Genomic DNA, 144,179 nt, shown 5'->3' with positions numbered 1-144,179 from the left:
GAAAGATAAATAGTTTCATTGACATCAAAAAGTAAACAACCAGAAGATTGAACCATTTCAATAGGTCTTAAGGAAGAAAGTCCGTAGTACTGGGTGAGGGGAATGACAAAAAGCAAAGTTGCATCCCTCCAAGAAAAGTTACGTTTGATTAAATTTCTCTCTTGATTCATCCTGAGAAATTATTTCCCTCCCGAGGCCTGGAATGGACCTTTTGAAGGACAGGCGCCCGCTCTTGGTATTGAATTCAGCCCCAGCGCAGTATTTTTAAAGCGGTCACAGTTGTAGCTGCACCGCAGTGTGCGTCCAGCCTTCAGATAAGCAATTGACCGTGAAATAATAGTACATGGCTTTTAATATATACCCTCTGGTTATGGGTGTGCATACTAAACATACAGTATTTAAAAATATATGCCTATACATATAAACACACAAACCCTGCAAGCTACAGCTCTCTTTATCTAAATGGACTGGCAGCTGCTTGAAATCTCCCCTCTACTCTCCCTAAGGTCTCAGGTGTAGGATTCATGAGCCAATGTCTCAGCTAGAACAGGTGTCTATCGCTGGGTAAATAGCAATTAGGCCCAAATTTCAGACTTTTTTTTTTTTTTCAAATCCCTTTCGGAGGAAAAGCCCAGGAATAAATAGTTGCTGTAACGGCCAGGGGTATTGTGTAGCATTATAGCCTCCAGCTGGTCTATTACATACTATAGACAGGCAAAGAATACGAGCACCTGACAGATGTGTTCTGTTAGCTTCATTAGGAAAGAAACAAAGAAACTCCTCAATTAATAGCAGCGGAGCCAAATGGGGGTGGGAGGGGGGAGCTCGAGGGGAGAAGAATCATAGCCTGTTATTTAAACAGAGTCAGGGAGCCTTTCACTAGTGGCTTAATATGATTCATTAATAAAAACAGCTTTTTGAATGCCCAGTTTAAGTCAAAAGAAATCACCAGCATTTTTTTTCCCCAGCAAAGGAAGGGCAAAATGACAAATTGCTGCTGTTAAATTCATTTCATGTGGGGATGGCCTTTCTCAAAGATCTCTTAAACTGCAAGGCTGGATGTTTGTCACATTAAGTGGCAGAGCGGTTCTCAAAAATCGACTGTGGCACATCAGGGTCTCAGATGAATGGCCAGCAGTGGCCATCCAATAATTTTATATATCCAGACCAGGAAGCATTTAGTGTTGTTTAAATGAACGAGCATTTTTAAAGTAATGAAATGCAGCTCTTACCCTGAAGAAAGGAAAATCTGTCCACGGAGTCACTTTTAATTTTTTTTTTCTTCTTAGAATGGTTTGAAACGCCAGGGAAGCCCTGCTAACTGAGGGTTCCATTTCTTACAAGGAGTACAAGTCCACTGGTTTCTCCTTTTACATTTCTTTCTCTGAAGATATACAGTGAACCTACGTGCGACATAATACACAATTGTGAACGGGTGAGCTATTTATTGTGTTAAGATCTGAATTCTGAATGAAAATGGTTCTTTTTCCACACAAGCCAGAATCTGCAGCAATAACACCCCTTTTATAATAATGATTCTCTAGTTAGGATTTTCCTGTGAGATTTTAAAGAACACTGTTGGCTACCAGGAGGCTAAAGTAGACATTCTGACCCACTTACTGGATGTAAGGAGGGAAAAATAAATTCCAGACTCTTTCCCTTCCACCCCCCCCACCCCTTCACCTCCACTTGATTTACATAACACAAGTGAAAAGCACTTGGAAGTAAAGAACTTAGAAACTTTAGGGAAAATTCTAGTCTCTTATCCAGGTAATTAGGCCATAGTGCAGGTTAAATTATCATGGGTGTATCAACCTGCATGGCTTCTTCTATGCTAAGAACTCATGGGAGCAGGCACCATGGAACAGTGAAAGACCCCAGAGCCCTGGAGTAACATAGGCCAGCAAGGATATGCTCCAAAATCAGAACGAAACGCTCATCTGTCTAATTGGGGTGTTGTCCCGCCAAAGAAATAGAAATCAAAACATAAATGGTCATGGCCAAATATGATGGGCCAGGCTCTTTGTGATGGAAATGTAATTGTAAATCTTGATGGCCAACTCAGGCTGTGATGTCTTGATGCTCTTCGATTTTTAAAATATACTCTTGGCTTCTATCTGTATTCCCACCTCCCCATCCCCTCCCCGCTGCCCGCCCCAGAATAATAGCCGAAGAACTAAAAAGGCTAATATCTACTCCCACGTGAAGAGGAATGAAAAGGAAAAAGCAGCAAGCCTTCCTGGAAGCAAAGGCATTTTTCACTCAAAAGTCTCTTCTTCAACTGCTAATATTTCACATTTGACATCCAAGAACTGAACACATGAAGGATGAAAAGTCAGAATGTGAACCTATTATGTTCAGACTCTACGACATTATGGATGCTTGTATTTAGAAACTACCAAAGGAAACCTTCATTGCCATGTGTTGGCAGATCTTCACAGAAGGAATCTTTCTGACCTAAAATTAGCTTTCGTGATGGTGTAGGTAATGTACAAAACTCCCACCCAAAGACGCGGTCAAACACCAAAAAAATCACTTGGTCCAAACGAATAAATTATAATCCCAGCCTGCATGTTTGAATCACAACATCCAGTGTATTTTGGCTCATTTAGAAAAATGCACTTTGGGTTTCTATTATTTTTCTTTTCTCACCTCCATCTCAGGTGCACACTTCCTTCTTGGTGCTTTGAACAACTCAGGATCACTGATGCACATTTGGTTTCAAACGATGCCAGGCACCTTGAACATTATCTTTGACTCCTCTTTCTCCCTTGCTCCCATATTCATTGTACTCTGATACCTCTGCCTTCTACAGGAGATCCTCTCTGCTCTCCATCCACCCCCGTTCTCATTTAGTCCCACATCATTTCACACAGGAACCACTGAGTTGGCCTCTTTGCTCATTGAATCAAACTCTTGAAACCAGTCTTCACTCATCTGCCAGAAAGAGTGTCCTCAAATAAGAATCAGACCAATTACTCCTCAGTCCAAAGGTATTCCACGGCTCCCGTCACTTAGAAATTAATGCCAAAGTCTTTAGCATGGTATACAGTGACCAAATGGACCTTCTCCTGCCATCCCTAGGATTATTGGTTCCAACAGCTTTTCTGGAGATTTTGTAGGATAACCTACACACACTGTCATAAGTATGGTGTTAGCTGTAGGTTTTACATAGCTCCTCCTTGTAAAGTTGCAGGATTTCCCTTCTATTTCACCTTACTGAGAGAATTTTTATCACGAAGGGGTACCTCACAGAAGGTCCCCTAGGAACTGATGCTCATCACAAATGACCCATATTACACTTACTATTATATTACATATATTAGGTGAATCAACGTACATCTCCTCTGATTTTTATGTCATGTGTGGTGTTCTTGGTCCGTTCCTATATTGACTTAATATCTTTAATATTTTTATCTTACTTTATCTCTTCCATGTCCCTTACACCACGCACTCGGCACAGGCTCCTGCATTGTACATTCCTTGCAGCCAGGTGTGGTGTCTCTATAATTCTTTGCTCAGCACATTTATATGCAGAACCCCTGGCTTCATAACTTTCTTATATGCAGAGAGAAATACAGAATTTCTGGTTTGATTTCTCTTTCTCTAGAATTAATGTCTGGAAAGAAAATTTTAAAATAAAGATTGTTCTCAGATGAAAAAATGCCTTGCTCAGTGAAATCTGTGAATGTGGCCAATATGTTTGTTGGGGGTGAGGGGGGTGCAGGGCAGGTTACAGAATTTGCTTTAAAGAGTATTGAGATAGACTAATTGGGACCAGAAGCTGAGAAAGACTTTTCAGACTGTTTCCCTATTAGTGTAAGGAAGAATCACATTCTTAGAGGTTTCCTTCTGTTGGGAAATCATTCGTCTCTCTTTGGCTGTTCACAGATTCACTTAGATCTGTCACAGGCAGGCTCAGGCCAACGCAAATAGGAAAAGCATTTGAGAGCAGCTAAGTCTGGGTAGATGTGCCACTCACTATACTGTCCCTTGTTGTCTCAAATAGCTCCTCATATAACTAACTCATAGTTTCTCCCATCTGTCAAGAAGCCTGCTGGTTTTAACGTTCCATTTTATTGTCAGCAACTCTTTCCGATTCTCTTCAAGCCTTGAAACCACACAATGAAGTTTTATGGGCATTTGGATTTTTTTAAGGAAAAACAAACTTATGAATCATTTTCATTATGTTTGAGATTGGTATTCATGATCTTTTCTTCCATTCTACCCTTTTGTTCTCTTAACTGGAATCACACACACACACAAACACACACACGAAATAATCAGCTTTTCTTGGTACAGTATAGAACCCCTTTGGGTAGCAACATTTTCAAAAGAAAAAGGAGTAATAATCCCAGGACTTTCTCCAAAGGGATAACTTTGAGAGAAAAGAGATCTGTAAGAAGGGAATAAATACAACTGTAAAATTTTAAAGCAGATGTATAAAAAATTTTTAAATAAAGTAGTAAAATATTCACTGTGGTATGACCAAGTGTTTATCTTCTCTATAGAGAAAGTACATTTAAATGGATTGGAAACTATGAGGGTCCCTACAGCCAAATGGGCACAGAGTGTGAACAAACAATTCACAAAAGGAGAAAGCATTCAAACACAGTAATAAAGAGATGCAAATTAATATAGCAAAAATACCACTTTTCATTTTTGCAAAACTTTTTCAGTAATACTGTTCAACATTCATGAAGTAGAGGTGAAACCAGGAAGTGAGGCTCTCATGTTGCTGGAGGGATATAAATTGACCCAATTCTATAGGAAAGCAGTTTGGCAATGTTTCCAAAGTCCTAAAAATGTTCGTATTCATTTACCCTGAAGTCTATTTACAAAAAGCACTTGGAAATTAAGTACATTTTTGAAAACATGTGAACATATTTATCTCAATGTCAATTTCAATAACAAAACATAGAAAATATCCTGTTTATGACATATAAGTGGAAATACAATCAATAAAAATTAGATGTGTCAAAAATTTTGACTAATATAAGGAAATGCTAATGGCATTTTATTCAGAGAAAGAAAAAAATACCATGTTGCAATTGTTTTGCTCTCATTCGAATTTGAAAAGCTGTCTAATTTTAGAAAAGATACTTTCTTGCTTTAATTATATACATACATAATATCTAATGTTAAAATATTTTTTAAAGAATACAATAAATGCAGAAAATTCATAACCTACAACCATGAAGAGTGGTGAGATTATGGATAATACTGCAATTTGCCTTATCCATGGGGGATACATTCCAAGACCTCTAGTGGATGCCTGAAACTGCAGACAGTACCATGCACTAGATATGCTACCTTGTTTCTAATACATACATACCTATAATAAAGTTTAATTTATAAATTAGACATAGTAAGAGATTAACTGCAATAACTAGTAATAAAATAGAAATTGCAATTATAAATTAAAACAATTGCAATCAAAACCATATACTGTAAAAAGAATTACATGATTGTTCTCAAAATATCTTATTGTACTATATCACCCTTTTTCCTCTTGTGAAGATGCAAGATGATAACAGTGCCTCCGAGATGAGATGAAATGAGGTGGATGAATCGGGCATTGGGATGTATCCTGACCTTCTGACAATAAGTCAGAAGGAGGACCATCTGCCTACAGACCATGGTTGACCTGGGGTAACTAACACTGTAGAAAGCAGAAAGCACAGATAAGGGAGACCACTATCATTTTTTTTCTTTCAATGTCTTTTAATTTTTTGTTAGAGTATGTGTTACTTTCACAGTTGAGAAAGAAAATTATAGGCTTAAAAAACTTGAAAATCTGGGACTTTTTACTTTTCCTCTTAAAAAAAAAGATTTTATTTATTCATGAGAGACAGAGAGACAGAGGCAGAGACATAGAGGGAGAAGCAGGCTTCCCAGGGAGCCTGATGCCGGACTCAAACCCAGGACCCCAGGATCATGACCTGAGCCAAAGGCAGACACTCAACCACTGAGCCACCCAGGTGCCCCTACGTTTCCTCTTGTAGGTCTTCTATGAGAAATGAAATCTAATATAAATATTAATTCTGAGAAGGGAAATTATTTGTGGCCAGCACATGTTGGTCACTACGCTAAGCAATTGAACGTATCTCATTTAATACTTACGGTAACCCTGAAAAATAGATGTTCATCTCATTTTTATACAAGAAAAATCTGAGGCTCAAAATGTAAGCATCTTGCTCAAGATCACATGGCTAATAAGCACTAGAGCTTGAATTTAAACACTGTTATTTCCACATTGTTATCAATGCTAGACACACCTTAAGTGACCTCCCTTCCAGGCTAAATCATTTATTAAGAAGAGGGGAAAAAATGATGAGTTTAATTATTTAAGGAACGAGATTAAAATGCAATTTTAATTTGAGCTTATGCATCGCCTTCGTTTGTTTTGTTTAGAGATTTAAAGAGCGGGGAAAGGACTTCAAAGAGTGTCGTTTCTAAAATCAGCCAGCATTGTTTTAGCTGTTCAAATGACAGCCAGAGAATTAGCGGTGTATAGGAACAGTTTCAGTTATCAACCGTGTCTGCCTTCTACAAACCTCGACTGACCATACTGCCTCTTCATGCACAGTGTGTTCTTCACTAATACACAAAATAAGCTCTCCGGATCTTTCCTCCAGCTTTCTGCTGCGGTACTTGATGATTGATCTAAAAGCAATAGGAAATGGCCCCCTTCAACGTGTGTTAAATGGCTGAGTTCCTATTTCTTCTTAAACTCTTATACCCATTCATCAGGAATAACTCATGGACATAGGCTCACCTGGAAAGTCTGAGATAGCTTTTGTCTCATTTTCTGGTGTTTTTGTTCCTTTCTCACTTGTTTTATGCCTAGCTGACTGGAAGCCATTTCAGGCAACTTCCTTACTCTTAGGGCAAAGCTCAAAGGTGAGGAAAATTGGAGTCACCACTCACGTAGCACGTATCAGGTTTGTTTCAGGATTATGTCATACCCACGATCCAGAAGCCAGAATCTCATTAGCACCCAGAAGAAGACTTCCACCCTTTCTTCTCTTTCTTTTCTTTATTTTATATTTTATATTTTATTTTTAAGTAATCTCAACACGCAATATGGGACCCGAACCTACTACCCCAAGCCCAAGAGTCACATACTCCACGCACCGAGACACCCAGGAACCTCTGTTCTATTTACTTTCTTTAAAATGAGAAGAAAATTGCTTATTCCTCCCCACTCACATGTCTTCCCTAGACAATGGAGACAAAAAAATTATAGCTTAACTCTGTCCCCTTATTGTATTTATCGGTGAGTTCTTGCAATAAAGGAATTAATACAACCAGAAAAGTCTGTTCTAATCTCTATGCATGTTTTAAAATTTTTAAAAAAATATATATTTTCCTCTTTCATCTTTGCTTCACACACTTCTACAAATTATGCTGGTTCTATTCCTCTAGTGCATTAAGCTAGCGTGTTGCTATGTCTCAGCTCTCCATGTGGGTTCCGGCATCAAAGCCATGGGCCAATTTTATTTCATTTGTATTTGCTGTCAGAACAATGTCTTTATTCTAAAATGCCCTTCTCAAATCACCTCTCAGGTGGCTTGGTAGAAGCAGCATGCAGTAGAAAAAATAATATCTTTTTTTAAATCCGTGTTATTTCTTTTATGTTTTACCCTGTGAATACTGAATGCACAGCACACTCAAACAGCATCCTGAGTTCCATTTTTAAGATGAAAAGTACCTTTTATTTTAAATCTCCCAGAGACAACTGATCTGCTTCCTTTCTTTATAACAGGTTTGGGGGAAGGGTGGATATTCAAATCCCCACTCGATGATAAACATTTCTACAATTTCATTTGTTTTAGGCTGCCGGATGACACCCAGATTGATTCAATTTTGTGCAAAAGTCTCCCAAAATAAAGATTAAAGTGCACTTTGGCAGTTGACAAGGCTGCACAATTCCACTGCTTCAAATTAGCATGAAGGGGCGATGAGGGCAAGAGTGGACTCCAGAACTCAGAACCCTATCATCTTGCTTCTCCACACTGTGTAATAGAGGATCATTCATAGGAAAATGCCTTTTCTTTCCTGCACAGCGTAGGAGGAGAGAGAGAGAGAGAGAGAGAGAGAGAGAGAGAGAGAGAGAGAAGAGATTTAAGGAGAAATTGCTGCAAGCTGGCAGGTAGCGGGCAGGGGATCAATCCAGTTTGTCACATTAAGGATTGTAAAGAATCCATCTCAGAATGACACTGATGATTCAGAGTATTAAGTTCAGTTCACAGCAAGGCACATGGCAGTGGAAGCCCAGAAGGGAATTCGAACCCAAAGAATGTTGGGAGAAAGGAAGACAAGACCCAGCATAGGGGCCAGTTCTGAAAGGCTGCGTCTGCCAAGGAGTTAAGAATAGCTCTCCCTTACCCTGCTTCCCCTCACCATTTCCTTCTGACTGCAGTGTCAGCCATTCTCAGTTGTTGAACCTGTGGATGGCTGGCCTTTCCAGACATCAGTCAACTGTCAACTGGATGGTGAGAAAGTAAACCTTTGTGCATGCAGCCTCATGTGCCATTCCCAAAGAAGTCATTGGTGTGAGCCTAGCTAATGCAAATGACCTCCTGCCTGCCATTACTTCCAGCTTCTTCAGAGACAACCGTTCATTTATCCCCATCCTCCCCGCCCAGGGGTATATCTTCAAGACCTTCACCAATTCCTTTGAACCTCTCTGTCTGATAACTACTAGGTGACAATTCCTCTTTGTCCTTTATTGTACTTATCCTAATTAGCAGGTATATATTGATTTGTGTGTTTATTTGGCTTCTGTCTTTCCCCTATAGAGTAAGCCCCATGAGGCACATCACATTCACCCTGTATCACCTCTGCCAAACACCATGACTGGCACAATAGGCTGTCAATAACTTTATATGATATATGTGGGATGAACAAATGGTTGGGTGGATGGATGAATGAATGAATTTAAAAGATAAGTTTTTACGAAGTAGAATATAGAGTATTTATCTTATAGAATCTGGTCAAGTCAGAAAAGAAAGATATTTTGTCACGTTGCTTTGACTGAGATTTTTCTTGTATTTTTACATCTCTCTAATTGAATGGATCTTTATGGACCCTTAAAATTATAACCAGCAGAGTCGATTTCTTTTTTCTTTCTTAATAGTGCACAATATAATGGTGCATTTTACAACCACTGGTGTCCTAGAAGAACCATAATCATGAACCATAGCCAATAGAAAGGCAAATAAGAACACCTGGATGGATGCTGTCACTCATAAACTTCAGAGGGCTCCTTCAGACTGGGGCTTATCAAGCTTTACATCAGAATCACCTTGGTAAAAATACAAATTTCTGGGATCAACCCCAGAGTTCTTGTTCAGTAAGCCTGAAGCAAGATTCAGGAATTTACTTTTAAAGCCTTTCAAGTCTTGGGATGCAGGTGATCCTCTGCCCCCACTTTGATAAAAGGTTTTCATATGTTTCTCCACCCCTAGCAAGGTAAATGCAAAGGTTTCAATGATTCTTTACAAATCATTGAAGGTCTAGTCTTCAAAATAGAACTAACCAGTGAGACATGGGTCCCTTGCCCAGGGTCATTTATTACTGTTCCTCTGGTAAGACACATCAATGAACTGTGATACAAGTAGAAAATATAACCATATTCCAGACTATACAGTGTCCTATGGCCCAGTTCACGTTAGAAAGCATAATAGTTGAACCACAGGAACATGTTCAAGAGGCAACATTTGGGTGGATTCACAGAAGATGACTTAGCAATTCTCCAGGTGCACAAGGGCTGAGAAGGAAGGCATTCTAAACAGGAGGAATAGAGTATATGCAAAGCAGATGTGGACGCCACTTCAAATCTTATAGGAGCAGAGTCAATTAATAGTGATAAATGAAAATATTAACACCTCTTCTTTTTGTAAAAGCCTGTCATTCATTAAAGGAAGCATACATCTAATATCTAATGCTTTCCTTGTAACTATGATAGAACTGAGAATAATCTTTGCAGTAGGAACCTCTGAGATGGACACAATGGTCCTCATCTCCCAATATTGGCACCCTTGTGTCATGTGTGCTCTTTGAGTGGGGACCTAGTAGCTCACTTCTAATAAATAGAGAACAGCAAAGGTGATGGGATGTGCCTTCCAAAAGTAAGTTACAAAGACTTGCTTCCATCTTGCTCATATTCTCTCACTTTCTTGCTCACTTGGTCTGAGGAAGCTAGCTGCCGTGTTGTGAGCAGTCCTATAGAGACATCCACACACAAGGAATAGAATCCTGATAATAATCATGTAACTGACCTTAGAAAAAGACCTCTCCTGGCACTCCCCCAAGTCAAACCTTCAGATGACACCAGGGATTTGTTTATTAAGGAGCTCATCAAAGACCACAATCCAGAGACATCCAGTTACATTGGGCCTGGATTCCTGATCCACACAATCTATGAGACAATAAATGCTTGTTCTTTAAGCTGCTAAGATTATTACATGACAATAAATAAATAATGCAGTACCTTTTTTTGGGAACTTTATGTTTTGTTATCTCACTAGATACCCATTAAAGCCTTAAGAGGTAAACAGGGCAGGTGCTATTACCTCCACTTGATTGATGAGGAAGCTGAGTTCGAGGACACTGTTAACTTGAAAGGGTCATCTGGCTCAGACATGAGTCTACCGAGACCCCAACCTAGCCTCTGAGTTCATGCTGGCTGACCACATTTGCAAGAGCATTAAATAAAAATCTGAGAACCAAGTCCTGCCCCTAACTCTACCAGTATTATCTGTGCAACTAAGTAGCTCAATTAATCCACCTGGATACTAGAGATTTCATGGTTATGATGAGATGATTGAGTTGAGATCACTAAACTCCCCCTTAGCTCAAAACTTCTCCATTTTATATGAGGAAAACAAAACTAGCTAAGTGAAATTATTTCGATGGTTAGGGGTTATGACAAAAAAAAAAAAAAAAAAAGGAAGAAAAACTATGTCTCAGCTCCAGAGACTATCCCGTGCTAAGCACAATGTACTAACCTTGTTTCTTTCACTTCCAACTGCAGGAGGAGTGTAAATCTACATTATCCTGACATTGAGCTTTCTCTTGTGGGACAGTTACTCTGCCATGACCTCCCCGGAACCAGAGCTGTCCAGCTCTGCGGGCCATAAGTGCCAGGTGACATTTAGAAGGCCAATTTTTATTAGCAGGTTCTATTCACTAAAGAATTGAGTTATCTATGCTCAGAAAGCCATAATCTTATTTTGCAACTTACCTTTTAGTAAATATCTAATGATTTAGGGAGCCAGAGGCATCACCAAGAGAAAATCAATATAAAATATATTGCTTGAGTACTAACTGAAAGAACTTACCATTACATGATGAGTTAACAGTAAGTTATCGGAAATGTGACTACCCTTATTGTAACTGTTTTTTTTTTTTATCTACACAGGAGAGAGTGGGAGAGTAAATGTAATGTGCCATTATGAACCTGTCAGTCATGTATGTATGAGACATCAGCTCCATCTAGAACAAAATTTCCTGCCACTCAGAAATCATGTTTAACATTAATCTGTTATTCTGATCTGTACTCACTAGATTTTTGATGGACAGATGAACTTATGAAATTTTTAATACAGTCATTTTCTAAAAAGCTAAAAGTTGGAGCTAAATTTACTTTTTGGTAAGAATTAACCATCATGATCTAATGTCCATTTCCATTGTTCATTCTACTCTTACCCATCTTATCATGATTAAATGCCTAGAGAGACTACAGAGACACCCAGGGTATAGACATTCTGCCAAGACTGTGGCCCAGTAATTGCTGGCGGCAAAATTAGGAGTAAGAAAGTAGACTATGGCACCATTGCAAATAAGTACTAAATTTATCTACTCACAGATGAAGATAACAATGCATTTTAAATACTTGTTTTCCCTCAGGCAGGATAAAGATGGATAAATAAATAAAAATCAGCAATGCTGTGGCCAGGGCACTAAATAAAAAATCTATTTTTTATGGGCTGACATCTTAAACAGCAAAGATTTAAAACACAAATGGGAGACCACGAGCTGATGAACAAACAGAAAAAAGAGAAGTGGAAGAAAAGACATTTAAAAAAAATCACAGGAAATATAATTCACCTGAACTAGGAATGATGTCATCTCCTTGCATATTAATAGCTCTAGAGGTATCTTCACCATCTACCCAAATGGACACTCTTTTGTGCACACCTTGAACTACAAGGACCATCACAACCTGATGATTTCACGGAATTGATGCTACCTTTGATACTTAGAATCCAAAAGTAACTTCCTTGACAAGGGTTACCTACTATTTGTTCTCCTAAATTGCTAGGGGTCACCCACAAGTCAAGAATATCTTCTTAAACAATGCAACCACTTGACATTTCAAAGTATTTGCATATTTCGGGATATTTTAACATCTTATCCCAGCATGGGACACACTTTTAAAAATCTTTGTTGTTTATTGGAAATTCAAATTTAACTGAGAAGCCTATATTTTAATTTGCTAAGCCTGACAACCCTATCCCTGAGCCCTAAGAGGCAGTAGGGCAGTTAGCCAGCTAGATGGTGCACAGCTGAGATTAGAACTCAAATCTCAAGACACTTAACCACGAGCACTTTCCAAAGAGTAGTAAACCCAGGAGGAAAGTAACGGCTAAACTAATCTGAGGTGCAAATCATTAATCACAAAAATAAATGGGTCAGGAGAAGTAGAAGAGGGAATTTATCTTCCTAACTGCCTATGAAAACAAAACAAAACAAAAAAACCTTTAATGGCAACTGCAATTATTTGAAAATTATTTCAGAACAAACGTCTCTCTTATTTTCTCAAAGTATCCCTGTAAAAGCAGTCTCCCAAATTCATGTTAGATTCTCTTCTCCAAAACCTTATCCTTTACCCAGATCTGAATGTCTGGGAGAGGTAGATAGAAGTCACCAGAATCTGAAATTAAGATATATAAGCATGTGCTAACAGGCAATTGATATTCAGCACCGCAGACAGCGGTTGCCACTTATCTGCCACTGTGGTAGAAGACACACAGCCCTTCTTTCTCACTCTTTGTGAGTACCCTGGATTCTCCCTCTATGCAGCCAGCTGTGTGTTCTCTCAGGTTTCCAAGCAGTGCAATGAGTTAGCTCACCAAAGTTTCCACTCAGCGCCACGGGTCTGCTCACCGCTGTGACAGACAAGGTTTTCAAACAGCGTGGACAGCAACATCAAAGCACCTTCTATCACAACTATACACCCTTCTTTTGGTCTTTCTTTTTCCCTTCCCTATATCCTGTCTTTTCTTTTCCAGTTCTCTTGCACTTACTTATTTTTGCCTAATCCTTTTAAAAATAGTTTATAGGTTATCACGCATCTTGTGTAATACTAACAAGGACCCTCACAACTAGAATGATATTGAACTTCAGCATTCAAGATGTCATAGAAGAAGAAAAGGTAAAGCCATAGAAACAGACAATGGATGAGTGGTTGCCAGGGGCTGAGGATGAAGGGTAGGGTTGGCTACAAAGGGCACAGGTGGTGACAGAGCTATTTCATATGTTGATTGGACTAGTGGTTGCCTAACTATATGCACTCATCAAAACTCATAGGACAGTATATTATCAGGGGTGAATTATACTGCATGTAAGTTAGACCTCAATAAACCTGATGAAAAAATAAAAGAATGTCACAGAAGAGAGAAATATATCCTTAACAACTAGCTCTTTGATATGGATGGATCATGGTCCTGCCCATGTCCAGGACGGCTTTCAGATAACAGCTGAATTAATTGTGTTTGCTCTGGAAACTTCATTTAAAGAGAGACATTCACAAATCATAAGTAATCCAGATGTTGGTGACTAGACCTGTTAGTGTGGGTCCACTCATTGAACCAATGAGTGAAATTGAGAAGAAAGTGGAATTGACTTATTCAAGAAGAGAGTGGGTTGCTCTTTTATTGCTGGGGGAAGATATTCAGATAACAGTGAGATAATCTTTCATCAGAGACTATCCTGAAGAGATTTGGGGTTACATGGGAGATTAGGCTAGATGGTAGCTAACATCCCTAACAACTCTAAAATTCTCTGAAATTTACCTGAAGTCACATTTATTTGTCACACTTCATTCTCTGTGTGCTTTTATCCTGCATTGCTTTTCAGAAAGCAATTCAAGTATACTCTGAGAAGCAATCATGACTGCTTCCTCCTTGGAAGACAAAAATATATTTATTAATCCAGATCAGTTTCTCATTACATCAATAATTACTACCTTTATATAAGAAGGACAATATTTGCATTCACCTTATTCCTTAAAAGTACAGAATAAGTGGGGTGTCTGTGTGGCTTAGTCGGTAGGGCATCCAACTCGTGATTTCAGCTTGGGCCATGATCTCAGGGTCCTGAGTTCCAGACCTGAGTCAGGCTCCCCAGTTAGTGGGGTGTCTGCTTGTCTCCCTCCCCCTCTGTTCACTCTCCCTCTCAAATAGATAAGTAAATCTTTGAGAAAAAAAGTACAAAATAAGTCGTCCTATGCATAATGATGATCTATTAAGGATTTGTTTATCTATTCCACAGTTTCTACAGAAATACTACTCAGCTAATATCTTAGATTGTTCAAAAAAGTAGCCATCCTCACCTCAAATCAAGAAAATCTCATTACACATAGAATTTAGACTGATTTGAAATCTTAAAGTTGACATTCCGACAACCATTACATTTTTCTTTTCCTTTTACATTTTTCCTTTTGCAGAAAATGGAGTCATTAACCTCCTATTCTCTAGAGCCCAAAAGTAGAAAATTTTAAATGTTTAACATGTCCCAGTGGATCTGAGGTCTTTTGACGCAATCTTTCGACTGGCATAAAATTGTCAGTGGTAGGAATGTTAAATATCTGTCCTTCTAAAATTATTACCAAAAATAGGAGAGACTCTCCCCTAAGTTAGCTACATATTTTAAGTAAATAAATAGTAATTGCTTTAATATTAAAAGTACTCAAATGACAAACAACACATAAAGTATCATGAAAGGCATGAGTTTAGATTTGCACATTACTACATTCTAGGAAAATCACCGCAAGAACTTGAAAAAAACTGAAGAAATCAAGCTTCTCTGAAGAAATCATATATTTTATTTACCCTTGGTTCTTATTATTTTCATGTAAACTAAGTATATGAATACTGGCTAAGGTTGTTTGTTAGTATAATATAAAAAAACAGTCTGTGTTTCTTCCCTAATTATTACATATTATATATATATATATCATATTCATGATGATATCCATCCCAAATTTTTTTTAAATTTTATCTTTATTTTTATTTATTTATGATAGGCACACACAGAGAGAGAGAGAGAGAGGCAGAGACACAGGCAGAGGGAGAAGCAGGCTCCATGCACCGGGAGCCTGATGTGGGATTCGATCCAGGGTCTCCAGGATCGCGCCCCGGGCCAAAGGCAGGCGCTAAACCGCTGCGCCACCCAGGGATCCCTCCATCCCAAATTTTAATAAAAAAAATTTCTGCTCTGTCTTTAAATGTTTTAAAGTCCTGTTAAGGATTCCAAGGAGACTACAGAACTTCTGGAAGGATTTGGGGCAAATGCACTTTTTGTTAAAAATTCCAGTCACTGTACAGACAAAATTCAAATTCTTTCTTATATTTGTGTTCAGTGAAAATATAAAAATATATGTATAAACAAGTAAAGTAAGAAAACTAATTAAGTTCCTCCAAAGTAAAAGATGCATGCCAGCAGATTTCAGGTTAGTTCTCTTTGTCTGAAGGGGCATTTCCTATACAGAACACAGAAATCATTGAATATTGATGGAGAGACAGAGAGTCTATCATCCTTGTTATATAAATACCTTACTATATAAAAATCTATTAAGCAACTAGATGAGCCATATAAGAAGCAAAAAGAGAAGTACAATATTTACTCGAAAGCTGTGGTTCTCAGACAAGAAGGTGGATCAGGATCACCGGGGGATTTGTCAAGACATAAATTATTAGATTCCCCCTCCCCCTCCTAAGTGTCTGATTCAGCAGGGCTGGGTGGGACTCAAGAATCTACATTTCTAACAAGTTCCTAGATGATGGTCTAGCTGCTGGTCTGGGGCCACACTCAAGCACTGTCACAGACAGAAGATAATGGTTATCCCCGGAGCAGAAAAGGCAGGTGTGACAATTAAGAAACGCCAATGCCAAAGGCAGGTTTAAGGGTGGAAGCTCCAGAGAAAGATGCCTGGGTTTGAATTCTGGCTTCTAAGCATCAGTCTTTCCATCTGTATAATGAGGATCATAATAACTCCAATGTCATTAAAGTATATCATTCATTTAAATTATTGGCATAGGGGCGCCTGGGTGGCTCAGTTGGTTGAGCAGCCCACTCGATCTCAGCTCAGGTCATGGAATCCAGCCCTGCACCGGGCTCTACACTTAGCAGAAAGTCACTTTGGGATTCCCTCTTCCTCTCCCTCTGCCCTTTCCCACACTCCATATCTCTCTAAATAATTAATTAATCTTTAAAAAAATACATTACTTGGCCTAGTCCTGGCATATTCTTAGGAATCGTTAGCTCAAATTATCATTAGCTGTGACTATTAAAAAGGCACATAGCACATGTAAGTTACCGTTTCCATAGTAAGAAAGGTTGTATTAAGTGAAGTTTTAGAATGTATCACTATTAAAACTCTCTGATTCTAAACCTACTTTCACTTCTCCTTATTTAAGACAATTTAATATTAGTACATTTAATATGTTATATTACTACATTTTAGTATGCTATTCTCTGCTAAGTGATCAGGGGCATAAAGAGAAGGGTAACACAGGGTAACACAAGTTCCCTGCTCTTGCCCTTGAGAGACTCCCCATCTGGAAGAAAGACCATGCACACATGAAACAGTTAAACAACAATTGTGATAGTATATAATGAAGTACCATAGTTAGTGGTCAGATAGTTCAGAAAACAATGTCAACTCTCCTAACTTCAAAGAGAATTTGGGCCTTAACGCTTCACACTGAAGGATATGCACGATAATAATAACACTTGTATGGTCTTACGTGCAGCTATAACAATCATATGTAAGAATAATAATAATAAAGTGTGTGCCACTTCCAGGGCAATCTATATATGTTATCTCAAATGTTATCTCATTTCATAAATGAGAAAAAACAAGCCTCAGAGATGTTTAGTCATTTGACCAAAGTCACACAGCTAACATGAGTATGAGTCTCATGATCAGCTCTTTGGACACTCTGTGCTCTTTCCATTATGCCATAGAGTAGATTTAATCAAGGCCATGGAGGAAAAATATGAGTGTATAATGTTGAAGAAATGGGTCAATATATATCAGCCAGGAGATTTAATTTAGTAAGCATTAGCCCATAAGATTAATTAGAGATAGAGCTGAGATAGGGCAGTTGATGATTATGGGAATTCTTGGAATCCACTTAGCAGGTTTACATTTATCTTGAGGTCAGTGGGTGGTTACTGAAAATTCATTATTTATGTAAGTACGGGATAGATTTAAGAAGAAGCAAGGTGATCTTGCTCATTCATCCATTCATTTATTCCAGAGTAATTTACTGGGCACTTTCTTTGCAAGGTCATAGGATTTCAAAGACAAATAAGACATGGTTCTGCCTTCAAGGAGATCTTTGTCTAGTGGGTGAGAGAGAAATGTACATTGAAAATTATAATTCCATGCAGCAAATATAATACTAAAAGTAGAAAGTGGTCGAGTATAAACCTATATTTGACTGACAAAGATTTATTTGTAGTGTTTTCTCCATTTAAGTGCATTTAACATTAAATCAGTCACCAGTGAGTGTTTCTCTTTCATGTCAGAGAATTCCAAAACACCGTTTGGTACAAAACCTAGCATAGCAGATACAATTTCTACATGAAGAAGAGTAAAATCCCACCCACAGAGTAAGGGAAGGAGAGCAGGAAATACTGTGTATAATGTAGGATACTTCAGCTAGACCCTAAAGAAAGTAGAAGTACATCTGGCAGACGAAGGGGCAATGCATCCTAGACATTGCAAAGGCCCAGGGTCCTGAAATAGCTCAGCCTATTAAGAGATTTGCAAGAAAGTTGGTTTTGCTGGAGCTTAAAAGCAAGACTGTTAATAGCTGAGGGCCTGGACTATAGCGATTACAGTGAAAAACAGATAATAAAAGATAAATGTGCTTCTTAGAGAATTAAAATGAAATTATCTACGTCAAATGCCTAATACCCTCTCTGGCACATCTTAGACTCTCAATATATGTTCGTTCCTTTCCTCTATCTTCCTCTTCACAACTACTTCTTTTATAAACATATAAGTGGGTTTGAATAAACACTCTTACCTTTTAATTCTCTGATGTCACAACTCAAAAGTGGCAGAGGTGACTGGGACCAAATATTGTAGCAGCTTCTTAAAAATATCCATTGAGATCTAAACCCTCACATGTACCTTAAGAAGCTCTGGAATTTATTCTTAGGGCACCTCATTGGCTCTGTCAGTTGAGCATCTGACTCTTGGTCTCAGCTCAGGTCCTGATCTCAGGGTCGTGAGATTGAGCACTGCGAAGAACTTCTTGCTCAGTGTGGAGTTTGCTTGAGATTGAGATTCCCTCTCTCTCCCTCTCTCTCTGCCCCTCCCCACCCTCTACCATGAATAGAAGAAGAAGAAGAAGAAGAAGAAGAAGAAGAAGAAGAAGAAGAAGAAGAAGAAGAAGAAGAAGACGCCGCCCTGGAATTTATTCTGAAATGTAGATTCCAAAACCACCCCAGAGTCAGAATTTCTGGAGGTAAGTCAGCCCCAGGCACCCATAGAATACAAGCTCCTCAGTAAGGAACTAAGCTGAGGCCAGGTTTGAAAATCACAGCTGTAGAACCAGGGTTTATAAAAGAGCCCCCACTGTGGGACCCTGCACCTCACTGGCTACACATTTTTAAAAAATATTTGTTTATAGTTATTTTTCATTTTGAGTTAAAATTTATATTCTGTGAAATGCAAAATGAAGTTTTAAGTTCACTGAATTTTGACCAATATAAATCCCATATTACTTGTACTCCATCAAGACTAAGGACAGCTCCATTGTCCTAGAAAGTTCCTGATACTTCCTCTTAGTCAACCCCTGCTCTCTGGTCCCCCAAGTCAATTTCTCTTCTGATTTTTTTTATCACTAATGATTGACTTTGCCTGTTTTAGAAAATCGCATAAGGGAAATCACACAATATATACTATTATGTGTTTGGTTTCTTTCACACAATGTGATTTCTCTAAGAGTTATTCATGAGATTTAATATACCTATAATTTACGCCTTTTTATTCGTGAGTGGTACTTCATTATACAAATAGTCCATAATTTGTTTATCCATTTTTCCCACTGATGCACATTCGGACATCTCTAGTCTTGGGCTCTTATGAATAAAGCTATAATGGACATTCTTGTAAAAGTATTTTTGTGGACGTATGTTTTTGTAGCTCTTGAGTAAATACTTTTGAGTGGGTTTGGCAAGCCATAGTAAGTATAGGTTTAACTTCATAAGAAACTGCTGAATGTCTTGCTATTGACTTTTGACCCATTCTGTAAACTTGACACCTATTCCCCTGGCCAAAGATTGCTTCACTATAGCTTCATCCCAGGAATGTAGCTGAACAAAAGTTGCAACCCAACCACCTGCAACCATGAGACTGCCATTCACTCTGATCATGACGTTTACATCTGAGCTTTATCAAGCGTCTTCCCATCAGCTGTGGTATTCTGTGATTCATGAGTGAAATGTATATGGCCACAAGAAGAAAGAGTGGAAAGTCCTAAAATTTCAGTATTCTAAAATGGTCCTTTACATTGTCAAGACAAAACCACTTAGCGTAACAGAGGTCAATGTCTTTATAAGGTAAAAGTTTTAGAGCACCAAGAATTGAATTGGAACAAGTGATATGTAGCTGCCCTGGGAAGTAGCTTTAAAAAGAGATAATAAAAGGTCTGGGTCTAATTTCATTATTTTATTGGCTTCATTTGCCACCCTAACCACATGGTTTTCTTCTATTTGCTCCAGAAATAGATTTTATTACATGATCTACGTTAGGGTGGGAGAGAGAGGAGTGAGAACATCTGCAGTAATGACTATTCCTTCCTCCCTTCCAGGACATGTAGTTCAGTAACAGTGACAAACTCTCGTGCTTTATCATAATTCCCCCTTTCCGGAGAGTGGACATATTACCTGAGTTTCATTTCCCCAAAGTGCACTCCTCAGCACTTCAATAATGTGCTAGAAGCATACTTCCTTTATACCACAGCATCCTCAAATGAGCCAAAACAGAAAAGGAAGGGGGAAAAAAAAAGTTCAGTCCATCTGCCAGATTTGTAAGGGAAAGGGGCTTAGAGGGAAAATGTTTGCATGCATATGAAAGAGAAAATAAAAGGAGAATGTTCTGGAAATGTTAAAAGGTCTTGTAAGTGGGAAGTGTTACTAAGGGTAGTATGTGAAGCACAGCCTACATCCCCTATAGGGCAAGGGGCAGGGGTGGAGGCGAGGAGCTCATTCTCTGAGGCAGAACAGAAATAAAAAATGTATGTTTAAGGAAAAATCTGTTTTAGCATCGTATTTTAATGGCCTCACTTTATGGTCATTAGTCTATGTTTTAAGGTAGCTTTTTTGTAGTTGAGTTTCCTGCTCTCACCCCAAGGTGATGAGTTCTATCTTCTCCCAATTAAAAAAATAAGTAAGTTTTTAAATATATACACATCAGCAAAAGGGAAAATTATTTACAGCTCCCATCCAGGGAGCAAATACAAAAAAGCCCACTCTTGCAAGTGGCTTTGCTCAAGGTGTGACCAGAAAGGGGCAGATTTTCGAGATGAGAGAGCCATAGGCAGCCTCCCTCCTGAAAACAGCGAGGACCGATAACCTCTTTCAGCCTCCCTCAGAACCACAAGGGCCCCCTGGGGTGCCACAGCCTCTGTCCCTGTGCCTGGGTGACTCCCCCACTTCTTTCTTTTTCCTTTGCTTTTCTTTTGTCCTTTATGGTCTGGTCCAGCCTCATCCTCCCTCTGCCTGCTCAGCCTGGGGAAGCAGTGCAGGGGCAGCAGCCTGAGGGGCAGGATGATGAATTCAGAAACACAGAATCAGCAGAGAGATTAGGCTGTCAGCCTCCGAAGCACTTTCCTGCCGAAGAGGAGATAAGCAGGAGAAGGTGAATGAGAACACTAGTCAGGCAGATGGTGCGTGAGATTCGGAGGCGAGAGGGGAGAAGGGAAGCTGTGGGGTGTGGGAGAGAGGAGAGGTTTGGGGGACAGGAAGAGGAGAGAAAAGGCATTAGGCAGGCAGTGTCTGGGCTGAGCCCTTCCTCTTCACTGAGTGGCCCTGTTGACCTTAGGAGTTCGGAATGGAGTCGAAAATGCCCAGGGCCCATATGGGAGAACTGTGCCTGGTCAGGTCCAGGTCAGACACATGAGGCTAAAATCACATTCTAGCCTGGAGCCCCATTCACGTGGTTATTTCCCAGGTGGTGGATTCCATCCCAGACCAGCCGTTCTGTTTTATCTGTAAGCAATTCCATAAGATCAAGACAGTGTCTGGCACATAGTGGACATTCCACAATTATTCATGGAAGTGAACTGAACAATGCTTCCCCTCAACTCACTCCTGAGAAATCGATTCAAAGCACATAGCAGCGGGTCTTGTTTTCAAACAGCCTGGAGCACAGAAAGGTAATTGAGGCCAACCTTATCCCTGTAACCAGTGTTTTGGAAATTTTTTCCAGCAAGAAAACATTAAATGTCATCTTAGGTGGAAGTTCCGATAGGTAAGCTGGGGAAAAATAGAGCTTCTTTGCCTGAAGCAGGAGTCGGTTCTAGCACATCTCCTCTTCACCATCACCCCTCAAACTTCTCCCTTCTGTCTCCCCTATCAACTCTTGAGGACACAGGGGGTCACGATTGGAAAGTCACTGCTGCCAAACAGACTGAGATCCAACAGCGATCTTCAGTCCCTTGAACACGATCGGCTAAAGAGAGAACCAGAATTGTGAGTGCCACATCTTAAATAGGAGGGAAAGACTTAACAACAAAAACACAAAGAAACTGATTTTAAAAATGGGCCAAAAGTTTGGAGAGACTTACTCTAAAGAAGACATACAAGCACACTAAAAGATACTCAACATCAACAATCATCCAAAAAAATGCAAATCAAAACCATAAGATACCACCTCATACCTATTACGACAGTTATTATATAGAAGGAAGGAAGGAAGGAAGGAAGGAAGGAAGGAAGGAAGGAAGGAAGGAAGGAAGGAGAGAAAAAATAGGGAAGGGGTAAACAAGGGAACAGAGTTGGTGGTGATGTGGAGAAATTGGAACACTTGTGCACTATGGTGCAGCTACTATGGAAAATAATATGGCAGTTGTTTGGGATGTCTGAGTGGCCCAGTGGTTGAGCATCTGCCTTCAGCCCAGGTCATGATTCGGGGGTCCTGGGATCAAGTCCCGCATCAGGCTCCCGCAGGGAGTCTGCTTGTCCCTCTGCCTGTGTCTGACTCTATGTGTCTCCCATGAGTGAATAAATAAAGCCTTAAAAAAATAAAATGGTAGTTGCTCAAAAATTAAAACTAAAATTACCATATGATCCAGTAGTTCCACTTCTGGGTATATACCCCAAAGAGATGAAAACAGAGACTCAAAGAAATATTTGTAGAACCATGTTCATAGCAACATTATTTACGGTAGCCAGAAAGTGGAATCAACCTAAGTGTCAGCTGACAGATGACTAGGTCAATGAAATGTGGTATAAACAAACAATTAGTATCTTAGCCTTAAGAAGGATGGAAACTCCGATACCTGCTGCAACAGAGATGACCCTTGAGGACATTCTGCTGCATGTCATGAAAGGACAAATACCGCCTAAGTATACCTACATGAGGCGCTGAGAGCAGTTAAATGCAAAGAGATAGAAAGTAGAAAGATGGCTTCCAGGGGCCATGAGAGAGAAGGGAATGGAGAGTCAGTGTTTGAGAGTCTCAGGTTTTTAAAATATTTTTATTTATTTATTTATTCATGAGAGACACATAGAGAGAAGCAGAGACACAGGCAGAGGGAGAAGCAGGCTCCTTGCAGGGAGCCCCATGCGGGATTCTATCCCAGGACCCGGGATCACAACCTGAGCCAAAGGCGGATGCTCAACCACTGGGCCACCCAGTGCCTAGTCTCAGTTTTGCAAGATGGAGTTCTGGAGATGGATGGCGGTGATGGGTGCACAATAATGAGCATGTAGCTCATACTGCTGACTGGTTAAAATGGTAAATTTTGTTGTGTGTATTCTATCGCCATTAAACATTTTGAGGGGAGCAGGGGAAGAAAATATTTGTGTATTTTGAGGGGGCCCAGTGCTGGGAGACTATTTTTTGTGGTTACAGCCCTAGCCTTAGAAACCATCGAAGTAGTTGAGTTCACAACCAAGCTCTGAACACCTCACCCTCATCCTGCCCTCTTCACACTCCATATCTCACAGGAATCTGAATTTGAATCTGCTATTCGGGTCAGGTTCCACGCTGCCACTCATTGCCCTACGTGGACAGAATTTGAAATCTTCTCATTTTAGTTTTATTTTAGCCTTTCTTCCTGCCACAGCAACCCCCATTAGGGAAGTGGCAGACAGGTACAATTTTAACCTCAAGGTGGTCCTGTGCCTGTCTTATTTCAAGGAGTCCAGATATGCTCCCTTCTGAAAAATATCGATCTACCCTTTCTGCTCACTCGGGCTGAGCAGAACACTAAGTATGAGGATTCCAGCTACGCTTGCATTATAAGTTCTATTAACATTATGTTAATTAACTGAAAAGCCACACATTGATTTTCCTTGAGAGGTTCCAAGGATCAAATATCAATGAATGGATCCAGCTAAGCCTAATTTACTAATGGATTTTTAACTTATGTGGAGAGAAAAGCTTTAAGGGAAAAGTGATTTTCTATTTGACAGAAGAAATGAAGAACGTACTTTTTCCAACTGATTGAGGGAATTTCTGTATTCCAAAAGAGGCAAAAAAATATATACTTAAGTCTTATGTTCTTTTCTTTAATTGTTGTAGAAAACGTCTAATAGAAAGAATCAATCTCAAAGCACAACTCCAAGTTCAATTAATGATGAAATATCCAGGAATCGTGAATCAAAGTGAACATAATTTGTGGACATTGGGCATTAATATCTCTTCTTCCAAGGCTCTGAACAATGCTATATATCAAAACATGTATGGTGCTTATAAAATGGTTATATATTTAGGAGAATAAAGGAAAATCCTTTCGACAATCCGTTAGAGCCTCCTGCTAGGTGCTGAGACCCAAAAGTAGATGAGACATGTTCACTCCTGGAGCTCCTGGTCTGACAAAAACAGTCATTGGGAACTCCTTGGGTGAATGGCAGTAGGTAGAATTTAGTGATATGACTTTCCAAACTTATCCCCAAAAGCTTCTATTAACTCACAGCATTATCATCATCCAGTTTCCAGGCAGTTTTCCTGGATGCAAAGGGAGTGAAAATATCAATAGCAAAACCATAGTTTCTGTGAGCTCCCATGACATATCTCTCCTGCCATAGCCCTAAAAAACATCTTCCCTGATTCAAGAGGATATGGGGGGTCACCTGGGAGCTCTTCATGGCCTTTCAGTGCTTCTTGTGACTCTAGCACTGTCATCTTGCCATACTTGTGTCACTCCGATGTCAATTAAGGGAAAGTCTTGTCCCCTCTTGGATCAAAGACAATTGTCATTCACCAAAACCTGTTCCATCTTTCCCTTAGATACACGGCTAGACCACATTTCCCAGCATTTTTTGCAATTGTATGGAGCTGAGTGAGTTCCAGCTGAAGACTGTGGGAAGAAGTGATGTACACCACTTTCTGGCCTGGCCCATAACACCTCCTATGTGCTCCCTTGCTCTGTCTCTATCTCTTTCCCCATCTGGCAGCCACTTGTCAGTACCCAAGGCAATCTTGGAAGGTACATGTTGAAGATACCAGAGCCTCTGTCATCCTGGGTCCCTGAATGACTGCATGGAGTAAGGGATTCCCTACGCTGCCCCTCCACATACACCACTTTACTCAAGTCTACTACCACCACCCACCAATTCGTCTTAATGTCAACCATATTCAAACTATTGTGTAAAGCCACTGAAATTCAGGAGATTTTTTTTAAAGATTTTATTTATTTATTTATTTGAGAGACAGAAAAAGAGTGAGGAGGAGCAGGGGGAGAAGGAGAAGCAGACTCCCCGCTGAGCAGGGAGCCTGACCCAGGGCTCCATCCCACGGCCCTGGGATCATGACCCAAGCCAAAGGCCCACAGTTAACCGACTAAACCACCCAGACGCCCCAAAATTCAGGAGTTTTTCTGTTTCAGCCAGAGGCATACTTCCTCAAAAGATAATGAGGCTTCAGTTTTGAGTTTCCCTCACTTCCACAGTCAGCATCTAAGAACCCAGAGAAGTCTCTGGCAGTGAGTTCACGTGGTCATTTCTTTTCTAGAATTTGCAGGAGTGAAATGTTAGCTACAAGTGGCCAAGATCACATGCCCTTTCCTCTTTGATTTGCCCTCCATTATACTTCACTTTGTCTCCAGTGGCACTGGAGTGGCCAGGGGCATTTTTGGAATCTGGTAAAATGAAGTTTATTTTGGAATTAATGGGAATCTACTTAATCTGGCTTAAAGTCTATTCCAGGTATATTTAAGTTGCAGTGTAAGTATAGAAATGACTTTCCAGTGACTTTTCTACTACCCTTGTGCCAACTCACCTGGTATGCAAACATGAAGGAGCAAGACCAAAGTCTCTAACTCAACATGTACAGGTCTTATGAGACCTGGCATCACAGGGACGCATAGAAGAGAATGAAGTTTGAAATGCACCTGACAGAAGCTTCTCTGTGGGAATTCCTTGTAGCTGTAGACATGTAAACATGTAAGCAGACAATTTGTTCTCATCAACACCTAGTCAAAATAGAGACTGTCTTTTGTTGGTATGTACAATTATGAACGTGCCATGTATTTTTTCTTTTTATTATAGGAATCACTCAAAATGAGATCTTTCAGGATTCCTGTGTTTGTTGAGCTCAAGCTGTAGGAATCCCACGCAGAGTACATCATTTGCATTGTCTTCATTCTTTTATTCATCCTAACAATCAATAATTGAGAATTAATTTCGATTAACCATCCTGGAAGACCAAATTATGTTTTCATTCTCCCTAATAGAAAGTGATAGTCAAAATCATTCTCATATGAAGAGATGATCAAAAGGTGTGTCACCAAAGAAAGCAAGAAAAAAAAAGGTATTAAAGAGATGTGTCAGACAACTAGAACAAAAATATATTGTTATTTTCCTGGGCTTTGTACTATTTGTCAGCTTTTTAAAAATGCACATTATTATGGTTTATTTTATCATTCTAAAGAAATAGTTCCTGCTAAATTTTACATTTCTATATTCTTCTCTTAATGAGAATGCCTGACATTTCACAACCTCAGGACCCACTAAACTTAAGTCCAGCCCTGGTGCTGCAGCTAGCATCACTCTACTGAATCAGCTTTAGTGTTACCCAGAGTTACCGGGTCTCACAGGGGAACTGCTCTCAATCTCAGTACTTGAAGGCGTCTCTAGGGATAGGCCTCTATCCCTTGGCCCACTCCTCATACCAGTTCCCTCTTTCAAGGAACATAGTGTGAGTTCTCTGAGGCAAGAGGACAATATGGAGGCATGCTCTCACCTGTGCACACCATCCCCTCTCCCTTCCAACCAGCATTCCTGGACGCAGCATGAACACCTGCGTTCTAGCTCCCGCTCAGACACCGTGCCAGGTGTTACTCTTGGGGGCCAATTGTCGGATTCAATAAAATCAGTCATTGTGCCTCCCCTGAGCTGGTCAGACAAGCCTGAACCTGGTCAACGTGCCAATTAAACCTCCAGACATGCCCGAACATGTCTGAAGTGATAGCAGCTACCCAGCTCAGACACTTGGCTTCCAGTCTGTCTAGCCAAAAAGTGCTTCCAGGTAATGAAATCTCACTCAATCCTGTAAGCAAGGGAACAGGATTCTTCCCCATGTTATAGATAAGGGGACTAGCTTGGAGAGCTTCTGCGACTTTCCAGGGTCATGTAACCAACAAGTCATAGGCTAAGTGTGGAAACCCAAACCTTCTGTCTCCTGAGCCTGTGCTCTTGCCATAAAGCTCCTCTGTGGCCCCAAGATGTGTTGAGATACAAAGCACTGACTTCCAAAGGGTTGGGCAAGGTGAAGACGCTGAAACATTAGCACAGCTGCAGAGAATTTTCAAGAGATTCAGGGCTGGTTTGCTGTTGTTGTTTTAAAGACAGAGAAAAAAGGACTGGCACTTTCCAGTAATAATAGATAGGAAATGGGCTACTTCTTGCTTGACCCATTTAATTCTTGACTGAGATACAATCAAATAAATGACTCTATAATGTTTTTCTACTTGAAACAATCATCAGTACCATAGAATCAGGTTGAGAAAGTGTGTCTCCTTTTTCCTTACCATTGATATTCACACTACACAAAAATACCAAAATGTACTCCAAGCTGTTGTAACATCAGTTCACCTACATCACAGATGAAAGAGTGGTGCCTAAGGCCATCGTACAGAGTGTAGTTAAAGGAGTAGATGGGAGAATGAGATGAGAATGTGATTTTAAACAGAGAAACAGAGCTGCTTTAACACACAGGAGGCATGATTCACAGTGGAAGAAATGACCCTTGGGAATATTTCTCTATGGGTCTTAGGTTGAGGAAGGTGAGCCCCACTCCCCCTACTCCTCCTCCCAGTGGCCACCTCAAAGGAAAGCAGAAACTGGGATGAGATACAATTCTGCATAAGAAAATAATGGGATTTTAGGAGTCATTTGCTGACAGCTTGAGATACTGGGGTGGGGTATGTGAGAGCACCAGGAAGAAAGAAAATAGAAGGAAAGTTTGAGGGAAAGAAAGGAGTCCAACTGGTGGCCAGAAAGCAGGAGCCAAAGTGGGAGGTGGTAGCTTGGCAAGAGATGCTCTGAAATAAGAAAAGGTCATAGAAATTTAAAATAGGATAATCCATGATTCAGCTTGAAGATTTTTCCCTGGAGTGAAATGTAATGCTACCACCCTTGCATTGCTACCCTTTTCCCCAAAACCTCCAGTAAAATTCTGTCTTAAGTCCTCATTGGATGCTTCTGAGAGAAGGGGCTGATCTGGGATGAGAAGAGTCTCAGAAGCCGAGGAGCAAGGACCAGGGGCAGCCCTAGGGGCCCTGGAGAATGAAGCCCCTCAGAAAATTCAAGGAGTAGCAGAGATTACTTCTACAACATGTAAGATGGAGACTCAGACCATCTTATCTTGCTACTAAAGGATGACCACAGAATTCTGCAGAAATTGGAGATGTCTGGAATGCATAAGCATAATATAAAGTACCTCACTAACGAAGCTGATATTCTCTGAATCTTAGCATGAAGCAAGAGCAGAAGCTGAGAGATCCAAGACTAAAAGTGAGGGCCATAGCTAGTGGCAAGGTGAGGATTAACTCAGATGATCTGCCTCCTGGTTCACAGCTTTTCCCCTGTTGTGGGCTGAATGATGTCCCCCCAAAATTCATAGTTTGCAGTCCTAACACCAGCACCTCAGAATGCACCTGTATTCAGAGATAGGGCTCTTAAAGAGATAATTAAGTCAAAATGAGGTCATGTTAGTGGCCCTAATCTGACTAGTGTCCTTATAGGAAGAGGAGATTGAGACAGACACACAGAGGGATGACCACGTGGGGACACAGGGGAGAAGGCAGCTGTCAGCAAGTGAAGGAGAGGCCTTAGAGAAAACCAACCCTTCTTACCCTTTGATCTTGGACTTCTAGCCTCCAGAACAGTGGGACACTTATTCCTGTAATTTAAACCACCCAATCTAGGTACTTTGTCACAGTAGCCCTAGGAAATTTATACACCATACTCTATTCCATGGTCACAGGTCATTGAGGTCAGACAAGTCTTGTCCCCCACGTGCCAAAGTGGCCAAAAAAAAAAAAAAAAAAAAAGAATCTCCTCATATGTCCCCATATTTTGACTATCTTTCACTTTTTCATTCAGGAACTTTTCTGAAAGACCAGTCATTCTATACTTTTTTGATCTGTAGCAAATTCTTCTTCAAGCCCAAAGCCACCTTATGGGCCCGGCTCTCATTTTTTTTTTTTTTTTTTTTTTTTTTTACTTATGATAGTCACAGAGAGAGAGGCAGAGACACAGGCAGAGGGAGAAGCAGGCTCCATGCACCGAGAGCCCGACGTGGGATTCGATCCCGGGTCTCCAGGATCGCGCCCTGGGCCAAAGGCAGGCGCCAAACCGCTGCGCCACCCAGGGATCCCCCCGGCTCTCATCTTAATATTACAACCACCACAAGATCCCCCTAACGATCTCATCTTGCCACCTCTCCCCTCCCAAACCCTTCCCACTCCAGGTTCCTTGTCCTAAAGCCTGTTCTGGGCATTTTACATATAAAAGGAGACAACTTGCTTGCACATGGTATAAATGAGTTCATGCTGATAAGCGTGAATTTGCCTATAGAGAGAATCAATATCTTTTCTAGTCTTGTCCAAAACAGGAGACAATAACTACTTAATTTCCTCCTGATACCTCCATTAAGGACTCAAGCCCAGGCTGTCCTCCACCCAGGTTACTTCAAGCAGATTTCCAAAAAATTATGTCTCTATTTACAAACCCACTTATTGACTGCTCCAAAAGGAGCTCAAAGTTCCCATCAACTCAGATTTGCTCCTGACTTAAAGCCTCCTGTTGTTTCCTGCTCATCTTCGCCTCAAATAGCATGGGAGCTTTGCTCTGTTCTGAGCTACTCTGTTCTTAAAACAGTGTTTTGAGTTCAGCATCTCCCGGATAGCTAGGCACAGACGGGCACCCATGTGCCTGTGCTTCGCTACCATCTCTCCCAGCCGCTCTTGAAAATAGACTATAGTTATCGGTTCTGCCAAATACCACAGACATGCTGTCTCCTTCAGAGGGTCACCTCTAGGTCATTCTCATGAAAGGAGGGGTTATGTTGAAGTGAATGTGACAGCCAGAGAGCTGGTCTCAAATTGAGATGTGAGTCCCTGGGGTCAACCCACCAGGGTGCCTGCAAGTGTCTAGAGAAGCAAAAAAAAAAAAAGTCTCTTCAAGGACAGGGTTAGAGTCAGCGCAAGGGTCTTTCCAAATGAGTACCCCCTACTCTGCAGCCTGTGAACTCTGACCCACCGGAGACAGTGTCTGAAGGGGTCTTGACCCATTCTTTTACCATGGAAGACACAGACTCGTCCATTTACCGGAAGAATGTGGGGCTGGCGGTGAGTCTGCCCCAAGTCCATTGCCCTGTCTTCTCTCATCCTAGCCCCTCACAACTTGGGGGTTGGTGGGGAGCATATCTCACTAATAGATTTGAATCATATAACCTTCTGAAAATGCTAATGAGAATGAAAAGGGCCCCAGGAAGCATCAAAGTGCTGACATGACCAGGGATGTGTTTGAACCTGTGCAGGGCAGTGTGGCATATTTATCAGGCAATTTTCCGAGCATGCTGTGTCTCCTTGAAGATGCAACAAACATATGAGCTTCTGGATAACATGAATCTTGTTCAATGGCAGGATTATTTTAAGTTTCTTGGCTCCATCATCTATTACTATAAGTTTTCCAAATCTTTTTTTTAGAGGTTGTTTCTGTCGGAAGGAACGGCAATGGGGCAAGAAAGTCTATAACTAACTTTTCTTTCTTTTTGTTTTTTTAGCTTCTGTTTGCTTTACATACACGGCTTATTCTCTGCCTCCTTCTTTGCCCTAACCATTCTACACTATCTCACAAACTCATAGAGTCATAGAACTGATCACTGAAGAAGGACTTTGGAAACCATATGACCCATATGCCTCATTTTACAAATAAGGAAGCTAAAACTCAGTGAAGAGAAATGAGTTGCCTAAGGTCACACTTCCCCTCAACCACAATGCTCTTGCCACCAGCTAGTTTACCTACAGACCATTACACTTTCCCTGACCACTCCTTTGCTCTTTCTTCCAGCACTTCAAAGACTATGCAACCCGGATGTCCTATATAACACATATGACATGATATAGAGTCCTTCTCTGGCTTTTTTACAAATATGAACAAAAACAAACTTGCATCTTAGTCTCCAGAAATCCTCCCACCCTGCACCCTTGGGTCTGAGCTTATTTTGGGCTCCCAACATTATAAGCGGTCCTCAGGGAGGGCAGTGCCACTGTATACTGGTTTTACTTTTGCAGTTAGACTGTAAGAAATTGAAGGGGTAAGGTGAAATCAAGTCTTTTCATGCATTTTGCATAGAACCCAGTTACAAGTTATGCCTATTTTTACAGAATCCAGAATATTTTCCTCCTTCATTCTCCCTTTCAAGCAAATAGAATATATATCTGCATATATTTTTAGACAATAATAGAGCAGAGTGGTTGAAATCTTGGGGTTCTGTTGTAGGACAGACTAGAGTTCAACCTCTATGCCACTCACTAGCTGGGTGATCTTGGATAAATTATTTTATCTATTATGCCTCCATTAATTGTTTGCAATGAGTTGATAACAGCAGTCTCTACTTCATTAGGTTGCCACGAGAATTTATGAGGTCTCATAAGTGTGTGTTACAAGATGTCTGTATACACACACAAGCACACACACTCACACATACCCACAGAGTATATAAAACAGTACAGTACCTTATGTCAATGCTCAGCAAAGGTTAATCATTATCATCTATATAAATATTTTTAAATTAAACCTTATTATTCCTATGGTTTATATTGAATAGACTAATTCTAATAATAAGTTAATTAGTTAATAAGACCAAAATCCATGAGGGATAAACAGGAGACAGCTTTCATTTTCTTCCCCAACCACAGCCTTGAAACATACTCTTTCATTTTAAAAATTTATTTTATTTAAATTCAATTAATCAACATATAAAAAAACAAAAAAAAAATCAACATATGTTATTGGTTGAAATATACCCCTTTAAATGCCCCTATCTTCCCTTGACATCATCTCAGACTGTAGGTCCATTAGCTTTCCTTTTTACTTAAAGCAAGTCCCATTTAATAGGATTCATTCTGGTGTCAAATTCTAATGCTCACCCGAGCCCAAGCCTCTCTTCTCCCTCCAGCCCAGCCTGACCCCTGGCTCGGACACCTGCACTTCTTCCTCTTGCCTTGCTCTTCTGGCAGGCAACCTCCTTGAGGATTTCCCCATGAACCCCTCCCTCCAGACCCCAACACTCCCCACTAGGCTGCTACCTCATTATTCCTAATTCCCTTCTTCAGTGAATTCTAGGATTTTGCTTAAATAGGCTACATGGGGTGGTAGGTGAGGTTTTAAAGGATGAGCTGGGAGACCCTTACCTGCCCCCAGAATAGGATTCGTGGCAGCCCCTTGGCTGCTGCCCGATGATGTGGGGGTGCTCAGAGCCTATAAGCCTAAGCTTCAGGGTGTTAGGCAAAAACCTAAAGCAACAGAGAACATCTCATTTCTTATTCTGTTACCTGTGTTTCTTCTGGCTCAGCTGAAATGGAATGCTTTTCTCTGAGGGTGAAAGCAATACCTTTTTGGTAGCCCTCTGGAAATAGAACCACCAACCTCTTATTTGCTGGGAAAGCTGGCAAGGAGAAATGCTGAGAGTTTCACCCTTTAGTAAAGACCCATCATTGTCTGAAAGGTTTCTTCCACCCTAATACCAACCCATTACACAGGCAGAAATCCCTGAGCATCTTGCTAACCTTGCTAATCTGCTACTGTATCCTCATAGGTTTGTGTAATAAGAAATGGCTTCCTGGTTAAGGATCCAAGCCTTTGACACAGTTCACGTGGGCATGAAGTACTGGTACCATTCTGAGTGCCATCTGAGCATCTCCCAAATGAAGAATGCATGAATGCATCTGTCATTCATGCATGCCTTCCTTCAACACATATGTATTACTCTGTGCTAGATTTGGTGGCTAAAACAATGACTAAGATAGACAAAGTCCATGATAGAGCTCGTAGAACACCTAGACAGGAAACTGATACATAAATCATTACAAATAACGACCAAGAGATAATCAAGAAGTTGTCACTATAAAGGATAATGTTAAAGCCTGTATTACATATGGTTCCAGGAAATGACATTTAAGCTGGCAGATACAGAAGAAATGGAGCCAACCTGAGGAAGAGCAAGGGTAAAGGAATTTCCAGATTCAGGTTAGAACATGGGCCATAAAAAGCCTGAAGATGGACAATGCTTGGTGTGCTCGAAAAATTGAAGGGAGGCTTCTGTAGCTGGAATGCAGTGAATGATACTGAACAATCATGAAGACCAGACTGGGCAAGGTCTTATTAACCAAGGTCTTATTCCTTATTAACCAAAGAATCTATAATTCTAAGCATAATAGTAAGCCAGGGCTGGGTTTTGAACAGGAGAATGCTTTATCTTGCTTTTAAACTTTGAGGCAGGTTTAATGGTGGTCCTCAAAAAGATATGTCCAAGTCCTAGCCCCCAAAACTTGTGAGTCAGACCTTATTGGGAAAAGGGGGTGTTACAGATGTCATCAAGCTAAAGACCTCAAGTCTGGATTTCCCTGAATTAACCAGGTGGCCGCAAATGCAATGACAGGTTCCTTATAGAAGACACAAGAGAGGACACCAGAACAAAAGAGAAGACAGAGACTGAGATGGGAGTAATGCAGCCACAAAGCAAGGAATGCCTAGAGCCACCAGAAGCTTGAAAATGAAATGAAGGATCCTCCTTTAAAACCTCTGAAGGGCATGTGGCCTTGCCAACACCGGTGGCTTCCGGGGAGCCACCTCAGAGTGCTGGTGGTTTGTAGATTTGTGCAGTCAATTCCAAAGCCAAACATAGGAAGTTAGAACTGAGAATTTTTAAAAGAATTTTTAAAAGATGAGCTGTATCTCATCTCCAAACAGAGTCAAGAACTTTCAATCCATCAACTGCCTTGCACCATACCACTGCACAGTGGGAAGATGAGAACTCATTTTTTTTTTCTTGAAATGCTGACAATAATCAGTAACACTGTGTGTATGTGTGTGAGTGTGTGTGAGCATGCCTGGGTACACATGCCTGTGCTGCTGGGAGGGACTACACCAGCATTCATTCACTTTGGCCACTAGAGCAGGTTCTTAAGGGGGATGACTCTTCAGGAGCAGCAGGAAGTAAACGGACCAGAACACAAGACTTAAGACTGAGCCATACCCAGCAAGAGAGGTGCTTTACTGACCATTCATCCCTCAGTATAGTCACTCTTTAAAGGAATCCCCAAGCCCACTACGTCATGCTTTTCCTCTTGTTCTACTTTTCTTTTCAGAAGCACTCTTCCTTCCCTGCTCTTCACGCAATATTCAGTTTGATGGCTGAATTGAAGCCTGCAATGGAAAGAATCCAAGCAAATGAGCTCAGAGCCCTGCACAAAGGAGGGGATGGAGGGGGGAGAGGATGGTGAAGATGAGGGGGGATGTGTAGGGGCGATGCTATAGAAACAGAAGGTTTGGGCTTCAACCTTGTTGCCATAGGCAGAGGATCCCCATACAGTTCTGCTGTCCTCACGGAGATGGGGTTTGCCTCAGCCAATAGTCATTTTCATTAGACCTCCATCTCCGGCCTGGGGCTGAATCCCACAGAGCACATAAAAGGCATGCCAACAGTCGAGGATTCCCTATCCTGGAAACAAATCCAAAGCTGTTGCATCCTGTGGCAAAAGCACAGACTGAAAAAATGCTGCCCGGTCACCCCCTCTCATTCTGTTCAGGCCACTGGACACAGCATTTGCCAGCTCCAAATTCACTTTTTTGTCCAAAGACTCAATACACCTATTGATAGGGTGTCCAGGAATGGCCTCTCCTTCATCCCTTCCTGGTGCCCCCAGGCAGAAAGCCCAGCAGGCTCAGTTTGTGAGCAGAGCCCCAGCCAACAGAGGACAGGGCCACATGGGGAACCCCGCTCATCTGCATTCAGCTTTCTTGCTTTGTGTCCTGGTCCTCTGCCACGAGAGCGCCCATTTACTGAGATCACCTGTGCACAGCACTGTGCTGAGTACTGAGAGAAGCAGGATAAAAAGAGGAATTCTGAGTCACAGTAGAATGTCCAAATAGGAACACCCAGAAGTTTTGTGTAGATGAAGGATTCCCAGCACCACGTACCACCAGCACGCATCTTTCTGAAGGGGGTCTTCTGTGTACCGCCTGAAGGTAAACTGGTTTTTGCTTCCTAGTCTCTCCAGTACATACAGTTGAGGATTGCCTCGTGTCTACTTGTTATTTGCTTATGTTTGGGGCGAATTCCCCTTTTCAGTGATCTATGTTTTTCTCACCTGTCATATTTTGTCTCTCTCCCAATTTTCTCTCTCTCTCCCGATTTTCAATGTTGGAGACATCTCTGTTCACCATCATATGAACACATACAAATACTTACAAGCTTACATACAAAGGGATTTTCCTTTGGGTACTTTTTTTTTCCCAAAAATGGGCTCATACTATATACATTGTTTTGCCATTTGTTTTCGTATTTACCAATGCGCTGTGAACATCCTCCTAGTGAACAGTGAGCAGATATACTTCTAACTCATTCTTTTTCATAGATATATTATATTCTATGATTATATGTACAGTGGCTCCCCCCTTATCTATGGGTGATATGTTCCAGGACCCTCAGTGGATGCCTGAAACCATGGATAATACCAAACTCTATATATACATTGTTTTTTTTTCCTATGCATATATACTTATGCTAAAGTTGAATTCATGAGTTAGGTATAGTAGGAAATTAACAATAATTACTACTTATAAAGTAGAAAATTATAACAATAGGACTGCCTGGGTGGCTCAGTGGTTGAGCATCTGCCTTTGGCTCAGGGCATGATTCTGGGGTACAGAGATCGAGTCCCACATTGGGCTCCCCTCAGGGAACCTGCTTCTCCCTCTGCCTGTGTCTCTGCCTCTCACTGTGTCTCTCATGAATAAATAAATAGAATCTTTAAAAAAGAAAGAAAGAAAGAGAGAGAGAGAGAGAGAAAAGAAAGAAAGAAAGAAAGAAAGAAAGAAAGAAAGAAAGAAAGAAAGAAAGAAAGAAAGAAAAAGAAGGAAAGAAAGAAAGAAAACTATAACAATATAGTGTAGCAAAAATTATGTGAATGTGGTCTCTTTCAAAATGTCTTACTGTTCTGTACTCACCCTTCTTGTCCTTATGATGACATGAGATGAGAAATGCCTATATGAGGAGATGAAGTGAGGTGAATGACGTAGGCATGTTTCCTAGCATTCAGCCTCTACTGACCTTCTGAGCATATGTCAAAAGAAGGATCATCTTCTTTCAGATTGCAGTTAGTTGACTGTAGGGAATTGAAATGTTAGAAGCAAAACCACAGGGGCACCTGGGTGGCTCAGTCAGTTAAGTGTGTCTGCCTTCAGCTCAGGTCATGAACCCAGGGTCCTGGGATCCAGTCCCGCATCAGGCTCCCTGCTCAGTGGGAAGCCTACGTCTCTCTCACTCTGCTGCTCCCCCTGCTTGTTCTCCTCTCTTTCTCTTTCTCTTTCTCTTTCTCTTTCTCTCTCTCTCTCTCTCTCTCTCTCTCTCAAATAAATAAATAAAATCTTAAAAGAAGAAGAAGAAGAAGAAGAAGAAGAAGAAGAAGAAGAAGAAGAAGAAGAAGCAGCAGCAGCCAAACCACAGATAAGGAGGACTGCATACCTCAACTTATTCAATCATTGATCTACTAATGGTCATTGGGTTACTTCCAATACAAATACTGCCACTATGAAGAATCTGGATGAAAAGTCCTCCTTCCCATGCCCTTCAATACTGAGTCTGTGTTTCTGGAAGGGGTCTTCCTGGTCCAATGAAACAGATGTTGTTGTTAGACTGTTTTTGAAAAACACTACAGTGTCTCCCGTTCCCACTAGCAATAAATGAGAATGCCCTTTTCTCTCCACTTCTAGCCAGCACTGAGTTTTAGTGCTACTTCTCAATTTTTGGCAAACAATTTAGTGGAAAAAAACTTTAATTATACTGCCACATGAATTTGCATTTTCTTGATTAGTAGGAAAATTACTTGCCTTTCACAGATTTATTGGCCATTTGGATTTTCTCTTCTGTAAATTGCCTTCTCATGCCCTTTGTTTATTTGTCTTTTATTGAGATGTTACATTTTTTTTACAAGTAAATAGGAGCACTTATGTGCTATGGATGTTGACCTGCAGTCATATTTTTCACAACATGCAATTTATCATGTGCCTTTTTTTGTCTTGTAAGCTAATGTAATCTTACACATGCTTTTCTTTTATACTTTTAAAGACTGTTTTCTTGCTTAAAAGGTCTCTTTCTCGGGGTGCCTGGGCGGTGTAGTCAGTTAAGCATCCAACTCTCGGTTTCAGATCAAATCATGATCCCAGCATCCTGGGATCAAACTCCATGTGGAGCTCTGTGCTCAGGACAGAGTCTGCTTGAGATTCTCTTTCCCTCTCCCTCTATTCTTGTGCTCCTCACTCTCTCTTTCTTTAAAAATAAATAAATAAAGTCTCTTTCTCACCTAAAGTTACCTAATTTTACTTTATATTTTCTTTTAAAAATCTTTATCCTTGTTTCCTGAAATATTTACTCATTTTTTTTAATGTGGAATTTTTTTTTCTATACGATGTGAGGGAGGGGTACAACTTTCTTTTCTTCTTGATGGATAACAATTTTGCCAGCACCAATTTTTTGTAGCTAAACTGAAAAGCCACTGCTGTCACATACTTAAGTAGCCTTTGTCTCTATTCTGTGCCACTGATCTGTTTGTCTTTTCTCATGCCCATATCACAGTGTTTTGATAACTGTGAGAGATTTGAATTTTTTTTGAATATATATTAAGCCTCGTATCCTAAACATCTTTTCCATAGTTGTCTTTGGTATACACAGTTATGTAGTTAGCATTCCTAACAGGCACTTCTTGCTACTTTCTGCTTCTGTTAAGCTGAAGGTGTAGCATCTCCACATCAATGCCTTAGTTAGAAAGATATATCATGATTATAGAGTAAGGCATAAAATCTAAGATCCTAGAAACAGAGTTCATCATGAAAATCTCTGGGCTAAAAAATCATTCATTTTCCAAAATTATGTATCTTAGTGCAAATATAGTCTTCAGTCTTTCTATTTTTTGAAAAGATCAGAGAACATACAAACACATGGGGATATGGTTCAAACCACACAGCAAATAGAGTGCTATTCCACCAGATGGAGTCCGAGCAGGGTTAGATGTCAGGCCAATCTGTGGTGGAGGTAAGTTCTGGGGAGTCTTGCAAGGTGACAATTGATGAGGAAATCACTGCTGTTTGAGTTCCACCAGCAGGGACCTCAGAAAGCACGTTTAAGGAGCCATTCAATTGGGGATGTTTCTTTGCTTACAAAACAAGCTGGTGTCACCTAGTTGCTTTCAGCGGGATGCATAGAGCATTGTGACTGAAACCACAGGCTCTGAAATCACCTGGAACTGGCAGCAAGTTCAAGTTTAGCCACTCCTTAAACTACTTTGGAAGTCTTATTTACTCTGTTTTCTTGTATGTACGTTTAAGATGTAAATAGTAACTATATCACAAAGACTTGTGAAGTGGATGAACGAAGACAAAGAAAACAATTTGGCAATAGGAAGGAGTGGGAACCGGTGCCTGGCAAGTAGGAAGCACACAATAAATGCTGGTTATTACCACTACTATTATTATGTGTCTTGAGACACTGCCCCTGCAGGGACTGTCCCTCTGGCACGGAAGAGGTTGTGAGCAGATGGGATGCCTGGCCCACTTCGGCTTCACCTAAAAGAAGTGAACCTTAAAAGGGCCATTTACCTGTTTAATTGGGATTCTTTGAAGCAAGGCCACAAAAAGAGCCTGAAAGCCAACAGACTGGATGATCATGAACTTCATTTCTAGTTCTGACCTGTCAATTATTTGTCTCCACCATTCCCAGTGGCCCATCCAAGATGGAGCCTAAAATGTTGACCTGAGCTATTTTATAGAATAGGATCAACATAATTCACACAATGACAGCCATTCTGAGTGGACTTGGGATGCTGATTCACCTCACCAGATTCAATTTATGCTCTGTAACTTCATGAGAGGCAGAAATGTCACATATTTCAATAAAAATAGCAACAGTAACAACTAACACTTGTATACTTCCAGGTACTGTTCTAAATACACAAAAACCCAGGAGACAACAAGTCAATAAAGGTGATAAAATTTTCAGTGCAGGGAGGTGATGTGACTTGTCTTGGCCACACATCTGTTAGGTAGTAGAACTGGGGCTTGAACTCAAGCAATGGGTCTCCAGAATCTTTACCTCTTCATCGCCCTACCTCTCCCACAGTTTTGACTTGGAATCCATCATTTTCTTTCTTTCCATCAGACCTAGAATCTCCATCCCCAGGCCCAGGCTCTTCCGGCTGTCCCCTTGGACTGCAGCCAGCATGACTGGTTGTACAGCAATTCCTGTACCTATGTGACATGTGTCATGAGTTACTTGTGCTATTTACTGAAGACCTACCAGGTTCCTTGGTTCCAGGCACTCTTTAAAGGTATCACATGTGTTATTTTACTTATGTTTACACATTACATGCATTATTATACTTATTATTTACTTGTTATTTTACTTATTCTCACAACAGCCTGCCTATGAAGTAAGCACTATTATTCTGTCCACCTTTCAGAGAAGAAACCCAAGGTACAAATTCAGTGTCCAAGGACACACAGATCTATGTCAGCCAGATTCCAAAGACCCTGCTCTCAGCCACTACTCTGCACTCCCTCAGCACATAAACCTACAGAATGCTCTGGTTGCTAACTAGCCAGCTTCCCCACCAAGGGAACAACATAGTACACTCATCTACCATCCATGCAAGAAACCTTGGACTACCCGTTGCCTCCATGTCTCCAAGTCACACAGCTAATATGCCATGAAATCCTACAGCTTCTTCTTCCTTCATCTCTTCCCACGAGCTAAAACTTTCCCAGAGCAGGGCATAGGTCTACCCTGTACAGTCAAAAGCTATCTTTTCATGTAGTCACAGGAGAAATGGTTTTGGATAATGATTGTGCTGTATGACCAAGTAATATTATTTCTCTGCTGGCTGCTTAGGCAAATGTATGCTATTATCTTTTCATAGGCATGACTTCCAGAAAACATTTTATTTCTCAGGTAGTGAATCCAGAGGGTAAATTCTTAGCTGGATGAGACATTAACCATAATCTGGATTTCCTTAATATTTACCTGGTTAAGATCATTTTTTAAAAAAAATTTTTTGCTAAAAATTACCCTCCTACTGAGTCATTTAAGAATGTCATCCTTCTCAAATAATAAGTATTGATCAGTTAATTCTGTCAATGTATTCAATCATGATAGTGTGAACATGAATGAAATGGCTTTCACATATTTTATCGCTAAATGTTTGTTTTTTTTTCATTCTACTTATATGAAGTCTTAAACAAAAAAGCAAAAACAAATATCTGCAAGTTCCTGTTGGAAATGCAATAAATGGTTTTGCAATGAGAACTTTAACAAACTGGAGTTTATATACAAGAAAATCCATATTTTCACATCCAAAAGTTTGACTGTCCTGAACTAATCCATTCTTCCCCCACCCATTCTTGAGCTTTTTAGGCAACTAAAATGTAAAGTTAAATTTTAACTTTAATTTATTTTACTTAGTGAATAAAGTTCACTAGTCTGATCCCGCTATGTGAGTACATTTTCTTCTTTAAATTAAAAAATCTTAAATTTTCATGTTTGAAAAATAAAAGCATATATTTGTATTTCTATTTCCTTATAACTGCATCAAGAAACTCTAGAAATATACCTTAAAAACTAATTTGAAAAGCTAACTATAGTGGGTAGGATAAAGAACTCAATAGATGTGGGGAGAAGAATGGGTAAAAGTTTTCACTGAATTCTTGATAGTATTTGATCATCAAACTACACATTTATTCCATGTTCCAAAAATAAATTTAAAATGTCAAATCAAGTTGTTTCTCTACATTTCCCTTTGTGGGTCTGAAACACACACACACACACACACACACACACACACACACACACACAAATAATTCTCTGCTCCTGGTATAAATCTTGATTTTATATAACATGTCATTTACGAAATTAGAGTTGCAACAGAAGAAGAATCTATTTTTCTCTGATATCAAAATTTGCCACTCTCGTGTTATTTTTCTCAGAATATTTGTCTAGGTAAAACATATTATAGCTAGATAAATATTTCCTGAATGACAGCAATTCCTTCAGAGTTGCCTAGAAAGTAATCAGTCTTTGCCTATATAAGATATAGTTAAATCATGTGTGATGATACGTGTCAACTTTGGTGGGCAATGGTGCCCAGATAGTTTATCAAATATTACCCTGCATGTTTCTGTATTTGGATGAGATTTACATTTAAATGAGAGGACTTTGAGTAAAGCAGATTGCCCTCCATAATAAGGTGGGCCTCATCCAATCAGTTGAAGTCCTGACTAGAACAAAAGACGAAACCCCCTCAAGCAAAAACTAATCCTGCCAATTGACTGCCTTTGGACACTAACTGTAACTTTTTTCTGAGTCTCTAGCCTGCTGGCCTCCCCCATCAGATTTTAGACTTGCCAATCCTTAACAATCACATCAGCCAGTCCTTAAAATAAACTTCTCTCTCTCTGTGTCTCTCTCTCTCTCTCCCTGTCTCCCTCCCTCCCTCCCTCTCCCTCTCTCTCTATCCATGTTTCTCTGGAAAACCCTGACTGATACATCATATAATGGAATGCATTCATTCAACAAACTATGATTTATGACTCAGTGCCAGTCATGTGCCAGGTAATGTATTAGTGTTGGTGGCACAAAGATGATGGTGGGTCAGGGCCCCCACCATCAAGGAGCCCCTGAGTAAGGGAACAAATAAAATAGTTGGTAGAGTGAAGTGTAGCAGATGCTATCCTAGTAGCGATAGAGACCTCAAGAAGGAGTGATCAGGTTGGAGGGTATGTATAGAGTTGTGCAGACAAAAGACAAGCTGAACTGATCTTTTGTTCCTTTTTGGTGGAAGGAGAGGGCAGTGATGGCCTACAATGCCCAAACCCCTGCCTGGATTCACCTGCCCTGCTTTGTGCCTATGGCCTGATAGTCACACAAGAGAACTGAATACAATGACAGTGGGACCCATCTGCTGGGCTTGGAATTTATCAGATAAGAGCACACTTGCAAATATCAAGTAGAAGTAAAATTAATAAATAACACACCTCTTCTGTTTTTCTGGTCTCTTTCAAAGTTAATTTAAAGAAAATGATAAGAGCCATGTCCTGATATTTATAGAAATCCAGCTCATAATATATTGATGCAATACTTATAAAGTTCATTTATCACACATATACATTTAGAAATTGTCACTAAAACAATTCATTAATTTTTGAAATCAATGACATACTTATTCATTATTCATTTATTTACTTTATTAAAGTTTATTAAAGTTTTAAAATGAAAAAAAATACTACCACTTTCCTTTTGCCATAATGCTGTTATAAATCTACATGCCATGCATACAGAATGTAAAATGTGCATGTAGTATGTACTTTCAGGGATTATTAGGTGAGACATCTTATATTTTTAGAAGAAATGCATAAGGATGTACACCCATCTGTACACTTCATGAAAGAGAAAACTGCCTAAAAATCTTTCTCCAGTATCCAAAGCTAAAATATTTCTCCAAATCAAGGTCAGATTTTTTAGTAGAGCTAGGATTTGCCTCGGAGTAAGAAAGTGGAAAAATCTAAAATGAAGGAAGGTTAATATTATTAACATGGAGGTGTTCCAGACAACAACAAAAAATAAGATTTGGAAAACAGAAAGCATAAGCTGTTTGATAGCAGGTTTGATGCTAAATTTACAGGATGTAAATGCTGCCCAGCACATAAAGTAAGTGAGAATAAAATATTCCCCGAGCTGCCCTCTGAGAGTCATAGGTGGAACAGGATGGGGAGACAGCATAGCAGCCCCAACCAAGCCTTCCAAGAGGTGTGAAATAAATCATAGAGGAAATGAAATACCTGTTTTCCAGCTGTCTGGTTCCTGGATCCAACAAGAGAGACAACTCTATACAGCACAAAAGGCCCGGCAGGCAGCAGGACAAGCAGCGCCCGGGCCCTTTCAAGCCCCGGGCATCCTTCATTAGGCCTGTTAGAACATCATCCAGTTAGAACATGAAATGCACTGGACATTTGTTTTGCTGATACGCACAGATGGTTGAGGATTTAAACTGAAAGAGAACCAGGCAGACGCTGGATAAGCTATCCCTTGCTGCAGGCAGATACATCTTGTCATTATCACAATGATTTTTATTTTTCCTGTTAGTAAAAAGTACGGGGGTGGGTGGAGGCTGCCCTGCACACGTGTGTGTGTGTGTGTGTGTGTGTGTGTGTGTTTAATGGTTTAGCTCTAATCAAAACTAAACATTTTCCGCAAGCTTCCAGAAGGAAGTCGTGCTCATGAAAACACTAAAAACAAGAGATAAGAACATGTTCTAACCTTTCAATCAGCCCAAGAAAGGATAATACTGAATACTATGCTATCATCAGATTTACAGCTTTTTTGACATTGTGAGTACTTTGGGAATCCTCGTTCATTTCCATTGTATACAGTTTATTACCAGTTAAAATCTAAAATGGTAATGTCTATTTTTAGAAGCACACGGGCAACATCCACCTCAGACAAGGAATTTGCTAGATGTTACCCTCTCTAGACTGCTCCACGAAGCCAGGGCGAGCCCAGTTTACAAGCCCAAGCCCTCACACAGTGCTTGGAGAATACGGTCACCCCAACAGCACCTGTGTCACCTCATTTCATACTCAGAAGCCCTTGAGGTAGGTATATGTATCTCCAATTTATGGAAGAAAACACAAGTTCAAAACAGTTACATAGAGTGAGTCAGTCCCACAGCCAGCTAACTAGTGACAAGTGTGACATGTGACAATCTTTAGTCATCATGCTAAATCCCAAGTGAAATCAGAATCCTCACATTACTAGTTTTCAATATAAGGGATTACTTGCCTTGATGAAAATGAATAAGTGGTAGATCTTCACCTGGGGTAACTGTCACCGTGACAGGTGCGTTCTGTGAATATCTGAGACGCAGAGAAGCTGGTGGCCCTCCTGCCTTCTCGCTGCCCTCCCACAAAGCCAGCATGCTTTCAGGCTATTTACCTTCATCATCCTCTGAGACCTTGTTAGTATCAAGTCCAAGCCCAGAAATGAGCAGCATCCCTGCTGGGGATTTCTCTGACTTCCTCCAAACTTCTAAAACTATTTGGGAAGAAATTCAGGAGGCAGTTCAGGAAAAGGAACTTTGAAAAAACAGCAGTGAGATGTACAAATGGGAAAGAGCCAGCACAAGCATGGCAGCCAACTGTCTGCAGACTGTCATCTGCCAGAAGATTTACGATTTAATCAGAGCTTTCCTCCTGTTGATGAGAGTAGTGAACACTGGCCCTTGGAGGAAGGATTTAGTGGATTATTGGATCCAGGGAAGAAAGGCGGGGAAGCACATAATCATAGTCTTCAGGTACCCAAGGAGATGAGTCTCCATTTCCTTGGACTGCAAAACAGAAAGAAAAAAAAGAAGGAGGGGGGAATAAACCCATGCCAAAGCAGGAGGCATTAAAACAGCCAATAAGAAAACCTAATTTTGTCAGTACCCCGGTGATTCTCAACCTGTTTGGGCTTGTCCTTCCTTGTTTTTGTTTGTTTTTATGACCGAGTTTTGAAAATCACCCAAGGGGAAAAAAGACTGGGTGACATATGTACACACGTATTAAAATTAATGGGAATTGAAATTAATTTCGCTGCTAGTGACCCAGCCAGGGTTTTAATGCCACGCTCTGGCTGATGGGGCAGGCAGGTTTTGCAGGGAGGGACAATTCGAGATAAGGCTGTCCCAACCCATTCTCGTGCCTAAGCTAACACTTCACACTGGCACTTTGGAAACTATCTCTGCCTTGCCCCTCAGCCATGTTACCCCAGCAGCCACACAGTCAAGGACCTAGTGCCTGCCCTCCTGGCAGAGGGAAAGCCCCAGGTGAGGTAGATTTCCTGTGGAAGCAGATTTTCCACTCCTTGAGCATGACTGAGATAGCAGGGTGTTCAGGAAACAGCCCAAGCTGAGGTCAGGCAGACGTGGATTCAGATCCCTCCTCTTCCTTTGGGTTTATAACCCCAAACAAGTTATGTAGCCTTTCTGAGCCTCAGTCTCCTCAACTGTAAAATGGGAAGATAATGTCACATTTGTTGGGATGCAGGACTCATTTTTTTTAAATTTTTATTTACTTATGATAGTCACAGAGAGAGAGAGAGAGAGAGAGAGAGAGAGAGAGAGAGAGAGAGACAGAGACACAGGCAGAGGGAGACACATGCACCGGGAGCCTGATGTGGGATTCGATCCCGGGTCTCCAGGATCGCGCCCTGGGCCAAAGGCAGGCGCCAAACTGCTGCGCCACCCAGGGATCCCGGGATGCAGGACTCATGCGAGACTAAGCACAGAAAAAGTCAGGCTGTATAGGATGCTCAAATATGAGCTACCTTTCCTCCCTCTCCCCCTCACCTCAGTTAAGTTACCTCTAGGGTCACCATGGTATGGGGACTGCCTGAGCAGAAGCCAGTGTCCTCATGATCCTGGGATATTCATTTTCCTATTGAAAATGAGAAGACACAGGTTCTGTTTTGCCAAGCAAAGAGAGTGGGGAAAAAAAATCAGCCCTGCTTACAAAAGGTAATGATTTATGCAAAGTATACATGATTAGAGAGCTAGCTAGCCATCAAAAATACCTTTCTGACACAAAAGGAGCACTCAGGACTTTATTTTATATTATTTTTTAAGTAGGCTCCACATGTGGCTTGAACTCACGACCCTGAGATCAAGAGTCAGATGTTGTACTAACTGAGTCAGATATGTCTTCTGTGTCAAGGGACACAAAGCAAAAATAAACCATTGGGACATCAAAATAAAAAACTTCTGTACCGTAAAGGAAACAATCAACAAAACTAAAAGACAACCCCGGCAATGAGAGATGATATTTGTAAATGAGATATCTGGTAAAGGGTTAGTATCCAAAATGTATAAAGAACTTATAAAACTCAATACCCCCCAAAAAATAACAAATAATGCAGCTAAAAAAAAAAGAGCAGAAGACATGAATAGACATTTTTCCAAAGAAGACATGCAGATGGCCAACAGACACATGAAAAGACACTCAAGATCACTCATCATCAGGGAAATGCAAATCAAAACTACAATGAGATGTCACCTCCCACCTGTCAGAATGGCTCAGATCAACAACACAGGAAACAACAGATAATTGGCAAGGATATGGAAAAAGAAGAACCCTCGTGCACTGTTGGTGGGAATGCAAACTGGTGCGGCCACTGTGGAAAACAGTGTGGAGGTTCCTCAAAAAGTTAAAAACAGAACCACCCTATAATCTAGCAATTGCACTACTAGGTATTTACCCAAAGGATACAAAAATAGTGGTTCAGAGGGATACATGCACCCCTATGTTTATTGCACCATATCTGCAACAGCCAGATTATGGAAAGAACCCGAATGTCCATCGACTGATGAATGGATAAAGAAGGTGTGATATAGATATACAATAGAATATTACTCAGCCATAGAAAAGAATGAAATCTTGCCATTTGCAATGATATGGATGGAGCTAGAGAGTAGCATGCCAAGTGGAATGAGTCAGTCAGAGAAAGACAATTACCATATCATTTCACTCATATGTGGAATTTAAGAAAAAAAAACCATCAAACAAACAAATCAGGGGTGGATCGAGGCAAATCAAGAAACAGACTCTTAAGTACAGAGAACAAACTGATGGTCACCAGAGGGGAGGTGAGGGGGGTAGATCCGGGAAACAGGTGATGGGGATGAAGGAGGGCATTGTTGTGATGAGCACCGGGTGATGTACGGAAGTGTTGAATCACTATATTGTGCACCTGAAACTAATGTTACACTGTATGTTAACTTACTGGAATTTAAATAAGAACTTTTAAAAAGGGGGTGGGGGAGAAACTTTCCAGTTTGAGGTCAGGGACCCCCTGGCACTGCAAGCTGTCCTTTGCTCCCAACTTTGTAGGAAGCCAACTTCACAAAGATCCTTAGTTGCCCACTGGGGACGTTGGGGGTGTTTGGCAGAAAATGAGTCCAGAAGTTGATTTCAATCTACCCTCGGGTGCACTGGTGAGGTTGTCCAATCTCAGCCTCACAGCCCACTCTGCACAGACACGCATGTACATTCACACACAAAGAGGGAACTTAGTCACGGATGCAGGTATTTCAAAAACTAGCTTCCACAGGTAAATCTTAGCAATGATAGTGTTGCATAAGAATCCTCCTTACCAGATCTCCACAAACAATTCCTGTGCATCTATCACTGCCCATCATGGCTATACCCAAAATCAGTTTGCTGGTCCCTTACACCAGCATCCCAGAGCTTTTGTGAAGATGATAAATAATCTAGACACTCACTAATATGTGATCTGAATATGCCAATTCCTTAATGAGGCAAAACTTCACATACTTTACGAGTATAAGATCTCCTTCTACATGTCTCCTTCAACAACTCACAAGGACCACCTCCAGTACGGTGGTTATACTTCGACTCTCTACTGATTGAGATTAAATAGGACAAAAAGATATAACACCTTACATACTCACAAAAGCATCCGTGCCCAGTTTATACTTTATCTGTATCATATCAGTCTGCAGAAAACACATGGCCTGCCTATGGAGTCTCAGGTTCCACGTGCGGTGATTCCAATTCTTCCTGGAAGTCTGATACCCACAGGCCAAGAACTATTAATACAGGATGCACATACTTGCAGAGCTGCTGCATGCTCTGTACAACTAAAGCAAAAATATGCTGTGACAGCAGTAAAATTAAACTTCTCAGAAATTCTGTGGTTTGAAATGCCATGGTCCACCTTCAAGATCCCAAGCCTTAACCAGGGTGTGCTAGGCCCACTGGGGATGGTAATGCTTCATCTCTCACCATGGGATGCAAATAATGCAAGCCTCCTTGATTAATGGACATGACCAGCTTTAAAAAAATTGAATATGGTAAATTATTAGTAGGTCACAGTGATGTTAACCTGACATGAACTCAGCATGTCAACTTGGTTTCAATTTGGCTCATATTATCAGTGTTTCTAGGCAGCCTAATTTGGTTTAGATGTTTATTTTTAATTTGCTTCTGTAAAGCACTGGGGGATGAACATATTTCCCAAAAGGAAACAAATAAAGTTAATTCCAAGGGACTTTACACTTAGCAGCAAAGCATTCTCCAGAGCAGGAGAGATGATAAAGGAAGCTGAAAATTTGTGTTCCATTTGCTTTGCGACCCTGTAAAAAAAAAAAAAAAAACTCACTGTGAAATATGCTTCAGGTTCTTTGCTCTGGGAGGTCTGGTTCCTGTTTGTCTCTCTCTTACTCTCTTACATTTCCCAGTGTGCCCTGCCTTCCTCATATACTCTTGCTACTCTGTTCTTCTTTCACCCCCTTATGTATACAATGTTCCCTCCTACCTCAGGACCTTTGCACATACTCTTCATATTATTTAGAATGTACTTTCTTCTCCTTTTCACTCTGTTAGTACCTACCTCTCCCTGAGACTCAACTCAAAAGCATTCATTCTCTAGGAAATTTTCTCCAATGTCCCTGTTGTGAAAAAAAAATGTGTGTATGTGTGTGTCTGCAGGGCTTGGGGGTGGAAAGGCAAGGGAAAAGATATAGCTTCTCCTGGTATCCATGTCTCTTACCCTCTTTGCACTTTTCACAGTTTCTATTTTACAACCATTTGTGTAGTTATACTATTTATATGTGTCCCCCACTAAATTCCAAGTTCCATAAGGACACAAACCAGGTCTCTATTTGTTCAGTATTTTTTCCCCAACATGTGAGACACTGTCCAGAACATAGAACATCCTCAAGAAGAGGAATGGCCTCATTTGTTGAATGAGTGAAACATAGGTTATTATTTGCTCTATGTTGAAAATCATAATCAATAGAGGGAAATGGAAGAAGTGGTACTGAGTGCTCCTGACATTGCTGGGGGCGACATGGTATGAGGCAGGTGGGGTTGAAAGCCAGACCACGACTCGGGTATTTCCCGGCAATGCCAACTAGCAAATACATTTAATCTCTCTGAGCTTTGGTTTTCCCTCCTGCAAATTGCAATAATAATAATGTCTACTTCAAAATATTGTTGTGAAGGTTCAATAAGATGTATATAAGATAAAAAGTGATTGGTTTCTCTCAATTGTGTTATTTTCTTACATTTTGTTTTGCAAAGACAAAAGTGGGAAATTAGGCTATGCAATATCATGTCCCCAAGGGGACCAGTCTAGCTGGTCAGCCTCTGGGGAACCCCCAATACACGTTCTACTTCTTTCGGCAGAATAGACAGATTTTCAAAACGGGAGGACACAGAATGAGACTTCTTAAGACAGAACGTCTTAAGTTAAAAAAAGTTAAAGCTTCTTAACTCAGAAGCTTCAGGAGTTAGAGACCACGTGCAGACCACTCCCTGAATTTTAAGACACTTTGAAACGGGGAGCCCTTTGTACGGAGGGACTACGGAGGGACTTCAACAGCATGTCTTCAAGTACCTCCTGGTTTCTCTCTTTCCAAATTCATGTGTCATTTTGGAAAAAGCTTCAAAATAGCTTTGGAAACAACTTTAAAATAGCATCAGCGATTCCATTTATTTTAAGTACACACACAGGCTAATCTAGGCTGTCGGAAGTGGGGGCAGTGGTGACTCTTGGGGGAGGGGCCGTGACCAGAAGGGAGAATAAAGGGCACTGGAAGGTTCTGTTTACTGATCTGAGCGCTGGTTACCCAGGTGTGTTCCCCTTGTGAAAACTCATAGCGCTGTTCTCACAAGACGTGCACATTTTTCCGTACATGCTGTTTCATTTAAGCTCTGTGGAAACTGTTGAGATTTGAAATTGCCCTGTACCTCTGCTATGATGGCTGTCATTTAAATAGTAGGGTCTGGAAGTCAGTCTGTGATATTCTCTCCCTCCATCCCTCCTTCGCCCTCCCTTTCCGACCCCCACACCCCTGCAGAACATGCACACATACGTACATGCACACACACAGGTCTCGGTCACTCACCGTGAGGACCCATCTGCTACCTAGATCCACAACAGACCCTACCTGTTTCCAGTTCTAACTCACCGAGACCCAGACTCTAGAATATTGTCCTGTCCTTAGTAAAAGGGATTTATTATAAAAGTTTAAGTAACTTAGTATCTCAGACCTTTAGCATCCCCTCCTGCCCCACCTAGCCCACACATACATATCCACACCATACATACATATCCACCTTCATCCACACCAAGCAGCCAACGGATAGTTCCAAAATGTCAAGTTACCCCTCATTACGGAGGAAATGTCAGCGTCTCCCCAGATTCATATGCTGAAGCCCTGACTTCAGGTGTGATGCTGTTTAGAGGTAGGGCCTTTGGGAGGTAATGAGATTTAGATGAGGTCATGAAGGTGGAGCCCCCATGATGAGGCTGGTGTCCTTATAAAAGGAAAAAGAGACCAGGGCTCTCCCCTAACACCAGCATGAGGGCACAGGAGGAGGGCAGCCATCCGTAAGCAAGTCAGAGGGGCCTCACCAGAACCCAACCACGTTTACCTGACCTTGGATTTTTAGCCTCCAGAACCATAAGAAATAACTTTCCACTCCTGTAGAACCATTCTCAGTACCAAAAACCATGCTCTTTCCTAAACTTTCCCATGGCTTTCCATTTTGCCTTAGAATAAAATTCAAATCTTTTGTCATGTCCTACAGACCCCATGAGGTCTGGCTCCTGCCCCCTTCTTCAGTCTCATCTTGGAACACAGACCTGTGTCACGGTCCTCCTCCCACCCCTCTCTCCTGTCAGTTCCTCACTGGGCCTTGTCCTTTCCTCCACCTGGGCCTCGTCATTTCCTCGGCCTGGACCTCACAACTTCACACACATGGCCATGTCCTATCCTTCCAGTCACAACACAGAAGGTTCTGCTCCTGCTTGACCTTCCTTGGCCACCCGATGGTCCCTCTCATTATCCAGCATTACTTCCTTAACAGCACTCACCTCTATCTGATATTTTTCTTCCCCTTTTTTTCCCAGCTTTATTGGGGGGTATGATTAACAAATAGAAGCTGTCTACATTTCAGGTACACAATTAGATGTTTGATACATCTGGTATTTCCCAAATTATTGACATATTTACTTTTCTATCTTATGCCCTCTCTTGCTAGAATGTGGGGGTCCATGAAGTCCGGAATCTTGCTTTTCTGATTGCCATTCCCCACCCTTCTGGTCTAGTAACATGCCTGGCACATCTGGTCCACAGCTGAAATGTATGGAACGAGAGAAGGACTGAATAAACATCAAATCCTGTTTTACTCTTGCCTCTGCTTTTTATCTGTGATCAAGTCCCCACCCTGTACCCAGCTTCTTATCTGACACTGCCATGTCTGGGTCTCTGCCCTAAAAAATCCTGCCCCCTCTTCTATTCTCCCAAGCTGGTCCTCGTCTCACTCCTGCCAGGCCCTGCCCAGGAGGCCCTCCCATCTGCTGCCAGTTCCCCAGGGAGCTAATCCCACTCACCCCCCCTCTTCCTGTGCTCTACCCCACCCACCTCAGCCCTGCCTCTTCCCCCACGCCCACCACCTGCCCGTGCTTCCACATGCCACCTGCTTCGTATCTCTGCCCCAGGGGACCCACCCATCGTCCTGCCCGCTCCCCACAGCCTGGCACTGGCAGGTGGGGCCCGCAGTTTGGCCTGCTGAGTCCTGACCCGGCAACCCAAAGGACTCAAAACTCCAGTTGACCAGTACCATCTGCTAAATGTCACCCACCTCACCTAGCTTCCTCTTGCCCCACTGTCACTGCTTTCATTTCTCCTAAACTCTGGCAATAGCCTCTTTACAGCACTCACTTCTCCTGTTCCCCAGTTTCTCAACTAATCTTTGAATTACTTTCAAAATTAGAAAAATAATCTATGAAAGCATTTATTGAGCATATATTTTGTATGACGTCTACTGCTAGGCACTAGAAAGGGTGCAAGGAGGGTACAAGATATGTCCCTTGCCATTCTGGGCTTCACAGTCTAATAGGGGTGGATTAAATCAGCCTTAAGGAGCTGGTGCAAGGAAAAGATGGCAAGCAGCATAAGAAGGGAAGTAAGCTAGACCTGCAAACATGAGAAAACAGGGATTGGAAAGGGGTAGCAGGGACGAAAAGAAGAGCAGATTGTGAGTTCCAGCATGGCGAAGACCAGGGCTTCCCATTGCTTCCCTCCAAGTAGGTGCTCAGTTAATGCATGGAAATGAATGAGTAACTCTAGTACAAACCCTTTTATTTTATGCATTAAAAAAGTCCCGAGGTCCCCAGAGTTAAATGACTTGTTAAAAAGTCATAAAACTGATTAATGTATGACCAAAGCCCAAATCTACCTCCCAGTCAGAGCTCTGTCATCTGCACAGCACAGCTGACCTCAGCGCCTTCTTCTCTGAGCTGAGGCCAATTTATTTTTCATCTCAATGTCATCTTCATATCCCTTTAAACATCTTCTGCAATAGAAGAACAGTTTGGATCATCCTTGGCACTAAAAATAAACTTTTCCCATGTTCAAAAAGTTGATTATAAAAACACAGGGTATCATGCTTTCATTTAGCACGCGGCTTTGGTATGTGAGTATTAAATATAAAATAAATTCAACTGGACGTGGTGCCACTTTGCTGGAAAGAACTTACACACTTTAATGTCCCCCCCCCCATACCAACTTCTCTCCTTTTGACAGGGTGTTTTTCCAGAAGGGGCCTACATCACTGTAATATACTACTTAATCTGCATATCATGAGCTTTCAAAGCACACCCACTAACATACCTGTGTGTTGTTTATTTTTATTGTGGTAAAATATACATGACATAAAACTTACCATTTTAGCCATTTGTAAGTGCACAGTTCAGTGGCATTAAATGCATTGACAAAACTGTGCAATCATCATCACCGTCCATCTCCAGAACTTTTTCATCTTCTCAAGTAGAAACTCTGAACCCATTAAGCAGTAACTCCCCCACCTCCCTAGCCTCCAGGTAACCCACCATTCCACCTTCTGTTTCTTGAGGAGTTTGACCATTCCTGGTACCTCATATAGGTGAAATCATGCAATATTCATCCTTCCGTACCTGGCTTATTTCACTTAGCACAATGTCCCCAAGCTTCATCTATGTTGTGGCAGGTGTCAGCATTTCCTTCCTTTTGAAGGCTGAATAATATCCCCTTATTTATACATATACATCACATTTTGTTTATCCTTTTATCTGTTAATAGTTAATTTGTTTCCATCTTTTGGCTATTGAGAATAAAGTTGCTATAAACATTGGCGTACAAGCGTCTGTTTGAGTCCCTGCTTTCAGTTCCTTTGGGTATATACCCAGAAGTGGAATTGCTGGATCATATGGGAATTCTATGTTTAACTTTTTGAGGAACCTCCATGTTACTTTGCACAGCAGCTGCACCATTTTACATTCCCCCACCAAGGCATAAGGGGTCCACTTTCTCCACATCCTCATCAACGTTGGTCATCTTCCTTTTTTTTTGTTGTTTTTTGTTTTTGTTTTTAATAATTACCATCCTAGTGGGTATGAAGTAGTATCTCAGTAGTTTTGATTGCCTGAGTGTTTCTCTGTGTGTGTGTGTTGTATGTGCATACAAAGATAGAGATAGCTAAAGATAGAGATAGGAAGAGAGCAGCTGATTCTCTTGAGGCTGGAAAAGACCTCTGTCATTAGATCTGGAGCCCCATCCTCTCAGTAAGGCCAGGACAACAGTCCCCAGAGAAAGGAAGGACATAGCTTTTGATCTTGACCCAGGGGCCGTGAGCAAGTCCACAGAGCTTCCAGAAGCATGTTAGGCTGAGAAACTGGCATCTTTCCATGCCTTTTCAAAACTCACTTCCTGAAGATTGTTCAGAACCTTGGGGTGAGAAGGAGAAGGGAAGAGGAGACAGAGGATTAGGAAGCATGTCAGAACCCAACATGGCCACGCAGAGGGTCATGCAGGCCCATGAGTATCTTCATTAGAGGAAGGGACTGGGCTTCTCAGTTGCCAAAGCTAATCATACAACAGCCAGGGTCCAGCTTGGACTCAGAGACAGAATCAAATACTAACAGGGAAAAATTCAAAATCTGGATAAAGTTACTCTGGAGGTCAGAATCTCAGAGATTAGGATCTAGAGGGAAGAAGGGGCAAAGTAACAGGAAACAAGGTCAAAAAGCTAAAAAACCCAGTTTGCGCTTCTAAATTGAGATCAGTGACACAGGAAATGAAAGAAAAATTGAGGCAGGATGGTTCAAGTTCACTAAGACCTGTGACGTAGAGAGAAGCAGATCAGGACATGTTGATGGAATCCCCAACACCTCTGGCTAGGCCTGGTGGCGTGCCTTCTCTCCAGCTGACAGCCACTCCTGCTCTTGCCCTGGAGGATAATAATACCCTCGAAGTCTTTCCGAGTAGCTCTAGGCAAACCATAGCATTTATTTCCCATATTTTCAGTGGAGTGAGCAAACAGATCAACCAAGGGTTCTACCTCTATCTAAAATGAGTCTGCCCCCATTGCCAAACTAAAAGGAGAAAAAATTTTAGACTGGTTATAGGAGGCAATGGACCCTAGAGAGAAGTTAGTAGGGAATTTGGAGACATGGCATGGTACGTGAGATGCCCACCTCCTAATGTGCGTACCCTGTATAATCCCCTCTCCTTGAGGATGGGCGGGATCTGGGAATATGATGGGATATCATCCTCATACAAAAGGGGGACAATCCTGGGTGGGCCTGACCTCAGAGGAGCACTTAAAAGCAGCAGTATTAGCCATTCTCCTGCTAACCACGTTGTGAACTGCGGATAGAGGCCACATGACAAGGAACGGTGGTCATCCCCTGGAACCTGGTGGCCTTCCTCTGCCAAAAGCCAGCAAGAAAACCAACACCACAGGGTGATGTATTCTGTTAAAGACCTATGAGCTTGGAGAAAGGACCTGAGCCCCAGATGAGGGCCCAGCTCCTGCTGATACTTTGACTTCAGGTTCAGAGACCCCAGGTGGAAGATCCAGCTAACCTAAAGGTAGGCTTCTGACCCATGGAAACTGGCTAAGTTTGTGGTAATCTGTTATGCAGAAAAGGAAAAAAAAAAAAAAACCCAGAAAACGAATGCACCTTGCCAACTGGGATGAGAGACACAAGCAGCAGGTAAACCCGAATCTTGAGATTCTTTGATTTGCTCTTTGTGATATAGAACAATAGATCAATCCCCACTTCAAAGATCCGTAGATCCACGTGAGACCTTAGACAGCATCTCATCCACCCCTCAGAGAGGTTTAAGTGGCGTGCTCAAGGCCACGCTGCTAATGAGTGGCAAACACAGTGGTCAAACTTAAACATGCCCATATTTGGAAGGAGTTCTGCTGCAAAATGGGTCAAGGATGTAGAGACTTAGAAACTGCAGGAGTCCTAAATATCATCCTCTTGAAGCTCCTCTGTTTCAGGCTGGAAGAAACTGAGGCATAGGCGATGAGGGAATCTGCAGCGTCCCCTCCAGGTAACAAACCCAGGTCAAAGCACCAGGTGCGGCCGCATAACCACCCCGTGCACGCAACTGCCCTTCCAAACACAGATCAGTGTGTGCCTCACCATTGATCCCCAAATAAATGAGCAGCAAGTAAGATGCAGAAGAGATACACCGGCTCCTCGACAGCCAACCAGGTTGTTTCCAGCTCACGTGGGACAGAGTTACAGGGCCACCAAAATGGCCAGGGCTTTATCCTTTGCAGGAAGGCTCAGCTGCATCGAAGGACAAAGTGGGGAGGGCTGGGTGGTGCAGGGAGGGGCAGGCTTGGGAGGCTTTTTTTTTTTTTTAGAAGCTTAGAAACAAAAGAAAATATTGCAGCTTTGCTAGTCAAGGACCTTTTGTGGAGGTTGATAGGCGTCGGTCAGATTTGGGGGGGTGTGTGTGCATGTGTGTGTGTGTGTGTGACCGAATAGCTTGTCAGAGCCTCATTTTCCACGATGCAAGTCTCCCCGAACTGATAACACTCTAAATAACAGGTGAGTGACTCCTGGCAGGAAGGAGATTGTCTGACCTCATTGTTTGCCTTTTCCCCCCTCTTTGTTCTTCACAAATAAAGGTTTTTTAATAAACTGAAAGGTCCTCCGCTCTTGCCTGATGATAAAATGAAAGGAACCAGTGAGGTATGGTACAACGTGGCAGCAAAAAAGGAGAAGCTCATCAGAAAATAACAAAGGTGCAAGGTAAAGATAAGGCAGCTGTCAGAGATTAATCCTGCCCGCCTGATTGTTTTTCTTTAATACCAAAGCCTGCAATAGCAAGCGATAAGTTTGCTGAGTAATTTGGTTTTTGGTGAGGAAATAAAATTCAGGTAGGCCCCATAATTGATTTCCCTTTCTTTAGTTTTCTAAACATTAAACAACAACAACCACCACAGAAAAGCCCTGCTCCGGCGACTCTCGCTTCTCCCCCGCGGCACTAGCCCCGCTGCCCTCTCGACCCAGCCCACCTTCTCCATCAGCCTCGAGCTTCTAGAAGGTGGGTAGGAGTGAGCAAGGAGAGGTCCCCCCTCTCGTGGCCACCTTCGACCTTCAGTGCCGTTTCTATGCAATCCTGGAATCCAGGTGTGTTATGGACTGAATGGTGCCCTTCCCCCCACGATTTTGGAATCCTTACCCCCAGTCCCTTGGAATATGACCTTATTTGGAAATAGGATCTTTGCAGGGGTAGGTATCAAGTTAAAACAAGGTGGGTTCTGATCTACTAGGACTGGTGTCCCAGACACATGTGCACGGGGCAGGGAAGAGAGGGGTCATGGGGACATCTGGGCACACCTGTACACCCCAAGACAGAAGGGCCAGATTGCCAAGAAACCACCAGAAGCTGGGAGAGAGGCACGGGACAGGTTCTCCCTCGGAATCTCCAGGAGGAACCAACTCTGCCAACGCCTTGATCTTGGACTCCAGCCTCCTGAACTGCAGGACAATACATTTGAGGCAAAATGCTGGATCTCTGACTCCCCATCTCCTGAATTTGCGAGATCCTCGTGAGCGCTTGTAGACCAGCGCTCTCCAAATTTGAGTGTGCGTAGGAATGAATCACCTGGAATCTTGGTAACAGGCCCACTGACTCAGTCTGGGGTGGAGTTGCAGAGGCTACAGTCCTCACTAGCACCCAGGGGAGGCAGAAGCGGCTGGTGTCTGGGCCACACCCGAGGAGCACCTTAGATCATTGCAGAGCGGAGGTGTCAGTAAGGAGGCTTGGGAGAGCGGGACCTGTGGTAGCCCAGAAGCAAAGCTGAACGGGGCTGCGCAACTCAGCCGATTCGGAGGTCTTTAGGTTGCGAAAATCTTCAGCAGGGTCAGAGGGAAAAACACAACAGGCAACATCTGTAGGGGTGAAGCTGGGGAGCTCTCAAATGAGAAAGTGTGGCGTGTGCACGCACACCGGGCTGCACACTCGCAGCAGCAGAAGCCTTATTTATTGTGACAAAATGAACAGCCCCCAGGTTGCTCATCCAGCAGCTAATTTCTCATCTTATCTATTATGTGAATGAGATGGGAAAACAGTTTCCTGTTTCTCACAGATATCACTGACATGAAAGATACTGAACGAATTCCCTGGAAAGCCGTGCAGTCGCCTCCATCCGCAGGCTCACTGGTTTTAATAGGAGGCACTGATGTAGCCAGGGCTGCTCCCAGATGGAGAAACGAGGACCGAAGCTTCTTTGCAGATGCCCCATGTTGAAACCACCTTGGAAGATGGCTGAGAGGACGGTAGGTGTTTTTCGGGGGTAATACTCCACAGCAGATACTTGAGGCCAAATGATTGGCCTGGGAGTGGTTTGAGACTGAGGTCCTACATGGTCCACCTCCAAGCTGGCTGTGTGATGGGGTGAAGGATCCGCATCAGGAAGGAGGGCCAGCTAGCAGCCGCCACTTCCTCCTCCACCCTGCCCTCCCACCCATTCAACAGGCCCAAACAGCCCCCCATACTCTCTTCCCAAGGCCCCAGTGATCACAAAACTCCCCCAAGAAGGATGATGTCTCTGCTCTGGTCCAACTTAGCATGCCTTGGGCAATCGTACCTCTTCACGAGCATTTGGTTCAGTTCTCTCTTATTAATGATGAAGAGACTGAGGTCCAGAGTGGTAGAGAGATTTGCCCAAGGACATCTAGCAGGTAAGTGGCTGAGCCTTTGGGGTCCACGCAGTGGTCAAGGTCTGCCACAAAGGCAAGTCAGAGATAGGGAACAGCATCACTGGGGGTGAGAGGGTTGTCTAAAGAAGACAGGACAGCCAGAAAAATCCTCCTGACTCAAGAGGCTCCAGGTTTTGACCCAGAAACATAACCTGAGAACAGATAACGATGTGGAGAGAGCGCAGGCAATCCCACAGGAAAGACTCCTGGTTTGGGCTGCTCACTGCAATCATTTGAGTGGGTTTTTTGAAAGCTGATGCCCGGGCTCCACCCAGACAAAATTCATCTCAATTTGTCAGCCCTCATGGCTGGTGAACCTGTGAGAAAGACAGACTCTCAGGCCCCACCCAGTCCAACTGAATCAGAATCTGGGTGATCCCCAGGTGTGCTAAATTTTGAGAAGCGCTACATGGGCCTCATACTTAAACTACAAGATGCCCAGGTGTGAAATTGTGATTTATAATAAGAAATGTCTTTGGTCTCCCTCCCCAGTTCTGGCACAGAGCCCCTAAAACCTTTGGAATTTCCTAGGCGATCAGAGTGATAAAGTTGTCTTTTGTTATGTTAGTGAGGCAACTTCAATATTGCATCTAAGGGGATCCCTGGGTGGCACAGCGGTTTGGCGCCTGCCTTTGGCCCAGGGTAAGATCCCAGGATTGAGTCCCACGTCGGGCTCCGGTGCATGGAGCCTGCTTCTCCCTCTGCCTGTGACTCTGCCTCTCTCTCTCTCTCTCTCTCTCTGTGTGTGTGTGACTATCATAAATAAATAAATAAAAAATATGTTTAATATTGCATCTAAGGATGGGAGCTGGTTGCCAGGGGCCCCAGGTACATAAGTAGAGGGCTGGAACTCTCAGGGGAGGCTAGAGGGGCTTGATAAATGGATCAACCATGACCGAGTAGTGAAGCCACCATAAAACCCCAAAAGAACGGGGTTCAGAGAGCTAGAACTAATATCTGATGACTCGATGTTCATTTCGAACCAGGGTAAGAACAGAGAAATAGCTCGGAGGTCCCAGCATATACCAGGTAAAGGTCGTGAAGCAGCTGCTAGAATCAAAACCAGGTTCTAATAGTTTCTGCAGCAGCTGTAGGACACTGGGCAAATTATTGACCCTGTAAGCCTCAGTTTGCTTATCTGTAAAATGGAGAGAACTTGTGGAGTCCTGGCAACCTGTCAGGAGAGCTAAATGTGTAATCAAGCTCTTGACAGAGTTTCTGGTACGGATGCTGAGAAACAGTAGTTTTCTGATTGGTGATTCAATGAGTGATTCAATTTCAACCCCATGGTCTTTCTGGGGAAGATTTTGAGCAGAAAACAGACAAGATGTGAACAATAACCCCTTCCCAGAGTATAAACACTAATGTCGCGGTTTATAAATAACTCTGGTGGCTGTGGAGGACTATTTGTCTCCTGGAGGCAAGCCTCCCTTAATCCACCGCCCAAAGCCTCCCTTAATCCACCGCCCTGGCTTGCTACAAATGTAAAAAGAGGAACAATGACAAGGAATATTACAAGAAAACATAGGGAGGCATGAAAATCAAAAAGGCCTTAAGTGATAGGAAAAAGGAACAGGAACTAGGTTAATATTATGCAGAAGACCCTCTAGATAAATACCAGAGTGAAAAGACAGCTAATTGAAGAATGAGAGAGTTTTCTTAACCAGTGCTAGCTGAGTAAAAATATAATTATCTTTGATTCATGAAGATTGCTACAATATGACTCATTTACCAAAACAGTTACTAGCAGAATTACATTTGTTACTGCGGGGAGGCCACGTGGGAGCTAGGGCTGTAGTAAACACCAAATCTGTTTGTACTTTCACTGAGGCACCTTGAAAGAGACTTTTGTTTCTCCTGAGCAGTTTTCTGTGCTGCTGGGGCTCTCAGGTGATTATCAGGAAGGCAGGGGCCTTCCGGGGAGGTGGGAAATGATAATGCCACTGCTCCCAGCTGGGTCCTGGGAGGACTGGGTCTGCTTTCCTGGCCTGGGCAAGGCCCTGTCTGCATCTCCAGCTTCTTGCCTTCTGCAAGTGAAGTCACAGCTTCTCAACAGCTGTGCCCTTGGCTTTCATGCATATCCAGTTGATGTCTCTCTCCTCAGAGATTCACACACACCTAGAAACTGGGAGACACTCCTTTTTGTTTATTAGTTGTCTGAGTGCTCTAAGAAGAAGAAAATAGCCTCTGCTGTTCAGATGTTAACCGTGGTGGGCTGGGTGCTCATCCGTGGAGCCCAGAGCCATTTAAAGATCAAAGCCCTCAACAATCAGTGCGTAGATGATGACTGCAAGGTCAATGCCCTCCAACAGGTGGGAACATGCTGGGCAGAGGGAATCTCAAAGGTACAGGGGGTCTTAGAGGTGTTCTGGCCCCACCTCCCAAGGCTGGGGGTGGTTCCAGGGGAGTGATGAGCGTGTAAGTGATGAGGAGACCCGTACGATTTATAAAAATAGAATGAATGGCACAGGAAGAAATAAAAAGTTGCATTTCTGACACAGTACAAGAGCACTGCAGGGAGAATGGTCCAGAAAAAGGCAGGGGCAAACAGTTCTGCATGTACAAGAGTAATGAAAATAAATACAGCTTACAAGCCTAATGACGACCATTTCAGAGCAGGTTGGGACCCTAACTGATACAAATGAGGATCATTATCATCCCTGAGCTCTCCTGTGCAGTGTAGGACAAGAACAGAGCAAATAGAAGGAAATGACCAGGGCTATCGTGGTAGAATGATAACCCCACACCAGACCTGGGTCTCTTAATAAGAAAAGCCATTTTCATCTCCAATCCCAAAGCCACATGAGGCCCCAAAGACCATCAATATAAATGCTGCTTAGCTTGTCCTCATCCTAGGGTAATTAATGTTTTAAGAACCACCCACATCTCTTTGCTCCCAATATGCATGAGTACGTATTTCCTTTCAGCCTAGGAGCTGAAGATGATTCCACAGATGATTCTCTCTTGGGCTGAGACTGACCGAGGTGCTAGGCAACACCTTAAGTACTTTAAATACATTATTTCACTAATTCCAAAGCACAGGCCTAAGAGGCAGGTGTTACCAATATCCCCATTTTATAGAAAAGGCTATATGAGGCTCAGAGAGGTCGAGTAACTTGCCTAAGGCCAAACAGTAAGTGACAAGTCAGAGATTAAATCAGCTCTGATAGGCTGTTTTTAGGGTCAACCTCTGTGAGGAGGTGACAAAGACTTAAAGCAGCAGCTATGTCAGAGCAGACAGGAAGGGAAGAATCATTCTATGCAGAGAGAGGACTTATGCAAAGGCCCAGGAATAGAAAGGAGTTTGGAAGGTATGAGGACCATTCAGGTGGCTATCACTGAATATCAACCCACTCTAAAACTGGGGCTTAAGACAACAGCACTCGTTCACTTGCTCCGAGTTTTTCAGTTTGGGCAGGGCTCATAGGGACAACTTATTACTGTGCCATGTACTGTCAGTCATGACAACACAACTGGAGCTGCAGCATCCACTTGTTTTAAATTATTTTTTAATTAAATTCAATTTAGCTAACCTATAGTGCATTATTAGTTTCAAAGGTAGAATTTAATGATTCATCAGTTTGCATACAACACGCAGTGCTCATCACTCACTTGCACTGCTTAAGGCCCATCACCCAATTACCCCATCCCCCCTATTCCCCTCTAGCAACCCTCAGATTGTTCCCTAGAGTTAAGAGTCTCTTATGGTTTCCCTCTCTCTTTTGTTTCTTTTTTTTAAGTTTATTTATGTATTTATGTATTTATGTATTTATGTATTTATGTATTTATGTATTTATTTATGTATTTATTTATTTATTTATTTATTTATTTGAGACAGAGGCAGAGACACAGGCAGAGGGAGAAGTCTCCCCATGGGGAGCTCCATGCGGGACTCAATCCCAGGATCCTGGGGTCACAACCTGAACTGAAAGCAGATGCTCAACCACTGAGCCACCCAAGTGCCCCTGTTTTTATCTTATTTTTCCTTCCCTTCCCCTGTGTTCATCTGTTTTGTTTCTTAAATTCCACATATGAGTGGAATCATATAGTATTGGTCTTTCTCCGACTGACTTATTTTGCTTAGCATAGTGCCCTCCAGTTCCAACCATTGCATTGCAAATGGCAAGATTTCCTTCTTTTTGATGTCTGCATAATTTTCCATTGTATATCTCTACCATATCTTCTTTATCCATTCATTTGTGGGTGGACATCTGGGCTCTTTCCATATTTGGGCTATTGTAGACATGGCTGCTATAAACATTAGGGTGCATGTGTCCCTTCAAATCACTATTTCTGTATCCCTCAAATAACTAGTAGTGGAGCATCCACTTCTAATATTGCTTACTCTTGCGGCAGGAAAGTTGGTGCTGGGAGGCCTTGCTTCTCCTTCACCCGGCCTCTTCACATGGCTGCTTGAGCCTCCTTCTGCATGGCAGCTGAATTCCCAGAGGGAAAAGGTGGAAGCTGCCAGTTCTTTCAAAAGCAGGGCTTGCAACTGGTAAAGTGTTATTTCTACCATGTTCCACTGGTCACCTCAGTCACAAGCCCAGCCCCGATTCAGTGGGAAGAATGACACAGTGAAGGGGAGCATAGCTGACTAGGGGTGGAGGAGCAGGGAAGGGGTGGGTCCTGGAACATGACAATGAGGGAGAGATTTTGCAAGGCTTTATTGGCCATGTGAAGGAGTCTTGATCTCACTGTAAGTTCAGTAAGAAACCTTGCTTCCTTCTGGGCCCTTGCTATTATCTCAACTTTAGTAGAAGACTAACGAAGTAAGTACTCAAGGGATTTCAATTTAAGGCCATAGAGCAAATAAGATGCATTTAGTTCAGGCATCAATGAATATCAGGCATTAGTACACTGTCATCCTCACATACTAGCTCCCCTCAAATTTTACCTGTTGCTGAGTGACCCAGATGACACATCAGGTTTCCAGGATGCAGAAACAATGTCAGTATGCCTCACCAGATACCATAGTAGGTCACACCACCTACTCATGGAGAAATGACTGCTGCACATTTCCTTGTCCACACACCACCTTTAAATATGTTATACTCCTGAAAACCAAATTCAGTGCCTCCAGCTTTGTCAGTCATCTGTATACAAGCATCCCTTTGAGGTCAGGAAGCTTGGCTGTGCCCATGCATTCTAACTCTCAGATCCAACATGACCCCTCAATGTCTCAGTATCTTCAGGGTTTGAGAAGTAGGTCCATTTGTTCCAGTTAGAGTCATTAGATGAGAGAAAAAGAGGAATTTTTTTTAAGATTTTATTTATTTATTCATGAGAGAGAGAGAGAGAGAGAGAGAAAGGCAGAGACATGCAGAGGGAGAAGCAGGCTCCATGCAGGCAGTCCAACGTGGGACTTGATCCTGGGTTTCCAGGTTCATGCCCTAGGCTAAAGGCCATGCTAAACCACTGAGCCACCTGGGCTGCTGAGGAGTTGTTTTTCTTTGTTGATTGGGACCTGAACTTTTCTGAATACCAGGGGGTATAGATGTTAGGATACTATGGAGACCAGAATGATGCTACTTACCCAGTATTAAATATCTTTTGCACTGAGGTGCTGAAGATACAGAGATAAGTTAGATACCACCCAAGTTCTTGAGCTGCTAAGTACAGTGAAAGCAACTACCCATAAATAGAATTTTTCAATATAGTGTAGCAAATGTAGCAGCAGAGGCTTTCAAAGGATACAATGAGAGCAGAGAAGTGGGAGACCTACCTTAACTTTTTGGGAGTAATGAGGCTGGAGACACTTTCTGGAGAAGGTGATTTGGGCCTGAATTTAAAAGGAGGAGTAGTGGTTAGGAAAAGTAGTTGAGGCAGAAATAAAACTGAGAAAGAGGCTCACTAGTGTGAGACATTAGGCATATGTGTGTTTAGAGGAAAGGGATGCATGGCAAAGCAACAAAACTAAAAAAAACTTTAATGCAGATCATGGCAGGGAATGGAGAAGGCTGATCACAGAGGGTAGTGCATGCCATGTTAATGAACTTAGCATTTATTCTGTAAAGATCAGTGATTTCTTAGATCTGATTTTTGTTTTAGGTAAATTATTCCGGCAGAAAAAGGAAGAAAGACAATATTGAGGCAAAAGTGAAGGAGGGGGAACCAATAGGAAGTACTAACTCAATTCAAAAGAGAAGGATCTATGGCAATGATGGGGGGAATGGAAAATATGATATAGATCTGAGAGACATTTATGAGGTTGAATTATCAGAATTTAGCAATAGATTTGATACAAGGGGAGATGGAGAAACTCAGGAGACTCCTGGACTTGAGAATATTAAAAAAAAAGAAAAATGCACAGGGAAGGAGTTGTGTCTAGACTAACACATTGAATCTCAGGCATCTGATGGTATTTCAAATTGGAGATGGCCAACATTCATTTGGGTGATGAGTCAAGGTTGAAAGTAGATGTTGAAACTAGAAAAGTAGGGATGCGTGCTCTCATAGGATGGTTGAGATTCTCTAGTGACCATAGAATGGAATCCTGGAGCTAGTGACCATAGAATGGAATCCTGGAGCTCATCAAATTTTAAGGGAGTGGCCAAGAGGAGAAAAGGTCATAGAAGCAGCAGAAGAATCCTCACAATCCAGCATAATTAAACCCAAGGAATTCAAGATTCAAAAAGGTAATTGGGGTGATCAACAGAACAGAATATACCAGAAAAGTCTAGTGAAGCAAACAGTCGATATAAAAGTGACCACTGGATATATGGCCTGATGGAATTAGAAAACAGATTTTAAAGGTTGAATAATAAGTATCAGATGAAGATGTTAAGATGAAACAGCATAGGATAGACTTGAAAGAAATTGGGCTGTGAAGGGGAAGAGAATACTAGCGAAACGGGAGTGGGGTAGTCAATTGAATTTTTTGCTTGTTTTTTGTTTGTTTCTTAAGGCTAGGAGAGACTTCCTCATTAATGAGATGAGGGAAATTAGCCACAGAAATGAGAGACATTTTATGACGCAAGATCCAGAAATGATATGAAAAGTTGGAAGCAGAGGGTAGGCTTAAAGAGCCTTCTGAAGAGCACCCTGTCCTCTGAAGCAGGAGAATAATGGGTTCAGATCTACTTCAGCCATGAAGCAGAGGAAGCTCCTACCTGGTGGCATCCCACCCCTCACATTTTCTGAGCCCAGGGCAAGAGTACAAAGAGATGCTCACATATCTATGTCCAGATATCTAAAAATTAGAAATCAAGCCCCAAACTTAAATGAAACTTGTTTGATAGATAAGATGCATATGCTCAATAGAACACTCCTATCTTGATAGAAATGCCTTCTTTAACACTTGGGAATTCAAGTTCTAATTTAGGATCTTGTACTCCTCCCAGCTCCAAACTGAAATGTGAAGGCAGATAGGAGCCACCACCAGCCTATGGAGCCATGTCTCTGTTCCCACCACTGGCCAGCCCATGGGGCCACTTCTCTGTTCCCACCACTGTCCAGCCCAAGGGGCCACTTCTCTGTTCCCACCATTGGCCCCACTGTACAGGGCAAAGGAGCTGACAAGTACATGTGAGGACACCCAAGGCTATGTGCCCAGGGTCTGTCCACATACTTGGGTCTGTCTATTCCTTGGCCACTGCTTGGGCCTAGAGCTTCATCCACAGTGGGTTCATCTATCTTGAGGAGAAAGGATTTGGGGAAGAAGCCCACACAGGCCATGGAAGCAGGCTCATGGCAACCTGTGCAAATCACTCTGGGTCCTGTGAACTTATCCCATGTGGGAAGAATGCACCGGGAAGTGAGGGGTGGCCCTGGGTGAGCATGTCCCCTTAGCTCTACACACTCCTTGCTCTATAGGGAAGAGCCCAGGTGACAGAGGCCAGAATGATGCTCTCTAAAGCACAGGACGCAGGCCAGGGGCCCCTCTTGCCTGGGCTCAGGGTGGTACAGACTGAGAGCCTCATTTTCTTGATGAAACAAAAAAGCTAAGAGTCTGGTGGGACCAAAGTTGGGTGGGAATCCTTCCAGAGCTATCAACACCACCTTGCAGATTTGGTTCTCTTAACTCTTGAGAAATGGTATGCAAGCTGTTTGCCATGAGAATTTGTTTAACTTGAAGTAGACCCACATACCAGGCAAGCAAATGTTGATTGGAATCTTTGAGATACTACAACTTGTAGGCATTTGCTTGGAAGACCTTTCTATCTTCCTTGCCAACTTGAATGGGCATGTAAGGTTTGCTTTGTGACAAACATGTAAGCTGAAAGGAAAAAAAAGGTGCCTCACATACTCCACTTCAAAGCCAGAGGGCTATTAAACCTGATTTTGGCTCAGGAGTCCCCAGGCAGTGTTGAAAGCAGGTCGCCTTCAGAAAGAGATCTGAGGGGTGCCTGGGGGACTCATTGAGTTAAGCATCTGACTCTTTATTTCAGCTCAGGTCACGATCTCAGGGTTGTGAGATTGAGCCCCATGTGGGGCTCTGCACTGGGCATGGAACTGCTTAAGATTTTCTCTCTCCCTCTCCCTTTGCCCTTCCCTGCCTTCTAAAAGAGAGAGAGAGAGAGAAAGAGAGAGAGAATGAGAAAGAGAGAAACAGAGATCTGGTCATCCTGAAAGCTGCAGGAGAGTCTTCTCTGAGTTCAGACGACACCAATGGCCTGCAGAGACAGGGACCAACAGAAGATGGGATGTCCAGAGAGCATTTGTTTTTAAATCTCAAAACAATATTAACTTTCTTACAAAGAAAATGAAATTGTTTGAAAAGAAAGACAATGGCATAAATTGAATAGTGCAGAAATGACAAAACGTTTAAAATATCTTCATATATTTATAAAATTTTCATAATGTTTCTTTAAGGATATTTTATCTCCCTGTATAATTATACCTGAACACTGACCAAATGATGCTTTTTAAAAAAAATATTAGTTTTCAAAGATCTGTTCAACCATTAATTTCCTGTAACAGCTGCTGAAATCTTATAATCTGCATTTTATTGCTATGAAAACTAAAATATGAAGCAGTTAAGTGACTACCCAGTGAACAAGTGGCAGAATTGGAAATAGCACCCAATATGTCATCCTCCCTATTAAATCATGCTTCTTGCTAACCTACAGGTGCCTCTTCCCACTCTAATGTACTTTCGAGTCATGACTACTAAATGTGCGAGCCTACTAGGAACCTACAACCACGCTGTATCTAGCTATGTTAGATGCTGCTAAACAGCTTCATCGCAAGAGTCAGAGGATAGAATTTGAGACTTTTTCTTTGAGGACAAAGTAATTTAAGACATGCCATCCAATGTGCCACATGTCAATAAAAGGGAGTCCTGGTTTAGGATAAAGACAGTAAGGAAAATATTCAAGAAGGATTTAGATAAATTAATGTACAATGCAGGCACCTGGGTGGCTCAGTGGTTGGGCACCTGCCTTTGGTCCAGGGCATGATCCCGCGGTCCTGGGATTGAGTCCCACATCGGGCTCCCTGCATGGAGCCTGCTTCTCCCTCTGCCTGTGTCTCTGCCTCTCTCTGTGTGTGTCTCATAAATAAATAAATAAGATCTTTAAAAAAATTAATGTACAATGTGTTTACAATATACGGTTTCATATCAAACATCTCTGTTGTCTGAATACCACTCCCCAACTTTAATTTTCCCCTCTCACGGCAATTATTATCAACTACCTCATACGTAAGTCTATTTATGCACATTTTATTTTCCCTTCTAAATCCTAAAGGCAGGGATTGTGTGTCATATCCTTGTGGGTCCTTCACAGTACACAACAATGCCTTTCTCATGATGGCCGTTCAGTAGGATGTGCCTGAATGACAACAACAATAGAATGACTATTTTGGATCACATCACTAGTCATTTGAAATTGATAGCACACAGATCCAGCCCTCCCGATCACCTCAATCTTGGGATCCCTGTCAAAGACAGAGCACTGGGTAGGATGAATGGCAAGTCAAAACCGATAGCAATTCTCATGCTCTTGAACCACAAGCCCTAGGAAGGGTTTTGCATTACAGAAATACTACTGTTGAGATTTCAACAGTCAACCAAATGGATACACATCCCTCACTTTCATTTCCGCGCTGACTCATCAGGCCAAAAAAGACGACTAACATAAGAAATAAAAAGCTTAAGTGAAAGATATTTATTTCAACTATATGGGGAACTCCTTACTGGTGAACTTGTAGTCAGGGAAAATCTGTTTATTGTGAAGTAGAAGGAAAGTCCCAGATCATTAGGAAGCATCCTGCAAACCCAAAGAAAGGAAGTCAATAGCGATGTTCCAGTGTGTGTTGTATCTAAACTAAACTACAAAAGTAGCTTTTTACCATTGCATGTAAATGATGTCTGGAAAATAGCCTCGTTTACATAATTGCACAGCTGTGGACAGTCTGGCTTCCAAAATTCAGGATGCATATTGATAGCATGTGTCAGACCCATAAAAGGGTTAATTTTGAAAACAGCCACTTTCATATACAGATGGAGACAGAGTGCCATCATCAATGTTTAATCAATCAATAGGCATTTATTCCTATGATATAAAGTTTACATTATCCTCCATCTGGAGCAAGTGGAGGAATAAGGAAGAGAATCTGTCAAAAGCAAAATTACTTCTTGTTAGCTTCGCCCCTGTAATTTCAGTTCAGCTTAGTACATGTTAATCTTTTTTATGACTTAAATAAGGCAATGAAAATGAATATACTTTAACCCTCTTGTGACTTTCTCAAACACTTTAATTGAAACCCAACAATTAGATCAGGCTCTGGGATAAGCTGTCAGACCTCCGTCTCATATCATGATCAGATAATTGGCCATTTACTTGGTAGGTTCCATTTCTTTACCAGTTTGGTTAAGCTCTGTAGTTCTAGATTTCTCAACCCCTCTCTTTCTGCACAAACTCTGCTCTCTGTTTAACTTCTAAGGCTGGGAGACACTGTCGTAGAGTACATGAGTGTTCATGTTAGGTTAAAATAAACCCATGTTTAAATTCTAATTCCATAGAACTGCCTGTGTGAGTCCCTAAATAACATTCCAGCCTCCCTAAGATTGTTTCTTGATCTGTAGAATCTGTAGAATGGCTACACAAGTGCCTGCCTCATGAAGTTGTTGAGATTAAATGAAATCGCATATATGAAATGCCTGACACATGCAGACTACTTAATTCATGACAGTCTTTCCCCTACCCTCAAATGGAACCACTTGTTTTCTCTGCATGTGGAGTAGCATTTTGTCAGTCTTGTTGTTTGTTTGTTTCATTTGCTAGACTGTGGCTCATTAATTCACATGGTCAAAGCACAGTGTAGAAGAAGCACATTTGTGTCTTTCATTTGTGAAAAGACTAATTAGTAAAAAGGGGGGGAAGGATCAACCATGCAAATGTGGTTAGTTGATCACCAGGGAGGATAATTATTTATTATTATGTTGATATATTGTTTAAATTATTATTTATTGTTATATAAGTTTGATAATTGCCATTACTGGGAATTGAGTTGGGGTGAGGGGAGGTTAGTGAAAGTCTGTACCCTCCAGACAGGGTAAATAATACAGAGAAAGGCACATTGACTAAATGCATGTATCATAGAATACACGTGCTATTTTCCATCGTATCTTAGCACCTAAAATTCTTAGTAAAGAATCAAGTGGATAGGAATTTATAAATTCTCACTGTGGCCACTAGGATTTCTCCATTCATGCGTAGAGTATTAAAGACTCCCAGAGGAAAGGTCTCGAAACCCCCTGTACTTTCAGTGACAATCATCTGTGATGTGCAGAGAATCTCCAGGAGGAACATAGAGAGCTCCCATCATTGTGTTTAAGCTCCCAGATCAACACGGGCAGTTTAAGATAAGACAAAAACCTAACTCTCATTCTAGCAATTTGTGTGTGGTTCAGGGCAACGTGGGCAGCCACTGCAGTGCAGCATAAAATCAGGAGATACTAATGAATAATGAATAAAGGTGCACTCCCAAACCAGACCATCAAATGGCAAGTCTAACTTGATTTCACAACCCAAACCATTGTTCACCCACATGGTCTGCTTCTTACGATCTCTACGCCCTACGTCTGTGTTCACCACCTGCTAAACCACTAAGCCAGCTGATCACAACAGATTCAACCTGTTTCTTTCCTCAAACCTAGACTTTGCATCACAATCAGGAATTCTACAGTAGGAATCCAGAGTGCAGGTTCTTAATATTTGATAATTCTGATGCTCCGAGGGTCCCACGAGGTCATCCGCTGGGCATTGCTCACAATGCAAAATCAAACGTGTTGAGGTGGAGTGGCTGTAGTTTTATTTCTGAACACCCCCACCCACCTCTGAGAGATGCACCGACTGAACATAGTGTAGCCCATAACCAATCCCCCAGGACAGAGAGCGCATGAAATAATTGCATTTCTTCATCTTTCTTTTAGTCAGCCTAAGTCAAATTCTAAGCTCTAGCCCCGTGATGAGTAGAAAAGTGGAATTCAGTCATTATGAAATGAATTCAGTTGGACCACACAAAAGTCACTGGATCTTAAGTAGGACAGAACCTTATTGAGGCCCCACTGGTCATGAGACATTGAAGTACACAGGTATGGTGGGGTCCCCATGGTTCTAGCCCTTTGGGATACAGCAGCTCACTTGCTCTGCTCCACTCATGGGACTCAGAAAATCTTTGATGTACTGGAAGCCCCATGCTTCCTGATGTGTGTTCCAGGCAGACATCTGAGCGGTACCCCTCCTTTTGGCGACTGCCCCTGCTCCCCGCCACTATTGAAACCCATCAGCCTCCAATCTGCTTCCAGTCCTTGGTAGAAGATCTCTCACCTCCCCTCTCAATGTTCTCAAAAGCACTTTGGCTCTCCCCTCCTTCTCTGGAGATATCTGATCTTCTCTGAGCATTGGCATTTACAAAAATCAGAAAGAGCTTCCACTTCTGAGGCAAGAGAAGGCAAACCCTGAATTTCTGTTAGACAATTCTAGGAAGGGTGAAAATGACCCCAAAAAAGGAAGTAAAGCTAAAATCTTAGAAAATTCTCCTGTGCCACCGGTCCCATAAACAAGCAGGCAATAAGTGTTGTCCTTGACTTTTTGTCCTGGGAACTGGCTAGGACCAAATGTTCCCAACGGAGAGATAGGAGCCACAGTTAAATGTCTCAGTTCCAGGGATGCTGGCTGTGTGAGAACCGAGAAACAATCACGGGTGTTTCAGGGCAGTGCCCCTGTGCGCCTTCCCACCCATCCCTCAAGTGATTCTGGCGAGAGGTTCACATGGGTTGGAGTGGGAGTGGATTGCATGGAAGAGGGAAGATGAAATAAAAGAGTCGTAATACAAAGAGCATGGCAGGAATCTCCAAACACAAGCCATCCTGGGATGCTTGGAGCCTGAAATCCATCAGGATATTTGGAAGGGCCAAAGGGATGACCAGATAGATGTCTGCCAGCAGGGGGCTCTGAGAAGGAAGAGAAGAAGCCTTGCCAGGGAATACTGTTACTGCACAGAGCTAGCCTGGAGCCAGAAAAAAATCATGTTTCCCTGGAGCTACACAGAACCATGCAACAGATATACGGAGGACAAACAGCAAAGGAAGACCACAAGGCATGGATCAAGAGGACAGGTGAAGCAGACACACTCATCACTCAGAGACTCCATCAGGGAACTGGGGCTTCCATATCCTGGGACCCATTTACAGAAGGTTCTGGAAGAGTCCACATCGACTGCCATTTGCCAATGCAGAGACTTCTGATGCTGCCCTGTCAGTCTGGTATTGTTGAAAACACACTGCACTCGATGCTTCTCAAACACAAAAACCTCTTAATACTATAAGAAAACAGTTAATCTTCTTAAATGACAAAGTATCTCAGCCTGGTGCTGATGTGATTTGACAGAGATTGAACTTAAAGCAAATGTTTACGGGAACAGGAAGCAACGATTAACAAATTCATTAATTCAATTACAGCACAGGGTAGCTCCTCAATAAATGTTTGTTGTCGCTGCTGCTGATGATAATTAAAATCCTGTTTATAGATGGGTTGTGATGTATAATCATTTCATAGCTATCTAAGTCCTTATGCCTTGATGAGAACTATCATTATGTGTAAATATTGACTAAGGCTGAGCCTCACACATGCCATTGAAATTCAAGTTTTTAATCTCCTACTAACCAACAATAATGAACTAAACTGGGACCTCAGTCCAAACAAACAACAAGCTGGGCTGGTGGTGGAAGTGCAGACATGATCCTGAGTCAGTGTATCTTGTGGTCATTGCTCCACATTCTACAGACAATCTGGACTTGTCTGACAGAAATTTTACATGAAGAAATACTTCTGGTATTTCTTTGTCATTTAGTGGCTTTGGGGATTTCTCTTGGTAAAGTTCTCTCTCCAGTTGGGCTCCTCCACAAAGTACCAGGAGGAGGTTGTGAGGCTCCAATGGGCTGCTGGTACTCCCACTGCCACCAGCTGGAATCTCCTTAGAGGTAAAGAGGAGCAGTAGGTTTTTCTTTAGGAGATGGTCTTGGGCTCAGCAGGACCCAAAAAATTAGTTTCTAAATGCCAGCCCAAACTGGTGAGAATCTAAGTAGCCAAGTTTGGTTCCTTCAAGCATCCACACATTTCCTAATTTTTAGCAGCAAGTTATAGATCACATGGATAGAAATGGGTCCCCTTTAGACGCACACGTAAACTGGTTAATAATTCACTGGATAGAAATGATTTACAGGCCACCATTTGTAAAGGACCTAGAATAAGGCAGGCAGCAACTTTAAAAATCAACAAACTCAAGCCCAGACTCACAATATGCCACAGGTTACCCTTCAATGTCATCCACCCCTGAGAAATGAGCTGAGGTATTTGCACCACCAGGTCTACCAGAAAGGAGTAGCTGCATTTCCTCTGCAGTGAGTTTTGGGGAAGGGGGATGGTCTCTTTTACAGGCATGAATGAGATTAGTATGAAGGGGGCACTAAATATTAATGTGCTTTTCTCTTTTGTGTTTCTGTACACATACCTTCTCTCATTTGGAAGTACTTATTGAAGGGAAAGGGTAGGGTAGAAAGCATTAGGATTATTCGAACAGAAATTCTAAGAGAAATAAGTGTTTATATTTAGCTTTTGGCATTCAAAGCTGAGAAATACAATAGGTTGAAAAACAGATTTTGTAGTGAGGGGAGAGAAAGAAAGCACACTTTCTGATTTCCTTTAGTATGTCAGAAACCAAGCCTAAGGGCTCAGATCTTAGATTTTTTTTTTCTTCCACAATACAGAGAAAATTCCCTTTCTGCTAACACTTGTTGCCCTCACAAAGAAAGAGGATGTGTCATAGAGGAAGACATAGAGATGCAAGATTCTGAGCATCTAAGAAACATTTAGAAGTTGCCTTTTCTAGGAGGGAATTATGAGAAGAGCCGAGAGAGGCCAAGAAAGCAAGTACCAACATCAAGATTCTCATGGCCTACTCCTTATCCTCGGGGTGACATAAAACTTGTGAAATAGCCAGAAAAAGTATGGGAGATCCAGCAAACTCTGGGCTAGTGGCATATTCCCAGGGTACAGTAGGGAGTGACAACAAGTCTTCCCCTTGGCCCTGCAGAATGAATAATCCCATCAGTGGAAATGGTATGATGGGTTCTCTGACTTCCCCCTTCCTATTGATGTGCAAGGGGACTGACGAGGAACTTTTTGCTTCATGCAAGAATTCAGAGGGGGACCGGGCAGCCCTGGTGCCTCAGCGGTTTAGTGCAGCCTTCAGCCCAGGGTGTGATCCTGGAGACCTGGGATTGAGTCCCATGTCAGGCTCCCTGCATGGAGCCGGCTTCTCCCTTTGCCTGTGTCTCAGCCTCTCTCTCTCTCTCTCTTTCTCTCTTTCTCTCTCTCTCTCTGTCTCTCATGAATAAATAAGTTTTAAAAAAATTCAGAGGGGGACCAACAGAGGTGGGTTGAAGTAATAAGGCTCTCAGATGAGGGCTTTAAGAGAAGGGGCAAATGGCCCAAACCAGTTGTAGACACTAGTATACCAGCACCCCGGGAGCTGGATGTACCCAGCCACACCTCAGCGGTCACCAAACCCATAAGACAGGAAAGGCAATCACTCCATCTTGGAAGACAGTAGAGATACAGAAGACCTCACCTCCAGGAGGCCATATGCCATCTGGGGGACAAGCAGAGCCACAGATGGGAAATCTGAGAGACCCAAAGAGGCAGAAGCTTAATCTCTTCATCAGAAAAGCTTAATGGAACTTTACTACAAGGTGGGGTCCCCTGCCCTCCCACACTACCTAGTAGACTAGGGTTTGTGATAGATAAGAATAATAAAGAGGTCATATTTTCTTTGGGCAGAGGAAAGTAGCATGAGCAAATTTGCAACTTAGGTCAGGAGCTTCAGGAAAAGTCTAAATCAGTTATATGTCTAGCTGGAAGATTCTGAGCCTTGGGAAGAGTCAATGTTACTGATTTCAAGAACATAAAATCCCATTCTTTTCATTCATTTAATAAAAGTAGCATTTTATATTGTCGTATTGGTTTTATAGTATATTATAATCTATGTATAACCCATACGTTTTTATTTTTTATTTTTTTTATTTATTTTATGATAGTCACACAGAGAGAGAGAGAGAAAGAGGCAGAGACATAGGCAGAGGGAGAAGCAGGCTCCATGCACCGGGAGCCCTATGTGGGATTCGATCCGGGGTCTCCAGAATCGCGCCCTGGGCCAAAGGCAGGCGCCAATCCGCTGCGCCACCCAGGGATCCCAACCCATACGTTTTTAAATTCTAAATTTTTTCCAGTTGATGAGCAAAGGTGCCAGGACACTTCTTCTCCTCTTCCTTCATGCCATGGCTGGGCTGTCCCATACAAACACCTCCTCTGGGGCAGATCAGAACTCTCCCCGTCTACCCAGGGATGAAACAGGAATGAAATAATTGGTAATGTGGGGCCAAGGAGAGGAAAAGGGACCTCAAAGAAATGAAGGGAGAGGATACCCTCAGGATGAGAACTCCCAAGGTCCAAGGGAGAGGTGGCCCTGCAGGTGGCTGGGAGAAGAAAGAGGGAAGGCTCCCATGTGCAACATGTGGAGTGGCTGGAGCCATCTGAACAGGTTGAGAAGCCACTTCCTACTTTCTAGCCAATGGGAATTAGGAGTTACAATGGGGATTTTTGAGCCAGAGGTAAGGAGCTGTATTGTACATCTACACATCCTCCTGGAAACGTGTGTGTGTGTGTGTGTGTGTGTGTGAGAGAGAGAGAGAGAGAGAGAGAGAGAGAGATTGACTACAGTAAAACTGGCCAATAAGACATTTCCTGGGAATAGCCATAGTGTCGCTCCTTCCAACATGAAGAACAGGGTCACGAGTTATACAACACAGAGAATCACTCCAAATACATTTACAAGTGGTCATCTTATTTTTTGTTGTTGCTATAATTTGGAGCAATTTCCATAGCTAAATAATATTTAACTCTAACTTTCTTTTCAAACCAGGAAAGCAGTATATATATATATATATATATATATATATATATATATATATAGCTGGTCAGAAACAAAGTCATACAATTTTTAAAGTTACTTTAAGCCAGATCCATTGGTGTATCTGGATGTGTGTGTTTATAGTTACCGTGCTTTCCAAAAATTAAAATATATTGAAGAAGAATGGGGAGTGGAGGTAGCAGAGATGTTGTAAGGTGGGTGGAGAAGAACACACCAACATTCCCAATTCCTGGAAGTGCTCCCCAACTTGCTAGTGAGATGTTGGACTGCGTGCTGGATTCCAAATGTTCTTGCCTGGACACCCTGTCCATTGTTTTATTTTACTACCTCAGTTCAAACAAATGTCTTCACACCTTTCTGGTTTGCTCCTGAATCTCTATCGCAGGAACAAATATTAAGAGACAGGCAAGCAGTCCAATAGAGCAAAGAGTGATTACTGCAAAGAATGATCTTGAGGTTCACTTGGGTTTTTCAGAAAGCAAGAAATGGTTCGTGGGGCTGTGAGCCGGCATCTGACTTAACTGCTATAAACGTAAGTGGCTCTTCACCCAGACACACTCTCCAAAAAAACCCCCCTTTTCTGGTGCACGGGACATACGAGGAACCACCTAAACTGTCATATAAATTTATTTCAGCATCAACTCATTCCAGCATGAATATCTTGACAATTTAAATCTGCTCTCCAGAGAGAAAGAGGAGAGAGAGAGAAACAATGTTCTTCCCTTTAATTTGGTGAGAATAAGCAGCAAGTATGATGTGAGGAACCTCCTGTTTTGTGCTGTGCCTTTGAAGAAAGAACAAAACACAATGTCCAGAGATAAATTGTCATGTTCTGAAGCTACAGTTTCTTACAGATTCTTGAGGAAATGTTGCCACCTTCTGGACAAAAGCGCAATAAGCAGTCATCACAACCTTGACACCCAGCCTGTTTATAAACGCATTTACTGGGTTAGTAAAGAAGGATTTTGCTTTGGCTTTCCTTCTCTTCTGTCATTATGCCTGCACAACATTGATATACCAAAAAAAAAGTTCCTATAAAAGCACTTATCACACACATAATAGAACAGAAAGCCCATTTCACAAATTAAGCAGATTCTTCAAAGGAATAATCAATCACTCTGACAAAGTTTACCAGATTTTTAAAATATCCTTTGCAGACTTCTTAACTCTTACAGGACTTCCAGATTTTCTCTTTGGTTTTATTTTATTCATTCTTTCTATCTTCCGAAAATGGGTTTAAGTCGGCCTAACTACATGGTCTTGAACTTGAATTTTTGAAAATATATTTTACTTTTTTAAAGTCAGTAATATCTTGAGCATCAAAAAAAAGAAAAAGAAAAGAAATACCAGTAGTCATATCTTGATCAGTTGTAAAATATTTATGTCTCCTTTGCCCTTTCAGTGGGTCCCCTTGCATTAGTCAATCTCGAATGTGAAGAAGTCCACAAGTCTAACACCTTTCTTTCTCAGCTGAATGAGCACAGGATAGAGGACCTGCATCCCTGCTCCTCTCATCCTCTCAGCATGTAGGGCCCTATCCTCCCTCATTCAGAACCTGGCAGGGAAGGTGGCCTCATCCTTCTGAGAAGTTTACTCTTGTCTGTGAGGCCACAGTGGGTGGTGATTGACAGCCCCATGCACCTGCAGAAGCACTGTGCCTACTTATACCAGGGGAGGGCCCATGCTGGGGTCCATGCTCACTCCCTGCCCTGTGTCCCTGAAGCTGCGGATGGATCGTCCTTGCTCCCTAAACTGGGGGGGGGGCGACAGGTGTCCAGAGGCCTGTCACCCCATCCCAGAGGAACAATTCTGCCCTAGAACCCCCCCCCCAATTTCTTCTATGCCAGTCTCCTGGCTGGAAGGCAGCAGGAAGTTTCACAGCATCCTTGTGAATGAGGTAAGTGGACAGGAAGGAGGGGAGGCAAATTTCTTCCACCAAGTGGCAGGCAGTTCTTTTTGTCGTCCACCAGACACTCGCAGAGATAACTACATCAAATATCACCTGCAAGGCCAATGCTCGGATTGTGTGTCAGGACAGATTCCCTGGAGGATGGCAGGATCCTGCAAGGGGGTGGGGGTGCTTAGCATGCCTGCCTCCACAGAAATCTCAAATTGCTAGCTGCAGTGCTGACTTTAAAAGCACAACCGCAAAGGCCGACTAGCAGCCTTCCAGTGGTTGTAGCATCGCATGGGAGGTTTGAGTGACTGCTGGGAAAAGCACAAAGAGAAGGAAAGGGGGAAGTAGGGGGGGAAAAGTGTCCTTTTTAGAAATATTCTTGTTTTGAATTGGGAAGTCCCTGGTACAGAAACATCTTTGGTGCTGGTGATTATCTGGACCTGCAAGTGCTAAATTGATTCACTGTCCTGCAGACACCCAGGGGCTGAATATCAAGGAACAAATGCATTAATCACGGCAGAGCCTGTGTGCCAACGTGCATAAAGACCACTGCTCCCAGCCACGGCGATAGCGTGAACATTTCCACAGACCACACGCTCCCAAGTAGCTCTCTGAAGTCTCATTACTGAGTGTGTGGGTTTGGGGCAGGGGGTGAACTTGACTTTCTCTGAAACATGCATTTAGAAATAAATGTATTTACATTTAGGCTTGTGTTTTAAAAAAGAGAGAGAGAGAGAGAGACTCTTTGGACCAGAGTCATTACAGATGAAACAAACACACGGACATACACGCGTGCACACACACACACACACACACTAGTGCACGCGCACAAAAGCTTTCAGGGAGATACAGAAAATAATGTTTAGCAATTACAGTCCACAGCTGCTGCAGCTCCAATATGCGCGTGCTACACAGGTGCGGCCATTATAACAATGAATAGCACACATTAAAGGTGCCATCCATAGGGGTAATAATACTAGGGTTGAAAAGGTATTTTCATTTGCAGCCTGATGTTAGGCAGAAAATAAAATAAGGTGTTTCATAGCCAGCCTGATGGCTCAGCTGCCACATGGGAGGCCCAAGCCTGAGATTAATCTAGGACTCTTATGTGTGTGTCTGATGGTGGGAATCTGGCAATGGTTACCTGGAGAGCCCACCAGATCTTCTGTTCTGGGGGGGGGGGAGCTGCTGATTGGGGAAACTGAGGCACCTCCTCACAGGTCATAGAGTTAGTAGCATCAGCCAATATGACCTCTATCCCTACCTAGTACCTCCTAGTCTCTGAATACTAGAAATATTGTTGGGACAGCAATATCATTTAAAAAAAGCAAAATAGGGTCCCAATGGATGGGGTAGTATAATGGCTCCCACAGGGAAGGGAGGCTAAGAAAGGGTACCTCACTCCTCCTCAGGCTTGGTCTCTGGATGGTGCCATCACTGTGCCCACTTCCTATCACAAAAGTGCCCTTCCCAGGGTCTGGCTTTGAAGGTTTGACCAGCCTGCTTTGCTCACCTCTCCCTTTAAAGGCCCAGAAGCTGATGGACATAGTATCTCCTTGGACTCACTGGCCAGAGCTTCTCATATCACTAAACTCTTCAAACACGGTGGGAAAATAAATTTACAGCAGCCCACACATTCTTGCAGATTGACAGCTTTAGAATCCGAAGACAAAGGACCAGCTCTCTGAGCTCCCACGTGCCACATCGGTGACCTCAAGCAAACTGCTTAAGCACTTTGAACCTCTGCAAAATGGGGACAATTGTGTCTGCTGCAGAGGGTTGTACTGAGGTTCAGATGAGACCCAAGTATATAAAAATGCTTGACACTGAGCGTGGCACGTGGTACACACAAAGTAAATGGTAGACATAATTTCAGTAGTTTCCATTTATCTGTATTTATCTTCCTGAATAACCTATAAGTGATGCTAGGCAAGAACGTGGAAATTGTCGTGTTTTTTTTTTTTTCTGGAAATTGTTTTACCAAAGAAGAAAAAGTGCACTCTTTTATGTTTTCAGTGCCATAGAATCTACTTCCGACAAAAGCAGACTGTAAAAAAAATTTTAAGCACAGCAGGATAATTATTTTCATATTGTCTACTTTTAACAAGGGCTGAAAGCAAAAGATAAATAATTGTGTTGCGGGGTGAGTTCTGAAAGCGGAGGTCCGTCAGGCGCAGGTGGCCGTGGGTCTGGCTGCTGTGGACTGGCCTTCTTTCCCAGGGCCCAGGTGGAGAGCTGCCCACAGCTTGGAAGTCTGGAAGCTGGCCTGGCACGGAGAGGCCCCGGGAGGCAGAGGCACGCAGCCCTCGCCAGGCTGAAAGCTGTCCTAGGGAATGGGATAGGCCCCAGCTTACCAACGAAGGTGGGAACACCACCTCTTTTTAGAGGCCTTAAAAGTGAGGAGAGGATTAAAATTAATTTGAAACTTCCCAGGAAGCCTGCATAATGAAAACAAAACTCAATTGCGGTGCTGGCTGGCACACTCTGGATCTGGAAGGGCTCACAGCAGAGCCCTAGTCGGTGGAAGCCTGCTGGGGAGATAAACAACAGCAGCACAACTGTGGGGAAGGTGATGAGGATGAGGAGCGTGGGCAGGGCAAAAAGTCTTGGTCAGGCTCCAGTGGGCCGCAGATCCTTGAGGCGCCCTCGTATGTTCATTCATTCATTCAACAAAAAGTATTGGCCATATAGTATGAACAGGCACTACCACCCCAAGCCCATTAATATGACCTCGGGCTCCGTGTTTAAGAAGCAGAGTCTGAAAGCAGAGGCAGGCATATCAACACATGATTATAAGATTGTCTGTTAAAGTGTCTGACCGGAGAAAGGGGTTCTGAAGAACACTTAAGAGGGGTACCTAATGCAGACTGGGGCTTGAGGAGAGGCTTTTAAGAGGAAATTGCACCTGGGCTAGGGAGGGGAGATCTTTGAACCAAAGTCACTGTAGATAAAACACACACTAACGTGCATGTGCATGCACACGTGTGTGCAGCAGTTACAGATTCTAAGATGGCCAGCAATGATCCCCACCTCCTGGTATGCACGCTCTTATGCAATCTCCACCCATACAGTCTTGGAATTGGTCCATATGATCAGTAGAATATTCCTGAAGTAATGGCATGTGCCCTCTAAGATGAGGTTATAAACGATATTGCAGCTTTGCTGCCTCTGTCCCCTCATACTTGGTGAAGCCAGCTGTGGTGTCTGGAAGCAACCCTGTGCAGATACCACATGCAACATCTGAGGCCTCGTGGGTTTAGAAGCAAATCTTCTGCCCCAGTCAACTTTCTGACGCCTCCAGCCCTGGCTGGCATCCTCACTGTACTCTCACGACAGACCCTGAGCTGGAACCCCAGCGAAGGGGTGCTTCTGACCCTCAGATACCGTGTGAGGAAACAAATGCTTATTGTTTAAAGCTGCCAAGTTTTGGGCTAATTTGTTACATGGCAATGGATAGCTGATACACCTAATTATATGAAACAAAAACATACATTGTTATGTGTAAAAGCAAGTTATAAAGAAAAACCTATGCCAGATAGGACCCTACTTTTTATACATAATAGACTGGTGTGTTTCATTGATCATGATGAAGTTTCTTTTTTATTCATCTCTCTATCAAATGAAACATAAAAGTAATTTTTTGACCTAAATCTCCATGATCATATAAATTAACATTCATAAATAGCATTAAAAAGTGGATCACCAGAAGCATTTTACAACTACAAGGTGATGCTTTGCAGTGTTGTTAAGCTACAGAGGAGGCCTGCTTCCTCCATGTGCTGGGCCTTGGTTGCAAGCGGGAGGCTGGGGGCAGAGAGGAAACTGCTTTTTCAGCAGGGAAGAATAGTAACCAGAAGAGGCAGGAAAAGAGTGCTAGAGCCAGATAATTCCCAAGGCCATTTTTGGGAGCTGAGAGGCAGGGCAGACACCAAGAAAGGACCGCATTATTTCAGAGAAAGTGAGAAGGGGCATTGTTGGCAAAGGAGGAAAGCAGACCTGTTCAAGGATTCCCAAAGCTGAGAGAAAGGCAGCCTTTACCTGCTGGCCTCAGCAAGAAGAGCCAGCAGTCCCAGTAGCTATGAAAGCACATGCTCCTGTGTCACAGAAATGCCCCTCAAGGTGGGTCTGAAGATGGTTCAGCATGCCAACCTCTCAGATATCGCTCAAAAGCTGTTAGCCTACATACCCTTTCTACCACATTGGGCACAACATCCCTCAGTTGTCAATTTATTAAAATGCTAAGTAAGGGTTTCCTTGGCATCTCCGTATCTTTTCTCCTGAACACTTTTGTCATCTATGGAACTTTTTTTTTGTAAATATTTTATTTATTTATTAATGAGAGACAGAGAGAGAGAGAGGCGCAGAGGGAGAAGCAGGCTCCATGCAAGGAGCCCGACGTGGGACTCGATCCCACGACCCCAGGACCACGCCCTGGGCTGAAGTCAGGCGCTAAACCACTGAGCTACCCAGGGATCCCTATGGAAGACTTTAGATGTTATAGAAGTGGTGTTTGGGGCTCCAGGGTTGCTCAGTCGGTTAAGCAGTGACTCTTGGTTCTGGCTCAGGTCATGATCTCAGGGTCTTGGGCTCTGTGCTAAGCAGGGAGTCTGCTTGGAGATTCTCTCTCCCCTTCCCCCTTGCCCCTCTCCCCACTCATGCGTGTGTGTGCGGGCCTCCACTCTTTTTCTCCCCACTCATTTCTCTCAAATCTTTAGAATACAAGCTGGTATTAGTGCTGACAGACATTTTTTTTTAAAAGTGGTGTTTAAGTTCATATCAGCTCTTCCTTTTTTTGGGGGGGGGTGGGGAAGGAGGTTCTTAAAGTGTATTATTGGCCACAGAGATTTGAGAAACTCTCCCCAGCTGGGCCTCTGAGTGAAGATGTCCTGGTCTTAGGGCATTGGGGTGATGGATCCTCCTCTGAGCCCCAAAGCCCTGAGAGTAGAACAAACTGCATTTAGCAGAGAGGACATTGCCACAGTGGGTGGGCTGCTGTCATTCCCCACCACCACCCCCTGCCTGAGCAAACTGGGGAAAAGTGAAGCCCTACTCTGGTCCCAGTTTAGAAAGCCCACTGGCCAGCAGATGCCAAAGTCTTTGGTAGGGTTTCAAGTGTGATTGTGAATGACAGTGTCCACAAAGGAAAGGTGGAGAAGACATTAATTACATGGATATTAAATAAATCATGGGCATATATGCCAGGAGAAGACTTTATTAAGTTTTTAGCTACTGTGCTTAGAACAAAGCCATGTTTTTCAAATTAACTTTGAATCCATCCTTAGCTTCAATAGCTTTTGCCCTAAAGACCAGGCTTTAGAAATATGTGCCTAATCCTTTCTCAGTAAATAGAACTCTATTTTCTAGAGTAAATATCAGATTTATTTTTACTTGGGATAGAGATATCATTAATCTCAGGTCATGCCATCATGCCTTCTACAAGGTACTGGGAAAGCCCTCAGTCCCCACAGTCCGAAGTGTGTACCTACCAAATTGCTGTTTTCCTTAAAGGGAAGAGATCCTTTGGTCTCATACCTTACATTAAAACAGCACAAATATAGTGAAACCTAGTTAAATCACACAAAACTTTAGTAACTACCCAAGCAAATACTACTGTCAACATAAAAGACCATTAAGAGAAAAAGGAGCTCCTTAACAGTGATGGTTCATATTGGTTATGGACTTAATGACCACTTTAAATGAAAAAAAAATCATATATTTTTCCTTACCATGACTATACCATTCTTTGTCATCGTTCTCCAATATACATACTTGCATCATGTCCTTCAAAAGGACCACAGAATGAGAAAATTTTGTATTCTTTTTCCCCAAGTGTGATAGGCTTCCAAATGTTTTTCTCTTTAAAAATGCCTGAAAGGAGTTTATATAAAGTATAGTGAGTCTGTTAAATGAAGAGGGACAAATTTTGCTTCATTCCATATATAGGCCAGTGGTAGAAGCTGGCCTCTCTCAGATGGCTTTGTTGTCATTTGGTGGTGATCAAGATTGTGGTGGGAAGAGGGGTTTTTCACCAGATATCTTGACTTTCAAATTTGGCTTACATTGAAAATTCAGCATGTTTGTGGTACATGGCGATGTCTTTTCTCTTTCTCACCTATGCCTTTGTTTCATTCGTATAAATATGCAGTTCTCACTATTATTGGTAGGAATGTTAGTGATAAATCACAAAACCTATGGTCTCTTAATCTAATGTGACATTAGAGCTACTAAAATTCCTTTAAGAAGCAAAACCCAAAAACCTAACATTAGCATGCTTTGAAATAGATTCAAACTCAGATGGTGATGAAAAATGTCAGCATTTGAAAGACCTGGCTGGAATGAGTAAAGTCTTTGCTTCTTGGATGTTGCCTGTTTCTGGGAAGAAGTGTGAAAGCTGAGCTTGGGGCTGCCAGTAGAGAGGACAGGGTATGGTGACACTGTGGAGCTTCAAAGCTGCTAACCAAACACTAATGTCCTGTTTAACCAAGTTCTCAGGGGCACCTGGGACTTACTGCCTCCTTGTTGTAAGGTCCATCACAGGTTATTAAATATTAAATTAAATTTCAGCTTACACAGTTTATGAAAATCCTTCCTATAAAGCAGCTTTAGCAGTAAGCTGGTACTTTTCCCACCTAGCAGAGCCCACTAGGGAAGTGGCATTGTTTCTTGGCCATTGGGACATACTCTCTGTGGGAAGCTGCTTAGCCACTTAGGATTGATTTATGGCCTTAGTGTGATAGGCTTATGTTTTTTCATTTCACAGATATTGAGACTTAATTAACTAAAGTTTATTCTAAGTGGGATGGGGATATTTGCTTCTATACTTTTTAAGATATCCTGTATTTTAGCAGCTTCAAGGGTAATGCCTCAGTTTCCCCTGAATGTGGCAAATAAAGTTGTATGTTTGTGAATAAGCACAAAAATCTTGGTGACAAAATAAATTACTGGTGCATGAGAAAGAACAGGAGCTTCTGAGTCTGGTAGACCTGGTTTTTAAATCCCAGGTATCCCACGTGTCTTCTCCGGGCCTCAGCTTTCTGATCTATATGATGAGGATGGAGCCCTTCTTTATGCCTCTGGGGCTATCTCCATGATGCTCCTTATAATACATGCTACTTTGGATGAATTCTTAGGACCAGAGATGATTTCTAGCGTAGACCAGGCATAAAGTAAGAGTTCGAAATGTTTGCTGATTTGAATTAAACTGTTGGGCCACTGGGAGGCTGTGAGTTCATTTTCTCCCTATTTAAGTGCTGGTGACAGATTTTCCTGCCAAATAGACTTATGACAAATAGGACTCCATGCTCCCACCAGTAAAACAGAGGAATAATGGCTCCAGAGAGGGTCCTCGGGTCCCCCAAAAGTCATTCCAAATTTCTAGTGGCAGCATGAAACAGTAGGTTGGTTTGTTTACATAAACCTCTGCCAAGTGTGAATTTAACACCCAGAAACAAATAAACAAAATAATGGCTACATGTATCTGGACCAAAGCTCCACTCCTCTAAGGGTTTTGGCACCACAATCAGAAGCAAGAAAGTTCACAGGGTCTGTGTCCTGACCAGGGTATCAGAACCCAAGATTTAAGTTTTGGTTTTAGCTCTTGGATCAACAACTATGGGACCAAGGGAAGGCTATGTAATCATGGCAAAGGTAAGTGAACAGAGAGGCATCTCTTTGTCAGTGGATTAAAGATTATCACCCTCATTTTCAAAATGAAAAAAATGCCAGGTCATTATGCAGTTATTTACCATGCTCAGAATCTCTTCTCAAAAAGGAATATAGGCCTTGGGTGCCTTAAAGATAAGGCAACTATCTTAAAAAATTAATTCTCAAGTAATACATTCACAGTGTTTAAAGCTATAGATATAGATAATAGACACTTCACCAAGGATATAAGAAATAAGAATGGCAAAGGACCTAAAAATGGCAAATAAGCACCTCATAGTCCACAAGGAAAATTCAAATTAAAACCAAAATGACCTATTAAAATTGCTAAAGTTTGAAGTAACTGACCATACTAAGCACTGTTGAGGATGTGAAGCAACTGGAATGTTCATACATCATTGGAGGGAATGGAAAAAAGGACAGCCATTTTGGAAGAGAGTTTGCCAGTCTCTTTAAATGTTTATATACACTTGCCACACAACCTAGCAACTCAACCTCTGGGTTTTTACCCTACAGAAATGAAAACTCGTTCCTACAAAACACCTATGTACATGTTTATAGCAACTTCATTCACAATTGCCAAAAATGGAAATAAGCCAAACAAACATCTTTCAACAGGTGAATGGATAAACTATGGAACATCTCATGAAATAACTACTCAGTAACAAATAGGACATACTGTTTATACACACAACAGCTTGAATCTCAAAGGCCTCCTGCTAATAAAATAGTTGTCTATATTTCTGCTGTCTCAGAAGATTATGTGTAATATTCCATTTATAAGATATTCTCAAAGACAAAACTATAGTGATGGATAACTGATCAGTAGTTGCCAGTTGTTGGGGGCACTGAGTGTAACTACAGAGGAAATTCTGAGAGAGGATAAAACTATTCTGTATCCTTACTATGGTGGTAGTTTCATGATGATCCCATGTATTAAAATTCATGGACCGGGACACCTGTGTGGCTCAGCAGTTGCGTGTCTGCCATCTGCTCAGGTTATTATCCTGGGGTCCTGGGATCGAGTCCTACATCCAGCTCCCTGCATGGAGCCTGCTTCTCCCTCCACCTATGTCTCTGCCTCTGTGTGTGTGTGTGTGTGTGTGTCTCATGAATAAGTAAAAAAAAAATTTTAATAAATAAATAAAATCCATGGACCTATATACCCCAAGAGTCAACTTTACAGTCTGTTAACTTTTATTTATTATTTTAAAGATTTATTTATTTATTCATGAGAGACACAGACATGAGAGACAGAGGCAGTGACATAGGCAGAGGGAGAAGCAGGCTCCTTGCAGGAAGCCCAATGCGGGACTCGATCCTGGATCCTGGGATCATGACCTGAGCTGAAGGCAGGCGCCCAACCCCTGAGCCACCCAGGTGTCCCCGGTCTGTTAACTTTTAAGTAAAACTTTGAAGTACAAAAAAAAAAAAAAAGAATGAAAAACATTTCTCATCTTTTTTTTTTCTTTAATTGAAGTATAGTTGAGTGTTTCTCTTCTTTAACCTCTGCCTAATTCCACATTATCACCCAGAGAAACCTACCAGTTTTTCTCTCAAAATCTTTGTACCTGTGCAATCAGAAAATTTCTTTCCTCCTTCTTTTAACACAAAAGGTAGTTTACAATACATTCTGTTCTGAACTTTGCATTTTCACTTAATGTATCTCAAAGACCTTTTCATATCAGTACATAAAAGAACATTCTCCTTTTTTTTGTAACTGTATAATATTTTGTTGTATGGATGTACCATAATTTATTTAATCCCTTAATGGTAGACATCTGGCTTGTTTCTAACCTTTTGCTACTAAAAACATTAATATAATGAATAACTTTGTATATATATAATTTCACATATGTGCACATTTATCTATAGAATAACTCCCCAAAATGCAATTGTTGAATCAAAAAGGTAAATGCATTCATAAATTGTAATAGATAGGGCTAAATTGCCCTCCATAGAGGTTGTATGAATTTACACTCCCACCAGTGACATTTATAATCTGAGAAGCCATTTTTGAGAACTAAGAACAAAGAGGAAATGAAAAACCATGGAATAAGTTACATTTGGAAAAGTATTTGTTACAGAAATTAAATGCTAGGTAAACTTTCCTTCAATAAATTGTAAAAGTGTCCACTGAATTCTTTTTTAAAAATTTTTTATTTATTCATGAGAGACAGAGGCAGAGACACAGGCAGAGGGAGAATCAGGCTCCTTGTGGGGAGCCTGATGTAGGACTCGATCCCAGGACCCCAGGATCATGACCTGAGCCAAAGGCAGACACTCAACCACTAAGCCACCCAGGTGTCCCTAGTGTCCACCTTATTCTTTAGCAGAGGGCTTACTTCAGATGAGATGCAGTAAGAAAGGTAAGAAACCGTCCTATCCCTCAATTTATAGTGTAGGAAAGCAACAAGATACTACAGAAAGCTATTGATAGTTCAGAACATATTCAGTCACTCACCACCTCCAGAAAACTCTTTCTGACCAGGTCTCTTTATTGTGCTCTTCTAGCAAAGTCTTTTAACTCATCATACTTTAAATTATCTAGAAGCTTCTGAAGTCAGGGACCAATTCTTTTGCATCACCACATCTTTTGGGGAACATTTCTGGTTATAAATATGTGTAAGTAATACAGCACTGTAACACCTGGCACAGTGCCTGGCATGTACTAGGAACTCAATGTTTATCCAATTTCAACATTGGATGGAACAAGTAGGAAGGAATTTGAAAGCCTAGAATTCTGTCACAGTGATAACTAAAGTTTGGGTTTTGCAACCTCCAAATAATGCATGAAAATTTCATAGTATCCATCAGTTGCCAAAGTTCCTGCTCACCCATTGTTGCAGCATCTTCTCCTCTTCCCCTTCCCAAAAAAATGCATAAATTTCAAGCATCCCCACAACCACTGGACAAACAAAATGTCACATGACATGGAGCTATGTTAATAACAATGGTCCTTGTTTTTTGAAATACTAGGAAGTGTCTTTTTGTTCTACTTGCCATTCCTATGAAATCATAGACTGCTATTACTTTTTTACAAGGTACCCAGATTAAGAACTCATAAAACCCAGTATTCTAGACCCTGGGAGCTTCTGATTACTCTTTATTCTCCATACTGCTTCCACCATAAAGAGATTCCTCTAGAGCTACTTAAAACAGTGCAAAATCTTACCTTTTAACTTAATGACAATCTTACAAATGCTTTGGCAGTTTCAGAACCTGGTTTCTAGTGGTGGTGATGGTGGTGGTATGAGCTTTGGCAGTATCCATATTGGCAGCTAAAAGCCCCTGATTCATAATCCTGTGCTTTATTTGCCAAGTGTAGACACAACCCAAATGCTAAAAGAGCCCAAAGGAAGGGGGCTGGTCCCTTCAGCATTGTGTGCTTTGCGGAGAGGAAATGAGTGCCCATGAGGCCAGCTTCTTCCCCTCACCCTATCTCCTAAATGCAGTTTTTCCAATAATTTAATAACATTCACAGGGATATTAGATTAATTGGATTTTAATTCCAAATGACTGTGAAAGCAGAAAAATGAGTCACCAGCTCATACTAATGAGAAGATCTATTAAGGGCTCTTCTCTGATAGACACATACAGCAGGGTTATAAATATTTCATATCCAATTAATTGAATTTTGCCCCCTATATATGACACTGCCCCGAAACATCAATCAAATCGGCCCAGAGAAAGAACGGAGGGATAGAAGAAAAACCAAGAACTTCTTTGGAATAGCAAATACATGATGATCAGCCTTCCCCACCCCCAGCCCCTGAAATGCTCCCCCATCTAGAGAACCCCTACCATTCACACAGGGCCTGCAGAGAGAAGCTGGAAGCGTTCACACCAACTGCAGCTGGTTCCATACGGCGGGGAAATTAATGTTAATTAATCAGACAGCAGTTTTATACAGAGCTATGTGCAGAAGGTTATTCAAGTCCTGCTGCAAATAGATTTATAGGTGTAATTGCCATGTTGAATGACCCTCTGTAAATAGGCTCATTAAACTGGCCATCAGTCAAAAAGTCTAATTGAAGCCATGCAGTAGCCTGCAATCGAGAACATGCGGCTCTCGATAAACAGAACTTGCCCATGGCAGCCTGCGCTCTGGATGGTTTAGATAGGACTGCTGGCCATTCTTCAGATGGCCCCAGTTTCTCCTGCCTCCTCCAGTTCATTATCTCATAGGAAGGCAGAAGCATGCCTCCTGCATAGCCTTACCCTCTTGCCTCCCTGTCAGCAACCAAGAGAGCCCATAGAAGTCTAGTATGGCAAGGACAGAGTGGAAACCCCGTGTGTGGCAGGCAAACAGCATTTTCTGAAAGGCATGAATGATCACCACCTCATGCTCCATTATCTTGCCAGTGTGTTAGTGTTTGGGCAGGGACAAGTGGTGGGATGTGTACAGGCCCCATTTCTGTGCATCCCCACAGCCATTTATAAATTCCTTGTCAAATTCCTATTCATTCTACTCCCAAACTCTCATGTATGAAGAATAAATGCAAATTTCTTTTCTCGGTAATATAACAAAACAAGCTATTGGGAATCAGAAAGCTTTTGGGGGGTGAACTGTGTGTATTAAAATCGTCTTCATTGATGTTCATCACAGCATTTCGTATAAAAGTGAAAAATTGGAAACAACCTAAATGTCCATCAATAGGAGTCTGGGTATTCAAATTGTGGTATTTATAGACCATGAAATAATAAACAAATATTAAAAATGACTTTTAGGAAGAACTATATTTATTAGTCCAGAAAGCTGTCCGTGATATATGTTTGTATGGAAAAATCCAAGACAACAGAACATTAATAGTGTGACCACACATAATAAATATTTATCTGTGACTGAAGATGCTGAGAAAATGTAAATTTTATTTTCTTAGCATTTATCCCCTCCATCTCTCATTTAGTAGTCAGTGGGATGAAAAGAAAAAAAAAAAAATGGGGGGAGGGGCAAGATGGCGGAAGAGCAGGGTCCCCAAATCACCTGTCCCCACCAAATTACCTAGATAACCTTCAAACCATCCTGAAAATTTACGAATTCGGCCTGAGATGTAAAGAGAGACCAGCTGGAATGCTACAGTGAGAAGAGTCCGCGCTTCTATCAAGGTAGGAAGACGGGGAAAAAGAAATAAAGAAACAAAAGGCCTCCGAGGGGGAGGGGCCCTGCGAGGAGCCGGGCTGAGGCCGGGGCGAGTGTCCCCAGGACAGGAGAGCCCCGTCCCGGAGAAGCAGGAGCTGCACCAACCTTCCCGGGCGGGCGGAAAGGGGCCCGCAGGGAGTTGGAGCAGGACCCAGGAGGGCGGGGATGCCCTCGGGCTCCCGGGGACACTAACAGACACCTGCGCCCCCGGAGAGTGCTCCGAGCTCCCTAAGGGCTGCAGCGCGCACGGCGGGGACCGACCGGAGCAGCTCGGAGGGGCTCGGGAGCGGCTCCAGGGAGGGGGCTGCAGGGCGGGAGCGCGAATCCCACAGCGCAGGCCCCGGAGCACAGGGCGCCGGGACACAGCCCAGGATCCGGCCTCCCCCGGGACAGGCAGCGGCCGGGAGGGCCCAGGACAGCGAGGACGCTCCTGCCCCGAGCTGAGCAGATCAGCGGCCCCGCCCCGGAGCCTCCAGGCCCTGCGGACGGAGAGCCGAGAGCCCCGAGCCCCGTAGTTCCTGCGGAGGCTGAATCCAGGCTTCCAGAGTTGCCATAGCAACTGCGACTGTTCCTCCTGAGACCTCACGGGGTAAACAACCCCCGCTGAGCCCTGCAGCAGGCAGGGGCAGAGCAGCTCCCCCAAGTGCTAACACCTGAAAATCAGCGCAACAGGCCCCTCCCCCAGAAGACCAGCTAGAGGGACCAGTGATACTCCCCCGTGTTCCAATACAACTTGTTTTTGGCCACTCTGCACTGAGCAAAATGACTAGAAGGAAAACCTCACTTCAAAAGAAAGAATCAGAAACAGCCCTCTCTCCCACAGGGTTACAAAATCTGGATTACACTTCAATGTCAGAAAGCCAATTCAGAAGCACTATTCTACAGCTACTGGTGGCTCTAGAAAAAAGCATTAAGGACTCACGAGACTTCATGACTGCAGAATTTAGATCCAATCAGGCAGAAATTAAAAATCAATTGAATGAGATGCAATCCAAACTAGAAGTCCTAACGACGAGGGTTAACGAGGTGGAAGAACGAGTGAGTGACATAGAAGACAAGTTAATGGCAAAGAGGGAAACTGAGGAAAAAAGAGATAAACAATTAAAGAACCATGAAGACAGATTAAGGCAAATAAATGACACTCTAAGGAAGAAAAACCTACGTTTAATTGGGGTTCCCGAGGGCGCCGAAAGGGCCAGAGGGCCAGAATATGTATTTGAACAAATCCTAGCTGAAAACTTTCCCAATCTGGGAAGGGAAACAGGCATTCAGATCCAGGAAATAGAGAGATCCCCCCCTAAAATCAATAAAAACCGTTCAACACCTCGACATCTAATAGTGAAGCTTGCAAATTCCAAAGATAAAGAGAAGATCCTTAAAGCAGCAAGAGACAAGAAGTCCCTGACTTTCATGGGGAGGAATATTAGGGTAACAGCAGACCTCTCCACAGAGACGTGGCAGGCCAGAAAGGGCTGGCAGGATATATTCAGGGTCCTAAATGAGAAGAACATGCAACCAAGAATACTTTATCCAGCAAGGCTCTCATTCAAAATGGAAGGAGAGTAAAGAGCTTCCAAGACAGGCAGGAACTGAAAGAATATGTGACCTCCAAACCAGCTCTGCAAGAAATTTTAAGGGGGACTCTTAAAACTCCCCTTTAAGAAGAAGTTCAAGTAACTCTGAACGTGAATGGGCTTAATGACCCCATCAAAAGGCGCAGAGTTTCAGACTGGATAAAAAAACAGGACCCATCTATTTGCTGTCTACAAGAGACTCATTTTAGACAGAAGGACACCTACAACCTGAAAATAAAAGGTTGGAGAACCATTTACCATTCAAATGGTTCTCAAAATATACCCTAAAAACTACAGAACACTTCTGAAAGAAATTGAGGAAGACACAAAGAGATGGAAAAATATTCCATGCTCATGGATTGGCAGAATTAATATTGTGAAAATGTCAATGTTACCCAGGGCAATTTACACGTATAATGCAATCCCTATCAAAATACCATGGACTTTCTTCAGAGACTTAGAACAAATTATTTTAAGATTTGTGTGGAATCAGAAAAGACCCCAAACAGCCAGGGGAATTTTAAAAAAAGAAAACCATATCTGGGGGCATCACAATGCCAGATTTCAGGTTGTACTACAAAGCTGTGTTCATCAAGACAGTGTGGTACTGGCACAAAAACAGACATATAGATCAATGGAAGCAGAACAGAGAACCCAGAAGTGGACCCTGAACTTTATGCTCAACTAATATACGATAAAGGAGGAAAGACGATCCACTAGAAGAAAGACAGTCTCTTCAATAAATGGTGCTGGGAAAATTGGACATCCACATGCAGAAGAATGAAACTGGACCACTCTCTTGCACCATACACAAAGATAAACTCAAAATAGATGAAAGATCTAAATGTGAGACAAGATTCCATCAAAATCCCAGAGAAGAACTCAGGCAACACCCTTTTTGAACTTGGCCACAGTAACCGGAGAAGGACAAACAGTGTATGTTCTCATTCATTTGGGGAATATGAATAATAGCGAAAGGGAATATAAGGGAAGGGAGAAGAAATGTGTGAGAAATATCAGAAAGGGAGACAGAACATAAAGACTTCTAACTCTGGGAAATGAACTAGGGGTGGTGGAGGGGGAGGAGGGTGGGGGGTGGGGGTGAATGGGTGACGGGCACTGAGGGGTACACTTGACGGGATGAGCACTGGGTGTTATTCTGTATGTTGGTAAATTGAACACCAATAAAAATTAATTTATAAAAAAAAAATAAAAAATAAATCACTTCCCCACAAGAAAAAAAAAAAAAAGGAAAAGAAAAGAAAAAAAATTAAATCTCCAATATTGATTAAATATAATCCAATCTGATCATGTAAATAGCCCCTTCAGCTAATATTCTATCTCTTTTAGGAAAACTTCTGTTTCTTGATGGCTCCCTGTGATATAGCTAATTTTATGTGCTACCTTGATGGGGCCACAGGGCACCCAGAGATTTGGTGAAACATTATTCTTGGTGTGTCTGTGAGGGTGTTTCTGGATGAGATTACGATCTCGTCGGTAGACTGGAGAGAGCAGATTGCTGGGGAGGCCTCGTCCAATCCAATAAATACCTAACTGGAACAAAAAGACTGTATAAGAGAAAATTTGCACTCTCTCTGCCTCTTTGAGCAGGACATCAGTCTTCTCTTACCTTCAGAATCAGAACTACACCATTGGCTCTCCCGGGTCTCCAGCCAGCTAACTATAGATAGCAGGAAGAGAGACTAAGAGAGACACAGATACACAGAGAGAGCTATCTCCTACTGGTTCTGTTTCTCTAGAGGACCCTAACTAATAGGTCCCCTTTGCCCACTTCCCTTCCTCAGGCATATGAGCCGAGGGCTCTGTATTATAGTACAGAGAAGAGTCAGGTCTTTAAAGGTCTTTTGAGTCTGGTCTCTGGTGCATTGTCTCTTTGCCCCCCCACCCACATCCTTAGCTAGCTCTGGTGGATGCTGATCTATTTCTCCATTTACTCAGAGGTTGGATCTCCTTCCTGGATGACTTGGGCTTTCATAGTCCTCAGACACCTGCAAAGGCCTCCAACCACTCTCCAGGCCCAGGGACCCATCCTAACCTCTGCAGCTGAGTACTTCAATTCTCCTTGCAAAAACTCCCAAAGCAGGTTCTCTGGACCTCCATCCAGGATCCACCTTACATGGGAGTTCAGAGGGATCAGGAAACAAACCTCAGGCCTCCCTTGGCTTGACTGCACTCACCTCCCAAATGGCACAGCTGTCTCTAGGCTGAGTAGGCCTTACTGAGAGGGAGCCTCTTCGTACAGTCCTACATAAGGAGTCAGGACAAGGGCTACCTTCCTTTATGAAAAAAAAAGAACATTTCAGGGACTAGATTCAGGGACATCAGGACAAGATGGTCAGAGTGTTATATATTTCATTAATTACCCTTGAAGAAGAGCTTCATTAGCTGTGCATGTGTCTCTCCCCTACCTATATGCCACTCTTTAATGCATTTGCTCCTGTCATTTATTTAGGACAGTGAAGCATAAAAAACTAAACCACATGTTCATAAGCGTACAAAGATGGGAGAAATGATGTCTGAATCCCAGTTTACAACTCTAGACTGCCCCATTGTTTACCATAGCTAGAGGTGAAGGATGCTTTTAACCATTTATACAAGAATAACTTGTTTATTAATTTTAAAAATGTTTTATGACATCTGCCCATTGTAAAGAATTCCGAACAAAACAAAAGTATATTTTCTTTTGGTTACAGGTAATGTATCAATTTCAAACTCATTGAAATAAAAAAAAGACGGAAGGGATGGAAAACTAGAAGAGAAATTAAAATTCCTGGGGTTAAGCTCCTATAGTCCAAGAGCGGGAAGGAAGGATGGTCTCCCAAAAGAACTGGGTCAACCAAAATCTCAGCAAAGAGTAAAAGACGTAGTATAGATGTCCAATTTTTCAGGAAGGGAGTTGGTTGCCTATATTCATTGATTCAGTCAACGTTGATTGAGGGCATCTCTATGCCAGACATTGGGAACACAAAGACAAATAAGTCATGGTCCTTGCTCTTAGAAATTTCACCGTCTGAGATCTAGGTCCCTCTGGAGCTGTGCCCTTCTTTCTTTGGGACTACATGTATGTTGATGACTGAGCAGGCTGCAAACACCACCTAGACCACACCCATTCCAGAAATTGGGCCTCCTTCCTCTCCCTACTAACCCACTCCTCTTAGATGTAGGGCCTTCCAGTTATAAACTAAGTCACAGAGATGAAAAGTACCCCATAGGAGTATAGTCAATAACATTCTAATAACTTTCTATAGTGACTTCACTTATGGTGAATACTGTATAATATATAGAATTGTCAGATCAATAGGTTGTACATCTGAAATATTATGTTAACTATGCTTTAATAAAATAAATGGCAAAAAAGTGTATTTAGAGAGTGATGTGAGAAAGCAATCCGGTTTCATACTTTTCAGGTAGTTGTTCAGTTTTTCTACCACCATATTATGAAAAGGCTGTCTTTTCCCTTCATATATTCTCCCCTCCTTTGTCATAGATTACTATATAGTTGTGGATTTTTAGCATCTTGAATATATCATGCCACTCTCTTGGGCTTGCAAATTTTCTGCTGAATAATCACCTGATAACCTTATGGGCTTTCCCTACCATGAAAGCCAAGATATGTAATGTTTTTCTATTCTGTGGCTACTTTTCAAATTTTCTTTTTATCAATTTTTTGCCTTTTTAATTTTTTATGTATCTTGATATGGACCTCCTTGGATTCATCTTGTTTGGGCTACTTTGTAATTCCTGGGCTTCAACATTTCTTTCCCCAGATTTGGGAAGTTTTTCAGCTGTTATTTCTTCAAACAGGATTTCTGTACTCCATCTCTTTGTCCTCTGGGATCTCTATAAGGCAAATGTTATTACACTTGATGATGTCACTGAGTTCCCTTATTCTCATTTTTTTTAATAAATTAATTTTTATTGGTGTTCGATTTACCCACATACAGAATAACACCCAGTGCTCATCCCGTCAAGTGTCCCCCTCAGGGCCCGTCACCCATTCACCCCACCCCCCGCCCTCCTCCCCCTCCACCACCCCTAGTTCATTTCCCAGCGTTAGAAGTCTTTATGTTCTGTCTCCCTTTCTGATATTTCCCACACATTTCTTCTCCCTTCCCTTATATTCCCTTTCACTATTATTCATATTCCCCAAATGAATGAGAACATACACTGTTTGTCCTTCTCCAATTGACTTACTTCACTCAGCATAATACCCTCCAGTTCCATCCACGTTGAAGCAAATGGTGGGTATTTGTCGTTTCTAATGGCTGAGTAATATTCCATTGTATACATAAACCACATCTTCTTTATCCATTCATCTTTCGATGGGCACCGGCTATTGTGGATATGGCTGCTAGAAACATCGGGGTACAGGTGTCCCGGCGTTTAATTGCATCTGAATCTTTGGGGTAAATCCCTAACAGTGCAATTGCTGGGTCGTAGGGCAGGTCTATTTTTAATTCTTTGAGGAACCTCCACACAGTTTTCCAGAGTGGCTGCACCAGTTCACATTCCCACCAACAGTGTAAGAGGGTTCCCTTTTCTCCGCATCCTCTCCAACATTTGTTGTTTCCTGCCTTGTTAATTTTCCCCATTCTCACTGGTGTGAGGTGGTATCTCATTGTGGTTCTGATCTGTATTTCCCTGATGGCAAGTGATGCAGAGCATTTTCTCATGTGCATGTTGGCCATGTCTATGTCTTCCTCTGTGAGATTTCTGTTCATGTCTTTTGCCCATTTCATGATTGGATTGTTTGTTTCTTTGCTGTTGAGTTTAATAAGTTCTTTATAGATTTTGGAAACTAGCCCTTTATCTGATATGTTATTTGCAAATATCTTCTCCCATTCTGTAGGTTGTCTTTGAGTTTTGTTGACTGTATCCTTTGCTGTGCAAAAGCTTCTTATCTTGATGAAGTCCCAATAGTTCATTTTTGCTTTTGTTTCTTTTGCTTTCGTGGATGTATCTTGCAAGAAGTTACTGTGGCCAAGTTCAAAAAGGGTGTTGCCCTTATTCTCATTTTTTATTTTTTCTTTTGCTACTGAGCTTTGTTGCTTTTCATTACTTTGAATTCTTTATCAGGCATATAGTTTATCTCCATTTCATTTAGCTCTTTTATTGTGATTTAGTCTTGTTCTTTCATCTGGGACATATTCTTTTATCTCATTTTATCTAACTCCCTGTGCTTGTTTCTGTATATTAGGTAGGTCATCTACATCTCCTGGTCTTGAAAGTAGTGGCATTGTGTAAAAGAGATTCTATGGTGCCCCCATAGCACAATCCCTCTATAGTCACCAGAACCAGGCATTTCAGGGCTGTCCCCTGTGTGGGCTCCATGTGCCCTGCTTTAAGTCAGACAGGTTGGTTGGGATGAGTTATCATCCAACACTGGAGCAGGGCAAGCAGTCCTAGCAAGGCACATGAAGGGTGTTACTGATGGCTCCTAGAAGTGCCCAGCTATCTGGGTAAAAAGGAAAAATGATATCTACTAACACTTTAGTTTTAGGAGAAATCTCCTGAAGATCACTGCCCTTTTAGCACATGTTTTTAAATTAGTCAATAAATCTCTACAGACACTCCAGGTACTTTAACTACTGCTTCTGTGCTGTGCCTCTGGCCAACTTATTGATTATGCTGGCTCTTCAAGGATAGAAATTCAGTTTTCTATTACCCTCCAGCACTTCCAGAGTTAAGCCTGCTGATTTTTAAAGTTCCCAAAGATAATCCCCACTGGTTATCAAAAACCAGTTATGAGGATGTGTCTTTCCAGATCTTCTAGCTTCTTAGTTAAATTTATTCTTAAGTATATTATTGTTGATGCTTTGTAAAGAGGATCTTTTAAAAAAATTTTAGATAACTCATTGTTATTCTATAAAACCACTACTGATTTGTAGGCGATTTTATATTTTAATTTTGTTTAATTTTTTTCTACAACTTTACTGAATTTGTCAATTAGATCTAACAGCTTTTTTGGTGGAGATGTGAAGATTTTCTATATATAAAATTATATTACCTGTAAATAGAGATAATTTTACTTCTTCCTTTCCAATTATAATGCCTTTTCTTTATTTTTCTTGCTTGATTGCTGTGTCTGGGACTTCCAGTACTATGTTGAATAAGAGTGGTGAGAGTGAGTTCATTTTTCTTGGTCTTGTTTTTATAGAAAGAGCTTTCCACCTTTAACCTTTAAGTATGTTAGCTTTGGGTTTGTCCTATATGGCATCTATTGTGTTAAGAAGTGTTCTTTCTATACCTAATCTGTTAAAACATATTGCCATAAGTAGATGTTAAATTTTGTCAATATTTTTGGCATCTGTTGCCATGATTTTTTTCTTCTTTCATCCTGTTAATGTGATGTATCATGTTAATTTGTGTCCTTGCATTCTGTGGATAAATCCCACTTGATTTTGGTAAATGATCCTTTTAACATGCTGCTGAATTCAGTTAACTAACAATTTGTTGAGAATATTTGCATTGATATTCATTAGGGATATTGACCTATAGTATTTTTTTCTGGCTTTGGTTAGGGTAGTGCTGGTCATGGAAAATGAGTCCTGAAGCCTTTTCTTTTTTTTTTTATAAATTAATTTTTATTGGTGTTCAATTTACCAACATACAGAATAACACCCAGTGCTCATCCCGTCAAGTGTACCCCTCAGTGCCCGTCACCCATTCACTCCAACCCCCCCTCCTCCCCCTCCACCACCCCTAGTTCATTTCCCAGAGTTAGAAGTCTTTATGTTCTGTCTCCCTTTCTGATATTTCTCACACATTTCTTCTCCCTTCCCTTATATTCCCTTTCACTATTATTCACATTCCCCAAATGAATGAGAACATACACCGTTTGTCCTTCTCCGGTTACTGTGGCCAAGTTCAAAAAGGGTGTTGCCTGAGTTCTTCTCTGGGATTTTGATGGAATCTTGTCTCACATTTAGATCTTTCATCTATTTTGAGTTTATCTTTGTGTATGGTGCAAGAGAGTGGTCCAGTTTCATTCTTCTGCATGTGGATGTCCAATTTTCCCAGCACCATTTATTGAAGAGACTGTCTTTCTTCCAGTGGATCGTCTTTCCTCCTTTATCGTATATTAGTTGAGCATAAAGTTCAGGGTCCACTTCTGGGTACTCTGTTCTGTTCCATTGATCTATATGTCTGTTTTTGTGCCAGTACCACACTGTCTTGATGAACACAGCTTTGTAGTACAACCTGAAATCTGGCATTGTGATGCCCCCAGATATGGTTTTCTTTTTTTAAAATTCCCCTGGCTGTTTGGGGTCTTTTCTGATTCCACACAAATCTTAAAATAATTTGTTCTAAGTCTCTGAAGAAAGTCCATGGTATTTTGATAGGGATTGCATTATACGTGTAAATTGCCCTGGGTAACATTGACATTTTCACAATATTAATTCTGCCAATCCATGAGCATGGAATATTTTTCCATCTCTTTGTGTCTTCCTCAATTTCTTTCAGAAGTGTTCTGTAGTTTTTAGGGTATATTTTGAGAACCATTTGAATGGTAAATGGTTCTCCAACCTTTTATTTTCAGGTTGTAGGTGTCCTTCTGTCTAAAATGAGTCTCTTGTAGACAGCAAATAGATGGGTCCTGTTTTTTTTATCCAGTCTGAAACTCTGCGCCTTTTGATGGGGTCATTAAGCCCATCCACGTTCAGAGTTACTTGAACTTCTTCTTAAAGGGGAGTTTTAAGAGTCCCCCTTAAAATTTCTTGCAGAGCTGGTCTGGAGGTCACATATTCTTTCAGTTCTTGCCTGTCTTGGAAGCTCTTTATCTCTCCTTCCATTTTGAATGAGAGCCTTGCTGGATAAAGTATTCTTGGTTGCATGTTCTTCTCATTTAGGACCCTGAATATATCCTGCCAGCCCTTTCTGGCCTGCCACGTCTCTGTGGAGAGGTCTGCTGTTACCCTAATATTCCTCCCCATGAAAGTCAGGGACTTCTTGTCTCTTGCTGCTTTAAGGATCTTCTCTTTATCTTTGGAATTTGCAAGCTTCACTATTAGATGTCGAGGTGTTGAACGGTTTTTATTGATTTTAGGGGGGGATCTCTCTATTTCCTGGATCTGAATGCCTGTTTCCCTTCCCAGATTGGGAAAGTTTTCAGCTAGGATTTGTTCAAATACATATTCTGGCCCTCTGGCCCTTTCGGCGCCCTCGGGAACCCCAATTAAACGTAGGTTTTTCTTCCTCAGACTGTCATTTATTTCCCTTAATCTGTCTTCATGGTCCCTTAATTGACTGTCTCTTTTTTCCTCAGTTTCCCTCTTTGCCATTAACTTGTCTTCTATGTCACTCACTCGTTCTTCCACCTCGTTAACCCTCGTCGTTAGGACTTCTAGTTTGGATTGCATCTCATTCAATTGATTTTTAATTTCTGCCTGATTGGATCTAAATTCTGCAGTCATGAAGTCTCGTGAGTCCTTAATGCTTTTTTCTAGAGCCACCAGTAGCTGTATAATGGTGCTTCTGAATTGGCTTTCTGACATTGAAGTGTAATCCAGATTTTGTAACTCTGTGGGAGAGAGGGCTGTTTCTGATTCTTTCTTTTGAGGTGAGGTTTTCCTTCTAGTCATTTTGCTCAGTGCGGAGTGGCCAAAAACAAGTTGTATTGGAACACGGGGGAGTATCACTGGTCCCTCTAGCTGGTCTTCTGGGGGAGGGGCCTGCTGTGCTGATTTTCAGGTGTTAGCACTTGGGGGAGCTGCTCTGCCCCTGCCTGCTGCCGGGCTCAGCGGGGGTTGTTTACCCCGTCAGGTCCCAGGAGGAACAGCAGCAGTTGCTATGGCAGCTCTGGAAGCCTGGATTCAGCCTCCGCAGGAACTACGGGCTCGGGGCTCTCGGCTCTCCGTCCGCAGGGCCTGGAGGCTTCGGGGCGGGGCCGCTGATCTGCTCAGCTCGGGGCAGGAGCATCCTCGCTGTCCTGGGCCCTCCCGGCCTCTGCCTGTCCCGTGGGAGGCCGGATCCTGGGCTGTGTCCCGGCGCCCTGTGCTCCGGGGCCTGCGCTGGTGGATTCGCGCTCCCGCCCCGCAGCCCCCTCCGTGGAGCCGCCGCCCGAGCCCCTCCAAGCTGCTCCGGCCCCGCCATGCGCGCTGCAGCCCTTAGGGAGCTCGGGGCACTCCCCCGGGGCGCAGGTGTCTGTTAGTGTCCCCGGGAGCCCGAGGGCATCCCCGCCCTCCTGGGTCCTGCTCCAACTCCCTGCGAGCCCCTTTCCCCCGGGAAGGTTGGTGCAGCTCCTGCTCCTCCGGGACGGGGCTCTCCTGTCCTGGGGACACTCGCCCCGGCCTCAGCCCGGCTCCTCGCGGGGCCCCTCCCCCTCGGAGGCCTTTTGTTCCTTTATTTCTTTTTCCCCGTCTTCCTGCCTTGATAGAAGCGCAAACTCTTCTCACTGCAGCATTCCAGCTGGTCTCTCTTTACATCTCAGGCCGAATTCGTAAATTTTCAGGATGGTTTGAAGGTTATCTAGGTAATTTGGTGGGGACAGGTGGTTTGGGGACCCTGCTCTTCCGCCATCTTGCCCCTCCCCTGAAGCCTTTTCTAATTTTTGTTATTTTTTGTGAAGACTTTGAGAAGGATTAGTGGTGAATTCACCAGTGAAGCCATGTGGTTCTGGACTTTTCTTCCTTGGGACATTTTATATTATAAATCCAATCTCCTTACTATTAATGATTTGCTGAGATTTTCTGCTTCTTTCTGATTTAGTTTTGGAGGTTGTATGTTTTGAAGAATATTTGTACTTGTTTTAAGTTGTCCAGTGTGTTGACATAGAGTTGTTCATGTTATCTTTTTAAATCTGTGGTATCAGTTGTCATGTTGTTTTTTGTTTGTTTGTTTGTTTTTCATTTATAATTGTTGATTTGGGACCTGTTTTTAGTTTAGCTAAAATTTTGTCAGTTATGTCTTCAAAGAATTAACTGTTACTTTGGTTAATCTTTTCTATTTTCCTCTATTTCTGCTCTCGTTTATTATTCCTCTCCTTCTGCTAACTTTGGATTCAATTTATCTTTTTTCCTGGTTCCTTGAGGTATAGAGTTACTTTATTTGAGATCTTTCTTGTTTCTTAATGTAGGTGTCTATTGCTGTGAACTTCCATCTTAAGACTGCTTTTGCTGCAAACCCAGTAGATTTGGTTTGTTTTGTTTCCATTTTGGTTTGTCTCAAGACCCTCTAACACCTCTTCAACTTCATCTTTGATCTATTGGTTGTTCAGGAGGGTGTTAATTTCCATGTCTGTATGAAATTTTTCCAATTTTCTTCCTGTTATTGATTTCAAGTTTCATACTATTGTGTTCAGAGAAGAATTTGGTATCATTTAATCTTTTTAAATTGCTAAGCCTTGTTTTGTGGCATAACATATGGTCTATTCTAGGACATATTCCATGTACTGGTGTCAGTGAATTTCTGCATAGGCCTCAGGTTCATTTGATTTATAGTATTATTCACATCTGCTGTTAGTTCATTGATTCCCTGTCTGGGTAATCTATTAATTGTTGGGGACTTTAATATCCCATTCTCAATTATTATGGTATTGCTATTTATTTCTCCTATTAACTCTTAGTTTTTACCTTATATATTTAACTGGATGCATAAATATTTACAATTGTTCTATATTCTTGATAAGTTGACCCATATGCTATCATGACCTTTTCAATTTTACAACTTTATTGCTTTTAAAGTCTATTCTGCTTGCTATAATTGTAACTACCCATACTTTTTTGGTTACCATTTCCTTGAAATCTCTTTTTCCATCCCTTTACTCTCAGTATATATATCTCTTTAAAGCTGAAGTAGGTAACATATTGTTTTTTTTAATCCATTCAGCCATGTCCTTTGAAGAATTTAATCCATTTGTGTTTAAAGTAATTACAGATAGGTAAAAAGTTACTATTGCATTTTTAATTGTTTTCTGGCCATTTTGTAGATTCCTTGTTCTTTGTTTCACATCCAACTGTCTCTGTGTTTTGATGTCTTTTGGCATTGGTAGGCTTTACTTCTTTATTAGGTTTTGTGTAATCACTACATGTTTATTCTTTTGTGGTTATTGGAATGATTCTAAGACCCAATTATAAACATCTACCAAGAAGTTCTCTGTGACATCAGCAGAGAATCCTACAATTTAAATCAGTTCTGACACTACCTACCTAGAGATAGTGTCAAGTCCCACAAGTTAAGGTCTCAGTCCCATGAAAGTTCTCCAGAGCCTCTTGAGATGTTAGTTGCTACTGCAGGCCCCAGGTTTCCTAGAACTACTGTCCAAGTTGGCTATCAATTAGGGGCTCCCATGATCCCTCCCCTAGTTTGATTAATCAGCCAGAGCAGCTCACAGAAACTCAAGGAAATACATTTATCAGTTTATTAAATGATAAATCAAGGGACTCCTGGGTGGCTCAGTGGTTGAGCATCTTCCTTTAGCTCAGGATGTGATTCTGGGGTTCCACGATTGAGCTCTGCATCAGGCTCCCCACAGGGAGCCTGCTTCTCCCTCTGCCTATGTCTTTGCCTCTCTCTGTGTGTCTCTCATGAATAAATAAATAATTTTTTTAAAAAAAGGATAAATCAAAGGATACACGTGAGGCTGTATCATCATATCCTTATAATCAGCCAGTTGAGGATATATGTAGGACAAAATCTGTGGGAGTCACTAGCACAGGGGCTTCTGTCCTTGTGCAGTTAGGGTGAATCACCTGCCTGGAGTGGATGTGTTCACCAAACTGAAAGCTCTTTGCTTTCCGTTCTATCCAATTTTTTATGGAGACTATATCATATAAGCATGATTGATCATTAACTTCATTTATAGCCTTTCTCCCTTCTCAAGATAATTGAAGTAGAGAGAACAGGACTAAAAATACCTAGCTCCTAATCTTGGCTTGTTTTCTCCAGTGACCAGCCATTATCTGGGACTTATCCAGAAACCCACCCAAAGTTTTCTCAGTAGAACAAAAAAAACATTCCTATCACCTAGGAAATTATAAGAGTTCAGAACCCCTCTGTCAGGACCTGGGCTGGGGTCACAGACCAAATATTAGAACAAAAAAATGCCCCTAGTGCTATTATCACTCAGGGTATTACAAGGGTTTGGAAGCTCTGTGTCAGGAACCTGGAATACAGATCAATATATGTTTTCTGTTCTCATAATTATCATCAAGTTCATATAAAATATATTCAAAGTATAATACCATATTTTAAATAACAAGTGAAAAATCATTTTTAAACTTGACACTTCTCCCCCTCACATTTTAGATTATTGATGTTACAGCTTGCAATTTTTTAATATTGTGTATTTAATAACAGCTTATTGTTATAGTTATTTTTGCTGCATTGGTTAAGCTACAGTGGTAAGTGACTTAATTCGCAACACCATTACTGTATTATAGAATCTAACTTGCCTATATCTACCATTACCAAGTTTTACAAAATCTTACTGTATTTTTACGATGTTAATTATCATCCTTTTACTACCACTTAAAAATTGACTTTTTGTGGGTGCCTGGGTGGCTCAATCAGTTGAGTGTCTGCCTTTGGCTCAGGTCATGATCCTGGGGCCCCAAGATCAAGCCCCATATCATGCTCTCTCTGTCTCTCTCAATTTCTCTCTCTCTCTCTCAAATAAAATAAATAAGATCTTAAACCCTTCACTCTTGAAATTCTAATAATGCAGGTCTACAGGTGATAAACTCCCTCCACTTTTGTTTGTTCATAGAAGGTTTTCTCTCTCCTTTATTTCTGAAGGGCTGCTTCACCAGGCATAGAATTAACAGTCGACTATTATTTTTCCTTGCAATATTTTAAATATATCCTTCCATTCCCTTCTGACCTGAAAAGTTCTGTTGAGAAATTCACCAGTGTCCTATGGGAATTCTTGTGTTTGTAACTTCTCCTTTTGTTGCTTTCAGAATTGTCTTTGCCTCTTAACAATTTAATTATATTATGCCTCAGTGTAGCCCTAATCAGGCTCATCCTATTTGAAATCAGTTAAACCTCTTGGATTAGGATATTTATTCCTCCCAAATTTTGGGAGGTTTTCAAGCATTATCGCTTTATTTTTTATATATATAAATTTATTTTTTATTGGTGTTCAATTTGCCAACATATAGAATAACACCCAGTGCTCATCCCATCAAGCGCCCCCCCCCCAGTGCCCACCACCCTGCCTCCACCACCCCCAGCCTGTCTCCCAGAGTTAGGAGTCTCCCATAATCAGGGAGGGACACAGAACATGGGAGACATTATTGCTTTAAAAATACTTTCTGGGATGCCTGGGTGGCTCAGCAGTTGAGTATCTGCCTTCAGCTCAGGGTGTGATCCTGGTGTCCCAGGATCAAGTCCTGCTTCGGGCTCCCTGCATGGAGCCTACTTATCCCTCTGCCTATGTCTCTGCCTAACTCTTTCTGTGTCTCTCATTAATAAATAAATAAAATCTTAAAAAAAATACTTTCTGTTCTTTCTTTTTTCCTTTGGAATTTTCATAATATGCATACTGTTTCTTTTCATTCTGTCTCATAAGTCCAATAGGCTTTTTTCATTCTTGTTTTTGCTCCTATGATAATTTCAAATATTCTATCTTATAGATCATTGATTCTTCTACACAGAAAAGCCTGTTTTGAATTTCTCCATTGAATTCTTCAGTCAATGTACTTTTTAAGTCTAGGACCCCTGTTTTCTTTTAGTTCTTTTGTTTTTGGTAGTTTCCATTTCTTTGTTTAACTTATCATTTTCTCATGCATGATTTTCCTAATTTCATTTAGTTGTCTGTGTGCTCTTGTAGCTCATTAAATTTCTTTTAAAAGATTACTCTAAATTATTTGACCATCTTATAGATCTTCATCTCAGTTATTGGAGTTTTATTAGTTTTCTTTGGTGGTGTCATGTTACCAGATTTTTTCATGATCTTTGATTCCTTATGATGGTGTCTACACATTTGAATAAGCAATCTCCTCTTTCAGAATTCACAGTTTTGCTTTGGTGGACAGTTCTGAGCAGTCATCTCAGTTTGGATTTCTGAATATGTCAGCTGGTAACATCTTTGAGTGGGTGGAGCTTGCTATATGGGTTTATTTTTGGATAGGGCCACTGCTTGAGTTGAGGTAAAGGGAGTCTGCCAGTGGCTAAGAAAAACTGAATAGAACTGCTGGCTTGGTGCCCTTCCCAAGCACACTTTAGGATAGGCTTCACAGTTGCCTGGGTTTTTTTGGTCAGATTTACTACATGGTAAGGACTGAGTACTAAACTCAGCATTGTGTGGGTCCATGAATGATCTTCCTTGCCCTTGTAGATCTGCAGGGCAGGCCCCAGAGTCAGCGTGGCCCATTGTTTGAAGCTCCTGAATCAGGAAAGACTGCACTGAATACCATGGCCAGATGGGGCCATTGGTTTTGCTCTCCAGACAGGGCTCTGAACTCTGTTCACAATGCCACAAGCAGGGCTCTTTGTTCCCTGTTTAAGTTCCCTGGTTGGGCAAGCTGAAGGCTATATTCAGTATAGGCAGGACTACTAAATAGTCTCCATGCTGGGGAGGAATGGAAAAACTGTAGGCCAGGCCAGAAAGACTCTTTATTTGTGGTCTTGACATCCCAAGTTCCCAGAGTGAACAGTGCCACTGGCTTTTCTCTGCAGACAATCAGATCTAAGTGCTGTTCTCTCTGCTTAAGCATTGTTGAGCTACATAGCTTTCAGGTGATCTAGCCAAGCTTTCTGATCAGGAGGGATTAAGAGCTACACCAAACAGTGAAGTTGTTAATTAGCTTCCCTGTGTACATGAAGCTGGAGAACCAATTCCAAGCCTAGAAAAGGTCTTTCTTCATGATCTTCACTCAAGCTGACCTGCTCCCCCAAGTTCTCTGGCCAAATGAAGCCATGGGTTTTTGCTCTGTGGATGATTAGTCTGCATCCTAGAGTGATGCTGTGCTACATAGATTTCAGGTGTTCTGGCCAGAATTTCTTTTTTTTTTTATTTATAATAGTCACAGAGAGAGAGAGAGAGAGAGAGAGAGAGAGAGAGAGAGAGAGAGGCAGAGACACAGGCAGAGGGAGAAGCAGGCTCCATGCACTGGGAACCTGATGTGGGATTCGATCCCGGATCTCCAGGATCGTGCCCTGGGCCAAAGGCAGGCGCTAAACCGCTGTGCCACCCAGGGATACCCTGGCCAGAATTTCTTATCAGTTAAGACATTCTGAATTAGCTTCCCTGCCTAGGTGGAATGAGGGAACTCACTCCGAGTACCTTTCTGAGTGTTTCTGGTCAGGTAGGAACTGGAAACTAAACTCATTAGTAGGTGGGTTGTGGCTATGAATTAGCTTCCCTGACTGGATAGAGTAGAGGAATCACTCAACGCCTGGAAAGGCTCTTTGTGGTCTTTACTTAGGCTGAACTATTCCTCAGGTTCCCTTGCTGCATGGTGCAATGGCATTACACTACAGACAATTATCTCCATTTGCAATACTCTGTGCTCCAGTGTTGCTGAGCTATCTAGTTTTTAATTGTTCTGAATAGCCTTTCTGGTCAGGTAGGGCTGGGAACTCCCAAAAAGTGACCCACAATGATGGGGGAGTTAAATGTCCACTCTAGGCTCTCTTCTCCCACTAGTAGGAACCATAAGCTCAATGGAGACTTCCCCGTGAGGTGCTGCATCAGCATGGGGTGGGGAAATGTGGTCAGATAAGTAGCTGCTTATCTAGATCTTCTAATGGAATCTGTCTTGGTCTCCATGGTTCAAGGGATGCTTTGACCTCACCCCATGTTCTAAAATTTTCTTATTTGTGTCTTTTTCATTAATATTTGTTTATTCTTCTTATAGGGGGAGGTGAAATCAGTAATGACCTATGTTGCCATGTTGGTACCATCACTATGAATAAGGTTTTTAGTTTGTTATAGACCATTTACTGATTTTTGCTTTCATTGTTTGTGCTTTGGGTATCATATTCAAGAAACCATTACCCAGACCAATGTCAAAGAACTTCTTCCAGGAATTTTACAGGATTAGGTCTCATGTTTTAGCCTTTAATCCATGAGTTAACTTATGTGAGTGGTGTAATTAGGTGTCCAATTTAATCTTTTTGCATATATTCTCTAGTTTTCCAAACATCATATGTTGAAGAGACTATCATTTCCCCTTTGAATGTCCTTGGTTCCTTTGTCAAATATTAGTTGATTGTGAATGCATGGGTTTATTTCCAAGCTCTCCATTCTGTTCTGTTGATTTATGTGTTGATTTTTATGCCAGTAACATACTGGCTTTTTTTAAAAAAAATTGAAGTATAGTTGACATACAGTATTACATTAATTTCACATGAACAACATAGCAATTTAACATTTATATTATGAAACAATTGCCAGTTTAGTTATTATCCATTACCATACAAAATTATTACAATAATATTGACTATATGCTCATTGTACTTTGCATCCCCATGACTTATTTATTTTTATATCTACAATAATGTGCATCTTAATCCCCTTTACTTATCTTGCCCATACCACACCCCCACCCTCTGACAACCACAAGAGGTCTCTGTATTATGATACTGCTTCTGTTTTGTTTATTTGTTTTGGTTTTTAGATTTTATATACAAGGGAAATCTTATGGTCTTTGTCTTTCTCTGACTTATTTAGTATAACACACTATAGGTCCATCCATATGTGGCAAATGCCAACACTTCATTTTTATGGCTGAGCAATATTCCATTATATATATATATATATACCACCTCTTTAATCATTCATCTGTCAATGGACATTTATGTTGCTTTTGTATCGTGGCTGTTGTAAATAATGCTTCAATAAACATATGGATGCACAGCTATTTTGGAACCAGGGCTTTCATTTTCCTTGGAAAAATACCCAGAAGTGGAATTAACTCAGCCATTAGGTATTTCTATTTTTAATTCTTTGAAGAATTTTCACACAGTTTTCATAGGGACTGAACCAATTTATATTCCTATCAATAGTGCATTAGGGTTCACTTTTGTGTGGATTACTGGTTATTTCTTATCTATTCGATACTAGCTATTCTGAAAGCAGTGAGGATATTTCATTATTATTTTGATTTGCATTTCCTTGACAATTACAGATGTCAAGTATTTTTTCATGTGCCTATTGGCATATCCACATATCTTTGTAAAAAATGTTTATTCATGTCCTCTGCTGATTTTAAAATCAGTTTATTTGTTTGTCTTTTGGTGGTATTGTGTGAATTCTTTATATATTTTGGAAATTCACCCCTTATCTGATATATCATTTGCAAATATCTTTTCCTGGATAGTACTTGCCTTTTCAATTTGTTGATGGTTTCCTTCACTGTGAAAAGACTTTTTCTTTTGATGTAGTCTCAGTTGTTTATTTTTGCTTTTATTCCTTTGCCTGTAAAAACATATTTAAAAATATTGCTAAGATTTATGTTCAAGAATTTACAGCCTATATTTTCATGTAGGAATTTTATAAAATCTTACAGTTAGTTCTTTAATCCATTTTGAGTTTATTTTTGTATATGTTATGAGAAAGTGATCTATTTTCATTTGTGGGCATATAACTGTCCAGGTTTCATAACACCATTTATTGAAGAAACTGTATTTTGCCTATTGTATATTCTTGCCTTATTTGTCCTAGATTAAATCAACAGATATGTGAGTTTACTTCTGGGCTCTTTGTTTCACTGATCTGTGTGTCTATTTTTGTACCAGTACCATGCTGTTTTGAGTACTAAAACTTTGTAGTTTAGCTTGAGTTCTGTGATACTTCATTTATTTTTTTATTTCTCAAGATTACTGTGGTTATTCAGGCTCTTTTGTGTGTACATACAAAATTTGGAATATTCCAATTCTATGAAAAATGATATTGGGAAAAAATGCTATTGGTATTTGGATAGGAATTGGAATAGACAATGCAATATGGACAGAATAAGTATATTCTAATTCAGGTTCATGGCTACCTCTCTATTTATGTCATCTTCAATTTCATTCATCAGTGTTTTATCATTGTTAATTTACAGGTCTCTCACTTACTGGTTAAATACTCCTAGATATTTTACTCTTAGAACAATGATAAATTGGATTGTTTCTTCATGTTAGTTTCTCCTAGTTTGTTATAGTATAAAAATATAACTGATTTCTGTATATTAACTTTGTATCTCCAACTTTACTAAATGCATTTTTTCTAATAAGTTTTTTTTTGTGAAGTCTTAGGGTTTTCTGTATGTGGAACTATGTAATCTGAAGATTGTGACAGATTTACTTCTTCCTTACTAATTTGGAAGACTTTTATTTCTGTTTTTTGTCTGATGCTGTGACTAAGAGTTCCAATATTGTGTTGAGTAAAAGTGGTGATAATGGACATCCTTGTCTTGTTCCCATATTAAATAAAAAGCTTTTGGCTTTTCACTATTGTCTGGTGTTATATTTGGGTTTGTTATATTGGCCTTTAACATTTTAAAGTATGTTCCCTCTGTACTCTTTTCACTGAGAGGTTATTTTTTGTTTGTTTTTCTACCATGAATAGATCTTGAATTTCGTCAAATGCTTTTGTTTCATCTGTTGATATGATCGCATGGCTATTACCCTTCATTTTGTTAATGTGGTATATCATGCTGATTGATTTGATGATATTAAACCATCCTTGTATCCCTGGAATAAATCCTACTTGATTACAGCAAATGACTGTTTTCAAGTATTGTTGAACTCAGTTTGCTAATTTTTGCATGTATGTTTATCAGAAATATTGGTCTGTAATTTTCTTTCTTTTTTTTTTTTGGTAGTGTGCTTTTCTGGTTTTGGTATCAGGATAATGCTAGCCTTGCAGAATGAATTTTGGGAGTATTCCTTCACCTATTTTTTGGAAAAGTTTGAGAAGAATAGTTATTTATTCTTGCCTAAATATTTGGTAGAATACACCAAAATCTATTACTCTGGAGTTTTCTTTGTTCAAAGATTTTTGATTACTGATTCAGCTTTGTTACAAGAAATCAATCTGCTCATATTTTTTATTTCTTCCTGATTCAGTTTGTAATACTGTATGTTTCTAGGAATATATTGATTTCTTCTAGGTTATCCAATTTGTTAGCATATAATTTCTTGAATGATATCTCATAAAGCTTTGTATTTCTTTCTCTTATTTTCTATTTTTTATTTTTAAATATTTTATTTATTTATTCATGAGACACACACACACACACACACACACACACACACACACAAGAAAGAGGCAGAGACACAGGAAGAGGGAGAAGCAGGGTCCATGCCGGGAGCCCAATGTGGGACGTGATCCCGAGTCTCCAGGATCACACCCTGGGCTGAAGGCGGTGCTAAACTGCTGAGCCACCCAAGCTATCTTTTTATTTTCTATTTTAATACCAGTATAGTTAACATACAGTGTTATATTAGTTTCAGGTATACAATATAGTGATTCAAAAATTCTATATGTTTCTCAATGCTGACCATGATAAGTGCATCCTCTAATCTCCATCACATATTTCAACCCATTACCCCCACCACCACCTCCCTTCTGGTGACCATCAGTTTGTTCTCTGTAGTTCAGAGTCTGTTTCTTGGTTTGTCTCTTTTTTGTTGTTTGCTCAATTTTTTTTGTTGTTTCTTAAATTTCACATATGAGTGAAGCCATATGGGATTTGTCTTTCTCTGACAGATTTATTTTGCTTAGCATTACACACTCTGGCTCCATCCATGTTGTTGAAAATGATAAGATTCATTCTTTTTTGACTAAATAACATGTCATTCTTTATAGGTACCATCTCTTTTTTATCTGTTCATCTATTGATGGACATGGGCTGCTTCAATATTTTGACTACTGTAAATAATACTGCTAAATGTAGGGGTGCATGTATCCCTTCAAATTAGTGTTTCTGTATTTTGGAGGTAAACTTCCAGTAGTACAATTATTGAATTATATGGTAGTTCTATTTCTAGTTTCTTAAAAAAATTACATACTGTTGTCAGAGTGGTTAAACCAATTTGTATTCCCACTAACAGTGCACAGAGGTTTCTTTCTCCACATTCTCACCAAAAGTCATTTCTTTTTTTGTATATTTTTATTGGATTTTGATTTGCCAATATATAGTATAACACCCAGTACTCATCCCATCAAGTGCCCCCCTCAGTGCCCATCACCCAGTTACCCCATCCCCCCACCCACCCACCTCCCCTTCTACTATCTCTTGTTCATTTCCCAGAGTTAGGAATCTCTCATGTTCTGTCACCCTCTCTGATATTTCCCACTCATTATCTCTCCTTTCCCCTTTAATCCCTCTTTCACTATTTTTTATATTCCCTGAATGAATGAAACCTCTCTGATTGACTTAGTTCATTCAGCATAATACCATCCAGTTCTACCCACTTTGAAGCAAATGGTGAGTATCCGTCCTTTCTGATGTGTAATATTCCATTGTATATATAAACCACATATTTATACATTTATCTTTCAATGGACACTGAGGCTCCTTCCACAGTTGGGCTATTGTGGACATTGCTGCTATAAACATCGAGGTGAAGGTGTCCCGGCATTTCACTGCATCTGTATCTTTGGGGTAAATCCCCAGCAGCGCAATTGCTGGGTCATAGGGTAACTCTATTTTTAACTCTTTGAAGAACCTCCACACAGTTTTCCAGAGTGGCTGCACCATTTCACATTCCAGCAGCAAGTGCAAGAGGGTTCCCCTTCTCCACATCCTCTCCAACATTTGTGGTTTCCTGCCTTGTTAATTTTCCCCATTCTCACTGGTGTGAGGTGGTATCTCATTGTGGTTTTGATTCGTATTTCCCTGATGGCAAGTGATGCAGAGCATTTTCTCATGTGCATGTTGGCCATGTCTATGTCTTCCTCTGTGAGATTTCTGTTCATGTCTTCTGCCCATTTCATGACTGGATTGTTTCTTGGGTGTTGAGTTTAATATGTTCTTTATAGATCTTGGAAACTAGCCCTTTATCTAATAGGTCATTTGCAAATATCTTCTCCCCTTGTAGGTTGTCTTTTAGTTTTGTTGACTGTTTCTTTTGCTGTGCAGAAGCTTTTTATCTTGATGAAGTCCCAATAATTCATTTTTGCTTTTGTTTCCCTTGCTTTCATAGATGTATCTTGCAAGAAGTTGCGGTGGCCAAGTTCAAAAAGGGTGTTGCCTGTGTTCTCCTCTAGGATTCTGATGGATTCTTGTCTCACATTAAGATCTTTCCACCATTTTGAGTTTATCTTTGTGTCTGGTGTAAGAGAATGGTCTAGTTTCATTCATCTGCATGTGGATGTCCAATTTTCCCAGCACCATTTATTGAAGATACTGTTCTTTGTCCAGTGGATAAAGAACACTTTATGTTCTTTCCTGCTTTGTCAAATATTAGTTGACCATAAAGTTGAGGGTCATTTCTGGGTTCTCTATTCTGTTCCATTGATCTATGTGTCTGTTTTTCATGCCAGTACTACACTGTCTTGATGATCACAGCTTTGTAGTCCAACTTGAAATCTGGCATTTTGATGCCCCTGACTCTGGTTTTCTTTTTCAATATTCCGCTAGGTATTCAGGGTCTTTTCTGATTCCACACTAATCTTAAGATTATTTGTTCCAATTCTCTGAATAAAGTCCATGATATTGTGATAGGGGTTGCATTAATGTGTAAACTGAAAAACAAAAAACCATGTAAACTGTCCCAGATAGATAGCATTGACATTTTCACAATATTAATTCTTCCAGTCCGTGAGCACGGAATATTTTTCCATCTCTTTGTGTCTTCCTCATTTCCTTTAGAAGTGTCCTGTAGTTTTTAGTGTATAGATCCTTTATCTCTTTAGTTAGGTTTATTCCTAGGTATCTCAAGCTTTTGGGTGCAATTGTAAATGGGATTGACTCCTTAATTTCTCTTTCTTCAGTCTCTTTGTTAGTGTATAGAAAAGCCACTGATTTTTGGGTATTGATTTTGTATCCTGCCACACTGCAGAATTGCTGCATGAGTTCTAGCAATCTTGGGGTGGAGTCTTTTGGGTTTTCTATGTACAGTATCATGTCATCTGCAAAGAGGGAGAGTTTGACTTCTTCTTTGTCAATTTGAATGCCTCTTATTTCTTTTTGTTGCCTGATTGCTGAGGCTAGGACTTCTAGTACTATGCTGAATAGCAGTGGTGAGAGTGGATATCCCTGTTGTATTCCTTATCTTAGGGGAAAGACCCTCAGTATTTCCCCACTGAGAATGGTATTTGCGGTGGGCTTGTCGTAGATGGCTTTTAAGATACTTTTAAGATACTGAGGAATGTTCCCTCTATCCCTACACTCTGAAGAGTTTTGATCAGGAATGGATGCTGTATTTTGTCAAATGCTTTCTCTGAATCTATTGAGAGGATCATATAATTCTTGTTTTTTCTCTTGTTGATATGATCTATCACGTTGATTGTTTTATGAGTGTTGAAGCAGCCTTGCATCCTGGGGATAAATCCCACTTGGTCATGGTGAGTAATCTTATTAATGTACTGTTGGATCCTCTTGGCTAGTATCTTGTTGAGAATTTTTGCATCTGTGTTCATCAGGGATATTGGTATATAATTCCCCTTTTTGGTGGGGTCTTTGTCTGGTTTTGGAATTAAGGTGATGCTGGTCTCATAAAACAAGTTTGGAAGTATTCCGTTCCTTTCTATCTTTTGGAATAGCTTTAGTAGAATAGGTATTGTTTCTTCTTTAAACTTTTGATAGAATTCCCTTGGGAAGCCATCTGGCCCTGGACTTTTGTGTCTTGGGAGGTTTTTGATGACTGCTTCAATTTCCTCCCTGGTAATTGGCCTGTTCAGGTTTTCTATTTCTTCCTGTTCCAGTTTTGGTAGTTTGTGGTTTTCCAGAGATGTGCCTATTTCTTCTATATTGCCTAATTTATTGGTGTTAAGCTGCTCATAATACGTTTTTATTTTATTTCCTCGGTATCGGTTGTGATCTCTCCTTTTTCATTCGTAATTTTATTAATTTGAGTCTTTTTTCTTTTTAATGAAGAAATAAATACCTGATAAATAACTGATTTGTGACCCATATGTGGTCTATTCTGGAGAAAGTTCCATGCAGACTTGAGAAGAATGTGTATTCAGTTGCATTCAGATGGACAGTTCTGTATATATCTGTGAAATCCATCTGGTCCAATGTATCATTTAAAGCTCTTGTTTCTTTGGTAATATTGTGCCTAGAAGATCTGTCATTTGCAGAAAGTGCCGTGTTAAAGTCTCCTACTATTAGTGTAATATTATCTAAGTATCTCTTTACTTCGGTTATTAATTGATTGATATACTTGGCAGCTCCCACATTAGGGGCATAAATATTCATGATTGTTAGGTCCCCTTGTTGGATAGACCCTTTAAGTATGATATACTGTCCTTCTTCATCTCTTACTACAGTCTTTGGGATAAACTCTAATTTATCTGATATGAGGATTGCTACCCCAGCTTGCTTTCATTTTCAGGCTGTAGGTGTCCTTAGGTCTAAAATGAGTCTCTTGTAGACAGCAAATAGATGGGTCTTGCTTTTTTATCTAGTCTGAAACCCTGCGTCTTTTGATGGGATCATTTAGCCTATTCACATTCAGAGTAACTATTAAAAGATACGAATTTAGTGTCATCGTAATACCTATTCAGTCCCTGTTTTTGTGGATTATTTCTTTGGGCTTCCTCTTTCTTTTACAGGGTCCCCCTTAATATTTCTTGCAGAGCTGGTTTGCTGGTCACATATTCTTTCAGTTTCTGCCTATCTTGGAAGCTCTTTATCTCTCCTCATTTCTGAATGAGAGCCTTGCTGGATAGAGTATTCTTAGCTGCATGTTCTTCTCATTTAGGACCCTGAATATATCCTGCCAGCCCTTTCTGGCCTGCCAGGTCTCTGTGGAGAGGTCTTCTGTTAATCTAATATTCCTCCCCATATAAGTTAGGGATCTCTTGTCTCTTGTTGCTTTAAGGATTTTCTCTTTATCTTTGAAATTTGCAAGTTTTACTATTAAATGTTGAGGTATTTGTCGATTTTTATTGATTTTGGTGGGGGGAACCTCTCTATCTCCTGGATCTGAATGCCTGTTTCCATCCCCAAATTAGGGAAGTTCTTAGCTATGATTTGTTCAAATCATGCTTTCCGGTCCTCTCTCCCTCTCAGCACCCTCTGGAACCCCAATTATAGGCAGATTTTTCCTTCTGAGACTATTATTTATTTCCCTTAACCTTTCCTCACAGTCTTTTAATTGTTTTTCTCTTTTTTCCTCAGCTTCCTTCCTTGCCATCAACTTGTCTTATATGTCACTTACTCTTTCTTCTACCTCATTAACCCTCATCATTAGGAGCTCCAGTTTGGATTGCATCTCATTTAACTGATTTTTAATTTCAGCCTGATTAGATCTAAACTCTGCAGTCATAAAGTCTCTTGAATCCTTTATGCTTTTTTCCAGAGCCACGAGTAGCTTTATAATTGTGCTTCTGAATTGGCTTTCTGACATCGAATTGTAATCCAAATTCTGTAACTCTGTGGGAGAGAGGACTATTTCTGATTCTTCCTTTTGTGGTGAGTTCTTCCTTCTAGTCATTTTGCTCAGTGCAGAGTGGCTGTATGAGTGGGCTGAGTCAAGACTATCAACCATGACCTAAGTAAATTTCACCCTAGGTGATTCTGATGAGGTCAGAGACCAGAAATTGAAAACAAAGATCAGAATGAGATAAAACAAAAGGACCACTAAAGTGAAAATAAAATTTTAAAACAAAGTAGAAAACAATAAAAGGCCACGAATCCCAAAAAAGTAGGGGAAAAAAAGAAAAGAGAGAGAGAAAAAAGCAAAAGTAAAGAGAATAAAAGAGAAGAAAAAAAGAGGGGAGGACTAGATGTGGTGGTGATGAAGATGTAGTGGAGGGAGAATATAGTCTACTTAACAATAGTTTATTTGTGCTTTTGTTTTTCTTGCCTTGGGAGACATAGCTAGAAAAATATTGCAACAACCTATGTGAGAGATATTACTGTCTACACCTCCCCTGGTATTCTTATGGTTTCAGGTCTCACTTTCAAGTCTTTAATTCACTTTTGAGTTTATTTCTGTGTATGATGTAAGAAAGCTGTCCAGTTTCATTCTTTTGCATGTTGCTGTACAGTTTTCCTGTTGGATATTGAAGAGACTATATTTTTCCCATTGGTATTCTTTCCTACTTTGTCAAAAATTAATTGGCCATATAATTGTGAGTTTATGCCTGGGTTTCCAATTCTGCTCCTTTGATCAGTGTCTGTTTTTGTGCCAGTACCATATTGTCTTGATCACTACAGCTTTGTGCTGTAACTTGAAGTCTGGAATTATAATACTTGCGGTTATGCTTTTCTTTTTCTTTTTTTTAAGATTTTATTTATTTATTCATGAGAGACAGAGAGAGAGAGGCAGAGACACAGGCAGAGGGAGAAGCAGGCTCCGTGCAAGGAGCCCAGTGTGGGACTCAAACCCAGGAATCTGGGATCAGGCCCTGAGCCAAAGACAGGCGCTTAACTGCTGAGCCACTCAGGTGTCCCTGCTCTTCTTTTTCAGAATTGTTTTGGCTATTCAGGATTTTTTATAGTTCCATATAAAATTTAGGGTTGTTTACCCTAGTTTTGTGAAAAATGCTGTTGGTATTTTGATAGACAATTTATTAAATCTATAGATTGATTTGGGTAGGATAGACATTTTAACAATACAATCCATGAGCATGGAATGTCTTTCTATATCTTTGTGTTATCTTTAATTTCTTTCATCAGTGTTTTATAGTTTTCAGAAAGCAGGTCTTTCACTTCTTTGGTTAGGTTTATTACTAGATATCTTATTGTTTTGGGTGTAATTGTAAATGATATTTTTAAAAATTTCTCTTGTGCTGTTTAATTATTAGGGTGTAGAAATGTAACAAATTTATGCATGTTGATTTTGTATCCCATGATTTTACTAAATTTATTTTTGTCAGTTCTAATAGTTTTTTGGTAGATTCTTTAGAATTTATACAAGTATGTCATCTGCCAGTAGTGAAAGTTTTACTTCTTCCTTACGAATTTGGATTCCTTTTATTTATTTTGTTGTCTAATTGCTATGACTAGGACTTCCAGTACTACGTTGAATAAAAATGATGAGAATGGACATCTTTGTATTGTTCCTAAACTTACGGGAGAAGATTTCAAGTTTTTCCCCATTAAGTATGATGTTTGTTATGAGTTTTTCATATGTGGTTTTTATTATGTTGAGGTTACCTCTAAGCCTACTTGTTGAGGGTTTTTATCAGGAATGGATGTTGTACTTCATCAAATACTTTTTCTGTGTCTATTGAAATGATCCTACAATTTTTGTCTTTTATTGGTGTGATATATAATGTCTGGCAAATATTATCTTTTGATGACAGCCATTCTAAGAAGTAAACAGATATCTCATTGTGATTTTGATTCGCAAATCCCTAAGAAGTGATGCTAAGGTAACTGTTCCAGTACCTGTTGGCTGAGAAAACAAGTCTAATTAGTTCCTCTGCCTATTTTTCAATTGGATTTTTTTGTCATAAGTATATGACTTCTTTATATATTTTGAATATTAGAGGGTGTCTGAGTGGCTCAGTTGGTTAAGCTTCTACCTTTGGCTCAGGTCGTGATCTCAGGGTCCTAGGATCAGGCTCTCTGCTCAGTGGGGAGTCTGCTTCTCCCTCTCCCTCTGCACCTCACCTCCTTATGCTCTCACTCTCTTTCAAATAATAAAATGAATAAAATAAAAATAATCTTTTAAAAAATAAAATATATTTTGAATATTAACCCCTTATCACATGTATGATTTGTATATATTTCCTTCATTTAATAGGTTGCCATTTCCTTTTTGAGGATGATTTCCATTGCTGTGCAGAAGCTTTTCTAGTTTCATGTAGTCCCACTTGTGTATTTTTGCTTTTGATGCCTTTGATTTTAGTGTTCTAGAAGGAGTTTTAAGATTTCAAATCTTTTATTCAGGTCTTTAATTTTGAATTTATTTCTGTACATAGTGATAGGCAGGTGTCTAATTTCATTCTTCAGCATATGGCTGTCCAGTTTTTCCAGCACCATCTACTTAAGAGATTATCCTCTATCATTGTTCTTGGCTTATTTGTCATCAATTAATTGACCATACATGAATGGATTCTTTATGGGCTGTTAATGTGTCTGATTCTATGTTTTGATAAGTATACTTCTGTAATATAGTCTGAAATCAGGGAGTGTGATGCTTCTACTTCTTTCTCAAGACTGCTCTGGCTGATAGTTGGGGTCTTTTGTGAATCTATACAAATTTAAGGATTGTTTGTTTTATTTCTGAGAAAAAGTTACTGGAATTTTGATAGAGATTGCATTGAATCTGTGGATGACTTTGGATTTTGTGGACATTTTAACAATATTAATTCTCCCAACCTATGAACACAGAATATCTTACCATTTATTTGTGTCTCCAATTCCTTTGTAATTAATGTCAGTTTTCATCTGTACAGATATTTCTCCTCTTTGGTTAAATGAGAAATATACCTGGAAATAAATTTATTTTAAATGAAATTTTTATTGAGATATAATTCCCATATAACATTTTATTGCTTTCAGGTGTACAACATTATAATTCAATGTGTGTGTATACAGTGTGAAATAATAATCATAATAAATCTAGTTATTTATCAGTCTGCATAGCTATAACTCATTTTTCTTGTGATGAACGTTTAAGGTCTATCTCTTTACCATTCTCTATGTTATATATCCTGTTACTTCTTTTATAACTGGAAGTTTTTACCTTTTGAAATTCACCTATTATTCCCATTCCCAATCCCTGCCTCTGATAGCCACCAATTTGTTCTCTATATCTATGAGTTTATTTTTGTTTTTTTAAGAGTCCATATATTATTGAGGTTATATGATATTTTTCTTTTTCTGTCTGAATTATTTCACTTAGCATAATGCCCTCAATATTCATTCATGTTGTTACAAATAAAGGGATTTCCTCCTTTATGTGATTGAATAATATTTTATGTGTGTATGTATATATGTATGTGTGTGAGTATGTATATGTATATATACATATGCACCGTTTCCTTTTTCCATTCATCTTTGGATAAACTTTGCTTTCTTGTCTTGAATATTGTTAGGTAATGCTGCAATCAACATGCAGGTGCATTTATCTTTCAGAGTTGGTGGGTTTGTTTTTTTTTTGTGGGTAAATACTCAGAACTGCTACATTACATAATTCTATTTCCTTAAGGAACCTTCATAACAATTTCCATAGTGGCTGCACTAATTTGTATTTCTACCAACAAGTCACAAGTGTTTCCTTCTTGCCACATTCCTGCCAACACTAGTTCTCTCACGTCTTTTTTTTTTTTTTAGATTTTATTTATTTATTCATGAGAGACACAAAGAAGAACAGACACAGGCAGAGAGAGAGAAGCAGGCTCCATGCAGGGAGCCTGAGGTGGACCCCATCCCTGGTCTCCAGGGTCACACCCTGGGCTGAAGGTGGCGCCAAAGCGCTGAGCCACCCAGGCTGCCCTCTCCTGTCTTTTTGATAATAGTCATTCTAACATGTATGAGGTGATATCTCATGTGGATTTGATTCACATTTCCCTGATGATGAGTGATATGAGCACATTTTAATGTACCCATTGACCATTTGTATGTCTTCTTTGGGAAAATGCCTATTCAGTATCTCTGTCCATTTTTATTCAGATTGTGTTTTTGCTATTGCGTTGCATGTGTTTTGTTTTTTGTCATTTTAGATATTAACTCTTTATAGGATATGTCGTTTGCAAACGTTTTCTCCCAATTGTATGTTGCCTTTTCATGTTTTTGATGATTTCTTTTGCTGTGCAAATTTTTTAGTTTGACATAGCCCCAATTTATTTTTGTTTTTGTTGTCTTGCTTTTTGTTGTCAAATCAAATAATCATTACCAAAGCCGATGTCAAGGTTACCCCCCTAAAACTTTTATGAGTATTTTGGTTTCAGGCCTTATATTCAATCTTTAATAGATTTTGAGTTAATTTTTGTGTATAATATATAACAGCCATTCTTTCCCAAGTGGCTGTTGAGTTATCCCAGCACCATTTATTGAAGAGACTGTCACTTCCCCCATTGTATATTCTTGACCTTCTGTCTTAAGTTTGTTGACTCTCTATGAGTATGTTTATTTTAGGGACTCTCTATTCTGTCTCATTAATTTATGCATCTATTTTTATGCCAATACCATTTTCTTTTGATAAATACAGTTCTGTAATATAGTTTGAAATCAGGAAGTGTGCTGCCTCTAGCCTAGTTCTTAAGGTTGCTTTGGCTAGTTGGGTTCTTTTTTTGCTCCATTCAAATGTTATGACTGTTCTATTTCTGTGAGAAATGCCACTGACACATTGATAGGGATTGCACTGAATCTGTGCATTGTTTTCAATAATATGCACATTTTCACAATCTTTTAACAGGTGAGCATAGAATATCTTTCCATTTATTTGTGTCATCTTCGGTTTCATTAATGTCTTTTTAAAAAAAAGATGATTTTATTTATTTATTTGAGAGAGAGCACGAGCAGGGGGAGAGGCAGAAGGAGAAGCAGCAGGAGCCTGATGGAGGCTCCCTCCCAGGACCCTGGGATCATGGCCTGAGCTAAAGGCAGATGCTTAACTGACTGAGCCACCCAGGGGCCCCTCATTTTAATGTCTTTTAGTAGCCCGTGGACTTGTTTTTCACCTCAGTTAAATTTATTACTAGTATTTTACCTTGGATGCAATTGTAAAGGAGAAAGTTTTCCTAAATGTATTCTCTGGTCATTCATTATTATTGTATAGAAATGCCTTTTTTTTTTTTGCATATTCTGTAACCTGCAACTCTACTGAATTTTTTAGTTCTAACAGGGTTTTTGGGTGTGTATTTGGATCCATATATGATATCACGTCACTTACAAACTTTAATAGTTTTACCAATTTAGTATCTTGTATTTCCTAACTCTTTGTTGCACCTAGGCCTTCCAGTATTATGTTGAATAACTATGGTGAGAGTGGACATTTTTGTCTTGTTCCTAGTCTCAGAGGAAAAGCTTTTGTTTTTTCCACCAATAAGCATGATGTTAGCTGTAGGTTTTTCACGTATAACCTTTATTATGTTGATATAAAGCCAACTTGTTGAGGGTTGTTATCAGGAATGGATGTTCTATTTGTCTCATGCTTTTTCTGTACCTATTGAGATAATCAAATGGATTTTATTCTTCTTGTTAGTGTGATGTATCACATTAATTTATGGATATTGAGCCATCCTTACATCACTGAAATAAAACACACTCAATTGTGGTGAATAATTTTTCTAACGTATTGTTTAATTTGGTTCTCAATATTTTATTGAGAATTTTTGTACCTATGTTTTCTCGGGATTTTGGTCTACAATTTTCTTCTTCCTTGTCTGATTTTGATATCAAAGTAATGCTGATGTCATAAAATAAGTTTGGAAGTGTTTCTTCCTCCTCAATTTTTTGAAAAGTTTCAAAACAGTTGACATTAGTTTTTTGTTTGTTTGTTTTTTGTTTTTGTTTGTTTGTTTTTATAAATGTTTGGTAGAATTCACCAGTAAAACCATCTGTTCCTGGACTAGGTTTTGTTGAGAAGTATTTGACTACCAGTTTAATCCCCTTAGTAGTGGTTAATCTGTTCAGATTTTCTATTTCTTCATAATTTAGTCTTGGTAGGTTGCATGTTTCCAGGAATTTGTTTCATTTAGGTTGTCCAATTTGTTAGCATATGATTGTTGGTAGTAGTGCCAAGGCTTTTTAAAATCATGAGTAGATATTGAATATTTTAAATTGCATTTTATGCATCTGTTAAAATGATCGCTACAATTTTCCTTCTTTAGTCTATAAGCATATTAATCATACTGGCTAATTTCTGAATACTAAACCATGCTGGCATTCTCAAACCAATAAGAGCAAGATTTACTATCCTTTTCCTATATTACCCAATTTACTTTGATAATACTTTGTTTAGAAATTTTGAGATTCAACCATTGTTTTTCTTAAAATATTTGTCACATTTTGGCATCAAGAGTATTTAGGTATTGGGAATTTTCTTTTTAAATTTCTAATTTTCTGAAAGAGTTGTTCAATTTAGCATTAATTCTGTCTTAAATGTTTGTAAGAACTCATGAGTGAGAATTCTGAGCCTAAAGTTTTCTCTATGGGAAGGTCGTTAATTACTAATTCACTTTATTTAATATTATTCTGATTTTTCTTTTTTTAATTTGCTTTTTTAAATTTATTTTTTGTACATTATTTATTGGAGTTCAGTTTGCCAGCATATAGTATAACCCCCAGTGCTCATCCAGTCAAGTGCCTCCCTCAGTGCCCGTTACCCAGTCACCCCATCCCCCCTCCCGCCTCCCCTTCCACTACCCCTTTTTCGTTTCCCAGAGTTAGGAGTCTCATGTTTTGTCACCCTCTCTGATATTTCCCACTACTTTTCTCTCCTGCTTTAATCCCTTTCACTATTTTTTATATTCCCCAAATGAATGAAAGCATATAATGTTTGATCTTCTCTGATTGACTTACTTCACTCAGCATAATACCCTCCAGTTCTATCCACATTGAAGCAAATGGTGGGTATTCGTTGTTCCTAATGGCTGAGTAATATTCCATTGTATATATATACCACATCTTCTGCTTTTTCTATTTCTTCTTGTATCAGTTAATGTCAGTCACCACCGACATTTTAGAGGAATGTATCAATTTCATCTAATTCATCATACTTATGATACCTAAAATGTTTGTGGCAGAAACTGTAGAGTTGTCTCCTTTTATAATATGAATATTAGCTATTTGTGTTTCTACCTGTTTTGTTTCAATTGTCTATTTTAGATTTTATTAGCTTTATTAGTCCTTTCCAAGAACCTACATTTAGTTTTATTGATCATCTTCCTTGAGTATTCTGTTTTATTCTCTTACTTTTGCTATTTCCTTCTTTCTAATCTTTGGTGAAGTTTAACTACTTTTTCTTATTCTAACTTGCTTAGATAGATGCTTAGCTCATTCATTTTCAGATCGTGTTGTTTAGAAACAAAAATTTAAAGTTGTAAACTATACTCTGTGCATGGCTGTAACCGTTATTTCACTGATCTGTCTTATTAGTGGTGATAGTAACTTTGTGTCTTTGTATGTATAAACCTATATTTCTTCAGGTAAAAATCCAGCAGTGGAGTTACCAGATTGTATGCTATTTCTATTTTTAATTTTTTGAGGAACCTCAATATCCTAATCCACATTGGCTGTACTAATTCTACTAATGTACACATTCTCACTGAGAGTACCTGAAGATTCCCTTTCTCAGCCTTCTCACTAATCAGTATTTCTTCTTTTTTTGATACTAACCATTCTGACTGGGAGAGGTGATAGGTCAGTGTGGTTTTGATTTGCAGTTTCCTGATGATTAATGATGTTGAGCATTTTCTCATGTCTGTTGGCCATCTGTATGTTGTCTTTGGAAAAATGTCTATTCAGGTCCTCTGCTCATTTTCATTGGATTATGTGTCTTTTTGGTGTTGAGAAGTATGACTTGACTTTATATATTTTGGAGATTAACTACTCATCAAATACATCACTTACACAAAAATTCTCCTATTCAATAGGTTGCCTTTTTGTTTTATTGATGGTTGCTTTAACTGTATCTTTTTTCCTCCATTTTGGCTTCCTTTGTCTTAGATTTGGTAACAGATAAAAGTGTCTGGTTTATTTCTGGGCTCTCTATTTAATTCCATTGATTTATGTATCAGTTCTGTGCCAATTTCATCCTTTTTGTTTAGTTTGAAATCTAGGATTGTGCTACCTATAGCTTTAGGACTTTTTATTTTCAAGATGGCTATGGCTATTCAGGGTCTTTTGTGGCTCCACAGAATTTGGAGGATTATTCTATTTCTATGAAGTGCTGTCAGGATTTTGATAAGGATCATGTTAAATCTGTAGATTGCTTAGTGTAATATGGAAATATTCACAATATTCTTCTAATCAATGATTGCAAAATATCTTTCCATTTATTTGTTTCATCTTCAGTTTCTTTCATTAATGTCTTTTAGTAGTCAGTATAAGGGTTTTTCACTTCCTTAGTTAAATTTATTGCTAATATTCTTTATGATGCAGTTGTAAATGAGATTTTTGAATTTTTCTCTTTGATCTTTATTATTATTGTATAGAAATGCAACTTTTTGTATATTGATTTTTTTATCCTACAACTGTACTGGATTCATTTATTAATCCAAAAAATTTTTGGTGGTTTCTTTAGTGTCTGTATATAATATCATGTCATCTACAAATTGTGACAGATTTACTTCTTCCTTACTAATTTGGATGTCTTTTTTTCTTGTTTGATTACTGCAGGAAGGATTTCCAGTACTATGCTTAATAAAAGTGGTGAGAGTTAACATCCGTGTCTTGTTCTTGATCTCAGAGGGAAAGCCGTTGTTTTTCACCATTGAGTATGATGTTAGCGGTGGGTTTTTCATTTATAGCCTTTATTATGTTGATGTACATATCAACTGTAAAGCCATCTTATTGAGAGTTTTTACAGGAACAGATATTCTATTTTGTTTAATACATTTTCTGCACCTACCAAGATGATCATATGACTTTTATCCTTCCTCTTGTTAATGTGATGCATGACATTCATTGACTTGTAGATATTGAGCTATCCTGGCATCACTGGAATAAAACGTACTTGATTGCAGTGAATAATTTTTCTGATGTTAAATTTCGTTTGCTAATACTTTACTAAGAATTTTTACATCTATGTTTACCTGGATATTGACCTATAGGTTTGTTTTTGTTTGTTTCAGTGTTTTTGTGTGAGGCTAGCATCACAGAATGAGTTTAAATTTTTTTCTTCCTATTCTATTCTTTTAGAATAGCTTAAGAGTAGGTATTAAATCTTCTATAAATGTTTGTTGAATTCCTGTGAACCCATCTGATGCTGTACTTTATTTTGTTGGGAGTTTTTTGATTACCAACTCAATTTCCTTACCATTAATTGATCTATTCACATTTTCAATCTCTTCCTGATTCAGTTTTGAAATATTGTGTATTTCTAGGAATTTATCCATTCGTAGGTTGTCCAATTCATTGGCATATATTTTTACACTATTAAGACACTTTACATTTCTGTTAGTCATTATTTCTCCTTTTAACTTATGATTTTATTGACTTCTTAAACAAACTGGCTCTTGGTTTGATTCATCTTTTGTGTTATTTCCTTTCTTTTAACTTTGGGTTTTGTTTACTCTGTTTTTATGGTTTCCTTAGATGTAAGTTTAGATTGTTTATTTGAAACTTTTCTGGTTTCTAAAAGTAGGCCTGTATCAATATAAATTTCCCTCTTAGAATTGCTTCTGCTGGGTTTCCCATTGCTGTGTTTTGAGCGACTGTGTTTCTATTTTCATTTGTCTCCATGTATTTTGTATTTGTCCTTTGATTTTATCATTGACTCACTTTGTTTAGTAACAAACATTTTTTTGTGTTTCCAACTTTTTTCTTGTTTTTTTTTTTTTTATATTTGTTTATTTTAGAGAGAGAAGGCAAGAGGAGGAGCAGAGGGAGAGAAGCAGAGTCTCCACTGAGCACAGAACCTGACACTGGGCTCAATCTCACAACCCTAAGATCATGACCTGACCCAGAATTAAGAGTCAGATGCTGGGGCAGCCCGGGTGGCTCAGTGGTTTAGTGCCGCCTGCAGCCCAGGGTGTGATCCGGGAGACCCGGGATCGAGTCCCACGTCGGTCTCCCTGCATGGAGCCTGCTTCTCTCTCTGCCTCTCTTTCTCTGAGTGTGTCTCACGAATAAATAAATAAAATCTTAAAAAAAAAAGAGTCAGATGCTAACCAACTGAGCTACCCAGGTACCCATCAAGTTTTTTCTTGTAATTAATTTCTAGTTTCATTCTGGTTTGGTCAGAAAATTATAAGACTGCAATGTTCTTAAATATACTGAGACTTGTTTTACTTCCTAACATGTGATCTGTCCTGGAGAATGTTCTATGTGCACTTGAAAATAAAGTGTATTCTGCTACTTTGGAATGGAATGTTCTATATATGTTAAGCTTCTCTGGTCTAAGGTGTCCTTCAAAGTCAATTTCCTCATTAATTTTTTTTGTCTGGATTATCTATCCATTGATGTGAGTGAAGTCTGAAAGTTCCCTACTATTATATTATTATCAAGTTCTCCCTTCAGGTCTGTTAATTTTTACTTTGTTATATTTGCATGCGTCTAAATTGGGTGCATAGATATTTACAATTGTTGTATTATCTTGTTGGATTGATCCCTTTATCACTATGTAGTACTTCTCTTTGTTTCTTGCTACATTTTCTTTAAAGTCTATTTTTTTGAAATAATTGTAATTATTCTCTGTTCTATACTTCTTTTGCTTCTCTTTTCCTTATGGTTTGATTTTTTTTATTTAGTGTTATGCTTGAATTCCTTCCTTTTCCTTTTTTGTGTACCTGTTTTAGATTTATGGTTAGATTATGGTTACATTGATTCTATATACAACATGTGTATAGCAGTCCACATTAATTGTTGATAGTCACTTAAATTCCAACACATTCTAAAAGTATAAATTTTGACCCCCTTTCCACGTTTTATATATATATAGTATCATATTTGCATTTTTAATTTATGTATCCCTTTAATAATTTTAGTATACATTGCAATGGATGGAGATGGCTGTCCTCTGTTCACTTTGGAAGAGGTGGACCCCAGGAGTGCAGGTCCAGTAGCATAGGGCCCTCCATTCAAGGGCACCAAAGTGGACAAAGTCAGCTATCCTCTATCCCCTTTGGGAGAGGCAGACCCTGGGAGGGGACAGGACAGAGAGAACTCTACTTCTGCTGGGCACCCTTCAATTAGGACATATAAGTGCACCCATGCCTGCCCCCAGGAGCATCTAGGCCAGTCTGGACTAAGAAACTGGTTAGTTACTCACAGGGGGCTCTTGGACCAGAGCTGGAGATCTGGCCTATGCCATTTTTTCCCCTCTTCCTTTTGCCTTTCACCTGGGAGAGACAGGGCCTCTAGGGAACAAAGGCCTCCCAGGATAAACAGCTCATACTAAGCCTGGCACCTGACAAGGACAGGGCATCTCCTCCCAAGCACAGACACCTGGAATCAGTGCAGTAGAGTCTCAGAAGAACTGCTGGAGGAACAAGGAAAGAACAAGTTTACTGAACAGCACTGGAAAGCTCCAGGACTGAGGAAAAATAGTATATAGAACTAGAGGGGTTCTTTTCATTATGGCTCATTTTTATTTCAGGTTAAACATTTCCAATATTTGTTCTCTTTTCCTGCCTTAAGGATAATACTTTACCAACTCTTTCTTTCTAAGTTTTTTCCTTTTTGACTTTCATAGTTCTATAATTACATGTCTTGGATATATTTTTCATTTTTGGATCCCCTTAAACATACTCAATATAATTTTGGTAGATATATGGGTTATGGGTTTTTGTTTTTTGTTTTCTTCTGTCTCCTTTTGTTTTATAATGGTAGAACTTAGTACCTTCTAACACATGGACCAAAATACACCAAGAACCAAGTGGAACACCATGTCGGTTCATTCTGTGAGACTATATTCTCTCTTCCTTCCCATTATGCCCCCCTCTGTTATGTTGTTTATTTTTTTGTGATCCATGTTGGGGCTTTAAATACGTTTTTCTGGTTTATGTAAATTTAGAATTGAGCATCTTCTAACATATAGAACAAAATACACTGAGAACCAAGAGGATCACCCTATAGGTTCCCTCAGGGATACAATGTCCTCTCTCCACCACCATTTTTCACCACCAACAACCCTCTTTTTTTTTTGTCTTCTTCTTCTTTGTTTGTGTGTGTGTGTGTTTTATTCTTATATTTTGTTTTAAAATTTGTTTTTCACTTTAGTGGTGCTTTTGTTTTATTTTGTTCTGTTCTTTTTCTTTTATTTTCTCTGACCTCTTCAGAATCATCTAGGGTGTATTATACTAAGGTTGTGATTGATATTTTTGACACCTCGCTCATACAGCCACTCTACACTGGACAAAATGAGTAGAAGGAAGAATTCACCACAAAAGAAAGAATCAGAAGCAATTCTCTCTGCCACAGAATTGCTGAACATGGATTTAAATACAATGTCAGAAAGGCAATTCATAAATACAATTATAAAGCTACTAGTGGCTCTGAAATAAAAGCATAAAGGACTCTACAGACTCTCACTGCAGAATTGATATCTAATCAGGCTGAAATTAAAAATGCTTTAACTGAGATGCAGTCTAAACTGGATGCTCTAACTGCTAGGGTTAATGAGGTGTAAAAGAGAATGAGTGACATGGAAGACAAGTTGATGGAAAGTAAGGAAGCTGAGGAAAAAAAGAAAAACAATTAACAACCCACAAGGAAAGGCTTAGGGAAATAAATGATAGCTTCAGAAGGAAGAATATTCCTCTTATTGGGATTCCAGAAGAGGCTGAGAGAGAAGACCACAAAGTATATTTGAACAATCATAGCTGAGACTTCCCTGATCTGGGGAGGGAAACAGGCATTCAGATCTAGGAGGTAAAGATGACCCCCCAAAATCAATAAAAATCATTAAACACCTCGGCATTTAATAATGAAAATTGCAAATCTCAAAGTTAAAGAGAAAATTCTTTAAGCAGCTTGAGACAAGAGATTCTTAACTTATATTGGGACAAATATCAGATTAACAGCTTACCTCTCCACAGAGACCTGGAAGGCCAGAAAGGGCTGGCAAGATATATTCAGGATCCTAAATGAGAATAACATGCAGCCAAAAATACTTTATCCAGCAAGGCTCTCATTCAGAATAGAAGGAGAGATAAAGAGCTTCCAGGATAGACAGAAACTGAAAGAATATGTGACCACCAAACTGGCTCTGCAGGAAATATTAAGGGGGACCCTATAAAAGAAAGAAGGTGTCCAAAGAAACAACCAACAAAAACAGGGACTGTTGGGATCCCTGCGTGGCTCAGAGGATTAGTGCCTGCCTTCCACCCAGGGCGTGAACCTGGAGTCCTGGGATTGAGTCCCACATTGAGCTCCATTCATGGAATCTGCTTCTCCCTCTGCCTGTGTCTCTGTCTCTCTCTCTCTGACTCTCATGAATAAATAAATAAATAATCTTTTAAAAACTGGAACTGTACACGTAATACCATGACATGAAATTCGTATCTTTCAATAGTTACTCTGAATGTGAATGGGCTAAATGAGCCCATCAAAAGACTCAGTGTATTGGACTGGATAAAAAAGCAAGACCCATCTATTTGCTGTCTACAACAGACTCATTTTACATCTAGGGACACCTCCAGCCTGAAAATGAAGGGGAGAAGAATCATTTACCATTCAAATGGTCCTACAAAGAAAACTGGGGTAGCAATCTTCATTTCAGATAAATTAGAGTTCATCACAAAGACTGTAGTAACGGATGAAGAGGGACACTATATCGTACTTAAAGGGTCCATCCAACAAGTAGACCTAACAGTCATGAATATTTATGCCCTTAATGTGGGAGCTGCCAAGTATATCAATCAATTAATAACCAAAGTAAAGATATACATAGGTATAGATAATAATGCACTAATAATACACTGTTGAAAGAGACTTCAACATGGCACTCTCAGCAAAAGACAGATACTAAGCAGATCATCACCAAAAAATCAAGGACCTTGAATGATACACTGGACCAAAGAGATTCCACAGATATATACAGAATATTCCATCTGAATGCAATGGAATACACATTCTTCTCAAGTGCACATGGAACTTTCTCCAGAATAGACCACATACTGGGTCACAAATCAGGTCTCAACTGATACCAAAAGATTGGGATCATCCCCTGCATATTTTCAGACCACAATGCTTTGAAACTAGAACGCAATCACAAGAAGAAATTTGGAAGAAACTCAAACATGTGGAGGTTAAAGAGCATCCTACTAAAAGATGAATGGGTCAACCAGGAAATTCGAGAAGAATTAAAAAGATTCATGGAAACTAATGAAAATGAAGATACAACCATTCAAAATCTTTGGGATACAGCAAAAGCAGCCCTAAGAGGGAAATACATCGCAATGCAAGTATCCCTCGGAAAATTGGGAAAAACTCAAATACACAAGATAATCTCATACCTAAAGAAATTGGAGAAAGAACAGCAAATAAAGCCTACAGCAAACAGAAGAAGAGAGATAATAAATATTCAAACAGAACTCAATGAAATAGAGACCAGAAGAACTATGGAACATATAAACAAAACAAAGAACTATGGAACATATAAACAAAACAAAGAATTAATAACATAGATAAACCCATAGCCAACCTTATTAAAAAGAAAGGAGAAAAGTCTCAAATTAATAAAATCATGAACAGAAGAGGGGAGTTCACAACCAATACCAGGGAAATACAAAAGATTTTAAAAACATATTATGAGCAGCCACATGCCAGCAAATTTGGTAATCTGGAAGAAATGAATGCATTTCTGGAAACCCACGGAACAGGAAGAAATAGAAAACCTGAACAGGCCAATAACCAGGAGAAAATTGAAGCAGTCATCAAAAACCTCGCAAGACACAAAAGTCCAGGGCCAGATGGCTTCCCAGGGGGAATTCTATCAAACATTTAAAGAAAAAAAAAGCCTATTCTCCTAAAGCTGTTTGGAAGGATAGAAAGGCAGGAAATACTTTAAAACTCTCTGAGGAAACCAGCATTACCTTGATCCCAAAACCAGACAAAGATCCCATCAAAAAAGAATTATAGACCAATATCTCTGGTGAACACGGATGCAAAAAATCTCACCAAGACACTAGCCAATAGGATCCAACAGTATATGAAGAGGTTTATTCCCATGACCAGGTGGGATTTATCCCCAGGATGCAAGGGTGGTTCAACATTTGTAAAACAATCAACGTGATAGATCACATCAACAAGAGGAAAAACAAGAACCATATGATCCTCTTAATAGATGCAGAGAAAGCATTTGACAAAATACAGCATCCATTCCTGATCAAAACCCTTCAAAGTGTAGGGATGGAGGGAACATTCCTCAATATCATAAAAGCCATTTATGAAAAGCCCACGGTGAATATCATTCTCTCAATGGGAAAAAACTGAGAGCCTTTCCCCTAAGATCAGGAACACTACAGGGATGTCCACTCTCACCACTGTTATTCAACATAGTACTAGAAGTCCTAGCCTCAGCAAACAGGCAACAGAAAGAAATAAAAGGCATTCATATTGGCAAAGAAGAAGTCAAACTCTCCCTCTTTGCAGATGACATGATAATGTACATAGAAAACCCAAAAGACTCCACCCCAAGATTGCTAGAACTCATACAGCCATTCAGCAATGTGGCAGAAAATCAATGCACAGAAATAAATGGCATTTCCATACACTAACAAAGAGACTGAAGAAAGAGAAATTAAGGAGTCAATCCCATTTACAATTGCACTCCAAACCATAAGATATCTAGGAATAAACCTAACCAAAGAGGTAAATGATCTATACTCTAAAAACTACAGAACACTTCTGAAATTGAGGAAGATATAAAGAGATGGGGAAAATATTTCCTGCTGACGGATTGGAAGAATATTTTGAAAATGTCAATGCTGCCCAGGGCAATTTACACGTTCATTGCAATCCCTATCAGAATACCATGGATTTTCTTCAGAGAGTTGGAACAAATAATCTTAAGATTTGTGTGGAATCAGAAAAGACCCCAAATAGCCAGGATAATGCTGAAAAAGAAAACCAATGCTGAGGGCATCACAATGCCAGATTTCAAGCTGTGTTACAAAACTATGATCATCAAGACAGTGTGGTACTGGCACAAAAACAGACATAGGTCAATGGAATGGAATAGAGAACCCAAAAATGGGCCCTCAACTCTATGGCCAACTAATATTCAACAAAGCAGGAAAGATTATCCATTGGAAAAAGGACAGTCTCTTCAATAAATGGTGCTGGGAAAATTGGACATCCACATGCAGATGAATGAAACTAGACCATTCTCTTACACCAGACACAAAGATAAACTCAAACTGGTGGAAAGATGTAAATGTGAGACAAGAATCCATCAAAATCCTAGAGGAGAACACAGGCAACACCCTTTTTGAACCTGGCCACAACAACTTCTTGCAAGATACATCTATGAAGGCAAGGAAAACAAAAGCAAAAAATGAACTATTGGGACTTCATCAAGATAAAAAGCTTCTGCACAGCAAAAGAAACAGTCAACAAAACTAAAAGACAACCTACATTATGGGAGAAGATATTTGCAAATGACCTATCAGATAAAGGGCTAGTATCCAAGATCTATAAAGAACATATTAAACTCAACACCCAAGAAACAATCCAGTCATGAAATGGGCAGAAGACCTGAGCAGACATCTCTCCAAACAGGACATACAAATGGCCAATAAGCACATGAAAAAATGCTCCAAATCTCTTGCCATCAGGGAAATACATCAAAACCACAATTAGATATCACCTCACACCATTTAGAATGGCTAAATGACAGGAACCAACAAGTGTTGGAGAGGATGTAGAGAACGGGGCACCCTCTTGCACTGTTGGTGGGATTGCAAGCTGGTGCAGCCACTCTGGAAAACATGTGGACGTTCCTCAAGAAGTTAAAAATAGAGCTACTCTATGACCTAGCAATTGCACTACTGGGGATTTACCCAAAGATACAGATGTAGTGAAACGCCGGGACACCTGCACCCCAATGTTCATAGCAGCAATGTCCACAGTAGCCAAACTGTGAAAGGAGCCATGATGTCCTTAAACTGAATGGATAAAGAAGATGTGGTCTATATACACAATGGAATATCATTCAGCCATCAGAAAAGACAAATACTCACCATTTGCCTCGATGTGGACAAGGCTGGATGGTATTATACTGAGTGAAATAAGTCAATCAGAGAAGGACAGTCATCATATGGGTTCACTTATATGGAGAATATAAGAAATAGAGAAAAGGATGTTAAGGGAAAGGAGTGGAACTGAGTGGGAAAAATTAGAGAGGGAGACAAACTGAGAGACTCCTAACTCTGGGAAACAAACAAAGGGTTGTGGAAGAAGAGGTGGGTGGGGGGTTGGGGTAACTGGGTGATGGGCACTGAGTTGGGCACTTGACAGGATTAGCACTGGCTGTCATACTATATGTTGGCAAATTGAATTTAAAATTTAAAAACTTTATTACATATAATTGAATTTATTCTGTTTTAGCCACTGTGCTTTATGATTATTCTAACCTTTGCTGTATGTTTACTTTCACCAGTGAAATTTGTTCCTTTCATAATGTTCTTACTTCTAGTTATGAGTTTACATTTTACACTTTAAAAAGTCCTTTTAACGTTTTTTATAAGGACATTTTGGTAGTGGTAAACTCCTTTAACTTTTGTTTGTCTGGAAAAAATCTTTATCTTTCCTTTAATTCTGAATGATAACCTTGCTGGGTAGACTATTCTTGGTTGTAACTTTTTTCTCTCAGGACTTGAACTATATCCTGCCACTCTCTTCTGTCCTTCACAGTTTCTGCTGAAGTATGAGCTAATGGCCCTATGGTGTTTCAATTATACATAACTATTTTCTTTTCTCTTGCTGCTTTTAAGATTTTCTTTTCTTTTTTTTCATTCATTTATTACAATAGTGTGGACCTTCTCGGGTTTATCTTGCTGGAGATCTTTGTGATTCCTGGATTTGGATGTCTGTTACCTTCCCTAGATTAGGGGACTTCTCAACTATTATTTCTTCAAATAAATTTTCTGCCTTTTTTCCTGTCATTTTTTCCTTCTGGGATCCCTATAATATGAATGCCATTGCACTTGTAGATGATCAGTCTATCCTCATTAATTTTTTCTTTTTCCTTTCAGTTTGGTTGCTTTCCATCACCCTGTCTTCCAAATTGCCAACATTTTCTACATCTTCTAATCTCCTGTTGATTCCCTCTACTCTACTTTTCATTACAGTTTTTATATTCTTCAGCTCTGAGTGTTTTTTTTATATTTTCTATCTCTTTGTTGAAGTTCTCACAGAATTCATACACTCTTCTCTCAAGTCCAGTGAGCATTTTTATGACCATTATTTTGAATTCTTTATCAAGCATATTACTTATCTCCATTTTGTTTAACTTTTCCTGTGATTTAATCTTGTTCTGTTATTTGGAACATGTTTCACTATGTCCTCATTTTGTCTCTATGGTTGTTTTTATGTATTAAGTCAGCAACACCACTTTGTCTTGGAAGTAGTGGCCTTGTTTAAGGGGGTCCTGTGGTGACCTGTAGGACAATGCCCCTGGTCACCAAGGTGCTTTGGGGGTGTCCCCTGTGCAGGCTGCATGCACCATCCTGTGTGGTAAAGTATAGTTGTTGTAATAACATTGATGAGTACGGCTGGCCTTCTAACTGACTGCAAAGGCCTGTTTCATCTTCTGAACATCTGGGAGACACTACTGCAGCTGCTGCAGACAACCTTATGGGTGACGTTGGCCATCATCAGCCTTGCTGGCTGTGATTATCTACTGCTGAGCAGTAGGCACACTGATGGGCAGGATTTGCTTCCTGAACAGCCAGGTGAGAGGCATTTTCTGCAAGAACAGTGGGAGCACTAGTGTGTAGGGTTAGCTTTTCTTTTCCCCAGGCAGGAGTCACTTTGGAATGGCACTGGTCTTGTCCAGCACTGCCTGCTGGGTTTAGTAGTATAGGAACCTAATTTTGAGGGTTTCCTGCAGGGTATGTTCACAGGTGAACACAGAGACAGAGCACATGCTACTAGCAAGGTAGATGGAGATTGTTACATTTGGTTCCCACAAGTGTCTGGCTGTTTCATCTGTGGGAGGGATAGAAAAATGACACCAGGAGGTTCCTCAAAGAGTTAAAAATAGATCTGCCCTATGACCTAGCAATTGCACTGCTGGGGATTTACCCCAAAGATACAGATGCAGTGAAACACCGGGACACCTGCACCCCGATGTTTATAGTAGCAATATACACAATAGCCAAACTGTGGAAGGAGCCTCGTTGTCCATCGAAAGATGAATGAATAAAGAAGATGTGGTTTATGTATACAATGGAATATTATTCAGCCATTAGAAACGACAAATACCCACCATTTGCTTTGACGTGGATGGAACTGGAGGGTATTATGCTGAGTGAAATAAGTCAATCAGAGAAGGACAAACATTATATGGTCTCATTCATTTGGGAAATATAAAAATAATGAAAGGGAATAAAGGGGAAAGGAGAAAAAATGAGTGGGAAATATCAGAAAGGGAGACAGAACATGAGAGACTCCTAACTCTGGGAAACGAACTAGGGGTGGTGGAAAGGGAGGTGGGCGGGGGGGGGGGTTACTGGGTGACAGGCACTGAGGGGGGCACTTGATGGGATGAGCACTGGGTGTTATTCTATATGTTGGCAAATTGAACACCAATAAAAAATAAATTTATAAAAAAAATAAAATAAAATAATCTTTTAAATGAAAAAAAAAAGAGAGAGAGAAAGAAACAGGACACCAGTACTTTTGTTCCTGGAGAAATCTACAGTTCCCTACCCCCAGGCACATGTGATAAATTAGTCAATAAATCTCCTTTATGTATACTCTAGGTACTTTTCAAACTACTGCTTCTATGCTGTGTCTCGTGCAGTTATTTAGCATGCTGGCTCTTCACGGGAAGAGACTTGCTTTCCTATAGCCCTTCAGCTCTTCCAGAGTTAAGCTCTGCTGATTTTCAAAGCCAGACATGGGGACTCATCTTTCTGGTACAGGTCCCCAGGGTCAGGGGTGCCCAGTGTGGTGTCTGGTCCCTTTGTTCTTCTGTGCTTGTGATGTCTCTTCTATTTATGATTAGTCAATCTGGGAATTTGCTACATGTCCAGATATCTGCCCCTCCTACCCTTTTTTAGGAGTCTTTCTCTCTACAATTATCAGTAGAAGATTTGTTCTGACAGGATTCAAATCATTTTCAGAGTGAGTTGTAATACATGTTGTTTCCTTGGTGTGTCTGTGGGATGAGATGATTTCAGGATTCCCTTACTCTGTGATTCTCCCTCTCCCTCAGCTCTTCTGTTGTTTGGTAGAATTTACTTACCTACGAAGCCATCTGGTCCTAGACTTTTGTTTCTTCAGAATGTTTTAAAATTACAATTCAGTTTTGTAATCAGTCTGTTCATATTTCTTCTTTATTTCTGATGTAGCTTTGGAAGATTGTATGATTCTAGAAATCTATCCATTAGTTACCTTGTGTGTTTGCATATAATTTTTTATAGAATTAGAATCATTTTCATTTCTATGCTAGGTTGTAACTTCTTCTTAATTTCTCATTTTATTTGAGATTTCTCTTTTTATTTTGTTTATATTTTTTCTTGAAGTATAATTAATGGAATATTTTATTAGTTTCAGGTGTACAACATATTTATTCAACATCCTATACATTACTCAGCATTCACCTTAATAAATGAAGCTACTATCTTTCACCAAGCAATGTTATTACAATATTAGAGATTATATTCACAGTGTTTTACTTTTCAATTAGTCTTTCATCTTCAATTTATTTTGTCAGTGCTTTATAGCTTTCAGAGTATAGATCTTTCATCCTCTTCATTAAGTTTATTGCTAGGTATTCTATTCTTTTTGGTGCAATTTTAAGTGGAATTGTATTTTTAATTTCTCTTTCTGCTGCTTTGTTTTTAGTATATAAAAATACAACATATTTCTTCAATTTTGTATCCTGAAACTTTACTAAGGTTATTTATTAGTTATAATGGTTTTTGGTGGAATATTTAGGTTTTTTATACCTATTATGCTGTAATCTGCAGCTAGTGATGCTTTTACTTTTTCTCTACCAACTTGGATGCCTTCTAGTCTGATTGTTGCAGGAGAACTTTTGGTAATAGGCTGAATTAAAGTGGTAGAGGTGCACATTCTGTCTTGCTCCTAATTTTAGAGAAACCAAGCTTTCCATTTTTCACCATTGAGTGTGATACTAGCTGTAAAGTTTTCGTATATGTTCTTCATTATATTGAGGTTTGTTCATTCTAAACCCACTTCACTGAGAGTTGTTTTTTGATATATCACATTGATTGACTTGCAAATTTTAAACTGTACTTGAATCCCTGGAATCTTACTTGATTGTGGTGAATAGTTTTTTAATATGTTGTTGAATTTAGTTTGCTAATGTTTTGTTTGGGTTTTTTACAACTATAGCTTCATAGATATCAGCCTATATATTTTTTATTGTGGTTTTTTTTTTCTGGTTTTGGTTGGAGGGTAATGCTGGCCTTATAAAATGAATTTAGACTTTTTCCTTCCACTCCTATATTTTGGAATAGTTTGAGAATAAAAATGTATTAACTCTTTACATGTTTGGTATAAATCACTTGTGAAGTTGTCTGATCCTGAACCTTTCTTTTTTGGGGGAGTTTTATTACTGATTCTAATTCATTACTAGTAATTGGTCTGTTCAAATTGTTATTTCTTCCTGGTTTAGTTTTAGAAACACTGTTTCTAGAATAGAGAATCCAGAAGTGAACCCTCACCTTTATGGCCAACTAACATTCGACAAAGCAGGAAATACTATCCACTGGAAAAAAGACGGTCTCTTCAATAAATGGTGCTGGGAAAATTGGACATCCATGTGCAGAAGAATGAAATTCAACCATTCTCTTACACCAGACACAAAGATAAACTCAAAATTGATGAAAGATCTAAATGTGAGACAAGAATCCATCAAAATCTTAGAGGAGAACACAGGCAACACCCTTTTTGAACTTGGCCACAGCAACTTCTTGCAAGATACATCCATGAAGGCAAGGGTTAGGGTTAGGGTTAGGGTTAGGGTTAGGGTTAGGGTTAAACAAAAGCGAAAATGAACACTTGGAACTTCATCAAGATAAGAAGCTTCTGCACAGCAAAAGAAACAGTCAACAAAACTAAAAGACAACCTACAGAATGGGAGAAGATATTTGCAAATGATATATCAGATAGAGGGATAGTATCCAAGATCTATAAAGAACTTATTAAACTCAACATCCAAGACACAAACAATCTAATCATGAAATAGGCAAAAGACATGAACAGAAATCTCACAGAGGAAGACATAGACATGGCCAACAAGCACATGAGAAAATGCTCCACATCACTTGCCATCAGGGAAATACAAATCAAAACCACAATGAGATACCACCTCACACCAGTGAGAATGGGGAAAATTAACAAGGCAGGAAACAACAAATGTTGGAGAGAATGCGGAGAAAAGGGAACCCTCTTACACTGTTGGTGGGAATGTGAACTGGTGCAGCCACTCTGGAAAACTGTGTGGAGGTTCCTCAAAGAGTTAAAAATAGATCTGCCCTACGACCCAGCAATTGCACTGCTGGAGATGTACCCCAAAGACGCAGATGCTTGAAATGCCAGGACACCTGCACCCCAATGTTTCTAGCAGCAATGTCCACAATAGCCAAACTGTGGAAGGAGCCTCGGTGTCCATCACAAGATGAATGGATAAAGATGTGGTCTATGTATACAATGGAATATTACTCAGCTGTTAGGAACAACAAATACCTACCCCATTTGCCTCGACATGGATGGAACTGGAGGGTATTATGCTGAGTGAAAAAAGTCAATCAGAAAAGGACAAACATTGTATGGTCTCATTTATTTGGGGAATATAAAAATTAGTGAAAGGGAATGAAGAGAAAATGAGTGAAAACATCAGTGAGGGTGACATGAGAGATTGCTAACTCTGGGAAATGAACAAGGGGTAGTGGAAAGGGAGGTGGGCAGGGGGTTGGGGTGACTGGGTGATGGGCACTGAGGGGGGCACTTGGCGGGATGAGCACTGGGTGTTATGTTAAATGTTGGCAAATTGAACTCCAATAAAAAAAAAGTTAAAAAAGTAAAAATAAAAATCCTGTTTCAAGAAATGGGGGACAAAAAGAAACACTGTTTCTTCAGGGTTGTCCAATCTGTTGAGACATAATTTTTCATAATATTCTCTTCTAATCCTTTCTATTTCTTTGCTGGTTATTTCTCCTTTTAATTTCTAACTTTATTTGAGCCTTCTCTTTTTTTCTTGATGAGTCTAATGAAGTATCAATTTAAAAGAAAAAGAAAAAAGAAAAAAACAGCTCTTCCTTTTAATAATCTTTTCTATTGTTTTTTAGTCTCGATTTATTTCTGCTCTAGTTATTATTTTTCCTTTCTATCTTTAGTCTTTGTTCTTTTTTCTACTTCTTTTAGGTGTAAGGCTAGGTTGCTTGAGGTTCTTCTTATTTCTTGAGATATGCCTGTATTGCTATAAATGGCTCCTTAAAGCTGCTTTTGCTATGTCCCAAAGATTTTGAACCATTGCCTTTCATTTTCATTTGTCTCCATGGTTTTTTTCTCTCTCATTTCTTGGTTGAACCATTTATTGTTTTGTAGCATGTTGTTTAACCTCCATGTATGTGTGTTCTTTCCAAATTTTTTCTTGTAACTGATGTCTACTTTCAAGCCATTCTGATGAAAAAAAAAAGATTATAGCCTCTACATTTATGTTTTCAATTTTTTTCGTGTAACTTATTTCTAGTTTTATACAATTGTGGCCAGAAGATATGCTAATATGATTTCAATGTTCTGAAGTTTATTGAGTCTTGTTTTATTGCCTAATATGTAATCTATCCTGTAAAATATTCCATGTGCACTTGAAAAGAGTACATATTCTGTTTTTGTTTTTTTTCCTTCATTTTGTTTTTATTATAGCATGTTTGCTTAATTTACAGCAAGCAGAAAATAAGCTGGGTCTTGTTTTGATCCAAACATTGATGTTTTAAAGGTTGTACACAATATTTGTTAAAAAGAACATATAAAAATACCTTTTTAGAAGCTTCTATAAGAAAGAAAATACAAAGTTTAACCCCACAACTTTCCTCTTTGCTAGAACTGCAAACTACTGCTACAGTTTTAAATAGACTTTTTGTTGTTTAAACTATACATCCAGGAAAATCTAAAAAATTAAAGAAACGTACATATAAATGATTGATTAGCAGAACATGAACATTAACTGCAAACAGTAAAGAAATGAAAGTTAGAAATACTATCAAATATACAAAGGTTCTAGAATCAATCCTTTAAACACATTCCACAAACAGTATTTAAAAACCATCTTTTGTTCTTTTACAGGCAAGGCCTATATTACTAAAACCAAAATTGAAAAAAAGTAATCTTCTAAAAGGAATCGTTTTCCCACAATCTTTCTTATACCTGCAAGCAAGCAATCTAAAATTTTAAAAGACGCTAGCTTTTATTCTGAAATGAGATTGGACATGTCCCTTTTATTGCCCCCCAAATGATCTCTCAGAGAAATGCTAGAAATTATAAATGGTTAGGGTCTTTTTTTTTTAAGTCAGGTATTTATTGCCAGGTACTACATTGATAATCAAACTCAGAGATGTGACTCTTAATTCTTTTTCCAATATATTTTAAATTTCATGGCACCATAGAATCACCTAGAATGGGAGTGTTCTCTTTCAACTTGCCTCATGTGAAATAAGCTGAGGTGTGAAGAACAAGCCTCCTTCATAAAGTAGTAGGCGAATTTTGATACAAATGCACAGGGCAGGTGCTAGAAGCATCAAAATTCAGTTTTTATACTCCGTATATGCATAAACAAAACCTACTTTGAAACAATTTACTTGCTGCTTTTTAATAGCAGTAAGAAAACTAAGCAATATGACCAGCAATGCTCCTTAAAGTTTAGAGTAACTACATGAGAGCATTTTTCCCCTTAAAATGATTTCTGCCATCATTGACCTGCTCAAATTTTAAGGTGAGTTCTTCCGATGTTTTTATGTTCCAAATCTTCAAGAAACCAGAAAAAAGTAGTGAAGGCTCGTTTCAGTCAAAAACTCAATCTTCCCCAATCCTACTTAAAGCGGTTGGCATTGGGATCCCTGGGTGGCGCAGCGGTTTAGCGCCTGCCTTTGGCCCAGGGCGCGATCCTGGAGACCCGGGATCGAGTCCCACGTCGGGCTCTCGGTGCATGGAGCCTGCTTCTCCCCCTGCCTGTGTCTCTGCCATTCTCTCTCTCACTGTGTGCCTATCATAAATAAATAAAATTTAAAAAAAAGCGGTTGGCATCATTCCCCAAGACAGTGGGGTTAACAAAAGAACTATTCCATGCTCTGTCTTAAATTAACTATTATCTCGGGCCTAGACATCTTAACAAGACAAAAAGGTCCACCCTGAACCTAAATGTGTCTGATCAGTGTTGTACTGTGGCTACAACTTCACTTTTGTATCATTCTATCTTATTAGCAAGCTACATTTCCAGGTTAACAGTTCTACCAAATATGGATATGAAAGTTTATTTTTAATAAGACAATTTTGCAAATTATGGTCAACCAACATCTTTTCACCAATACTTCAAGCATAAAAAATGAGAATCTTTACAAAAATATACAGAGACACCACAAATTGGTAGCTGCCCATAACATTAAACAAACTGGACTCTTAAGAGTGGCTTCTCAACAGCATATCATTTTAATTATAACCATTTGCCTGGTACAGGGAAAACTGACAAGTGTTTTTTTAAGCATCATTGCAACATTGTATTCCTGATAATTTAAGTAAACCAAACTATGAGTAAATGAATGATACATGCCTAAAAATATCAAGGTTTTTACTATCAGTGGCCACTTAGGACTAGTCCAAGACCTTGATCTAGATTTTGACCTAGACCTAGATTGTGATCTTGACTGAGATTTGGATCTAGGTGGTTCTTTTTTCCTTGATTCCTTTTCATATCTTGAGCCAGACTTATAATGTGTTTTGGAATCTGTTTTAGAGGTGCCTCTAGTTTTGGTGTGAGATGCAGACCTAGAACGTGATTTAGCCTTCATTTCTTTCTTGGGCTGGGACTTGGACCGTGATCTTGAATTGGATTTAGATCTTGAAAAAGATCGATTTCGGTGTTTGAATCTATCATTGTCGGAATGGCTTCTGCTACGCCGTGGTCTTCCAGCCGGTCTACTATTTCTAGGACTATAAGATCTTCTATAGTTGGAGTCAAAGGACCGGCTTCTTGATCTTCTTCTTTCCTAACTTCAGCTTCTAGAACGTCTGTATCTGTCATAATCATCATAGCGTGAAGAACTGTACACATTCCTCCCTTCCTTGGCTTTCATTTGATTTGGAGTCTTTCAATCCCCCTGTGCGAACTGTATTTCAATTTGGCGTCCACAAATCCATTTTCTGTCCAAATTATGTAAAGCATCTTCAGCATCACGGACATCCTCAAATTGAACATAAGCAAATCCTCTTGGACGGCGTGTGTAGAAATCAAGTGGAACATACACATCAACTATAGGACCATAACGACCAAATTCTCGTCGTAAATCTTCAGACCTGGTGTCGTCGGCCACGTTCCTTACGAACAGAGACGTGTTGGGGGGGGGGGGCGCAGGTAGTGGGACATGACGGCGATGTGAGTCTCGGCAGGGGCACTAACGGGCTCAGGAAACCGTCTGCCCATATTCTGTTTTTGGATGCAGTGTTCTGTATACATCTTAAGACCATCTGGTCTAGTGTGTCATTCAAAGGCACTGTTGATTTTCTGTTGATATAAGTGGGAAGTGAAAGTCCCCCCTATTATTGTATTACCATAATTTTCTCCCTTTATGTCTGTTTATATTTGCTTTATATATGTATACGCCCCTATGTTGGGCATATAGGCATTTACACATCTTATATCATCTTGTTGGATTAATCCCTTTATCAGTATGTAATGCCGTTCTTTGTCTCTTGCTACATTTTTTTGGTTTTAAAGTTTATTTTGTCTAATATGTAAGTACTACTTCAGTTTTTTTGTTTTGTTTTGTTTTGTTTCTTGCTTTGACTTGCATGGTATATATTTATCCAACCCTCACTTCAGTCTGTATGTGTCTTTAGATCTGAAGTAAATCGCTTGTAGGCAACCAGTAGATGGATTTTTGTTTTTCCATGCATTTAATCACCCTATGAATTCTGATTGGAGCATTTAGTCCATTTACATTTAAACTAATTATTAATTGCTATTTATTTCGTGTCATTTTTTTCATTGTTTTCTGGTTGT

General features: G+C 40.4%; 1 pseudogene; it reads right to left on the bottom strand.

The window, feature by feature from the left end:
* Positions 1–71,098: 71,098 nt before the first annotated feature.
* Positions 71,099–143,543, bottom strand: LOC129507874 (serine/arginine-rich splicing factor 10-like; annotated as a pseudogene).
* Positions 143,544–144,179: the final 636 nt, after the last annotated feature.

Source organism: Nyctereutes procyonoides, unplaced genomic scaffold, assembly GCF_905146905.1.
Source record: "Nyctereutes procyonoides isolate TBG_1078 unplaced genomic scaffold, NYPRO_anot_genome, whole genome shotgun sequence".
Taxonomy (NCBI): Eukaryota; Metazoa; Chordata; class Mammalia; order Carnivora; family Canidae; genus Nyctereutes; species Nyctereutes procyonoides.
This window is presented reverse-complemented; position numbering and strand designations above follow the sequence as displayed.